The 144179-nt window shown below is 33.9% G+C and overlaps 10 protein-coding genes and 2 pseudogenes across 11 annotated transcripts in view; 6 read left to right on the top strand and 6 right to left on the bottom strand.

The window, feature by feature from the left end:
- Positions 1-534, top strand: part of LOC114397201 — a 2716-nt gene extending 2182 nt beyond the window's left edge. Inside the window, exon 2 of the mRNA XM_028359306.1 lies at positions 204-534. Coding sequence (XP_028215107.1) covers positions 204-534 — 331 coding nt within the window. The remainder of the gene's footprint in view (positions 1-203) is intronic.
- Positions 535-3340: 2806 nt separating this feature from the next.
- LOC114397200 lies at positions 3341-4856 on the bottom strand (annotated as a pseudogene).
- A 59-nt stretch (positions 4857-4915) lies between these two features.
- LOC114397199 lies at positions 4916-18392 on the bottom strand (annotated as a pseudogene).
- A 12462-nt stretch (positions 18393-30854) lies between these two features.
- On the top strand, positions 30855-31937 carry LOC114397198 (F-box/kelch-repeat protein At3g23880-like). Its single transcript, XM_028359305.1, has one exon. The coding sequence runs from the start codon at positions 30855-30857 to the stop codon at positions 31935-31937; it is 1083 nt and encodes a 360-aa protein (XP_028215106.1).
- Positions 31938-40850: 8913 nt separating this feature from the next.
- Positions 40851-48638, top strand: LOC114397197 (F-box/kelch-repeat protein At3g23880-like). The gene is made up of 4 exons (XM_028359303.1): positions 40851-41910; positions 47968-48011; positions 48315-48440; positions 48603-48638. The coding sequence occupies exons 1-4, from the start codon at positions 40851-40853 to the stop codon at positions 48636-48638; spliced, it is 1266 nt and encodes a 421-aa protein (XP_028215104.1).
- A 2888-nt stretch (positions 48639-51526) lies between these two features.
- LOC114397196 (F-box/kelch-repeat protein At3g23880-like) lies at positions 51527-53869 on the top strand. The gene is made up of 5 exons (XM_028359302.1): positions 51527-52243; positions 52340-52416; positions 53333-53551; positions 53638-53756; positions 53853-53869. Exons 1-5 carry the CDS (start codon positions 51527-51529, stop codon positions 53867-53869), a joined length of 1149 nt encoding a protein of 382 aa, XP_028215103.1.
- Positions 53870-63716: 9847 nt separating this feature from the next.
- LOC114395085 (F-box/kelch-repeat protein At3g23880-like) lies at positions 63717-65515 on the top strand. Its single transcript, XM_028356782.1, has 2 exons — positions 63717-64458; positions 65472-65515. Exon 1 carries the CDS (start codon positions 63760-63762, stop codon positions 64444-64446), a length of 687 nt encoding a protein of 228 aa, XP_028212583.1. The 5' UTR covers positions 63717-63759; the 3' UTR covers positions 64447-64458; positions 65472-65515.
- Positions 65516-75387: 9872 nt separating this feature from the next.
- On the top strand, positions 75388-76212 carry LOC114397195 (F-box/kelch-repeat protein At3g23880-like). The gene has a single exon (XM_028359301.1). It carries the CDS (start codon positions 75388-75390, stop codon positions 76210-76212), a length of 825 nt encoding a protein of 274 aa, XP_028215102.1.
- A 17505-nt stretch (positions 76213-93717) lies between these two features.
- Positions 93718-106608, bottom strand: LOC114395806 (chromatin modification-related protein EAF1 B-like). Of its 2 annotated transcripts, none has more exons than XM_028357661.1 (3): positions 105882-106608; positions 105417-105536; positions 93718-93854 (listed from the first exon to the last, which is right to left on the bottom strand). In XM_028357661.1, exons 1-3 carry the CDS (start codon positions 105969-105971, stop codon positions 93759-93761), a joined length of 306 nt encoding a protein of 101 aa, XP_028213462.1. In that variant the 5' UTR covers positions 105972-106608; the 3' UTR covers positions 93718-93758. The 2 variants fall into 2 exon arrangements, with proteins under 2 accessions (XP_028213462.1, XP_028213463.1); XM_028357662.1 differs by having other exon boundaries at positions 105417-105533; positions 105882-106016.
- Positions 106609-106943: 335 nt separating this feature from the next.
- Positions 106944-108213, bottom strand: LOC114394720 (chromatin modification-related protein EAF1 B-like). Its single transcript, XM_028356389.1, has 4 exons — positions 107883-108213; positions 107586-107782; positions 107432-107485; positions 106944-107322 (listed from the first exon to the last, which is right to left on the bottom strand). Exons 2-4 carry the CDS (start codon positions 107667-107669, stop codon positions 107212-107214), a joined length of 249 nt encoding a protein of 82 aa, XP_028212190.1. The 5' UTR covers positions 107670-107782; positions 107883-108213; the 3' UTR covers positions 106944-107211.
- A 1670-nt stretch (positions 108214-109883) lies between these two features.
- On the bottom strand, positions 109884-110439 carry LOC114397194 (F-box/kelch-repeat protein At3g23880-like). Its single transcript, XM_028359300.1, has 2 exons — positions 110035-110439; positions 109884-109961 (listed from the first exon to the last, which is right to left on the bottom strand). Exons 1-2 carry the CDS (start codon positions 110437-110439, stop codon positions 109884-109886), a joined length of 483 nt encoding a protein of 160 aa, XP_028215101.1.
- Positions 110440-116459: 6020 nt separating this feature from the next.
- LOC114397193 (phosphatidylinositol/phosphatidylcholine transfer protein SFH9-like) lies at positions 116460-141265 on the bottom strand. Its single transcript, XM_028359298.1, has 14 exons — positions 141194-141265; positions 140773-141073; positions 140154-140253; positions 139638-139904; positions 139470-139547; positions 138611-138660; positions 138412-138511; positions 138222-138311; positions 138020-138112; positions 130078-130165; positions 117737-118119; positions 117572-117646; positions 116803-116969; positions 116460-116710 (listed from the first exon to the last, which is right to left on the bottom strand). The coding sequence occupies exons 1-13, from the start codon at positions 141198-141200 to the stop codon at positions 116919-116921; spliced, it is 1683 nt and encodes a 560-aa protein (XP_028215099.1). The 5' UTR covers positions 141201-141265; the 3' UTR covers positions 116460-116710; positions 116803-116918.
- Positions 141266-144179: the final 2914 nt, after the last annotated feature.

Here is a 144179-nt window from a genome sequence, read left to right as displayed (position 1 = left end):
GGAAAATTGGACCAAAAACTGTTGATTGTGTTTTTGTTGGATACTCTATGCATAGTACTACTTATAGATTTTTGGTAGTTAATTCAGAAGTGTCTGAAATTTCTAATGGTACTATTATGGAATCTAGAGATGCTACTTTCTTTGAAAAATAAATTGTCTAAATTTGTTTGTGATACTTCTTGTTCTAATTTGTCTACTTGTAGTAATACTAATAAGGACATGGTGTTTGAACCTAGGAGGAGTAAAAGATCTAAAAAAGTTAAGGATTTTGGTTCTGAATTTTGCTCTTTTTTGCTTGAAGATGATCCTAAAACTTATGGTGAGGCCACGAGGTCTATTGATTCACCTTTTTGGAAAGAAGCTATTATTGATGAAATGAGTTCTCTTAAAAATAATAAAACTTGGTTTCTTACTGATCTTCCCCCTGGTTGTAAAAGTATAGGTTGTAAGTGGGTTTTTCGAAAGAAATTAAGAACTGATGGATCTATAGAAAAATTTAAGGCAAGGCTTGTTGTGATTGGGTACTACCATTAAGGTCTTAATTGCACTTGCTTGTTTTTTTAATTTAGAAATTCATCAAATGGATGTAAAAACTGCCTTTTTAAATGGTGAATTAGAAGAAGAAATTTATATGAGCCAACCTGAAGGCTTTGTAGAACAGGGGAAGGAAAAGAAAGTTTGCAAACTTGTTAAATCTTTATATGGTTTGAAACAAGCTCCAAAACAATGGCACGAAAAATTTGATCAAGTTGTTCTTTCGTATGGTTTTCAAATCAATAATACTGATAAGTGTGTGTATGTGAAACAATTTGATGATAATGGGTGTGTCATTTTATGTTTGTATGTGGATGAGATATTGATATTTGGTAGTAATATGCAATTCATAAATGATGTGATGTCTTTCTTGTCTAGAAATTTTGATATGAAGGACCTTGGTCCTGTAGATGTGATTTTGGGTATTAAGCTTATAAAGAAAAATGATGGCATGATTTTAACCCAATCACACTATGTTGAAAAGCTGTTGAAGAAGTTTAATTATTTTGATGTGAAACCTGTTTCTACTCCTTATGACTCATCCATCAAGATAAAGAAAAATTTGGGTAAAGGAATTTCTTCACATAAATATTCTCAAATTATCGGTTCTTTGTTGCATTTGACAAACTTCTCTAGGCCTGACATTGCATATGCAGTTGGTAGATTAGGAAGGTATACTAATAATCCTGATCATTCTCATTGGATTGCATTAGAAAGAGTTTTTAGATACTTAAAAGGAACCATCAATTATGGCATTCATTATACATGTTTTCCTGCAGTAATTGAGGGGTTTAGTGATGCAAATTGGATTTCTGATTCTGATGAAACAAAATCAACAAGTGGTTATGTTTTTACTTTAGCTGGTGGTGCAGTATCATGGAAATCTGCTAAACAAACTATTATTTCACGTTCTACTATGGAAGCAGAAATTATTGCTTTAGATACTGCTACTAGTGAGGCTGAGTTTCTTAAAAATTTGTTATGTGATCTACCATTGTTGAATAAGCCTATACCTCCAATTCCAATGCATTGTGATAGTCAAGTTGCTATATCTAAAGTTACTAGCAAAAATTTTAATGAAAAAAGAAGACACTTAAGAGTGAGATATAAGTCTATCAGAAATTTGATTTCTCATGGTGTCATTTCTCTTGACTTTGTCAGGTCAGAAAATAATATTGCGGATCCGCTTACAAAAAGGTTGACATGTCAACAAGTATTTGAGTTGTCGAGGGGAATGAGATTAAAGCCCATTATTTAGTTACAACAATGGACACCCGTCTCCGTGTGATTGGTGATCCCATGAATGGAGTTCAACGGGTAACAACGAAATTTTTTGTTGACTAAAGTACACCAAAAATGAAATTTGGCGGAGCTGTTCCGTTTCTCATTCCTATGACGAGGTGTATTATAAATTGTGGCAATATTAAGGTTGAGGTATTTATATATTGTATTTTTGGTAAAAAAAAAAATACCTCTTAATGAATCCGATGACAATTATTGTAGGGGTAGGGGTCACAACTCACTCTTTGAGGATTCACCTAGTGAGTGTGGTGGTGGGGCCGCCACTGTGAGATATGGGCTAATCTCTAAAGGACACTCACGAAACAAGATACAAGCGCAAGGTCGTGTAACGCGCTACCACTGATTAGAACCTAATTGAACGCCAATATTGTAGGGGTTGTGTACTAAAGTCCGGTTAAAGAATATGTAGTTCAAGACAATCAAGTCACTACATTTTTCTCGGATGGAAGTTCATAAACACTAGGTATAAGGCTCAAACCCGGAAGGTTCCTTATACCGAAATACAATATCACATGCTCTTACTCTTATGTTTTATACAAATTATTTTTTAGAAAATATATTTTAAAATTTTAAATTATGTGGGGGAATGTTGGTAAATATTTGTGTTTTAATTTAAAATTTATAAATATATATTAATTCTATTTTATAAAATAATATTTATTTTAGATTCTCTTAAGATTTTGTTTTAATGAGTCAAACTAGTTTGTTATATTTGTTGTGACAACTGTAGGTTGGTTTTCCAACGGTCATATTTCTAACGGTCATATTTTGTTGTTGCAAAATGCCTATATATATCTCTTTCCTCTTTTCTAGAAATGATAGACTGAGAGCTCTGGTTTCTTTCTGCCAAAAATTTATCTCTTTCTTTTCCTATACAAAACTTAATTTTTGTGAGAGCAAGAGCATTGGTGTTCATAAGGTTCAAGGATCCTTTCGCTGCACACGATCGGAACCAACGGGTTGTCGTATCTTGGGCGAGGAGCGCAATCAGAATTTCTTACCCATGCAGTAGGGGCGTTTTCTCTCTAAGGATAGCGTTTACGCGCTTCAACCCAGGCTATTTAATTCTATCCCTTGATTTAATTTTTCATTGTGCTCATTGTATGATATAATGCATTATTTATGTGTTGTCAATTAAATTTATTTTGTTACTGTTATTCTGTTATTTAAATTCAAGACAGTGCATCTTCTTCGTATTTTATTTTCTTTCATTTTTTATTTTATTTTTCCAACAGAAACATCCTGTGCAATTTACAGAATAACAATGTCAATAGTGAAGGAATACTTACAATCATGGGGAACAAAAAGAAACAGAACATAGACAACGTCAATGTAAAAATCCTCATATTATGAATTATCATCACCTTGAAGGGGAGGGAGGAAATGATCCAATGTGGGATCACTTGGAACAAATAGTTGCCAAAATGCTGAGGATTGTGATATGCTGGAACAAAAAGAAACCCACCTTGAGGGAAAGAAAGCAAGTGACTTGCCACAAAAACCTTTAAGCAATATAATTTACTTTACTTGTGATATGCTGGAACAAACAGAACATTAAATACAAACCAACAATAGCAGGGGAAGATATAATTTACTTTACTTGTTTGGTGAACAATATATAAAATTTGGTCAAGTGAGACAGCAATATAAATACTAAGTACCAACTAATACAATATCTATGCCTTTTTATATAGCTTTGCATTAAAAAAGTAATAGAAAATAATATGTATATATACTAGGAGTATATTTTATTATTATTATTAAATCATAAATTATGATAAATATTAATTTTTTAATTTTAATAATAGATATTTTTAATAGGAAATAATAAATATTTTAAAAGCTATATAAAAAGAGATTTTTAATTAATTGACAACTTAAAAAGAAGTGTAGGTTAAATTTATATATGCATTGCTTTTATCCTCCTCCATGATGTAAATCAAGTTCAATGAAACAATGCAACTATTTGTAATACTATTAATTAACAAATAATATTAAAATAAAAAATAAATATTTTTATCAAAAAGTTACTTTGGGGTAGATTTAGAGGGGTAGGGTAGGCTTTCCAACTTTATAATATCACACATGTACATCTATTAAAGCTGGAATGCATGGGCCAGCCCAACCGTTTCAATGTTGGAATGCAAAGATGATGAAGCTTCACTTTAAAATTTTACTCGGGACCAACATTTTATATTTTGATGCATAAATTCACCCTTATAAAAGTATTCACTCTTGAACAAGAGAATATTAGGAACTACTCACTCTCTTTCATGATAAGCTAGATAACTTCTCCTGTCTCAAGTATGTCACACTAATTTATTTTTAAGTTTTTTATTTCTCCCTATTGTTTAAATTTTTTCTATCTCAATTTAAATTTGAATTTTGAATTTTAAAATTTGATACGTTATATCAATTTGATAGACATACAGATCATATGTATTTATTTAAATAATTTGTTGGCAATGTGGTCATAGCTAAAAAATTGCAGAGCGAAAAACTTCTAACTAAATGCTTAGGTGTAACATAAATTGGAAAATCAAAATATGGATACTTACTGGGTATAGTTTAAAATCAGCAGCTGGCCCAATGTTTAATATGTTCAGAGCCTCAGCTTTTGCCAGGTCGTACTATTTAACACTTGTCAAGAACTCATTGATGCTCTCTCTTGTTTGAACAGAGGCAGCAGTGTCAACCAAATAATCATAAACCTGCTAGATATACAGAACATTCATCTACCAATAAAACTTACAAATATTCCCATTTATTAGAAAAATCAAATCTAACCTTGTATTCAGACTGCGCTACTTTGGCAATAACTCTTGTTGGATCCTTTGAAGCTCCTTTAGCTCGTAAGAAATCAAGGACCTCAAAATTTGTGAGTGCACCAGCATTGCGCTCTAAGCTGTGACAAAGCTATTAAACATCAATCATATCCCAATATAAAAGAGAAAGGTTCAATTGAAATTAGTGTATTAATTTTGAAAACAAAGAAAAATGGTAGAAACATACATTTTCATCTGTAAGACACCAGAGTGAGAGAAAAGGCAATTACAAAACAAGCGTGTCTCCTTTCCTTCTACAATAAAGCCAGCCCTGTACACAAACAGACAATTACAGAATGAAATTCCCAGTTTTCACAAAATATAACAAATCACACTGCTAATACAGCTTAAACACACATAATTGGGTTGGGGTGGACATCAAAAGCAAAAAAAATTGAGTTGGGTGTGCTTTCCCCTACAAAGAAAAATAACAATGTTAAAAAATTAGAACAATACATTTAATTTGAGCAACCAAACAAGAATAAAATAGTGACGAAAGAAACTAGTTGTGAAGCTTGTGGCGGTTTGAATTGTGAGTCCAAAGAATCTTCTAGTTTAGCCTTGGAAAAACTGGAATCAACAATAGGCTTTGCATTGTTAGGCTGAGTTAATCCAGCCACTGCCTTCATTCATGTGATTATCAATGTTTACTCCTACTGCACTCACTTCCTAACCTTCAGGTTTGTGATTCTTGACATCAAGAAAAATTAAATGCTTGATTACAATCAGCATCCCTATAATTTAAGTGTGAAATAACTACTATCTTCCATTCATTTCCATAAATTATCATGAAATTCATCTCTCTCTATTCCTTTTAATACATGTTAAAATCAAAAGATAAAGACTAAACCAGCCTATAAGATTTAAAAGCTTAATTCACATAAAAATTTAACATCAAAATGCTATTTTGGATATGATATGGTCATGAGGAAAAGGATTTTTTATTTTTCATAACATGGTATACATATATATTTACAAAATGTTGGCTTTTTCTTTTGGAAGATGCACTATTAGAACAGTTGAGGCAAAGGTTGTGGCTAGTTCAATTAGACAAAGAAAAGTGTGCTTTCTCAAGTGTTTACTGTAGCATATATAATTGTCAAGTAATTTTTGTAGCCTCAGCCTATCATATTAGAACTAGTGTGAATCTCATAAATGTTGATTAAAATGAAACTGCGTTTAAGTCTGTTTGGAAAAGCAGCTCTCTGAAAAAAGTCTTGACTTTTTCATGGAAACTTTTACATGACCGTTTGGCAACTAAAGAAAACCATGATTATGAAGGGCCAAGACATTTATAGTAGCCAAGATGAGGTTACTACTTCACCTTCCTCTAGTGAAAGTGAAGAAGCAAAAGGGGAAGAATCTAGTGAAGAAATTGACTCCCAAGAAGAAAGGAACCTTTTAATGGTCAAAAGGCTTCTAGGAGGCCAATCTTGTGACTTGGTAAATTGGATTGATGCTATTAAACATCACTTGTAATGTTGCTCTATTTTTTTTCTTCATCCCTGTTTTTGTGTGCTTTCGCATTCCTTTATAGTCGCATACAACTATTCAAAAAAATTTCCCCATTTCTATTTATAAGCGAATGAACATAGGAATGATATTGAATCATATTTCTGAGTTCGACCTAAGTTAATCCCGTGCTGCGGAATTTCCAAGTTTTACTTACTTTTGAAAGATTCGAAAGTCATTTTCAATTAATTTTTTTTTATCGACATCAATCGAGACTATTTTTGATAGGATGTCAGTTGGGGCAATTTTTTGGCAAACGCCGGCTTGGACTTTCTTGGACGACATAGGCTGGTGATATTTTTTTGATTGACGTCGGTTAAAAAGTAACACCTACTAATGTTGATGAGAAAAAGCTTGGCCTACGTCAGTTGAACAAACTCTCAGCTGCCATCAACAGAAAACAAACTTAGCTGATGTCAGCATAAAAATAACAATGACTAACATTGACCGAAAACCTAGCCTATTTGAACAAAAAAATATCCATAAAATGGCTTTGGGCAAAACCCTAACTTGATGTCGACCAAAAAACCAAGCATATGTCAGCTAAAAAATGGCCTTGGCATCGACCAAAAATAGCCTTGACCATTGTCGACCGAAAAACATCATCAATTGATAAGTTCTATCCTATTTTATTGTGTACTTTTTTACTCTTAATGTTTATTGTGCCCAGTCCAAGCATTTGAATGATGTGAGAATAGACTGTGATTGGAAAGTCATGATTTTATTTGGAATTGAAATTGGATGGTTGATGTGTTATGACCTAGGCATTTGTTTTAATATATTAATTTTATAAGAGGCTTGCTTTATATGTATCAAGATTTTATGATTTATCTTTCTAAGGATATGTGGTAAGTTGTAAAATTCAGAATATTTTTTCCAAGAAATTGGGGACAAGAAGAAATGATGTCTCCTTAACCATGAACTATGAAATTGGGATAGAACACCTCTTTTATTATATGAGATTGATGTTTTGGGTATTTCATGAGTCATAATGGTTTAAATAATATAAATTTTCTCATACTCTATTTGAATCATATTTAATGAAAAATATAACTTTTTTATTTTTAGAGATTGTTTAATCTAGTCGATAAAAAATCAAGTTTTAATTTCAAATCAATCAAATGAAATTTTGTTCATTTAAATAGTGGATAAATTGAAAGTTCTAGGCATTGAGACAAGTTGTTGTGGTAACGATACTCTACATAGATTTTTAACTATTTGTATAGGTACACTTGCCTAGTGGTCAACTCCAACTTGTTCAAACTAATTCAAGTATGGGTTGGCTCACGGGTGTTAATTTTTAAACCCATGAACCAAACCCATAGACCCATTGATGTGACATGTCTTTAAAATTACTATTGTTGTTTATATGTTTACATATATTTTTTATTTAAAAGTTCAAATATTAGTGATAACACATTCACTAACTTGTTCAGACTTCAAAGTCTTTCATGAGTTACTAAGTTCCCATTCTCTCTCTCATTCTCTACACTTAGCATCAGATTAAGGTTTCCAATTCTTTCTATTGCCCTCCACACATTGACTATAGGACATCCCCTCCATAACGTATTTCGATTTCTTCGAATGTCATTGTTGACTTATTGAGATTAAGTACTTAATTGTTAAGCAATGTCACCATAACACTTTCATGATGCGCCAGCTAAGTGACTAGCTTCAAGGTGATTTTTCATAATTTGTAGTTTGTGCTTATTTAAAACCTCAGTTTTAAAAAGTTTAAAACAAATTTAGATGTTCAGAACCAATTCACTTAATCAAAATCAACTTGTTTGTGACCAAGTTGTTTAGGGTTGGGTTTCATAAAAAAGTAACATGAATCCAACCTACCTTCTCAAGGAGGAAGCTACAGGATTGAGCCAGATATATAGGTACAAATTCAATAAAAGGGACAACATTTTTTTTTGTGTGTGTGTGTATGTGAAGGGTAAAAAAAGTTGGCCAAATCTATGTTATCTTTTTTAGTTTTAAGTAAAGGTTTCATAGATAAAAAATTGAAGGTAAATAAATTTTGAATTCCATCATAACTAATGTTTTATTTGGTATAGATAAAAGATCTTCTTATACTATGTACTATTTAATTTTGGATGATGAGTCGATTTGGTAGTAGGTTTCATAAATTAGAAATTGAAGTAAAGGTTTTAAGAGTGATTTGATTTAGGCTTAGCCCTCCAAATGTCAAAAACAGTCAACCAAAGTCAAAGTAAGGAGTTGTAAGTCGACCAATTTATGACAATTTTGTAAAAAGAAACAAGTTTAGTCAAAACCATAGAAATTAGAGTTTTGAACACCAAATTAACTAATTAATTAGTGTAGGCCTAATATAAATAATTTAAATAGACAAAGACCTAATATAATTAATGTTTCTAATTATTAATTAGTTAACTAGAATTTAATTAACCTTAATTGTCTTAATTAAAGCTAACTAATAATAGATTACTCCCTCCGTCTCAAAACAAGCTAAACATGTATTTTATTTTCAAGATCCTTGTGATGAAAGATGATTAGTGGTTCTACATGGAAAAACAATTAACGTTAATTCAGCCTAAAAAGATTAAATTTGTACTTCTGAGTTCGAGGATAGTGGGAAGCGTTTTAAAACTTTGAAAAAGGGGAACGAGAGGTCAACATTGTGTTAAGCATAGAGGTGGGTCTATGTCTTCGGTGGTGCATACAGGATATTAGGAAGGGAGGCAGATTCATGAAGGTGTACCATGGGTGAGTAACTTTGTGGATTTATTTTACTTTTGCATTTGTTTGAACTCACTAAGGCTTGGTGCTATGGCACTTCTTGTGTCTATTGCCCATCCAATTATTAATATATTTGATCTTTTTTCTAAAAGCATTGAGGTGAGACACAACAAGGTTCTAGGATTCAAAAAACTCATCTTTAATTGATTTAGGTGAGTTTTAACTATTAGAAATTGTAATTTAGTTTTTAAATATAGATTGGTGATTTCACAAATCCCATGAAATTATATTTTAAAATTTCTAATAGACACGTTATCACTTAACCAACGATAGGAATCTAGAATAATTTTTTAATATATCAGGAAACTAGAGGTCATCATTAATTCATTTATTGATTTTTTTTTGTCTACCATTAATATTTTAAGAATATAAGTAAAAAAAGTTGATTAATGTTACATTAAAAAGCTAAAATGACAATTATTTTTATTTTTTTTCTCTTACATTACAATTATAATGGAATGGGAAGGAGTAGAATATAATGAAAGATAGAAGATTAAAGTCTCTTGCAAGATGAATAATGAAACTTTAATTAATCCTAATGAAACAAATTTGGACCCAAAAACCTAATGGGCCAATGGGGCTCGGCCCAAAACCCCAAGATGTAGGGTTACAATACAAGAAATGTAAACACTCTCCCTTGGTCCTCATTCATGCGCAGCCACTTCTAGAGTTTTAGGAGAGATAAGACAGCTTTTATCTCTTGCCTGGTGTTCTCTCTCTAACTTCATGGTCATCCTACGTCACGTTCTCACCTTTACAACTCAAATTTTGTCCCTTGGACATCAAATTCAAGGAGGAAGCTCTAGCAGACAAGGGTTTTTCATCAATCCATTTTGTTTTGCATTTTCTTGAACTCTAGAAGACTTCAAATCTCTCAAGGTATTGAGAGGTTCTATTTTCTTTAATGTCTATTTTGGTTTGGGAGGTTATCCTCCATGAGTATGGGCTCTTAGATTTGGTTTGGGTGGGATTAGATTGAATTTTAAAATGAAATCCAAAATCTGATTTTATTCAAAACAGATGGGTTTATTAAATTTTAATTTGTTCGACTTTTGGTTTATTTGATTTTCAGTTTTTTGCTTGATTTATTCATAAAGTTATTTGATAAAATCAGTTTATGAACATTCCTAAGAAAACCGATAAAGTAAAGACATCAAATGTACAATTAAGTCTATTAACTTGTAAAGTACGTTTTTGTTGACAAATCTACAGTGTTAAACATTCATAGATTAATATGTATAGTACATTCTTTTGCCAATGATTCTTTAATGGACATTCTCTCCTACTTAATTTTTTCAGTTTAATGTAAAAGTTTATTTAGAAGGAAAATTAATTTTGAGTTGCATAAAAAATTCCTTGTTGCTTTTGGTAGGGATAAAAGATCTTCATATATTGTGCTATTTACTTTTGAATGATGAGTAGATATGGTTGCACATTATACATAAATTAGGTTAGTCCTTTTTAATGAATTTAATTACTTATATCGATATCTATATTATATTTATTAGGTTAGAAATATGTAGACACAAAATAACATAACACCATGACATAAACTTTTGCAGTTTCCAATTGAAATTCACATAATTGGAAGGAATTATAGAATATATATATATATATATATATATATATATATATATATATACATATATATACGTCAAAGATTAATACTCTCTCTGGTCTCATATATAAGCAAAAATAATTACTTCCCATAAATTAAGAAAGTTAGTTGAAATCATTTAATTTTACTAATCTCAAGTAGAAAGTAAGGTTATTCTTAAAATGTCCTCCATTCAAACCTGATACTTTGTACACTATATTCCATCCAATACCTACATATATTGTTAGGGATGAGTCGAGCCTAATGGTTAGTGTTTTATATGGATACCTTGGAAAATTGCACTTTTCTTAATTTGGTTTTTGTTCTTTCTTGCAATATCATCACACTCAATTTATCAGGTATTTCTTTATTTTTGAAGTGGCGTCTACATATATTGTTAGGGATGAGTCACCAGATTCTTTGTACACTAAAAATAAAGGAGTCACCAGATTCTTTGTACACTATATTCCATCCAATATCTACATATATTGTTAGGGATGAGTCGAGCCTAATGGTTAGTGTTTTATATTCATACCATGGAAAATTGCACTTTTCTTAATTTGGTTTTTGTTTTTTCTTGCATTATCATCACACTCAATTTAACAGGTATTTCTTTATTTTTGAAGTGGCGTCTCCAATGATCACACCTTGAAAAAGGTATGTATGTCTTCAACACCCCAATCCCAACCAATAGGGAAGATGAGATCATTGCTAAAGCCCGTTAGAAAACAAGTATGATGGTTATATTTGAATGGGACACATCTTAAAAGGTACGTGTGTGACACTTTTTTTTAAACTACGTCATGGGAACAAATAAGAAATTTCTTGTCAATTATTTTTATAATTATTGGATGATTGATAGTAGGCCTTTTATGAAACAAGTGCATAAATTGAATGTATGCCTAATATCTACGAACAAACACAATATGGATGTAGATGAAAGTTAATTATTCTATCTTGAATCATTGACAAAGTTCCTTCCTTATGGAATGACTTTAAAAAGTTTGAAACATCTAAAAGATCAAACCGATTTCTCTTGAACAACCGAGGTAGTAAAATGATACCAAAGGTACATATGTTCAACAAATGGTGTGAGTAATGGAGGAAGGTACATTGAAAAAGTTCTCTAAGAGTAGGAAGTGGGATTTTGTTATTCATGTAGTTTCACGTGCAGCCATAGTAAAAATGCATTTACGACTTCATTAAATATTGGATTGAGTTGGAATTTTGTGAGCCAATTCAGGATACATAATTCTTAAATCTAAATCTTTGGTTTGTTTATTGGTTGCTTGTGGTGAGAGATATTTAGTTTGTACTATCAACAATTTTTTTATACTTTCATCTTCTTGATTCTCTATTTGTATGTTTGTTGTTGTTTTATTTGTTTAACCAATACTCACTTTTATCTAAAACCATGTGATTTTCAGAATCATGGGATTTGGTTGTTTTGTTAAAAAAGGTGAGAGGTATTTTGTTCATTAAGTTGTATGATTAATTGATGAACATGATTTGTGCACTAACTTGAGTATGTTTAATCTAAAACCATTTGGTTCATATATATTTTTAAAATGGTGGGTGATTATGTGAAATTTTCAAAATTATTTAAAGATTGTATCCTTTCATGAGATTTTGTGTTCACTCATATGAAGTGAAAGTATGAATAGATGCGCAACAAACATGAGATGTGACTCTTCACCAAGAGTCATGACATGTGACTCTTACCAAGGGCCTTGAATGCAGAAAATCACCGGATTCTTTGTAACCGTGCCCCTTCCTTTCTTCCCTTATGCACATAGAGAAATAAGGAAACTATCATCGCTAGCTGTTTTCTTTGGTTTTCCTTAACTTTTGTTGAGTCATCACCTCCAATTTCAACTAACATAATAGATAAATTTTGTTCGTGCATGTGTGCACGCATACCATGTCGAAGCATAGGTTGATGTCGTAAGATATTATAAAAATACATACCTTTCATACAGAAACAAACATATTGCTAAATCCTACAAGATCATATTGTAGTTTGATTTTTTGAACATTCATGTCATTTAATTATGCTAGTATCAGAAATAAGTAAAACATATTAACAAATGGTAAAGATTTGGTTTATAAGCTAATAATTTGTTCAACAATGACAAAATTTTGTTATATTTAATTTCTAAGTCAATGTATCTAGTCTATTGATTCTCTTTTCAAGATCCAATACTCCTCCAATAAACTGCCTTGATTCATTTATCTCATTTCCATCTTTATAATCTTCCTCCAAAGCCTCCATCAGTGGTTCAACGGTGTCTTGGGAAGGATTTCCAAATAAAATAGTTTTCAAAGGAGAAAATTCAGGTGGAAACACCAGCATCATTGCGTAGACTGCTCTTTCACCGAGTAATATTCTTTGCAAAATCACGATGATGATACAGTATTGACTGCTTCCACCATCCTGCATAACGCGTGGTGACATCTCCCTCAAAAAATCCAAGCAGGAAAATAGAAATTCCCGTTAGATATGGGTATGTAGTAATTTTTCCATGCAATGCCTTTGGTTCCAAAGAATGTAGCCACACAATCTAAAACTTCTTGATGCATTCTAAATTGCATTGCCACTCTTTATGTGATAGGTACTTTTGCGTAATACATTTGTGTGCCAACTAGCATTGAAACTCTCATGCATATAGCAAAAAAAAAACTATTTTTATGTTGGCTTAAAATATTGGTCGCAAAGCTGATTATCTACATCAAGGAAAAAAAACTTGCTCACCATGCCATTAGGAGAGAAATCAATCTCTGCCAACCAAGTTGCATGGAATGTTTCATGCTCCATTTCATTCCCATTATCGATGAATATCCACCCTTGCTAATGTATAAACCCCATCCTTTTTATGCCCTGTAGTTTGTTTTCCTATTGTATGTATCAATTTCTTCTCCACTTTTATCATTTCCTGGCTTTGAAATGGGGTGAAGACGGGATCATGAACTATTGGAAAATTCTCCAACACCATCACATCCTCCAAGGTGTTTTTTTTTTCTTACCTTAGGGTAACAAAAAGGTATTTGTCTCAGGACACCACTTCTCAACAACCCCAAAACACATGTTTTCATTTTTTACTATGAAGCACTTGGGTTGAAAACATGTGTTTTGGGTTGTTGAGAAGTTGTGTCCTTAGACAAATACCTTTTTGTGCTCCTAGGGTGAGAAAAATGTCACCTTGGAGGATGTGATGGTGTTGGAGGGTTTTGCAACTGCTGGTAATCCTGTCTTGACCCCATTTCAAAGCTAGGAAATGATGAAGGTGAAGAAGAAATTGATACATAGAACAGGACAACAACAATCTCCAAGGAGTAAAAAGAGTAGGGACAACAACAATCTCCAACGAGTAAAAAGAGTGGGGTTTATATAAACATTAGCATGGATGGATTTTTGTCAATAGTGGGAGTGAAATTGAGCATGAAACATCCCTTGCAACTTGCTTGGCAATGATTGGCTTCTCTCCTAGTGGCTTGGTGAGAAAGTTTGTTTTCTTTATTGTTGTTCATCTTGCTGGTGAGAATCAGCTTTGTGACCAACAGTTTTATCCAACATATAAAATGATTTTGGTCTATTTAAGAAAACAATAGTTTATTTGACTGGTAATGAAGAATTGGAATTGTAGTTAACTCTTTGGTCACCCTTTTTCTACTTGATCCAAACTTGGGTGTGGGAGAGATTAACAAATTAGCAACCATAGCCTAGGCTAATTACCAATGAAGAACCTATGCTATTTAGGTGGAAAAAGCTTAATCAATTGAAAATTGACGGTGTGAGATTTTCCCCGGACTCTACTAGGGGAAATTTTCCTTGGCATCCTTAATCATGTTCAAATTGTTGGTAAGTTTAGGTCTTTTAATCCAAAAAAGGAAACTTGGTTACCATGTGAGAGTAATTTGGATAAATGAAAATAGTTTTGGTTGTTATATGCATGAGTATTTCGATGCTTGTTTGCAACAATGTATTATAAAAAAGTACCTACCACATAGAGAGTGGCTATGCAATTTGGAATGCATCAAGAAGTTTCAGATTGTGTGATTGCATTCTCTGACACCAAAGCTATTGCATTGAAAAATAACTGCATACCCAAAATTACTTTAAAAAATTGCATACCTCATGTATCAAAAACAAATACAAATGGTAATGATGCTGATGTTGCACCTGAATTTTCTCCTTTGAAAACTGTTCAATTTGGAAATCTTTCTCAAGACACTGTTGACCCAAGAGATGGAGGCTTTGGAGGAAGACTATGGAGATGGAAATGGGAAAAATGAATCAAAGCAATTTATTGAGGGGCTAATGGATCTTGAATAGAGAATCAATAGACTAGAGACAGTGACTAAGAAATTATAAAGATAGCAAAATTTGGTCACTATTGAACAAATTATTCTTATAATGCCTAAAAAGAAAATATGACATGATCTTGTAATTTTTAATGCCTTGGGTACATTAATGCCTTGGTTTCTCATTTGTTATTTGTTATTTTGCCTTACTACAAGAAAAATGACCTATACCTACAGACAAAAACTATCACTATAAATAAAAAACTCCGTAGGTAAATGTATGATAGACTTTGTCCTACGGACGTTTCATCCGTCAACTTTGAGGAGGCGTATAATGACGACTAATTGTCTGTCACTATAGGTTTTAACTACTATGTATAGTGTGTAGGTAAAAGTCATTAACTTTTACTTACATCTCCTAACTTTAGGTAAATGTCTTTAATATGTACCTATCTTCTTCAACTGTAGGTAAATATGTTTAACATGAACACCTCTAATAAGAAGACAATTCTAGGGTGCCAATTTGAGAGCCTAACTAGAAAGGCTATGACCTGTTTGGTAACTAGGGATGCACCTTGGCATTGGAATCTGCCCTCCTCAACCTTGCCTTGCTATAACATGAGTGTCCAAGTACTATTTTTCCTTAAATTATTACTAGCTGGAAGCTTACCAATCATCATATACGGACACACTTTGCATAGAATCAATATTAGAGAATCTCAAGCCAAAAGCATAACTTTTACTACATTAGAAAGCACAACTGTACAAGAGAAACAAAGAAAATCCTAGCTAATGAACACCATGATAAACTTTACTACCAGTCGCACTCTTCTCATAGTTATCATTAAAGGTATTTACATGGCCTCGCATGTAAGCCTTACCGTCACAAGCACATAAACACATTACTCCATTAATTCATCACACGGAACTCTATTTGAAAATGGATCTTTTACTTTGTGCCTGCAAGGACTGCTGACCCTTCCACCTGATAGTTCATCGCATCCAATAGACAAAATATATAATAAGATATAAGTCTCAAAGTTCATAAATGGAGAGAGTCACACGGTCAAAATAAGCAAACTAACCATGAATGCATAAACAAATATTCAAATAAATAATACCACTATTATGTGTAGTCGAGCTTTCCAATTTTTGTACCTAACACTCGATTTTCTTGTTAACCAAGGCCAAAAAGACCACCTAAATGAGACTTGTCAACCACTTGAGAGCCTAACCGAACTTGCATAGATTATAATTTTGCTCTTAGGAACTTACAATGTTATTACCTCGGTGAAATTTAGTTGCAACTGGCAATCCTAGTTACGTAATGGATATTCAACTCTAACTTCTTAAGCTCTAAGATTACCTTCAAAAGTGATATGAAGATTTAAGTTTAAATTAGTCTAACCCATTCATTTTGGACACTACACTTTCCGTTTAGTGAAATTTAGCTGTATGTGTTGGCTTTTTGTGAACTCCTATTCTATTGTCTTTGACCTCACATTTTCCCTTTGTACCTGATGCAGTCTCAACTGACATTAACCTTATATTACTGTTGGGACTGATCACTGATTCTTTGTTCTAAACAGATGAAAAGAATATTCTGCAAAGAGAACTGAGAGCAGCACCGGTAATTATATTTCAACTCATGTCATCTCATTACCTTGAAGAATGCACCCCAGATTTGCTCTTCCTTGGCAGGTACTGCAGTAATCTTATTCTTTGGATTCTCATAGCATCTCAATCCTCCAACTGCTGTAGAGTAGAAACATCCAGTCCAATTTACAGAATAACAATGTCAATAGTGACGGGATACTTACAATCATGGGGAGCAAAAAGAAAAAGAACATAGACAACGTCAATGTAAAAATCCTCATATTATGAATTATCATCATCTTGAAGGGCAGGGAGGAAATGATCCAATCTGGGATCACTTGGAACAAATAGTTTCCAAAATGATGAGGATTGTGATATGCAGGAACAAAAATAAACTCACCTCGAGGGAAAGAAGCAAGTGACTTGCCACAAAAACCTTTAAGCAATATAGTTTACTTTATACTTGTGATATGCTGGAACAAATAGAACATTGAATACAAACCAACAATAGCATGGGAAGATATAATTTACTTTACTTGTTTGGTGAACAATATATAAAATTTGGTCAAGTGAGACAACAATATAAATACTAAGTACCAACTAATACAATATCTATGCCTTTTTATATAGCTTTGCATTAAAAAAAAGTAATAGAAAATAATATGTATATATACTGGGAGTATATTTTATTATTATTATTAAATCATAAATTATGATAAATATTAATTTTTTAATTTTAATAATAGATATTTTTAATAGGAAATAATAAATATTTTAAAAGCTATATAAAAAGGGATTTTTAATTAATTGACAACTTAAAAAGAAGTGTAGGTTAAATTTATATATCCATTGCTTTTATCCTCCTCCATGATGTAAATCAAGTTCAATGAAACAATGCAACTATTTGTAATACTATTAATTAACAAATGATATTAAAATAAAAAATAAATATTTTTATTAAAGAGTTACTTTGGGGTAGATTTAGAGGGGTAGTGTAGGCTTTCCAACTTTATAATATCAGACATGTACATCTATTAAAGCTGGAATGCATGGGCCAGCCCAACCGTTTCAATGTTGGAATGCAAAGATGATGAAGCTTCACTTTAAAATTTTATTGGGGACCAACATGTTATATTTTGATGCATAAATTCACCCTTATAAAAGTATTCACTCTTGAACAAGAGAATATTAGGAACTACTCACTCTCTTTCATGATAAGCTAGATAACTTCTCCTGTCTCAAGTATGTCACACTAATTTATTTTTAAGTTTTTTATTTCTCCCTATTGTTTAAATTTAGTTTATCTCAATTTAAATTTGAATTTTGAATTTTAAAATTTGATACATTATATCAATTTGATAGACATACGGATCATATGTATTTATTTAAATAATTTGTTCACAATGTGGTCATAGCTAAAAAATTGCAGAGCTAAAAACTTCTAACTAAATGCTTAGGTGTAACATAAATTGGAAAATCAAAATATTGATACTTACTGGGTATAGTTCAAAATCAGCAGCTGGCCCAATGTTTAATATGTTCAGAGCCTCAGCTTTTGCTAGGTCGTACTATTTAACACTTGTTAAGAACTCATTGATGCTCTCTCTTGTTTGAACAGAGGCAGCAGTGTCAACCAAATAATCATAAACCTGCTAGATATACAGAACATTCATCTACCAATAAAACTTACAAGTATTCCCATTCATTAGAAAAATCAAATCTAACCTTGTATTCAGACTGCGCTACTTTGGCAATAACTCTTGTTGGATCCTTTGAAGCTCCTTTAGCTCGTAAGAAATCAAGGACCTCAAAATTTGTGAGTTCACCAGCATTGCCCTCTAAGCTGTGACAAAGCTATTAAACATCAATCATATCCCAATATAAAAGAGAAAGGTTCAATTGAAATTAGTGTATTAATTTTGAAAACAAACAAAAATGGTAGAAACATACATTTTCATCTGTAAGACACCAGAGTGAGAGAAAAGGCCATTACAAAACAAGAGAGTGTCTCCTTTGCTTCTGCAATAAAGCAAGCCCAGTACACAAACAGACAATTACAGAATGAAATTTCCAGTTTTCAACAAATATAACAAATCACACTGCTAATACAGCTTAAACACACATAATTGGGTTGGGGTAGACATCAAAAGCAAAAAAAATTGAGTTGGGTGTGTTTTCCCCTACAAAGAAAAATAGCAATGTTAAAAAATTAGATCAATACATTTTTGATATTAAGAAGTTCTGGTAAAGTAAAATAATTAAGATTAGCGTATCATCAGAAATTAAAATAATCCTCATATATAATTTAATTTAAAATTTCATTTGAATTTTTTAATATTATTGCATGGTATAATTAGGGAAAAAATGTGACTTTCTTTTAAGTTTTAAGATTTTTTTCACCAAATCAATCATGAATTTAAAATTAATTTTATTGAGTAACAAAATATCATCATGTTCGGAAGAGAGACGATTTTTATCAAATATGATTTGTAAATTCTATAGTCAATTATGGTGAGTTTTTATTTGATAAAAAGATATTACTGTAGGTTTTTTTATTTTTTTTTTAAATTCTAAGATTGTAATTAGAAAAATTATCTTTAATTCTATAGATTCTAAGTCGACTTTTGGAAAAACCATCTTAGGCAGGGTTTAGAGAAATTTGAAGGGGTCACCATGGAAGCTTTCTTGTGGGGTCTTATGATAATAAACTAGAGAAAGCTTTAAATTCTAAAATAAATCAAATCATTATTGTTCTAACTTTCATTTGTGAAATGTTGTCAAAATGTTAAACAACTAAGAAGCAAATTAAAGTTAGACTCAGACCTCAAATTTGCAAAAGAAAGATTTGAAAGAATTGAAAGTTTTGAAGAGGCAATATGCGGCACTACCAAAACAAGAAAATTTTAGCATTTACCAGCAGTAATTGTTATTAGCTTTTGTTTATTTGATTTGGGTAATATAGATAGGTACCACGGTAAGCAGGATTTTATTACAAAAGATTTATCTATTGAAGTTTTATTTATTTTTCTTTAAATAATTTAATTTATATAAAATAATTACGCATCATCTTTTTTGTTTTTCGTACTTTAGAATTTCATACCGTATAGCAGTATTGTTATGAGAAAACATATTAACATCTGAATTGTTAAACATTAAAAACATGTACACATGTATGTACACATGTATGGACTTTTTGCGTGAAAGTATATTGATATTTAACTTAGGATTTATTCCACTAAATTTGTCCAGAAATCAGCATTGTTTTTATCTCCTGCATCTTCCGCCTGATTTATTTCCAATTTTATTACAGCTTTTATTAAAAGATTAAATAAATTTATCTCTGAAATAAAATATATTCATTTATTGAAGGGTTAAACCCTAGCAACATTGGGACATATATATGTGGACTCTTCACTGAAAACCACAGAAACATGCGATCAGAGAAGAAACCACAGAAACATGCGATCAGAGAAGAAACCATGGTCGCCACTCCTCTTTGACGAACTCATCAAGGAAATCTTGTCTCGTCTTCCCGTGAAACCTTTGATCCAATTCAAGTGTGTGTGCAAAGGATGGAACTCCCTGATGTCAGATCCCTATTTCATCAAATTGCACCTTAGAGAATCAACTTTTGATCTTTGAGGATCAGTTCAGAGTCTCAGAATGTAACTTGAATAAAAAAGTTCATTGTAAACAGTTGAACCATTTGTTGCTAGAGAACTTGATTATCTTTGATTCACTGGGTTCACTCGGGCAGAGTTGGCTTTAACAATTTACAAAGTCTTCAAGCCATTATTGACAATGAAATTAATATCCGGTACATGATCAAGTCTTTCAACATTTTATCAGTACAAATATTGGCTTCACGTGAAGATCTTTATATATATATATATATATATATATAAAGTATATGTGCGGACATTTTTGTAAAATCAACTTTCCTTCCTTTTTTTAGTCTCTATTTTAGTAAAATTGCATCTCATATTTAAATATATGTGCTAATTAATGACATTTAAAAATTTGTTCTCTCTTTTCACGGCTGTTTACTTTTAATCCAATTTATACGTACGTTTCAAAATAGTTGTTAATCACTCGTATTCATGTCCTTGGAGTTACTTCTCTTAGTTGAAAGCTACTGGGCGGTTTTAACCTATCAACTTTTGAGCTTTGTTTCTGTGTAAAGGTGTAAAGGTGTGGAGGAGGGAAAGCATATCTCTTGGATCAAATGGAAAAAAAATTTGTCTTGAGAAAGAGAAGGGAGGACTAGGAGTAAAGGATGTTGCAATGTTCATGGAATTGCTTGCGAAATGAAAATGAGGAAAATAATTAAGGATGATGGTAGTCATGGTTTTAAATAGCGGAGAACAGCCATACTTGCGGCCATATCAATCGCATTTTTTCGCAATGTAAAGGTTTTCTGGCAGACCACAACCTCAATTTAAAACCATGACGGGATTCTTTGGTGCAATGTTTTTAAATCAAAGCATGGGGGCTAAAGGGGATTGGGAAATTCAGATGTTGTGAAGAAAGCCTCCCTTTGGTGGAGAGATTTGGCAAAAGTATGAGGTGGCGAGGATCCAACTTTCAAACGTAGAATATTGGAGGCTAGGGAGTTGTAGAGATGCTAAATTCTGGCTGGACAACCGGAATGGTGATACAGTTTTTGGGCTTTGGCTGACAAGTATAGCAGGTTATTCACAAATTCTTGTAATCCGAATGCCCTGGTGGCTGAAATGGGATATTGGGTAAATAATTGGTGTCGCATATGCTTTTTCTCTGTGAGTTGTCTGATTCAGTTGGGAGAAAATGTTACTATTGGATGGGGCTGCAGGTACCCTCCCAAACAAGCAATGTTATTTTTAGAGGGACCAATGGGAATTGGGAAGCTGTGTTGTGTGGCCGCATGGGATCTGGCAAAACATAGAGCTTGGGCATGGATTAATGCGAAAGGGAAAGGAAGAAAATTCTCTTATTGTGAATGGGAGATGAATCCCAGGGCTTGTTTGAATTGTTTAACGTTATGATTGTTTCGATCTCTTTGTGAAGGAAAGGAGATCGATTGATATGATGATACAGGACTTACGTGAATGTTGAAGGAGTTGGTAAGGGTTGGCTTTTTTGTATAGCTTGCTTATTTGCTTTACACTTAGAAATATACGCACGAAGGGTCAACAGCAGATGATGGTTGGGTTTCATGGTTAAACTGTATTTGTGCTGCTGGTATAGATACACAGAAACCGTGTGAGTCCATTATTCCTTGTTGGTGCACGACCTTGTATTTATGTTGTTATTCCTTATACAAGCTTCTTTATATATATATATATATATATATATATATATATATATATATATATATATATATATATATATATTCCTTTGGCGGATCAAAATAAATAAAAAATATTTTGAGCCTTGTGGACGAGATTCTAGAGGGTAATTTGAAGAAAAAGATCATTGTAAACAGTTGTAGCATTTGTTGCTAGAGAAATGATTATTTGGACTCACCAGGTTCACTAGATATATGTTTCAAAGTTTTAATTAAAAAAATCAACATGTCATTATTTATTAGAAGAATCTGATGACAAAATTGTGAGAAACTTATCTGATTTTTCTTCGTTTTCTTAACCCAAATCGACAAAAAAATGTTAAGTGTGTGCTTTTTTTTCTGCTTTTGCTATGGCTTTCCTAGTAGGTAGGCATTTATATAAGGATTTATTGCACTAAGTTTGTTAAGAAATCTGCCTTGTTTTTAGCTCTGCATCTTACGCCTGATTTATTTCCAATTTTATTACAGCTTTTATTAAAAGATTAACTAAATTTATCTCTCTAGTTATATTCACTGTTCAGGAAGATGTGTTGAGAAGTACATAATTTTGATTTAGAGTGTGTTGTCACTTCGCTGAAAGCCACAGAAACATGTAATCAGAGAAACAATCACGGTCGCTAAAAGAAAAGTGTAGGATTTCAAGTTAGGAACCAGAGTTATTAAATTATAGAGCAATGCATGAGGTGTTAAAAGGAAAGTGTAGGATTCAAAGTTAGGAACCTGAGGTGTTAAATTGTAATGTATTATATTAAATACGTTTGAAAATAAGTGTGAAGTCATAGGTATTGTATAATTCATGTGCAGTGGCTGCATGTAAAAGTTTTAGGGATTGGACTTGAATCAGAAAAATGAGACTCTAATGGATTCTTCAGAGTCTAGGCCTTGAGGGTAAATACACTCGGTTTGAGTGCTCCTTTAAATCTATGTTGATCTCATATGGTTAGAGCATTCACGCTAAACAGAATAACCCTAATTGATCACCTTATGATTTCTTTTGATAAGAGTGACCTGCTTACCCATTGTGTGGTGTATTTTATTATGTACTCCTAGGTGTCCTAGTGTTATTTTTCACTGACAAGATACCACATTCAATATAGGATTCAGTCTTAGTATATATGTTGCATAACGTCTGTCTAATGATCATTGTGACTTGCTACGTGATGGTGGGTAATGAATTGTGTGTGAGAGATGTTGTGTTCTACTTGAGATGTTTTGTTATGAACATGTGATTAATGTGAAGGTATAGAATATGATTTTGTGATTAAATCCTTAGGACAAGTGATGTTACACAATGATTGGTAAAATGATGTGAATTATGTTAAGTTAAGCTTGTGATATTTTTACTATATATGTGTGTGTCTTCGTTTATCTCTACCTGTTTAAAAATGTGATAATTCACTCCTCATGTGTTGTTTATGTTTGGATCATGTGATGATCTTAAACCTTGTGTTTGTGAGAGCAAATGACTAGGTGAATTACTTTAAGAAACCTTGTGATGGAGGACTCCGAGACACAATATTTTGATAGGATGTAACATTGGAACAAGATTTTTTATTTTAATTGCATGACGTATCAAACATGTCATTTTACTTTATTTGATAAACTTGAACAGTCTTGTTTTAAGTCATAAATATTTCTAAGAAATTTTATTTGGTAACAGTGAAGCGAATGTGAACATTACCCACGTGGACTGATTTACGATTTTATTGAATAAAATTGATTTAATTAGATTCCGCATTTTATATATTTTTTTCATTTATATGTATGTTGGAGTAGAAGGACAATTCTAAGTGGTACATTAACGATGGCAGTGAGTAGATTGACGATGTACTTATACTGCAAAATCAATTTTTATTAAAACCTCAAGTGGCATATAAGCATGGACTTGTGATTTTTTCAGAAATGGGGCTACTCATTACTCATTAAGAATGATTTCTTTTTTTTTTAGGTGAATGAAAAATTATTTCAAGTAAAAACTTTTACGCCCATATAGAATGCCTATTTCTTTTTCTCATATTATAATACAAACTAAATAATTTATACTGCACATACAAAATACAAATACTCAAAAATAATATACCCAAAATTAAATAAATTCATGATAAATAAGTCACAGTTTACACTCAGAATCACCATCAATCAAGGAGCAATAAGAATATAGAATGAAGTCAAAATATGAAAGATGATGGTCAAATTATCAGGGTAAAAAAACAGAAAACACATTAGACAAAAATTACGAAAATGTGAACGGTTGAATATTAAGGAAGAAAAAAACCCCAAAAAGGAGGGAAAAAAAAGCAGACATTTGTGAGCTCTGAAATGCTAACAGAGTGAGCTCTAATGCAAGAATAGAAAACTGTGATTGGTCATTGGCCAGAGAGGTCGGGCCAGGGCAGAAAAAGATGCTAGCAATGATATCTATTATCTATCTATTACTATATATTAGAAGTTTTCCCCTCCTCTCTCTCTCTCTCCCCCTGCCACATGTCATTATGTGGTTAAAATTTTCCCGCCAAAGCTACAATACACAACTAAGGAGCTTTTTTTGGGTACTCACAAAAAGCTCTATTGAAACGGAATCAAAACAGCATGGTTAGTATTTAATCAAATATTAATTGTTTTAACTTCTGACCATATATAATTATTGCAAATATTAATTACTTTACAAAATTAAGAAAGTATTTTCACTGAACTGACAGAAATACTCTTATTTAATAATTACTCATAAATATTTTAACTGATCTTGCATTAATTAATATTTTTATTAAGTGTATATTATATTAAAATATAAAGATAAGAAAATATAGAAAATTATTTTTAACAAAATATTTCTCTAACATTTATGTTTGTAAACAATACTAATTTTGTTGCATTTCATTTTTGTTGGAAAAGCCCTCCTAATTGTGGATACCCCTTAGCCTACCTTACTTGTGGCCTCTTTAGGTGGTGATTTAGTCCAACATCGACTAAAGATAAAATCAAACTAAAATATATAAGTGTGGGACAAACTTCACCTTATAAACCGATTTTGTATGATTGAGTTAGGCCTATAACCCACTTTCTAAAATGGTACTAGAGTCTATTCTAGATCCATCGTTGGGTCACCTGCATTTGGCACACTCCAGGCTGAAAGTCCTGGGAGTGAGGTGTAACATCCCAATTTTCATAAACTAGATTAAAAAGGATTTTTATTTATAAATAAATAGAGTTTTAAAAAAATGATGAGATTTTATAAATAAAATAAATAAGAAGATATAATTATTAATTAAAATAGTGATTTAAGAGAAAATAAAAAGGATATTTTATTTATTTGTTTGATAGAGAATAAAATAAAGTTTGTTTTTTTATAAAATAATAAATAGAGTAAACTTAGCTATAAATAGTGTTTGGTCAGATTTTTACACTGACGGTGCCTTTTCTTTTCCTCATTTTTTCGTTTTTCTCATTCTCCTCTCAAAACCCTTTCTTTTCCCGCAGCCCACCAAACCTGTCTCAGAAAAACGACGATCTGGAACTTATTCACCGTTAGATCGTCGTGAAATTTGACTAACACGTTCGAAACCAAATTCTGAGCATTCTCACCGTTGGAAATTGCAAAAATATGTCGGAACTAAGAGAAATACCCTTCGAACCGTACCTTTCTCTTTTCCCGCAGAAACCCAAAACGCTCTCAGTAAAACTACAATCCCTTTTTCGTTAACCGTTGGATTTTCATTCAATTTGGATATGTTGTTCACAATTAAATTGTGTACAGTTGCACCGTTGGGATTTGCAAAATAATATTCGTGGAGGGAGAAAACGGAATCACATGAAGACAATACAAGTGGAGACTTCAATCTCTTCTCCGTCTCTCTAACGTTTGGGAACTCTATCAGAGCAGTTGGAGGAAAAACTGAAGGAATCTTAGGAAACCGCTAGAGATGTCGTTGTCATTGTCGGAAGACACGTGAGTCCGCTTAGAGGTAAGGGATGAGTTTGTCGCAATTGGGGGTTAGAATGAACATGTGTAGGGATCCTTAGAGAACTAAATTTGGGTTTATTTTGGGATGTTTATTGAATTATAACATTTCCTTTATGATTATAAATACAATATTATTGTGTTCTATGTACCAATTGATGTCCTAATGAGAATTGATTGATAAACTTGAGTGCTGTTGATGTCTTTGTGTTTAACCCATGATTTTGATTAATTGATTTTGATACAATTGTGAGAAACTATTTCAGAGGTTTTACACCCCATGTTGTGATAAAATCTTTTGTATAAATTGTTATGTTTAGGTTATGAAATGATGATTCAAACTGTGCGTATGTGATAAATGGAACATGTGATGGATGATGAAATACATGTGTATTGAGATGAAATGTATGTATTGAGTTGTGAACTATGAACTGTGCAATCACACAATTGTAAGACCCTTTAAGGGCGACGAGTATTGTGATGGGGTCCACTGTGGGAAACCGACGAGTTAAAATAATTTTGAAAACAATTGAGTAAATGTGTGTATTGCATAGTTCCATTTAGGAACTCGACGAGTTAAAATAATTTTAAAATAATTATTGTAAAACTTTTACTTAATTATTCATTCATTGATCATTGTTATATATTTTACTTTCATGTAATATAGTATATTCTTAAATTATTATATACTCCAATAATAGTTTTTAGTAATTATAAAAAATTATTTGTAGTTATTAAAATGGACTATGATTCGGAGAAACATATCTAATTTTTCTTTTTCTTAAATATATGTCATAAAATTTTAAAATATGTTGAAGAATCTGATGATAAAAACTGTGAGAAACATATCTAATCTTTCTTCTCTTTCTTAACCCAAATGGACAAAAAATGTTATGTGTATTTAAATCAGGATTTATTGCACTAAATTTGTTAAGAAATTGTTTTTAGCTCCTGCATCTTTCGCCTAATTTATTTCCAATTTTATTAGAGCAATTATTAAAAGATTAAATAAATTTATCTCTGAAATAAAATATATTCATTTATCGAAGGGTTAAACCCTAGAAACATTGGGACATATATATATGCACTGTTCACGAAGGTCATAGAAACATGCGACCAGAGAAGAAACCATGGTCGTCACTCCTCTGTAACGAAATCATCAAGGAAATCTTGTCTCGTCTTCCCGTGAAACCTTTGATCCAATTCAAGTGTGTGTGCAAGGAATGGAACTCCTTGATTTCAGAACCCTATTTCATCAAATTTCACCTTAGCAAATCTGCTGCAAAGGACGATTTGGAAAACCTTCAATTGATAAAAAATGTCTGCCTCGGATCCATCCCTGAAATCCACATGGAATCGTGTGATGTAAGTTCGATATTCCATTCCCTAAAAATTGAAACGTTCTTGTTCAATTTCGCAAACATGCCAGGTTACCATCAGGTCGGTTCATGTAATGGGTTGCACTGTGGGGTTAGCGAAATACCAGAAGGATACTGTGTTTGTTTCTGGAACAAGGCGACAAGGGTGATATCCAGAGAATCGGTAACACTGTCTTTTTCCCAGGGCATTGGTCGTAGAACAATGTTTGGGTTTGGCTATGATCCGTCAAGTGACAAATACAAGGTTGTAGCAATTGCGTTGACTATGCTCTCACTTGACGTATCTGAAAAGACTAAGATGAAAGTTTATGGCGCGGGTGACAGTAGTTGGAGAAACCTTAAAGGTTTTCCTGTTCTTTGGACTCTACCTAAAGTTGGTGGAGTGTAATTATGGGAAATGAAACCATTCATTCTGAAATTGTAATTATTTCTGTTGAACTAGAGAAGGAGACTTGCATATCACTGTTTCTTCCCGACGATTTTTACATATTTGATACAAATATTGGAGTTTTTAGAGACTCGTTGTGCGTTTGGCAAGATAGCAACACCAATCTTGGCTTGTGGCAGATGAGGAAGTTTGGAGATGATAAGTCTTGGATTCAATTAATAAATTTTAGTTATTTACATCTTAATATTTGTCCTTATGAAGAAAAATCGATGATTTTACCATTGTGCATGTCTAACAACGGAGACTTCTTCATGCTGAAATTCACTAGAAATGCTGATGATGAATACCAAACAATTCTGTATAACCAGAGGGATGGTAAGTCTCAAGTTTCTGTCGCTCCCTCAGGTAGTTTCAGAACTTTGTTGTGGCGCAACCTCAAGATTTTTACCAAAAGTTTGGTCATACCTTATTGAAATTCTACAGATGTGAGGTCTTGATTACCCTATTTAATTGGGATCATCTAATTTCTGTCTTTTCAATTATATAATGATAATCTCGAACGCTTTGTCAGATGATTGATTCTTTGTCACTTAATTATGTGAGATGTAATCTATATCATGTATTAACATGTATTCTTCTCTTGGGTTGTGAATTACTACTAGAAATGTAGCATCTGGTAACCAATTTATTTTATTAGCATGTATAGAAATATTGTGGATTCTAATAAAATGTCATTTGTTAACGTTTATACTACAAATTGTTACTGTTGCCTGCTTGTCTTTTGTTATCACTACCATTATCAAATTAGTAAGCTGATATATCTGTGTTGGGCATCATATTACATTCCTTGATAAAATTAGATATTAATTTCATTTATAAGAAAATCTAAGAAAAGAAGTAATGAAACCACTGCATGTGAATTCAAGGATTCATTCATCAGCATCTCAATCTTAATCAGTGCTATCTTTGTCTGATCTCTCCAAACTATACTCTCCCTCTCTGTCTTTCTTTGAAATTTTTTCTCTCCCTCCCTCTCTCTGAATGCGAGCTTCATCAATTTCTGCAACACTAGATCTGAATATTTGTGCTTTTTTTACTGTATGACTGTAGCTTTGAACGATTTCAACCTATAATTACAGGTTTTTTATACATTTTGATATATACATCGGTTTCCATTTTGCATAGGCATTCGGTCTAACCAATCTTTTTCGTGATTCATCCTCGATCATTCACCTCTTTCATTGCTTTGTAAGTTTTGAATCGTGATTACGGGAATTAAGTGAAATAGAAGTTAGATCATTCTACAAATCCTTGGTCATTTCATATTTCATTGATTCTTAATTCTACAATTTTATTGATTCATGATGCTACTACAATTTTAATAATTTTCTCAATGTTATGGTTGTTTTTGTCTTGCATCAGCATGCTACATTTTGTTATACTTTGCTTAACCAACTTCTCAGACTTTCAATTAACATCAAGTTTTTTTTTTTATTTGCAGCTACGGGGACAGAACAAGAATGGTACATTAAACTGTAGTATTTATGTCATTAGTTCTTTAAATTAGTATATCATCATTGAGAAATACATACTGATGTGTTGTTGTAACTGTGACAATTATATCAGCACTATGGCTAATATGTTTCAGACATAATTGACTTTATATATATGTTCAATTCAGTTGTCCATTTATCATGTTGCAACTGTTCCTTGGAAACGCTACCTGGCTATAATACACATAGTCTAATCTCTTAAGAGATTTCTGTTATAGCTGAATCCCTTAGATGCAATGTGATCTTGCTTGTCGAGTGCAACCTCAAGTTTATTAGAGGTTGTATCAAAAACTGATACTTGACACAATGCCTCAATACCAATTAAGCTGAAATTCTCCACACACTTTGCAGGTGGTTATACACATAGATGTATTGTTAGGGTTATTTAATTTTCTAATATATCAAATATTTTCTATTAAATTTTACTTTACTCATATTATATATTAATTAGTATATTATCTTTTTTTATTAGAGCAATGCTACTAAATATATTGAAAAGATTGGAATTTATGTGACACCAGTTGAATACAATTATACACTAGCGACTTTCATAAAAGCATGCTGAATGAAATGGATTCAAGAAGACTCAAGCCTATATATAGGAAGTTTTCTAATGAATCTCATTTGCTAAAATGATGTAAATAGTAATTTCCAGTATTTTAAATCTTGATCCGATCCAGTTATAGAAGCAGGTACAATTTTCACCGGTCAGGCAAATTTTAGTTGTTGTCAGCCAAATTTCAGTTGCTGTCTGCTGAAATGGCTTCCAAAATTAGCTAAATCAGTGTAAAATTTCCCTTCTCAAGACAATTTTCTTGACATTATTTTCGAAGCGTGATGAAACATTTAGTTGATCCAATTGACAGATTCATGTGTCAACAAAATTTGCATGCCCCTATATATATATTTCATTTTAATTGTCGAACCTTTCTCTAGTTTATTATCATAATAATTTTAATATGAAAATGTTTCCCTATATTCTGTCTCTTCTCGCCTAACTAAAGATTTATTGAAGATTTTTTTATCAGCAAATTTAAATTCTTGTTTCTATTTTTTTCATTCCAATTAAATTTGGAGAGCATTTTATTTATTATTTTTTTATAGTTTTTTTACTTCATTGTCATAATAGTTTAAAAACTTTGTAATTTTTTTATACTGAAAAATTTCTTATTGTAAAACTTTTATGTAATTTAGTAAAAAAATTGCAAAATTTCCTCACTGTTACGCAATTTTTTCCATCTACTCTATTAATTCAATTTACAAAACTATTTTTACGTAGTAATTATAAAATATATTATATTCTTAAATTATTATATACTCAAATAATAGTTTTTAGTAATTATAAAAAAACATTATTCTTTTGTTATTAAAATGGATATCATATAAAATAAATATAATTATTTTCCCAAACTAAATACTGTGCAGAGCACAGGCCCATAAATAGTGAGAAACATATCTAACTTTTCTTTTTTCTTTTTCTTAAATATATCTCGTAAAATTTTAAAATATGTTGAAGAGTCTGATGACAAAAATTGTAAGAAACATATCTAATTTATCGTATTTTTCTTAATCCAAATGGACAAAAAAATGTTATGTGTATTTAACTCAGGATTTATTCCACTAAATTTGTCCAGAAATCTCTGTTGTTTTTATCTCCGGCATCTTTCGCGTGATTTATTTCCAATTTTATTATAGCTTTTATTAAAAGAGTAAATAAATTTATCTCTGAAATAAAATATATTCATTTATTGAAGGGTTAAACCCTAGCAACATTGGGACATATATATGTGGACTCTTCACTGAAAACCACAGAAACATGCGATCAGAGAAGAAACCATGGTCGCCACTCCTCTGTGACGAACTCATCGAGGAAATCTTGTCTCGTCTTCCTGTGAAACCTTTGATCCAATTCAAGTGTGTGTGCAAGGGATGGAACTCCCTAATGTCAGATCCCTATTTCATCAAATTGCACCTTAGCAAATCTGCTACGAAGGACGATTTGGAACACTTTCAACTGATGAAAAATGTCTGCCTCGGATCCATCCCTGAAATCCACATGGAATTGTGTGATGTAAGTTCGTTATTCCATTCCCTACAAATTGAAACGTTCTTGTTCAATTTCGCAAACATGCCAGGTTACCATCTGGTCGGTTCATGTAATGGGTTGCACTGTGGGGTTAGCGAAATACCAGAAGGATACCGTGCTTGTTTCTGGAACAAGGCGACAAGGGTGATATCCAGAGAATCGCCAACGCTGTCTTTTTCCCCGAGCATTGGTCGTAGAACAATGTTTGGGTTTGGCTATGATCCGTCAAGTGACAAATACAAGGTTGTAGCAATTGCATTGACTATGCTCTCACTTGACGTATCTGAAAAGACTGAGATGAAAGTTTATGGCGCTGGTGACAGTAGTTGGAGAAACCTTAAAGGTTTTCCTATTCTTTGCACTTTACCTAAAGTTGGTGGAGTGTATCTGAGTGGAACCCTTAATTGGATTGTTATTAAGGGAAAAGAAACCATTCATTCAGAAATCGTAATTATTTCTATTGACCTGGAGAAGGAGACTTGCAGATCACTATTTCTTCCCGACGATTTTTGCTTTGTTGATACAAATATTGGAGTTTTTAGAGACTCGCTGTGCGTTTGGCAAGATAGCAACACCCATCTTGGCTTGTGGCAGATGAGGAAGTTTGGAGATGACAAGTCTTGGATTCAATTAATAAATTTTAGTTATTTACATCTTAATATTCGTCCTTATGAAGAAAAATCCATGATTTTACCATTGTGCATGTCTAACAACGGAGACTTCTTCATGCTGAAATTCACTAGAAATGCTGATGATGAATACCAAATAATTCTGTATAACCAGTGGGATAGTAAGGGGAGAAGGGAGATATGAAAACTGAACTTGAAATTTATTGAAACCGAAAGAAAAGCTTACAAAGAGTTTTTCCCTAGGCAGAGCTTCTCTCTCTAAAAACCTGATTCTGAGACTATCTGAAAGGGTGATGGGATAATTATCTCACTAACGAAGAAAAGTTTGAATAAAGGTTTTTCAATAGGGAAGTAGGAATACTGTCCGTAAGGACATATGTTAACAAAATTTATGGATCTGGAACTAAAGTTTTGTATAGTACACGTAATATTTTACTTTGATTTGTACAGTAAGTGTTTGAACAGTACTTCCTGGAAGTACAACAGTCTAATATTTTAGTTCAATAGTACTGTAGCAGTAAGACCGGTGTTGGATAAAGGGCGGTAAGGCTAAGGTGTACTGTTTAACCAAAATATCAAGACATAATACACTGGTGGCTATAGGATTGCCGTTCAAACTGTTTTTCAAAAAAAAAAAAAAGAGTTTTTTTTAAAAATAATTCAGATCCAGAAAAATTTTGTGACATATTTACTTACAGAGATATTTCTATGGAACCAAATGAGGGCAAAGATATTAAAGAATATTATAATCATGTCTAGACTATTACGATCTTTTTCCCGTATCTCTTTTCGCTCAAACTCCTCCTCATCATCTTCTTCAAGAAACTCCAATTTATTAAATGATCAAGATAACCAGACCCAAGAGGTCGCCCCAAAAAGACAATCTCTTCGAAGATATCAATCAAAACATGGATGACTGGAACATTCCAGAAATCCCTCATGATCAACTACACGTTCCTGAAACAATAAAAGACAAACACAACTTTGATTACATAATCAAAACAGTAGAAAACAATATTCCTCTAGGACAAGATATAGGGGAAGAATTTCATTTACTTTCAAAAAATTCAATTTATGAACATAGCCGTAAGTATAAATATCTACACATCGGTTGTGTACAAGTAGCCATCAAGCCCTTAATTGATATGGGCATAGATGCAGCAGTTTTAATGTGTCTAAGAGACATTAGGCATAATCAATTTGAAGACTCCCTAATTGGAACAGTCGAAACCAGCCTAGGACAAGGTCCAATATATTTTAACTGTTATCCAAACAAAACAGTGAGTCTGATGGACAGAAACATTCTTGACTCTCTGTTCTTAAACATCCATTTTCATGGCCTTGACATGAAAGAAGGATCAATCCCAGTAGCCTTAATCTATAGGATCCAGTACAAGGTCATGAACACTTGTGCATCTAGAGTCCTGTTAAAACCTCAAAAAGGAGAAACAACCTTGTTTATCACTGATATGACAAAGGCTAACGTTTCTCTCCCGAGAAAAATAAAATGCGATGAGGTAACTCTTCCCGAAAGATGGGTTATGGATAAGGCAACACCGTCTATTCCCCGACCCGCTCCAACCATAGAACATATCAAGCAAGATAACTCCGGAAAGGTAGAGATAACCTTCAATAGGAGAAATTCTTTTTCATCAAGGATAGAAGCCTCTAGGTCTGAATATGAGTCAGCCAGAAGGTCTTTTTCGGCTAAAACTCGTTCAATTCCAGTAGGACTAACTAGATCTGAGTTACACAACCAGTTCCTTACCGTAAACCTCCAAGGAATAAACACTACTTCTAGCATACCTAGAACAACATACAACCAAGAACAAGAGGACGACCAAAAGTCGATCCAATCCCCAACATACTCTTCTATGGAACTTATGATGTTATCTGACAACTTTAGCATTGATAAGGAAACCCTTAGGAAAGATTTCTATTCTCCGGAGAATGAACCTCAAAGGAGATGGTTTTTCCAAAATTACAAGGGTACAAACAGAAAAAAAATCCAAGACAAGTTCTACGAATTTGTCGAACGAGTCAAAATTAATGTCCTTTTCTTTGATTGGTTTCATGCTTATGCCATCAGAAAGGATATAGATTACCCTTGGAAACAAGACATCATAGGTGATCCAACAACAAATGTCATAACAAATTGGCAAGTTAAGGATGGTGAGTTAATCCAATCGGAATTACCTCCCGCAACACAATATCAACTACCAAATATCAAAGACAGTAACAATAAACCTGTCATGGCAATTCCATTCAAGACAAAAGATGTCAACGAGGAAGTAACCTCTAAAGACATCAAGAGCCTAATGGAACAGGCGAATTATACCAATAAATATTTACAAGCTTTAGGAGAAACCATAAAAACTAAGGTAGTTCCTAAACAAAAATCAATTGAGGAAGCTTCGCCAAGTATCCCTATTGAAAAACCTTTATTCAAACCTTTCAAAGTTAGTGAGAAGGCTAAACGAAAAATTAGGGAACTTAGAAAAACTAGATCCTTAATTGAAGGCGTAGGTGATAACCATAGTGAATTACTTAACAAGATTGGTAGTTTACTTAAGGTCATTCCAGATACTCCTCAAGCCTCGGAAAATACTTCCAAAATGGTAACAAGAAGTACCTCCAAATTAATTAATGTTATTAATGAAGATAGTGACCAAAACTCAGATAACACAACTGAAATAGGATTAGTGTCAGAAAAGAATATAAATCCAATTAATTCCAAACACTGGAAAACACCCTCCAAGTTATATTATCAACGTCCAACTGCCCCTGACCTACTATTAGAGGAAAGAGGTGAAAACAATTTTAAGAGTTTTAGTGCAAACAACATCTATGAATGGAACATAGATGCACAAACGGAGTATAACATCATGAATACACTCCAACATATGACCATGGTAGCCACGGCTTACCAAACCTCCCATGAATGTTCAGAAGAAACCATTATAGATATCTTAGTGGCAGGATTTTCTGGACAACTGAAAGGATGGTGGGATAATTATCTCACTAACGAAGAAAAGTCAAAAATTTACAGTGCAGTTAAGACGGATCTCAATGGAAAAGTCATTACTAATGACGATGATAAAGAGATTCCTGACGCTGTTAACACATTAATTTTTACAATAGCCCAACATTTCATTGGAGACCCATCCTTGTGGAAAGATAGGTCTGCAGAATTATTATCAAATCTTAAGTGTAGAACCTTAGCATATTTTAGGTGGTACAAAGATACTTTCCTAACTAGGGTTTACACAAGAGAAGATAGTCAACAACCTTTTTGGAAAGAAAAATTTCTAGCCGGTCTTCCCAGATCATTAGGAGACAAGGTTAGAGATAAAATCCGTAGTCAATCTGCCAATGGAGATATTCCATATGAAAGTTTAAGTTATGGCCAATTAATTTCTTACGTTCAAAAGGTAGTCTTAAAAATTTGTCAGGATGACAAAATTCAGAGGCAATTAGCCAAAGAAAAGGCTCAAACAAAGAAAGATTTAGGTTCTTTCTGCGAGCAATTTGGTCTACCGGCCTGTCCAAAGCAAAAGGAAAAACAATCTTCAAGAAAAGAAATTCATGAGAATAAACCGGTCAATACAAAGAGATTTCCAAGGAGGAGATACTCACACAAACCATCAACCAGTAGAGAAATAGAAAATCCTAGACAAAAAACAAAATCAAAAATAACGTGCTACAATTGTGGAAAACAATGCCACATCAACAAATATTGTAGACTAAAAAAGAAGTTAAGAAACCTCAACCTAGAACCAGCAATTGAAGAACAAATAAACAATTTGCTTATAGAAACCTCAGAGGAAGAAACAGAAACTTCATCCTCCGAGCCTTCCGATGAAAACCTAAACCTAATCCAACAAGATGACCAACTATCATCAACAGATGAGGATGATGGGCAAATCAATACTCTAACGAGAGAACAAGATCTCTTGTTTGAAGCAATCAATTCCATACCTGACCCCCAGGAAAAGAAGGTTTTCCTGGAAAAACTCAAGAAAACATTAGAGGTAAAACCTAGACAAAAGGATTTTATCACAAACAACAAATTTGATGTAAGTAACATACTCAAGAGATTAGAAAATTCTTCAACCAAACCAACGACAATCCAAGATCTCCAAACAGAGATAAACAATCTAAAAAGAGAGGTAAAAGAACTTCGTCAACAACAAGAAATTCATCAGATCATTCTTTCTCAACTTGAGGAAGATAGTGATTCTGAAAGCGCTAACAACAGTGAAGAAAATCAACCAGAAAATTTAGAAGATGATATGTTTATGGGATTAATCAACAAGATTAAAATCCAAAAATTTTACATAAACATAAAAATAATTATCAATGATTTCGTTTTAGAAACAATGGCCCTATTTGACACAGGGGCTGATTCAAACTGCATTTTAGAAGGATTAATCCCTACAAAATTCTTTGAGAAAACCTCAGAAAAATTAAGTACGGCAAACGGCTCAAAATTAAAAATTAATTTTAAGCTATCAAATGCAATCATTGAAAACCAAGGTCTTAGGATTAACACAAACTTTCTTCTGGTAAAAAACCTTAAGAATGAAGTAATCTTAGGAACGCCCTTCATTAGAGCCTTGTTTCCCATCCAAATATCTAGCGAAGGAATAACCACAAATTATTTAGGAAGAAAGATTATATTTAATTTTTCTACTAAACCAATTTCCAGAAATATAAATCTTAAAGAAAATAAGATTAATCAAATTAACTTCTTAAAAGAAGAAGTATCTTTTAATAATATTCAAATACAACTAGGAAAACCCCAAGTAAAAGAAAAAATTCAATCTTTATTAAATCATATTGAATCAACCGTCTGTTCTGAATTGCCACATGCATTTTGGGATAGAAAGAAACATATTGTTGATCTCCCCAATGAGAAACACTTTAGGGAAAAACAAATTCCCACAAAAGCCATACCAATCCAAATGAATAAAGAACTTCTTCAATACTGTCAAAAAGAAATCAAGGATTTGCTTGATAAAGGCCTAATCCGGAAAAGCAAGAGCCCATGGTCTTGTGCGGCTTTTTATGTCAACAAACAATCTGAGATTGAGCGTGGAACACTCTGCTTAGTCATAAATTACAAACCACTAAATCAAGCATTACAATGGATTAGATATCCTATTCCAAACAAAAAAGATTTGCTTAACAGATTAAATTCTGCAAAGATATTTTCAAAATTTGATATGAAATCTGGATTTTGGCAAATCCAAATCCAAGAATCAGATAGGTACAAAATAGCGTTTACTGTACCTTTCGGGCAATATGAATGGAATGTAATGTCATTCGGACTAAAGAATGCCCCTTCAGAATTTCAAAAAATTATGAATGATATTTTTAATCCCTATTCAAAATTTGTCATTGTATGCATAGATGATGTTTTAATCTTTTCCCAAAACATTGACCAACATTTCAAACATCTCCAAACCTTCATCCATATCATCAAACAAAATGGTTTGGCAATCTCCAAATCAAAAATCAATCTTTTCCAAACTCGAATTCGATTCCTTGGTCACAATATTTATCAAGGTACAATCATTCCAATCGAAAGGTCAATAGAGTTTGCTAGCAAATTCCCCAACCAAATCTTAGACAAAACCCAGTTACAAAGATTTCTAGGTTGTCTAAATTACGTAGGAGAATTTGTCCCCTACTTAAACAATATTGTCACACCATTACATGATAGGCTAAAGAAAAATCCGCCTCCTTGGTCTGACCTCCATACCCAAACAGTTAAAGAAATCAAAGTCAAAGTCCAATCCATAAAATGTCTGTATCTTCCCATTCCACAGGCATTCAAAATTGTCGAAACTGATGCATCAGACATCGGTTACGGTGGTATCCTCAAACAACAAGTACATGGTCAAGAACATGTCATCGCATATACTTCAAAACACTGGAATCCAGCACAATTAAAGTATTCAACTGTCAAAAAAGAAGTTTTAGAAATTGTTTTGTGCATTTCCAAATTTCAATCTGATTTATTAAATCAAAATTTTTTAGTAAGGGTTGACTGTAAATCAGCCAAAGACATTTTACAAAAGGATGTAAAAAACCTTGCCTCAAAACAGATTTTTGCAAGATGACAAGCAATTTTAAGTGTCTTTGATTTTAATATAGAATATATCAAGGGCTCTTCCAACTCTCTACCTGACTACCTCACCCGTGAATTTTTACAGAAAATTCTCGATGCCTCCTAAGGTGTCTAGTTCCTCCGGCAGAGGAGGTAGATCCAGTACAAAAGGAAAAGAGGTTCTACTGGCTCTACCAGAGCCAATAACCAAAAAGGCAACTACAACATCTTCTGGGTCACCTACCCAGACTGGGTCATCAACCCAGAAAGGAAAGATTGAAGGGTCATTGACCCAGATAACTACCGCCAAACCTGAGTCATCAACTCAGGAATCCCCAAAACCAACAACAACCAAACAGACTGTGGCTGACTATGCCTGGTCAATACAAACTCTCTTGGCCTTAGAAGATATAGGCCTCACCAAAATACCAAAATTGGCCAAAACGACCTGGGCAGAAATGGCCTCAGAATCAGACGATGATTCTGAAACAGATCTGCAAAAACAAATCCAAAAGGCCAAACAGACCAAAACTGTCTACAACCAAAGACCAAGCCAATCGTTGACTCAACAAGAATCAACATCACAACCCAGCAACAGTTATTTCAAAAAACAAGTATTTCAATGTTTTACAAATGGAACCAGAATACTGGGACAAGAATCCCTTCAAAGCAACCGCCAAAGTATTCCCCCCAGGATTCCATTACAGGCCAATAGCCACAAACAAAACCCGCAAATTCTACGAATTCATTCTGATAGATACAAACTCAGTATCTATTAAACACTTCAAAGACCCCAAAGATCCAAATCTAAATACCCATTCCACAATCCAAATCCTAAAGGTTATGCAGCCACGACATTATGGCTCAAACCTAAACCAACCCAAAAATTTTTCTGCTCCATTTGACCCCGCAGGATATAATTATTGGGATTACATCGACGCCTGGACCAATGTGTTCTGGCATCAAAATAGTAAATTCAAGCATTCATGGCAAATTTACTTCAAAAATAATACTGTGTATAATTTTCCAAATTGGTTCCTCCAATGGTGGAACTACTTCGGACCAATTCCACAGATATTCCCAGAAGAAGTCCAACAGGGATTCCAACAATTCAACAAGCTCTATAATAGCAAGGAATCACGTATTCCAGCAGATTTAAAATACTTTTCCAGTTTTGCCTTGTCATGGATTTTTTCATAGCAGTACAGATACGGAAAAACTGAAAACAGCAAGCAATATCCACCGTTACAAAGACACACCTTTGTAAAATGGTTGTCACAATTCGATACTTCAAAGGCTGCTCCAGATCAAGTCAAGAACTGGTTCCAGAGCAATCCTGAGTTCCTTAAACCTGCTGATCCAGAGACATCTCTGTTCCTGAATCAGTAGTCGCAACTGGCAGCATTCTTAGCAAGCTCAAAATCTAAAGAGAGTCTTGCTCAGAATCTCAAAGAAGTTCTCCAACTACTTCAACAGGAAGTGGAAGAAGAACCTTCCAAGAAGGAAGCTGAATCATCAGAGACTAATGATGACCAAGGAGACGATCCATTCTACCAGAATGAAGATGACTGTTTCGGTATATCATTAGACGAAGATTAATTAGTTGTAGTAATCATGAATTATTGTAACTAATTTGTCAGAATCTTTTAAGTAATGTAATTTGTAAAAGTTTTGTAACAGTTCCAGTAAACATTACCGATACTGTAAAAATAGTAAAAATTGAGTCTATTTAAAGGAGTCCTCGTTCCCTTTGTGAGACACCCTTTCAGATAGTCTCAGAATCAGGTTTTTAGAGAGAGAAGCTCTGCCTAGGGAAAAACTCTTTGTAAGCTTTTCTTTCGGTTTCAATAAATTTCAAGTTCTGTTTTCATACCTCCCTTCTCCCCTCACCAATCCTGTGCGGCTCTGCCGCCGCTTCGGTTTCTTTGTTTTCAAAAACCTGGGTTTGTAAGCCGTTTCGGTGTGCCCTTGATATCTGCTTTATCGTTTATATTTCGCTTTCATTTATCATACTGCATTCTTACTTCCTATCTGTCCGTTTTGATCTTATTCCGCTGATCTTAGGTGTATATATATATATATATATTTCATTTTAATTGTCGAACCTTTCTCTAGTTTATTATCATAATAATTTTAATATGAAATTTTTTCCCTATATTCTGTCTCTTCTCGCCTAACTAAAGATTTATTGAAGATTTTTTTATCAGCAAATTTAAATTCTTGTTTCTATTTTTTTTCATTCCAATTAAATTTGGAGAGCATTTTATTTATTATTTGTTTATAGTTTTTTTACTTCATTGTCATAATAGTTTAAAAACTTTATAATTTTTTTTTACTGAAAAATTTCTTATTGTAAAACTTTTATGTAATTTAGTAAAAAAATTGCAAAATTTCCTCACTGTTACGCAATTTTTTCCATCTACTCTATTAATTCAATTTACAAAACTATTTTTACGTAGTACATATAAAATATATTATATTCTTAAATTATTATATACTCAAATAATAGTTTTTAGTAATTATAAAAAAACATTATTCTTTAGTTATTAAAATGGATATGATATAAAATAAATATAATTATTTTCCCAAACTAAATACTATGGAAACCACAGGCCCATAAATAGTGAGAAACATATCTAACTTTTTTTTTTAAATATATCTCGTAAAATTTTAAAATATGTTGAAGAGTCTGATGACAAAAATTGTAAGAAACATATCTAATTTATCTTATTTCTCTTAATCCAAATGGACAAAAAAATGTTATGTGTATTTAACTCAGGATTTATTCCACTAAATTTATCCAGAAATATGCGTTTTTTTATCTCCTGCATCTTTCGCCTGATTTATTTCCAATTTTATTACAGCTTTTATTAAAAGATTAAATAAATTTATCTCTGAAATAAAATATATTCATTTATTGAAGGGTTAAACCCTAGCAACATTGGGACATATATATGTGGACTGTTCACTGAAAACCACAGAAACATGCGATCAAAGAAGAAACAATGGTCGCCACTCCTCTGTGACAAACTCATCGAGGAAATCTTGTCTCGTCTTCCCGTGAAACCTTTGATCCAATTCAAGTGTGTGTGCAAGGGATGGAACTCCCTGATGTCAGATCCCTATTTCATCAAATTGCACCTTAGCAAATCTGCTGCGAAGGACGATTTGGAACACCTTCAACTGATGAAAAATGTCTGCCTCGGATCCATCCCTGAAATCCACATGGAATCATGTGATGTAAGTTCGTTACTCCATTCCCTACAAATTGAAACGTTCTTGTTCAATTTCGCAAACATGCCAGGTTACCATCTGGTCGGTTCATGTAATGGGTTGCACTGTGGGGTTAGCGAAATACCAGAAGGATACCGTGTTTGTTTCTGGAACAAGGCGACAAGGGTGATATCCAGAGAATCGTCAACGCTGTCTTTTTCCCCGGGCATTGGTCATAGAACAATGTTAGGGTTTGGCTATGATCCGTCAAGTGGCAAATACAAGGTTGTAGCAATTCCATTGACTATGCTCTCACTTGACGTATCTGAAAAGACTGAGATGAAATTTTATGGCGCGGGTGACAGTAGTTGGAGAAACCTTAAAGGTTTTCCTGTTCTTTGGACTTTACCTAAAGTTGGTGGAGTGTATCTGAGTGGAACCCTTAATTGGGTTGTTATTAAGGGAAAAGAAACCATTCATTCTGAAATCGTAATTATTTCTGTTGACCTGGAGAAGGAGACTTGCAGATCATTGTTTCTTCCCGACGATTTTTGCTTTTTTGATACAAATATTGGAGTTTTTAGAGACTCGTTGTGCGTTTGGCAAGATAGCAACACCCATCTTGGCTTGTGGCAGATGAGGAAGTTTGGAGATGACAAGTCTTGGATTCAATTAATAAATTTTAGTTATTTATATCTTAATATTCGTCCTTATGAAGAAAAATCCATGATTTTACCGTTGTGCATGTCTAACAATGGAGACTTCTTCATGCTGAAATTCACTAGAAATGCTGATGATGAATACCAAACAATTCGGTATAACCAGAGGGATGGTAAGTCTCAAGTTTCTGTCGTTCCCTCAAGTAGTTTCAGAACTTTGTTGTGGCGCAACCTCAAGATTTTTACCAAAAGTTTGGACATACCTTATTGAAATTCTACAGATGTGAGTTCTTGATTACCCATTTAATTGGAATCATCTAATTTCTGTCTTTTCAATTATATAATGATAATCTCGAACGCTTTGTCAGATGTTTAATTCTTTGTCACTTAATTATGTGAGATCTAATCTATATCATCTTTTAACATATATTCTTCTCTTGGGTTGTGAATTACTACTGGAAATGTAGCATCTGGTAACCAATTTATTTTATTAGCATGTATAGAAATATTGTGGATTCTAATAAAATGTCATTTGTTAACATTTATACTACAAATTGTTATTGTTGCCTGCTTGTCTTTTGTTATCACTACCATTATCAAATTAGTAAGCTGATATATCTGTGTTGGGCATCATATTACATTCCTTGATAAAATTAGATATTAATTTCATTTATAAGAAAATCTAAGAAAAGAAGTAATGAAACCACTGCATGTGAATTCAAGGATTCATTCATCAGCATCTCAATCTTAATCTGTGCTATCTTTGTCTGATCTCTCCAAACTATGCTCTCCCTCTCTGTCTTTCTTTGAAATTTTTTCTCTCCCTCCCTCTCTCCGAATGCGAGCTTCATCAATTTCTGCAACACTAGATCTGAATATTTGTGCTTTTTTTACTGTATGACTGTAGCTTTGAACGATTTCAACCTATAATCACAGGTTTTTTTATACTTTTTGATATATACATCGGTTTCCATTTTGCATAGGCATTCAGTCTAACCAATCTTCTTTGTGATTCATCCTTGGTCATTCACCTCTTTCATTGCTTTGTAAGTTTTGAATCGTGATTACTGGAATTAAGTGAAATAGAAGTTAGATCATTCTACATATCCTTGGTCATTTCATATTTCATTGATTCTTAATTTTACAATTTTATTGATTCATGATGCTACTACAATTTTAATAATTTTCTCAATGTTATGGTTGTTTTTGTATTGCATCAGCATGCTACATTGTGTTATACTTTGCTTAACCAACTTCTCAGACTTCCAATTAACATCAAGTTTTTTTTTTTTTTTTTTTTTTTTTTTTTTTTTTTTTGCAGATACGAGGACAGAACAACAATGGTACATTAAACTGTAGTATTTATGTCATTAGTTCTTTAAATTAGTATATCATCATTGAGAAATACATACTGATGTGTTGTTGTAACTGTGACAATTATATCAGCACTATGGCTAATATGTTTCAGACATAATTGACTTTATATATATGTTCAATTCAGTTGTCAATTTATCATGTTGCAACTGTTCCTTGGAAACGATACCTGGCTATAATACACATAGTCTAAACTCTTAAGAGATTTCTGTTATAGCTGAATCCCTTAGATGCAATGTGATCTTGCTTGTCGAGTGCAACCTCGAGTTTCTTAGAGGTTGTATCAAAAACTGATACTTGACACAATGCCTCAATACCAATTAAGCTGAAATTCTCCACACACTTTGCAGGTGGTTATACACATAGATGTATTGTTAGGGTTATTTAATTTTCTAATATATCAAATATTTTCTATTAAATTTTACTTTACTCATATGATATACTAATTAGTATATTATCTTTTTTATTAGAGCAATGCTACTAAATATATTGAAAAGATTGGAATTTATGTGACACCAGTACAATACAATTATACACTAGCAACTTTCATAAAAGCATGCTGAATGAAATGGATTCAAGATTACTCAAGCCTATATATAAGAAGTTTTCTGATGAATCTCATTTGCTAAAATGATGTAAATAGTAATTTCCAGTATTTTAAATCTTGATCCGATCCAGTTATAGAAGCAGTTACAATTTTCACCGGTCAGACAAATTTTAGTTGTTGTCAACCAAATTTCAGTTGCTGTCTGCTGAAATGGCTTCCAAAATTAGCTAAATCAGTGTAAAATTTCCCTTCTCAAGACAATCTGCTTGACATTATTTTGGAACCGTGCTGAAGCCTTTGGTTGATCCAATTGACAGATTCGTGTGTCAACAAAATTTGCATGCCCCGTGAGACCAAATAGCTGAACAAGTTCAGAAATTTGACGGAAAAAACATGGAATCTATTTGGGGTGTTCGTGGATTTGATTTGATCATTTTTGAAGGAAAAATCATCTAATTTATTCGCTTTAGATTTTTACTTTATCATCTAGCCAGTTTTGTTCAAAACTTTAATCCGATATAATTGGATCTAATTTGATGCGATTTGGATTGAATTGATTTTCTTTTTTAATCGTACTTTTATTTTTATTAGAAAATATTAAATATTAATGTAATATATATAATAAAAATTAATTTAAAATAATAAATATTTTATTTATATAACTATATTTATGCATCTTAACTCAAATAGTAAGTAATATGATAATTTTATAAATATATAAGAAATAAAAATATATTCATATGTACAAGTTTGATTGGGATTGGATAGGTTTGAAAAATTAAATTGGAAATTCAATCCAATAAAAAAATTCAGTTTTTCAAGATTTTTATCCATTTGGTTTTATGTTTTCTCTGTTTTTTGTTTGGGGATCGATTTTTTTTATTTTCATTGGATTGAATGGATTCACAAACATCGCTAGAATCTGGTCAAAAGAAAAGTGACTCTCATATGGAGACCGAGTGAATTACCATGCTTACTTGGCAATTTCTTTTGTCATGGCAAATGAACCACTAATAGACCGAGTGAATTACCATGCTTACTTGGCAATTTCTTTTGTCATGGCAAATGAACCACTAATAGACAAAATGTTGCCATGACGACCTCCTTTGAAAAATAGCATATCAACATCGTGATAGACGATCTCATGTCTCAGCTGCCTAAACAATTGGCATATATCATTAATCATATGGTTCACAACGAATTTCAGCATGTTAAAGAATTTGAGAATAGCTAGACGTGGGAAATTTGGAGAAAATTCTGGTAGTTAATCAGTACTTGCATGGGTATACAGACCTACTAAACCAAGGCCAAATGATTTTGGTAGGAAACTCATAGGTATCAGCAAACACTCAGGCAAGATTGATTCCACTAGTTCAGCCGAATTCAGGTCAACCAGTTTAGCTAAATTCAGTTAAGCTAGTTCAATCGATTTCAATTCAGTTAATTCAACTGAATTCGGGTCTGTTATTTCTGCTGAAGGCAGTTCAATTAATACAGCCGAATTCAGTGCAAGCAGGACCTCCTTGGATGGTTCAGCCCATATGATTCAAGTAAGGCAAACAACAATTCAGTTGTGTTATGCTCAGGCAAAGCAGGCTTTGCAAGTCCAACCAAATTTCACTCAACATGTTCCGCATAGCCATTCTTAGCCCTATCAAGTTCGTCCGCCAATACCAATCAATTGCCTGCTTGAATAGTTGTTTTGAGGTTGGGAGAGCGAGAACACCTGTTCGCGGTACAGGCTGTTTTTGGGTTTTTTAATGTTCTTGTTTCTCATTGTATATGCTTGTGCACTTTTTGCATGTTTTGTGCTTGGCTTGATTTTGATTATTGTATGCACTGCATGTGCACTTGACTTGAAGACTCTTTTGTACCATTAATTCATAATAATGGAGGTATTTCTTGTGTCGTGTAATTTCCTAAAAGAAGGCTCTAATAACTTGTATTCACATCCTTGGAGACACTTTGTTTATTTGAAAGCTTCAAGCATTTTTAAAACTTTTGATCTTTGAGGATCAGATCAGAGTCCTAGAATGTAACTTGAATAAAAAAGTTCATTGTAAACAGTTGAACCATTTGTTGCTAGAGAACTTCATTATCTTTGATTCACTGGGTTCACTGGAGCAGAGTTGGCTTTAACATTTTACAAAGTCTTCAAGCCATTGTTGACAATGAAATTAATATCCAGTAGATGATCAAATCTTTCAACATTTTTATCAGTACAAATATTGGCTTCGTGAATATCTTTATATATATAAAGTACATGTGCGGGCATTTTTGTAAAATCAATTTTCCTTCCTTGTTTTAGTCTCTATTTTAGTAAAATTGCATCTCATATTTTCTTCAATAAAAAATGAAAATTATAAAAATTTATAAATATATGTGCTAATTAATGACAAATTTAAAAATTTGTTCTCTCTTTTCACAGCTGTTTAATTTTAATCCAATTTGTACGTAAGTTTCAAAATAGTTGTTAATCACTCGTATTCATGTCCTTGGAGTTACTTCTCTTAGTTGAAAGCTACTGGGCGCTTTTAACATATCAACTTTTGAAAATTTTTTCTGCGGAAAGGTGTGGAGGGGGAAAAGCATATCTCTTGGATCAATTGGGATAAAAAGAAATTGTCTTGAGAAAGAGAAGGGAGGGCTAGGAGTAAAGGATGTTGCATTGCTCATGGCATAAATTGCTTGCAAAATGAAAATAAGGAAAATAATTAAGGATGACGGGAGTCATGGTTTTAAATAGAGGTCAACAACCCTAATTGGGGCCACATCAATCGCATTCTTTTGCTATTGCTCGCAATGTAAAACCACAACCGCAATTAAAAACCATGACAGGAGTCTTTGGTGCAATGTTGTTGAATCAAAGTATGGGGGTTGAAGGGGATTCGGAAATTCAGATGTTGTGAAGAAAGCCTCCCTTTGGTGGAGAGATTTGGCAAAGGTATGTGGTGGTGAGGATTCAACTTTATTAACGTAGAATATTGGAGGCTAGGGAGTTGTAGGGATGCTAAATTCTGGCTGGACAACCGGAATGGTGATACAGTTTTTGGGCTTTGGCTGACAAGTATAGTAGGTTACTCACAAATTCTTCTAATCCGAATGCCGTGGTGGCTGAAATGGGATATTGGGTAAATAATTGGTGTCGCATATGCTTTTTCTCTGTGAGTTGTCTGATTCAGTTGGGAGAAAATGTTACTCTTGGATGGTTCTGCAGGTACCCTCCCAAACAAACAATGTTATTTTTAGAGGGGCCAATGTCGATTGGGAAGCTGTGTTGTGTGCCCCCAAGGGATCCGGCAAAACTTAGTGCTTGGGCATGGATTAATGCGAAAGGGAAAGGAAGAAAATTCTCTTATTATGAATGGGAGATGAATCCTAGGGCTTGTTTGAATTGTTTAGTGTTATGATTGTTTCGATCTCTTTGTGAAGGAAAGGAGATCCATTGATATGATGATACAGGACTTCTGTGAAAGTTGAGGGAGTTGGTAAGGGTTGGCTTTTTTGTGTAGCTAGCTTTCTTATTTGCTTTATGCTTAGATAAGTTTACTTACTATAATCTTTAGATTTAAAGAAAATCAAGAATGAGAATGAGAGAGAACTCTTTAAAGGTTACTCTGTACAATGATAAAAACTATTGGAAATCAATTCACTTGAACTTTTTAAAACATTTTAAAATATATAAGGATCTTGGTTATGTGTAGCTCGAGAGTATTGGTGTTGTACTGACGAATCTAGAGAGAGACGAGCAAGGGCTTGAGTAGCCCCTTCCTCTCTTGGAATTTTTCATCTATATACATATATTTTTTTTAAGTTAATAAGTATAAAATTAGTTTTGTATGTTGTTATTCTAATACTTGACATATAAAGTTAATTAGTATAAAATAGTGTAAAATTAATTGTTTTTGTTGTTTTATTGCAGTGACTAAAATGATAATTAGTGTGAAATTAAATATATATTTGTTATTATAATAACAATTAAATTATGATCATCTAATATAAAAATTTAATTTCAATTTTATGTATAAAACTATTTTTTTTTTCAAAATTATTATTTATTAGAAGTTAGATATATAAAAAATTATAAAGGAAGAAAAAAAATTAATCTAAAGACTTCATTTCACAATTTTGTTCATACTGGACCTTTGATGTTTTGCTCATCAGTTGCTGTGAGTGAAATGATGGCTTATGCTGTTTTATACTCACATTGATGTTTTCATCTTATGTTTCTTGGCAGAAACAATTTGAAGAGCTACGTAAAAAATATGTAAGGGGCCTGATCTTTCCATTACATTTTGTGTGACTCCAGATGATATTGATTGCCCTTATGCTCGATCCTTGATCAGCTTACAGGTTATTACTCAAAACCTGATTTTAGTGGTCATACTCATATCATTATCATTACATGCTAAGTCCTCATGGTTCATGATGAAGTCTGTATATAAAAATACTGCATGCTTGTATGTGTACATTATGGAAAAATACTGTCAACACCTTATGTTGGGGGAAATGTCTTAAAAATTATGACAAGGCCTTGCTTAAAGGTAGGTGTAGCTTTGGAGTGTCGATCACAAATGTTAACTTGAAAATTTTAGTTATGTAAATTTGAGTCTAGTTTATCTATTATGGATAAATGTACCAAGTTACTTGCTTCAGGGAATAGAAGAGAAGACTGCCAAGTTGAAAGGAAGTGAGAAGGCTCTAGTTGCACGGCATGAAGCTAGTCATGCTGTAGTAGGTACTGCAGTAGCAAACCTTCTTGCTGGACAGCCACATGTTGAGGTAAACCATGGAAAATGCTCTATTTTTGGCCATTAAATATGTCAATGCCATTGCAGATATGTGGATGATGCTTGGATCAAGTTACTTGTCTGCTTGAGTTTTTGGATTTGTCACACTATTGAACTATAATTATTCTCAAATACTCTGATTGATGATTTGTAGTTCATACAGGCTCTGGTTATCAGACTCCTAGTTTAATGACTTGTGACCAAAATTGGTTAATTTCAGTTTTTATTTTTTTATTTTTAGGTGTGGACTTTGGAATATCTTATTTTAGAATTCATTTATCTTGTTTTATGGTGGGAAATTAAAGAAAAGTATAAATCTGTTATGTGTGATATTCAACGATAATAAAACAAGTAATAAATCAAATATTCTGTTCCATTTTGTAAATACACTAGTGCTTTATGGGTGTGCCTCTTGGCACTCCCACTAGTCCCGCTGCTGTAACAATTTTTTTATCCTCAAAATACCCTTCATTGAATACTTGTTCCTTATTTCTTGTCTAACAAGTAATTGTTATATTTACGTTGATTCCTTATGATTAAAAACAATGATTTGTTAATTTAAAAACCATTTTATTGTTTTTTAATTCCTAACTAACCTCACTTATGTGATTTTTTTTTTCTCTTTTCATTTTTGTTTCCTTTCCTTTACTATATAAGACACACTAAATTCAGGTTTTCAATAATAAAAACTGAAGAATATATTCCTTCATGAAGGATAAGTTGAAGTTTCCTCCACAAGATTTCTTTAAAGAATATACTTATTGTATATATATACTTTTGAAGTGTGGTTCTACTGGTAAATAAGAAAATTAAAATTGTATTAATTTGAAGGGCTAATCTTACTGTTTTGGAGGGTCTTGGTGCTCATTTAGAAGGTAACTGTACGTGCTGTATTTTATATTTGGTGATTGGTGGAATGTTTGTGTTGATTGCCAAAAAATTAATAGTGAACTATGTTTAAGTTTGCATCATTTATTTTCCGCCTTCTTGCAAACTATGTCTAAATGAAATTAAAAGCTCTTTTTTCTTTCTATGCATTTATTACAATTCTTTCTCAATTATGACAAGTACATATATAATAATTTTGAATGATTTTTGTTCACCAATTTTTTGTGCATATAGTTAAAGTAAGATTTAAATTTTGATAATTGTTTTTATATTTACATGCAACGTAAGTTGATAAATTAAGCTTATATGTATATATATTTATTCGATGTTAATTTTTTTGTTTTTATAGAAATATTATCTATATTTGATATTAAGAAGTTCTGGTAAAGTAAAATAATTAAGATTAGCGTATCATCAGAAATTAAAATAATCTTCATATATAATTTAATTTAAAATTTCATTTGAATTTTTTAATATTATTGCATGGTATAATTAGGGGGGAAATGTGACTTTCTTTTAAGTTTTAAGATTTTTTTCACCAAATCAATCATGAATTTAAAATTAATTTTATTGAGTAACAAAATATCATCATGTTGGGAAGAGAGACGATTTTTATCAAATATGATTTGTAAATCCTATAGTCAATTATGGTGAGTTTTTATTTGATAAAAAAATATTACTGTAGGTTTTTTTAATTTTTTTTAAATTCTAAGATTGTAATTAGAAAAATTATCTTAAATTCTATAGATTCTAAGTCGACTTTTGGAAAAACCATCTTAGGCAGGGTTTAGAGAAATTTGTAGGGATCACCATGGAAGCTTTCTTGTGGGGTCTTATGATAATAAACTAGAGAAAGCTTTAAATTCTAAAATGAATCAAATCATTATTGTTCTAACTTTCATTTGTGAAATGTTGTCAAAATGTTAAACAACTAAGAAGCAAATTAAAGTTAGACTCAGACCTCAAATTTGCAAAAGAAAGATTCGAAAGAATTGAAAGTTTTGAAGAGGCAATATGCGGCACTACCAAAACAAGAAAAATTTAGCATTTACCAGCAGTAATTGTTATTAGCTTTTGTTTATTTGATTTGGGTAATATAGATAGCTACCAGGATAAGCAGGACTTTATTACAAAAGATTTATCTATTGAAGTTTTATTTATTTTTCCTTAAAAAATTTAATTTATATAAAATAATTACGCATCAACTTTCTTGTTTTTCGTACTTTAGAATTTCATACCGTATAGCAGTATTGTTATGAGAAAACATATTAACATCTAAATTGTTAAACATTAAAAACATGTACACATGTATGAACTTTTTGCGTGAAAGTATATTGATATTTGAATTGCTAAGATATATATATATATATACATATATATATATATATATATATATATATATATATATATATATATATCTTTCATTTTAATTGTCGAACCTTTCTCTAGTTTATTATCATAATAATTTTAATATTAAAATTTTTCCCTATATTCTGTCTCTTCTCGCCTAACTAAAGATTTATTGAAGATTGTTTTATCAGCAAATTTAAATTCTTGTTTCTATTTTTTTCATTCCAATGAAATTTGGGGAACATTTTATTTATTATTTGTTTATAGTTTTTTTACTTCATTGTCATAATATTTTAAAAACTTTATAATTTTTTTTACTGAAAAATTTCTTATTGTAAAACTTTTATGTAATTTAGTAAAAAAAATGCAAAATTTCCTCACTGTTACGCAATTTTTTCCATCTACTCTATTAATTAAATTTACAAAACTATTTTTACGTAGTAATTATAAAATATATTATATTCTTAAATTATTATATACTCAAATAATAGTTTTTAGTAATTATAAAAAAACATTATTCTTTAGTTATTAAAATGGATATCATATAAAATAAATATAATTATTTTCCCAAACTAAATACTGTGCAGAGCACAGGCCCATAAATATTGAGAAACATATCTAACATTTCTTTTTTCTTTTTCTTAAATATATCTCGTAAAATTTTAAAATATGTTGAAGAGTCTGATGACAAAAATTGTAAGAAACATATCTAATTTTTCTTATTTTTATTAATCCAAATGGACAAAAAAATGTTAAACCCTAGCAACATTGGGACATATATATGTGGACTGTTCACTGAAAACCACAGAAACATGCGATCAGAGAAGAAACCACAGAAACATGCGATCAGAGAAGAGATCATGTTCGCCACTCCTCTGTGATGAACTCATCAAGGAAATCTTGTCTAGTCTTCCCGTGAAACCTTTGATCCAATTCAAGTGTGTGTACAAGGGATGGAACTCCCTGATGTCAGATCCCTATTTCATCAAATTGCACCTTAACAAATCTGCTCCTAAGGACGATTTGGAACACCTTCAACTGATGAAAAATGTCTGCCTCGGATCCATCCCTGAAATCCACATGGAATCGTGTGATGTAAGTTCATTATTCCATTCCCTACAAATTGAAACGTTCTTGTTCAATTTCACAAATATGTCAGGTTACCATCTGGTCGGTTCATGTAATGGGTTGCACTGTGGGGTTAACGAAATACCAGAAGGATACCGTGTTTGTTTCTGGAACAAGGAGACAAGGGTGATATACAGAGAATTGCCAACGCTGTCTTTTTCCCCGGGCATTGGTCGTAGAACAATGTTTGGGTTTGGCTATGATCCGTCAAGTGACAAATACAAGGGTGTAGCAATTGCATTGACTATGCTTTCAATTGACATATCTCAAAAGACAGAGATCAAAGTTTATAGCACGGGTGACAGTAGTTGGAGAAACCTTAAAGGTTTTCCTGTTCTTTGGACTTTACCTAAAGTTGGTGGAGTGTATCTGAGTGGAACCCTTAATTGGGTTGTTATTAAGGGAAAAGAAACCATTCATTCTGAAATCGTAATTATTTCTGTTGACCTGGAGAAGGAGACTTGCAGATCACTGTTTCTTCCCGACGATTTTTGCTTTGTTGATACCAATCAATTCTGAAATCAGGTTCATCCGCCACTACCAATCAATTGCTTGCTTGAATCGCTGTTTGGAGGTTTGGAGAGCGAGAACACCTGTTCACGGTACAGGCTGTTTTTGGGTTTTTTAATGTTTTGTGCTTGTCTTGATTTTGATTATTGTATGCACTGCATGTGCACTTGAAGACTCTTGTACCATTAACTGATAATAATGGAGGTATTTCTTGTGTCCTGTAATTTTCTAATATTGTCAGTTCATTCACTCAGTTCTGTAAAGACTTAACTACATCTAGTAGCCATTGAAAAGAAGCCTCTAATACGCTTTGAGAACCCTAAAAGAAGGCTCTCATAACCTAATTTGCACTTTCGAAATAGTTGTTAATAACTTGTATCCACATCCTTGGAGATACTTCTTTTAGTTGAAAGCTTCTAGGCATTTTTAGAGAATCAACTTTTGATCTTTGAGGATCAGTTCAGAGTCTCAGAATGTAACTTGATTAAAAAAGTTCATTGTAAACAGTTGAACCATTTGTTGCTAGAGAACTTGACTATCTTTGATTCACTGGGTTCACTCGGGCAGAGTTGGCTTTAACAATTTACAAAGTCTTCAAGCCATTATTGACAATGAAATTAATATCCGGTACATGATCAAGTCTTTCAACATTTTATCAGTACAAATATTGGCTTCATGTGAAGATCTTTATATATATATATATATATATATATATATATATATATATAAAGTATATGTGCGGACATTTTTGTAAAATCAACTTTCCTTCCTTTTTTTAGTCTCTATTTTAGTAAAATTACATCTCATATTTAAATATATGTGCTAATTAATGACATTTAAAAATTTGTTCTCTCTTTTCACGGCTGTTTACTTTTAATCCAATTTATACGTACGTTTCAAAATAGTTGTTAATCACTCGTATTCATGTCCATGGAGTTACTTCTCTTAGTTGAAAGCTACTGGGCGGTTTTAACCTATCAACTTTTGAGCTTTGTTTCTGTTGTGAAGAAAGCCTCCCTTTGGTGGAGAGATTTGGCAAAAGTATGAGGTGGCGAGGATCCAACTTTCAAACGTAGAATATTGGAGGCTAGGTAGTTGTAGGGATGCTAAATTCTGGCTGGACAACCGGAATGGTGATACAGTTTTTGGGCTTTGGCTGACAAGTATAGCAGGTTATTCACAAATTCTTGTAATCCGAATGCCCTGGTGGCTGAAATGGGATATTGGGTAAATAATTGGTGTCGCATATGCTTTTTCTCTGGGAGTTGTCTGATTCAGTTGGGAGAAAATGTTACTATTGGATGGGGCTGCAGGTACCCTCCCAAACAAACAATGTTATTTTTAGAGGGGCCAATGGGAATTGGGAAGCTGTGTTGTGTGGCCGCATGGGATCTGGCAAAACATAGAGCTTGGGCATGGATTAATGCGAAAGGTAAAGGAAGAAAATTCTCTTATTGTGAATGGGAGATGAATCCCAGGGCTTGTTTGAATTGTTTAACGTTATGATTGTTTCGATCTCTTTGTGAAGGAAAGGAGATCGATTGATATGATGATACAGGACTTACGTGAATGTTGAAGGAGTTGGTAAGGGTTGGCTTTTTTGTATAGCTCGCTTATTTGCTTTACACTTAGAAATATACGCACGAAGGGTCAACAGCAGATGATGGTTGGGTTTCATGGTTAAACTGTATTTGTGCTGCTGGTATAGATACACAGAAACCGTGTGAGTCCATTATTCCTTGTTGGTGCAAGACCTTGTATTTATGTTGTTATTCCTTATACAAGCTTCTTTATATATATATATATATATATATATATATATATATATATATATATATATATATATATATATATATTCCTTTGGCGGATCAAAATAAATAAAAAATATTTTGAGCCTTGTGGACGAGATTCTAGAGGGTAATTTGAAGAAAAAGATCATTGTAAACAGTTGTAGCATTTGTTGCTAGAGAAATGATTATTTGGACTCACCAGGTTCACTAGAGCAGACTTGGCTTTAACTTTTTCAGACAGCTTCAAATTAATTCCATTTTTTATTATCAAATTGATATGAAGCACATGATCAAATCTTTCACAGTTTTTATTATAGTACAGAGATTAGCTTCACATGAATGGATGTTCTTTTGAATATAACCAATGATTTTTATTAGATATATGTTTCAAAGTTTTAATTAAAAAAATCAACATGTCATTATTTATTAGAAGAATCTGATGACAAAATTGTGAGAAACTTATCTGATTTTTCTTCGTTTTCTTAACCCAAATCGACAAAAAATGTTAAGTGTGTGCTTTTTTTCTGCTTTTGCTATGGCTTTCCTAGTAGGTAGGCATTTATATAAGGATTTATTGCACTAAGTTTGTTAAGAAATCTGCCTTGTTTTTAGCTCTGCATCTTACGCCTGATTTATTTCCAATTTTATTACAGCTTTTATTAAAAGATTAACTAAATTTATCTCTCTAGTTATATTCACTGTTCAGGAAGATGTGTTGAGAAGTACATAATTTTGATTTAGAGTGTGTTGTCACTTCGCCGAAAGCCATAGAAACATTTAATCAGAGAAACAATCATGGTTGCTAAAAGAAAAGTGTAGGATTTCAAGTTAGGAACCATAGTTGTTAAATTATAGAGCAATGCATGAGGTGTTAAAAGGAAAGTGTAAGATTCAAAGTTAGGAACCTGAGGTGTTAAATTGTAACGTATTGTATTAAATACGTTTGAAAATAAGTGTGAAGTCATAGGTATTGTATAATTCATGTGCAGTGGCTGCATGTAAAAGTTTTAGGGATTGGACTTGAATCAGAAAAATGAGACCCTAATGGATTCTTCAGAGTCTAGGCCTTGAGGGTAAATACACTCGGTTTGAGTACTCCTTTAAATCTATGTTGATCTCATATGGTTAGAGCATTCACGCTAAACAGAATAACCCTAATTGATCACCTTATGATTTCTTTTAATAAGAGTGACCTGCTTACCCATTGTGTGGTGTATTTTATTATGTACTCCTAGGTGCCCTAGTGTTATTTTTCACTTACAAGATACCACATTCAATATAGGATTGAGTCTTAGTATATATGTTGCATAACGTCTATGTAATGATCATTGTGACTTGCTACGTGATGGTGGGTAATGAATTGTGTGTGAGAGATGTTGTGTTGTACTTGAGAGGTTTTGTTATGAACATGTGATTAATGTGAAGGTATAGAATATGATTTTGTGATTAAATCCTTAGGACAAGTGATGTTACACAATGATTGGTAAAATGATGTGAATTATGTTAAGTTAAGCTTGTGATATTTTTACTATATATGTGTGTGTCTTCGTTTATCTCTACCTGTTTAAAAATGTGATAATTCACTCCTCATGTGTTGTTTATGTTTGGATCATGTGATGATCTTAAACCTTGTGTTTGTGAGAGCAAATGGCTAGGTGAATTATTTTAAGAAACCTTGTGATGGAGGACTCTGAGACACAATATTTTGATAGGATGTAACATTGGAACAAGAGTGAGCATGGACTTGTGATTTTTTTAGAAATGGGGCTACTCATTACTCATTAAGAATGATTTCTTTTTTTTTTAGGTGAATGAAAAATTATTTCAAGTAAAAACTTTTACGCCCATATAGAATACCTATTGATCTCTTATGATAAATAGTTTTCTGATATCAACAGACGATAAAATTAAAATGAAGAAAAATTGTGCGGACAGAAATTAAATCAATTATTTTTACTAAAAAGGTTGAAAAGAAATGTAACACAGAAATGACAAAAACATTAATTTTAGGATCAAGCTGATTAATCACACTAGACAAAAAAGTTAGAATTAAAGTTGAAGTTTAATTTTTAAATATTATTAGTGTAAAAAAATTATATGATTAATTAATTAGATATTTTCTTAAATGAAATTTTTTAAAATAATTATGAATAATATGAGAGATCGAGTAATATCAAGAGTTACTTTTAAAAAGTTGGTTTTCATCTTCTCCCTTCATTTTCATATATATAATCAAATGATTCTAAATTTCTAATGAATAACTCACTTTTCATCTTAACCCTTCATTGCGTATACAAACATAAAATTCATACATCAATAAAACTATTAAATTGCATCAAAAACTCAAATACATGCATTGCTTTTAAAACATTACAAATACTCACAACTGTATTATTACTAAAAGTGACTTAAAATTAGAATTACTCATTTTTTGAAATTAACTATACTTTTTTCAAACTAACTATAATAAAAATTTAGATTGAATAAGTATTAGAAATAACCAAAAAAAAACTATCAATAATTTATAGTCAATGTTAAAAAAAATATAATAAAAAATGATAAGTTTTATATTAAACTTTTTAAGGATCAAATTTTCTAAACAAGCCCTCCCCTCAGCTACACCATTATTCTCCTCTTGCAGATGCAGATGTAATACCTAAATATAACATACAAATCCGTCACAAATAAAAATGCACTGTACCATATCATCTGCTACTACAAAAATATAAGCATTTCATCAGGCAGAACTCCAACCCCCCAACAATATAGGAATACAAAGCACCAGCTCCGCTGAGACTAAATAAATAAAGTCGAAAAAGTTACTGGCTCCTTCTGTGAAAGGATTAAACAAATAAACCTTACCAAGAATAATTTCACATCTCCATCCCTCCCAATGGTTCCAACTAGTTACCTGCTTTTGCACTAAAAAAAATTGTTTCTTGATACACAAGGAATAAGATAAGGTGATATGGAACAAGTGAATGTGGTTGTTTTCTCCATCACTGATTTAAAAATATTTGCAGACACCAATGGCAGATGCATACACCAGAAATTTTGTATTCACAAAACTTTGAATTGGCTTTTGCTAATAAAAATTACTCCTATCCCAATTATCTAACAGACTAATAATACATTCACTAATCTAGTAGAACAAAAAATAAAGTGTTCCTCTGCACAAGGGCAGAGAGAACGAGACAAAAAAAAAAAACAAAGGAAAATTACAAGGAAAGAAGAGACGATCCTGTACACATGCCTCTATATTCGTCTCTTACCAAAGAAAATACTCTAAAAACAGTGGTAATATACAAGACCTATGAAACAAATGAAGTAAGCAATAATGCCTACCAATATAATTTTTCCTAATCTTTTGACAGGACCTACACAAAACAATGGATATCTATCTCTATATTACAAAGCCCTCATGTATGACCAGCTTCGTCTGCACAAAAACCATAACAAAGTTTAAGTATTTTTTTCATTCTGCCATGAAAAAATAGATAAATACACAGAAAAGAAAAATCAAAGGCCAGAAAGGAGGGAGAGGGAGGATATAGAAGGATTATATAATGGGGGTATCAAAAAATTGGTATTGAATAGGCTGAATGAACAAGCTGGTTCTTCCTCAGAAAAGGGGCTCTCTAGTTCTGTTTTATTTATTTATTTATTTTCTTGGATTGCAGCCTTGTAACAGATTTATACCCCTATGATACAGCTCTAATTCAGTATCAACATTACTTTAGTTTTACCATTGCAATATCAAAAGAAATATTTACATCTAAAAAATACCATGGTTATTTACATAAATACCCAGCATCATAGTTATTAATCTCGGATAGTGGTACAACAAAGGGACTGGTCATATTATAATACAAACTAAATAATTTATACTGCACATACAAAATACAAATACTAAAAAATAATATACCCAAAATTAAATAAATTCATGATAAATAAGTCACAGTTTACACTCAGAATCACCATCAATCAAGGAGCAATAAGAATATAGAATGAAGTCAAAATATGAAAGATGATGGTCAAATTATCAGGGTAAAAAAACAGAAAACACATTAGACAAAAATTACGAAAATGTGAACGGTTGAATATTAAGGAAGAAAAAAACCCCAAAAAGGAGAAAAAAAAAAGCAGGCATTTGTGAGCTCTGAAATGCTAACAGAGTGAGCTCTAATGCAAGAACAGAAACCTGTGATTGGTCATTGGCCAGAGAGGTTGGGCCAGGGCAGAAAAAGATGCTAGCAATGATATATATTATCTATCTATTACTATATATTAGAAGTTTTCCCCTCCTCTCTCTCTCTCTCTCTCCCCCTGCCACATGTCATTATGTGGTTAAAATTTTCCCGCCAAAGCTACAATACACAACTAAGGAGCTTTTTTTGGGTACTCACAAAAAGCTCTATTGAAACGGAATCAAAACAGCATGGTTAATATTTAATCAAATATTAATTGTTTTGACTTCTGACCATATATAATTATTGCAAATATTAATTACTTTACAAAATTAAGAAAGTATTTTCACTGAACTGATAGAAATATTCTTATTTAATAATTACTCATAAATATTTTAACTGATCTTGCATTAATTAATATTTTTATTAAGTGTATATTTTAACTAATTTTGTTGCATTTCATTTTTGTTGGAAAAGCCCTCCTAATTGTGGATACCCCTTAGCCTACCTTACTTGTGGCCTCTTTAGGTGTTGATTTAGTCCAACATCGACTAAAGATAAAATCAAACTAAAATATATAAGTGTGGGACAAACTTCACCTTATAAACCGATTTTGCATGATTGAGTTAGGCCTATAACCCACTTTCTAAAATGGTACTAGAGTCTATTCTAGATCCATCGTTGGGTCACCTGCATTTGGCACACTCCAGGCTGAAAGTCCTGGGAGTGAGGTTTAAAAAAAAGGACTTTCATAAGCTAGATTAAAAAGGATTTTTATTTATAAATAAATAGAGTTTTAAAAAAATGATGAGATTTTATAAATAAAATAAATAAGAAGATATAATTATTAATTAAAATAGTGATTTAAGAGAAAATAAAAAGGGTATTTTATTTATTTGTTTGATAGAGAATAAAATAAAGTTTGTTTTTTTATAAAATAATAAATAAATAAATAGAGTAAACTTAGCTATAAATAGTGTTAGGTCAGTTTTTCACACTGGCGGTGTCTTTTCTTTTCCTCATTTTTTCGTTTTTCTCTTTCTTAACCCAAATGGACAAAAAATGTTTTGTGTATTTAAATCAGGATTTATTGCACTAAATTTGTTAAGAAATTGTTTTTAGCTCCTGCATCTTTCGCCTGATTTATTTCCAATTTTATTAGAGCAATTATTAAAAGATTAAATAAATTTATCTCTGAAATAAAATATATTCATTTATCAAAGGGTTAAACCCTAGAAACATTGGGACATATATATATGCACTTTTGACGAAGGTGCATGTCTTGATAGGTACATAATTTGGATTCAGAGTGTTTCGGCGCTTCGTTGAAAGTCATAGAAACATGTCACCAGAGAAGAAACCATGGTCGTCACTCCTCTGTAACGAAATCATCAAGGAAATCTTGTCTCGTCTTCCCGTGAAACCTTTGATACAATTCAAGTGTGTGTGCAAGGAATGGAACTCCTTGATTTCAGAATCCTATTTCATCAAATTGCACCTTAGCAAATCTACTGCAAAGGACGATTTGGAACACCTTCAATTGATAAAAAATGTCTGCCTCGGATCCATCCCTAAAATCCACATGGAATCGTGTGATGTAAGTTCGATATTCCATTCCCTACAAATTGAAACGTTCTTGTTCAATTTCGCAAACATGCCAGGTTACCATCTGGTCGGTTCATGTAATGGGTTGCACTGTGGGGTTAGCGAAATACCAGAAGGATACCGTGTTTGTTTCTGGAACAAGGCGACAAGGGTGATATCCAGAGAATCGCCAACGCTGTCTTTTTCCCTAGGCATTGGTCGTAGAACAATTTTTGGGTTTGGCTATAATCCGTCAAGTGACAAATACAAGGTTGTAGCAATTGCGTTGACTATGCTTTCACTTGACGTATCTGAAAAGACTGAGATGAAAGTTTATGGCGCGGGCGACAGTAGTTGGAGAAACCTTAAAGGTTTTCCTGTTCTTTGGACTTTACCTAAAGTTGGTGGAGTGTATCTGAGTGGAACCCTTAATTGGGTTGTTATTATGGGAAAAGAAACCATTCATTCTGAAATCGTAATTATTTCTGTTGACCTAGAGAAGGAGACTTGCAAATCACTGTTTCTTCCTGACAATTTATCCATTTTTGATACAAATATTGGAGTTTTTAGAGACTCGCTGTGCGTTTGGCAAGATAGCAACACCCATCTTGGCTTGTGGCAGATGAGGAAGTTTGGAGATGACAAGTCTTGGATTCAATTAATAAATTTTAGTTATTTATATCTTAATATTCGTCCTTATGAAGAAAAATCCATGATTTTACCATTGTGCATGTCTAACAATGGAGACTTCTTCATGCTGAAATTCACTAGAAATGCTGATGATGAATACCAAACAATTCTGTATAACCAGGGGGATGGTAAGTCTCAAGTTTCTGTCGTTCCCTCAGGTAGTTTCAGAACTTTGTTGTGGCGCAACCTCAAGATTTTTACCAAAAGTTTGGTCATACCTTATTGAAATTCTACAGATGTGAGTTCTTGATTACCCTATTTAATTGGCATCATCTAATTTCTGTCTTTTCAATTATATAATGATAATCTCGAACGCTTTGTCAGATGTTTGATTCTTTGTCACTTAATTATGTGAGATCTAATCTATATCATGTATTATACTAATTAATAAGGTATGACCAATTTATTTTATTAGCATGTATAGAAATATTGTGGATTCTAATAAAATGTCATTTGTTAACATTTATACTACAAATTGTTACTGTTGCCTGCTTGTCTTTTGTTATCACTACCATTATCAAATTAGTAAGCTGATATATCTGTGTTGGGCATCATATTACATTCCTTGATAAAATTAGATATTAATTTCATTTATAATAAAATCTAAGAAAAGAAGTAATGAAACCACTGCATGTGAATTCAAGGATTCATTCATCAGCATCTCAATCTTAATCTGTGCTATCTTTGTTTGATCTCTCCGAACTATGCTCTCCCTCTCTGCCTTTCTTTGAAATTTTTTCTCTCCCTCCCTCTCTCCGAATGCGAGTTTCATCAATTTCTGCAACACTAGATCTGAATATTTGTGCTTTTTTAACTGTATGACTGTAGCTTTGAACGATTGCAACCTATAATCACAGGTTTTTTTATACTTTTTGATATATACGCCGGTTTCCATTTTGCATAGGCATTCGGTCTAATCAATCTTTTTTGTCATTCATCCTCGGTCATTCACCTCTTTCATTGCTTTGTAAGTTTTGAATCGTGATTACTGGAATTAAGTGAAATAGAAGTTAGATCATTCTACATATCCTTGGTCATTTCATATTTCATTGATTCTTAATTCTTCAATTTTATTGATTCATGATGCTACTACAATTTTAATAATTTTCTCAATGTTATGGTTGTTTTTGTCTTGCATCAGCATGCTACATTGTGTTATACTTTGCTTAACCAACTTCTCAGACTTCCAATTAACATCAAGTTTTTTTTTTTTTTTTTTTTTTGCAGATACGAGGACAGAACAAGAATGGTACATTAAACTGTAGTATTTATGTCATTAGTTCTTTAAATAAGTATATCATCATTGAGAATACATACTGATGTGTTGTTGAAACCGTGACAATTATATCAGCACTATGGCTAATATGTTTCAGACATAATTGACTTTATATATATGTTCAATTCAGTTGTCAATTTATCATGTTGCAACTGTTCCTTGGAAACGATACCTGGCTATAATACACATAGGGTTATTTAATTTTCTAATATATCAAATATTTTCTATTAAAATTTACTTTACTCATATTATATATTAATTAGTATATTACTTTTTTATTAGAGCAATGCTACTAAATATATTGAAAAGATTGGAATTTATGTGACACCAGTAGAATACAATTATACACTAGCGACTTTCATAAAAGCATGCTGAATGAAATGGATTCAAGAAGACTCAAGCCTATATATAAGAAGTTTTCTAATGAATCTCATTTGCTAAAATGATGTAAATAGTAATTTCCAGTATTTTAAATCCTGATCCGATCCAGTTATAGAAGCAGTTACAATTTTCACCGGTCAGGCAAATTTTAGTTGTTGTCAGCCAAATTTCAGTTGCTGTCTGCTGAAATGGTTTCCAAAATTAGCTAAATCAGAGAAAAATTTTCCTTCTCAAGACAATTTTCTTGACATTATTTTCGAAGCGTGATGAAGCATTTAGTTGATCCAATTGACAGATTCATGTGTCAACAAAATTTGCATGCCCCTATATATATATTTCATTTTAATTGTCGAACCTTTCTCTAGTTTATTATCATAATAATTTTAATATGAAAATGTTTCCCTATATTCTGTCTCTTCTCGCCTAACTAAAGATTTATTGAACATTTTTTTTATCAGCAAATTTAAATTCTTGTTTCTATTTTTTTCATTCCAATTAAATTTGGAGAGCATTTTATTTATTATTTGTTTATAGTTTTTTTACTTCATTGTCATAATAGTTTAAAAACTTTGTAATTTTTTTTTATTGAAAAATTTCTTATTGTAAAACTTTTATGTAATTTAGTAAAAAAATTGCAAAATTTCCTCACTGTTACACAATTTTTTCCATCTACTCTATTAAACCAATTTACAAAACTATATCTCGTAAAATTTTAAAATATGTTGAAGAGTCTGATGACAAAAATTGTAAGAAACATATCTAATTTATCTTATTTTTCTTAATCCAAATGGACAAAAAAATGTTATGTGTATTTAACACAGGATTTATTCCACTAAATTTGTCCAGAAATCTGCGTTGTTTTTATCTCCTGCATCTTTCGCCTGATTTATTTCCAATTTTATCACAGCTTTTATTAAAAGATTAAATAAATTTATCTCTGAAATAAAATATATTCATTTATTGATGGGTTAAACCCTAGCAACATTGGGACATATATATGTGGACTCTTCACTGAAAACCACAGAAACATGCGATCAGAGAAGAAACCACATAAACATGCGATCAGAGAAGAAACCATGGTTGCCACTCCTTTGTGACGAACTCATCGAGGAAATCTTGTCTCGTCTTCCCGTGAAACCTTTGATCCAATTCAAGTGTGTGTGCAAGGGATGGAACTCCTTGATGTCAGATCCCTATTTCATCGAATTGCACCTTAGCAAATCTGCTGCGAAGGACGATTTGGAACATCTTCAACTGATGAAAAATGTCTGCCTCGGATCCATCCCTGAAATCCACATGGAATCGTGTGATGTAAGTTTGTTATTCCATTCCCTACAAATTGAAACGTTCTTGTTCAATTTCGCAAACATGCCAGGTTACCATCTGGTCGGTTCATGTAATGGGTTGCACTGTGGGGTTAGCGAAATACCAGAAGGATACCGTGTTTGTTTCTGGAACAAGGCGACAAGGGTAATATCCAGAGAATCGCCAACGCTGTCTTTTTCCCCGGGCATTGGTCGTAGAACAATGTTTGGGTTTGGCTATGATCCGTCAAGTGACAAATACAAGGTTGTAGCAATTGCATTGACTATGCTCTCACTTGACGTATCTGAAAAGACTGAGATGAAAGTTTATGGCGCGGGTGACAGTAGTTGGAGAAACCTTAAAGGTTTTCCTGTTCTTTGGACTTTACCTAAAGTTGGTGGAGTGTATCTGAGTGGAACCCTTAATTGGGTTGTTATTAAGGGAAAAGAAACCATTCATTCTGAAATCGTAATTATTTCTGTTGACCTGGAGAAGGAGACTTGCAGATCATTGTTTCTTCCCGACGATTTTTGCTTTTTTGATACAAATATTGGAGTTTTTAGAGACTCGCTGTGCGTTTGGCAAGATAGCAACACCCATCTTGGCTTGTGGCAGATGAGGAAGTTTGGAGATGACAAGTCTTGGATTCAATTAATAAATTTTAGTTATTTATATCTTAATATTCGTCCTTATGAAGAAAAATCCATGATTTTACCATTGTGCATGTCTAACAATGGAGACTTCTTCATGCTGAAATTCACTAGAAATGCTGATGATGAATACCAAACAATTCTGTATAACCAGGGGGATGGTAAGTCTCAAGTTTCTGTCGTTCCCTCAGGTAGTTTCAGAACTTTGTTGTGGCGCAACCTCAAGATTTTTACCAAAAGTTTGGTCATACCTTATTGAAATTCTACAGATGTGAGTTCTTGATTACCCTATTTAATTGGCATCATCTAATTTCTGTCTTTTCAATTATATAATGATAATCTCGAACGCTTTGTCAGATGTTTGATTCTTTGTCACTTAATTATGTGAGATCTAATCTATATCATGTATTAACATATATTCTTCTCTTGGGTTGTGAATTACTACTAGAAATGTAGCATCCGGTAACCAATTTATTTTATTAGCATGTATAGAAATATTGTGGATTCTAATAAAATGTCATTTGTTAACATTTATACGACAAATTGTTACTGTTGCCTGCTTGTCTTTTGTTATCACTACCATTATCAAATTAGTAAGCTGATATATCTGTGTTGGGCATCATATTACATTCCTAGATAAAATTATATATTAATTTCATTTATAATTAAATTTAAGAAAAGAAGTAATGAAACCACTGCATGTGAATTCAAGGATTCATTCATCAGCATCTCAATCTTAATTTGTGCTATCTTTGTCTGATCTCTCCAACCTATGCTCTCCCTCTCTGTCTTTCGTTGACATGTTTTCTCTCCCTCTCTCTCTCCAAATGCGAGCTTCATCAATTTTTGCAACACTAGATCTGAATATATATTAGTGCTTTTTTTACTGTATGACTGTAGCTTTGAACGATTTCAACCTATAATCACAGGTTTTATACTTTTTGATATATACCTCAGTTTCCATTTTGCATAGGCATTCGGTCTAACCAATCTTTTTTGTGATTCATTCTCGGTCATTCACCTGTTTCATTGCTTTGCAAATTTTGAATCGTGATTACTGGAATTAAGTGAAATAGAAGTTAGATCATTCAACAAATCCTTGGTCATTTCATATTTCATTGATTCTTAATTCTACAATTTTATTGATTCATGATGCTACTTCAATTTTAATAATTTTATCAATGTTATGGTTGTTTTTGTCTTGCATCAGTATGCTACATTTTGTTATACTTTGCTTAACCAACGTTCTCAGACTTTCAATTAACATCAAGTTTTTTTTTGCAGGTACGAGGACAGAACAAGAATGGTACATTAAACTGTAGTATTTATTTCATTAGTTCTTTAAATAAGTATATCATCATTGAGAATACATACTGATGTGTTGTTGTAACCGTGACAATTATATCAGCACTATGGCTAATATGTTTCAGACATAATTGACTTTATATATATGTTCAATTCAGTTGTCAATTTATCATGTTGCAACTGTTCCTTGGAAACGATACCTGGCTATAATACACATAGTCTAAACTCTTAAGAGATTTCTGTTATAGCTGTATCCCTTAGATGCAATGTGATCTTGCTTGTCGAGTGCAACCTCGAGTTTCTTAGAGGTTGTATCAAAAACTGATACTTGACACAATGCCTCAATACCAATTAAGCTGAAATTCTCCACACACTTTGCAGGTGGTTATACACATAGATGTATTGTTAGGGTTATTTAATTTTCTAATATATCAAATATTTTCTATTAAATTTTACTTTACTCATATGATATACTAATTAGTATATTATCTTTTTTATTAGAGCAATGCTACTAAATATATTGAAAAGATTGGAATTTATGTGACACCAGTACAATACAATTATACACTAGCAACTTTCATAAAAGCATGCTGAATGAAATGGATTCAAGATTACACCAGCCTATATATAAGAAGTTTTCTGATGAATCTCATTTGACAAAATGATGTAAATAGTAATTTCCAGTATTTTAAATCTTGATCCGATCCAGTTATAGAAGCAGTTACAATTTTCACCGGTCAGACAAATTTTAGTTGTTGTCAACCAAATTTCAGTTGCTGTCTGCTGAAATGGCTTCCAAAATTAGCTAAATCAGTGTAAAATTTCCCTTCTCAAGACAATCTGCTTGACATTATTTTGGAACCGTGCTGAAGCCTTTGGTTGATCCAATTGACAGATTCGTGTGTCAACAAAATTTGCATGCCCCGTGAGACCAAATAGCTGAACAAGTTCAGAAATTTGACGTAAAAACCATGGAATCTATTTGGGGTGTTTGTGGATTTGATTTGATCATTTTTGAAGGAAAAATCATCTAATTTATTCGCTTTAGATTTTTACTTTATCATCTAGCCAGTTTTGTTCAAAACTTTAATCCGATATAATTGGATCTAATTTGATGCGATTTGGATTGTTTTGATTTTCTTTTTTAATCGTACTTTTATTTTTATTAGAAAATATTAAATATTAATGTAATATATATAATAAAAATTAATTTAAATAATAAATATTTTATTTATATAACTATATTTATGCATCTTAACTCAAATAGTAAGTAATATGATAATTTTATAAATATATAAGAAATAAAAATATATTCATATGTACAAGTTTGATTGGGATTGGATAGGTTTGAAAAATTAAATTGGAAATTCAATCCAATAAAAAAATTCAGTTTTTCAAGATTTTTATCCATTTGGTTTTATGTTTTCTCTGTTTTTTGTTTGGGGATCGATTTTTTTTATTTTCATTGGATTGAATGGATTCACAAACATCGCTAGAATCTGGTCAAAAGAAAAGTGACTCTCATATGGAGACCGAGTGAATTACCATGCTTACTTGGCAATTTCTTTTGTCAAGGCAATTGAACCACTAATAGACAAAATGTTGCCATGACGACCTCCTTTGAAAAATAGCATATCAACATCGTGATAGACGATCTCATGTCTCAGCTGCCTAAACAATTGGCATATATCATTAATCATATGGTTCACAACGAATTTCAGCATGTTAAAGAATTTGAGAATAGCTAGACGTGGGAAATTTGGAGAAAATTCTGGTAGTTAATCAGTACTTGCATGGGTATACAGACCTACTAAACCAAGGCCAAATGATTTTGGTAGGAAACTCATAGGTATCAGCAAACACTCAGGCATGATCTTTAGCACAGTTTCAACCAATTGGCTTTTTGGCAGATTTGGTACAACCTAGCCTGTCAAATTCAATTCAGGCAAGATTGATAGCCGAATTCAGGTCAACCAGTTTAGCTAAATTCAGTTAAGCTAGTTCAATCGATTTCAATTCAGTTAATTCAACTGAATTCGGGTCTGTTATTTCTGCTGAAGGCAGTTCAATTAATACAGCCGAATTCAGTGCAAGCAGGACCTCCTTGGATGGTTCAGCCCATATGATTCAAGTAAGGCAAACAACAATTTAGTTGTGTTATGCTCAGGCAAAGCAGGCTTTGCAAGTCCAACCAAATTTCACTCAACATGTTCCGCATAGCCATTCTTAGCCCAATCAAGTTCGTCCGCCAATACCAATCAATTGCCTGCTTGAATAGTTGTTTTGAGGTTGGGAGAGCGAGAACACCTGTTCGCGGTACAGGCTGTTTTTGGGTTTTTTAATGTTCTTGTTTCTCATTGTATATGCTTGTGCACTTTTTGCATGTTTTGTGCTTGGCTTGATTTTGATTATTGTATGCACTGCATGTGCACTTAACTTGAAGACTCTTTTGTACCATTAATTCATAATAATGGAGGTATTTCTTGTGTCGTGTAATTTCCTAAAAGAAGGCTCTAATAACTTGTATTCACATCCTTGGAGACACTTCGTTAATTTGAAAGCTTCAAGCATTTTTAAAACTTTTGATCTTTGAGGATCAGATCAGAGTCCTAGAATGTAACTTGAATAAAAAAGTTCATTGTAAACAGTTGAACCATTTGTTGCTAGAGAACTTCATTATCTTTGATTCACTGGGTTCACTGGAGCAGAGTTGGCTTTAACATTTTACAAAGTCTTCAAGCCATTGTTGACAATGAAATTAATATCCAGTAGATGATCAAATCTTTCAACATTTTTATCAGTACAAATATTGGCTTCATGTGAATATCTTTATATATATAAAGTACATGTGCGGGCATTTTTGTAAAATCAATTTTCCTTCCTTGTTTTAGTCTCTATTTTAGTAAAATTGCATCTCATATTTTCTTCAATAAAAAATGAAAATTATAAAAATTTATAAATATATGTGCTAATTAATGACAAATTTAAAAATTTGTTCTCTCTTTTCACAGCTGTTTAATTTTAATCCAATTTGTACGTAAGTTTCAAAATAGTTGTTAATCACTCGTATTCATGCCCTTGGAGTTACTTCTCTTAGTTGAAAGCTACTGGGCGCTTTTAACCTATCAACTTTTGAAATTTGTTTCTGCAGAAAGGTGTGGAGGGGGAAAAGCATATCTCTTGGATCAATTGGGAAAAAAAGAAATTGTCTTGAGAAAGAGAAGGGAGGGCTAGGAGTAAAGGATGTTGCATTGCTCATGGCATAAATTGCTTGCAAAATGAAAATAAGGAAAATAATTAAGGATGACGGGAGTCATGGTTTTAAATAGAGGTCAACAACCCTAATTGGGGCCACATCAATCGCATTTTTTTGCTATTGCTCGCAATGTAAAACCACAACCGCAATTAAAAACCATGACAGGAATCTTTGGTGCAATGTTGTTGAATCAAAGTATGGGGGTTGAAGGGGATTCGGAAATTCAGATGTTGTGAAGAAAGCCTCCCTTTGGTGGAGAGATTTGGCAAAGGTATGTGGTGGTGAGGATTCAACTTTATTAACGTAGAGTATTGGAGGCTAGGGAGTTGTAGGGATGCTAAATTCTGGCTGGACAACCGGAATGGTGATACAGTTTTTGGGTTTTGGCTGACAAGTATAGTTGCTTACTCACAAATTCTTGTAATCCGAATGCCGTGGTGGCTGAAATGGGATATTGGGTAAATAATTGGTGTCGCATATGCTTTTTCTCTGTGAGTTGTCTGATTCAGTTGGGAGAAAATGTTACTCTTGGATGGGGCTGCAGGTACCCTCCCAAACAAACAATGTTATTTTTAGAGGGGCCAATGTCGATTGGGAAGCTGTGTTGTGTGCCCCCAAGGGATCCGGCAAAACTTAGAGCTTGGGCATGGATTAATGCGAAAGGGAAAGGAAGAAAATTCTCTTATTATGAATGGGAGATGAATCCTAGGGCTTGTTTGAATTGTTTAGTGTTATGATTGTTTCGATCTCTTTGTGAAGGAAAGGAGATCCATTGATATGATGATACAGGACTTCTGTGAAAGTTGAGGGAGTTGGTAAGGGTTGGCTTTTTTGTGTAGCTAGCTTTCTTATTTGCTTTACGCTTAGATAAGTTTACTTACTATAATCTTTAGATTTAAAGAAAATCAAGAATGAGAATGAGAGAGAACTCTTTAAAGGTTACTCTGTACAATGATAAAAACTATTGGAAATCAATTCACTTGAACTTTTTAAAACATTTTAAAATATATAAGGATCTTAGTTATGTGTAGCTCAAGAGTATTGGTGTTGTACTGACGAATCTAGAGAGAGACGAGCAAGGGCTTGAGTAGCCCCTTCCTCTCTTGGAATTTTTCATCTATATACATATACTTTTTTTAAGTTAATAAGTATAAAATTAGTTTTGTATGTTGTTATTCTAATACTTGACGTATAAAGTTAATTAGTATAAAATAGTGTAAAATTAATTGTTTTTGTTATTTTATTGCAGTGACTAAAATGATAATTAGTGTGAAATTAAATATATATTTGTTATTATAATAACAATTAAATTATGATCATCTAATATAAAAATTTAATTTCAATTTTATGTATAAAACTATTTTTTTTCAAAATTATTATTTATTAGAAGTTAGATATATAAACAATTATAAAGGAAGAAAAAAAAATTAATCAACATTAAAGACTTTAATTTTGATTTCCTTAATCTAAAGGTATTAATTGACATTTGCCGGAGTACTAAAAAGATAGTTCCAAACTTCTGTACACTTAAAAGACTGAAAAAATCGCTTTTTAATGTTAATAAAGCAAATAATCTAGTTTAACCAAACATAAAGTTCAAATTATGGGTTTATAACTACATTAAATATTTAGACGGAAAATCTTATCACTCATAATAATTTTATCTAATTTAAATAGGATTGTAGTGGAAAACATACTTGTCATTTATAATAAATAAAAAATAATCCAATTTTTATGTTAAAACTCATTTTGACTGACTTTGGGATACTAAAAAAGCATTCAGCATGAGATTTCTTTTTTTAATTAATTTTATCAAATCACTTTTTCAAGGGTTGATCGGACTTGATTCCCTTAACCCGTGGATTGTAAATTAGTGTTGAGAAGTCTAGAGCTTTTACTTCCCGGAGATTGTCTGGGAACATCAGAAAGGATATTTCAGATATTACTCAAATTGGTTTCACAAACAATTTGGGAAAATGTTTGGGATTCAAAATGTTCCAAGGAAGGCCGAGAAGAGACGATTATTTGGAGATCATTGATAAGGTGGACTCGCCATTGCAAACTCAGTTTTCTCCTTCCCATGGAATGCACATTGTTGGAATAGTATTAAAAAAAATTAAAGTCTCACATTAACAAAAGATAGTGTGTCAAAATCAAATCCTAAGAGGGGCATGTTACCCAACCAGAGAAATATGGCGGCTTTGGTGTTCGTATAGCAACACACCAAAGCTGTCATATTGGATTGGATTTGGAAGACTAAAATGCCAGATAGCTGTATGCATTTTTTTTATGGCAGATATGCCATGTTGTTCTTCCAACTAGCTAGATCAATTCTCTATGACAGACAGGTTATTGATTCTAGCACTTGTTTGGGTTGCATTAATGCTACGGAGGAAACCAAAATGCCCGTGATGTTTGGAGAAATATTAAGCTGAATATAACTCCTCCTCTCTCTGATTCTAATATATAGCTTCCTGGTAGCATTAGCAAGTCATGAAATATGGCTTGATCTTTATGGCAACCCCGTTGGCTCTTTTTGCATTAAACATTGATGGTAGCATGATATGCAAGTACCTTGTTTTATCCCCTTTCTTCATCAGATATATCTTATCCCGTGGAAAAATTCCACTTTGGTGTCATTTGCATGCTAGAGTTTCACAATTTTGTTCATACTGGACCTTTGATGTTTTGCTCATCAGTTGCTGTGAGTGAAATGATGGCTTGTGCTGTTTTATACTCACATTGATGTTTTCATCTTATGTTTCTTGGCAGAAACAATTTGAAGAGCTACGTAAAAAATATGTAAGGGGCCTGATCTTTCCATTACATTTTGTGTGACTCCAGATGATATTGATTGCCCTTATGCTCGATCCTTGATCAGCTTACAGGTTATTACTCAAAACCTGATTTTAGTGGTCATACTCATATCATTATCATTACATGCTAAGTCCTCATGGTTCATGATGAAGTCTGTATATAAAAATACTGCATGCTTGTATGTGTACATTATGGAAAAATACTGCCAACACCTTATGTTGGGGGAAATGTCTTAAAAATTATGAACAGGCCTTGCTTAAAGGTAGGTGTAGCTTCGGCGTGTCGATCACAAATGTTAAATTGAAAATTTTAGTTATGTAAATTTGAGTCTAGTTTATCTATTATGGATAAATGTACCAAGTTACTTGTTTCAGGGAATAGAAGAGAAGACTGCCAAGTTGAAAGGAAGTGAGAAGGCTCTAGTTGCACGGCATGAAGCTAGTCATGCTGTAGTAGGTACTGCAGTAGCAAACCTTCTTGGTGGACAGCCACATGTTGAGGTAAACCATGGAAAATGCTCTATTTTTGGCCATTAAATATGCCAATGCCATTGCAGATATGTGGATGATGCTTGGACCAAGTTACTTGTCTGCTTGAATTTTTGGATTTGTCACACTATTGAACTATAATTATTCTCAAATACTCTGATTGATGATTTGTAGTTCATACAGGCTCTGGTTATCAGACTCCTGGTTTAATGACTTGTAACCAAAATTGGCTAATTTCAGTTTTTATTTTTTTATTTTTAGGTGTGGACTTTGGAATATCTTATTTTAGAATTCATTTATCTCGTTTTATGGTGGGAAATTAAAGAAAAATATAAATCTGTTATGTGTGATATTCAACGATAATAAAACAAGTAATAAATCAAATATTCTGTTCCATTTTGTAAATACACTAGTGCTTTATGGGTGTGCCTCTTGGCACTCCCACTAGTCCCGCTGCTCTAACAATTTTTTTATCCTCAAAATACCCTTCAATGAATACTTGTTCCTTATTTATTGTCTAACAAGTAATTGTTATATTTACGCTGATTCCTGATGATTAAAAATAATGATTTGTTAATTTAAAAACCATTTTATTGTTTTTTAATTCCTAATTAACCTCACTTATGTGATTTTTTTTCTCTTTTCATTTTTGTTTTCTTTCCTTTACTATATAAGACACACTAAATTCAGGTTTTCAATAATAAAAACGGAAGAATATATTCCTTCATGAAGGATAAATTGAAGTTTCCTCCACAAGATTTCTTTAAAGAATATACTTATTGTATATATATACTTTTGAAGTGTGGTTCTACTGGTAGATAAGAAAATTAAAATTGTATTAATTTGAAGGGCTAATCTTACTGTTTTGGAGGGTCTTGGTGCTCATTTAGAAGGTAACTGTGCGTGCTGTATTTTATATTTGGTGATTGGTGGAATGATTGTGTTGATTGCCAAAAAATTAATAGTGAATACTTGCAATTTTTAAAACTTAAATAAATGGTTAGTATCTATGTTTAGGGATAAGGCTTAACTATAAAATAGAAGGTCTTATATGTAGTATGTCATACTTATATACTGTTGCCACCAATATTTTCATAGTTTTCTTGTTAGCATGTCAATTTCTTTTGTTGTTATGTTCATTTTGTACTGTATTAATTAAATTCCTATGTGTGTAATGTATGGTATTCTTTTCCAAGGTTGGATTTTATACAAGAAAAGCCAGTAACTAAATGATGAATATCCTTAAGTTTGCATCATTTATTTTCCGCCTTCTTGCAAACTATGTCTAAATGAAATTGAAAGCTCTTTTTTCTTTCTATGCATTTATTTCAATTCTTTCTCAATTATGACAAGTACATATATAATAATTTTGAATGATTTTTGTTCACCAATTTTTTGTGCTTATAGTTAAAGTAAGATTTAAATTTTGATAATTGTTTTTATATTTACATGCAAAGTAAGTTGATAAATTAAGCTTAGATGTATATATATTTATTCGATGTTAATTTTTTTGTTTTTATAGAAATATTATCTATATTTGATATTAAGAAGTTCTGGTAAAGTAAAATAATTAAGATTAGCGTATCATCAGAAATTAAAATAATCATCATATATAATTTAATTTAAAATTTCATTTGAATTTTTTAATATTATTGCATGGTATAATTAGGGAAAAAAATGTGACTTTCTTTTAAGTTTTAAGATTTTTTTCACCAAATCAATCATGAATTTAAAATTAATTTTATTGAGTAACAAAATATCATCATGTTGGGAAGAGAGACGATTTTAATCAAATATGATTTGTAAATTCTATAGTCAATTATGGTGATTTTTTAAAAATATTACTGTAGGTTTTTTTAATTTTTTTTAAATTCTAAGATTGTAATTAGAAAAATTATCTTAAATTCTATAGATTCTAAGTCGACTTTTGGAAAAACCATCTTAGGCAGGGTTTAGAGAAATTTGTAGGGATCACCATGGAAGCTTTCTTGTGGGGTCTTATGATAATAAACTAGAGAAAGCTTTAAATTCTAAAATGAATCAAATCATTATTGTTTTAACTTTCATTTGTGAAATGTTGTCAAAATGTTAAACAACTAAGAAGCAAATTAAAGTTAGACTCAGACCTCAAATTTGCAAAAGAAAGATTCGAAAGAATTGAAAGTTTTGAAGAGGCAATATGCGGCACTACCAAAACAAGAAAAATTTAGCATTTACCAGCAGTAATTGTTATTAGCTTTTGTTTATTTGATTTGGGTAATATAGATAGCTACCAGGATAAGCATGATTTTATTACAAAAGATTTATCTATTGAAGTTTTATTTATTTTTCATTAAATAATTTAATTTATATAAAATAATTACGCATCATCTTTCTTGTTTTTCGTACTTTAGAATTTCATACCGTATAGCAGTATTGTTATGAGAAAACATATTAACATCTGAATTGTTAAACATTAAAAACATGTACACATGTATGAACTTTTTGCGTTAAAGTATGTTGATATTTGAATTGCTAAGATATATATATATATATATATATATATATATATATATATATATATTTCATTTTAATTGTCGAACCTTTCTCTAGTTTATTATCATAATAATTTTAATATGAAAATTTTTCCCTATATTCTATCTCTTCTCGCCTAACTAAAGATTTATTGAAGATTGTTTTATCAGCAAATTCAAATTCTTGTTTCTATTTTTTTCATTCCAATTAAATTTGGGGAGCATTTTATTTATTATTTGTTTATAGTTTTTTTACATCATTGTCATAATATTTTAAAAACTTTATAATTTTTTTTTACTGAAAAATTTCTTATTGTAAAACTTTTATGTAATTTAGTAAAAAAATTGCAAAATTTCCTCACTGTTACGCAATTTTTTCCATCTACTCTATTAATTAAATTTGCAAAAATATTTTTACGTAATAATTATAAAATATATTATATTCTTAAATTATTATATACTCAAATAATAGTTTTTAGTAATTATAAAAAAACATTATTCTTTAGTTATTAAAATGGATATGACATAAAATAAATATAATTATTTTCCCAAACTAAATACCGTGCAGAGCACAGGCCCATAAATATTGAGAAACATATCTAACTTTTCTTTTTTCTTTTTCTTAAATATATCTCGTAAAATTTTAAAATATGTTGAAGAGTCTGATGACAAAAATTGTAAGAAACATATCTAATTTTTCTTATTTTTATTAATCCAAATGGACAAAAAAATGTTAAACCCTAGCAACATTGGGACATATATATGTGGACTGTTCACTGAAAACCACAGAAACATGCGATCAGAGAAGAAACCACAGAAACATGCGATCAGAGAAGAAATCATGTTCGCCACTCCTCTGTGACGAACTCATCAACGAAATCTTGTCTCGTCTTCCCGTGAAAACTGTGATCCAATTCAAGTGTGTGTACAAGGGATGGAACTCCCTGATGTCAGATCCCTATTTCATCAAATTGCACCTTAACAAATCTGCTGCGAAGGACGATTTGGAACACCTTCAACTGATGAAAAATGCCAGCCTCGGATCCATCCCTGAAATCCACATGGAATCGTGTGATGTAAGTTCATTATTCCATTCCCTACAAATTGAAACGTTCTTGTTCAATTTCGCAAATATGCCAGGTAACCATCTGGTTGGTTCATGTAATGGGTTGCACTGTGGGGTTAGCGAAATACTAGAAGGATACCGTGCTTGTTTCTGGAACAAGGAGACAAGGGTGATATCCAGAGAATCGCCAACGCTGTCTTTTTCCCCGGGCATTGGTCGTAGAACAATGCTTGGGTTTGGCTATGATCCGTCAAGTGACAAATACAAGGTTGTAGCAATTGCATTGACTATGCTTTCACTTGACGTATCTCAAAAGACTGAGATGAAAGTTTATAGCGCGGGTGACAGTAGTTGGAGAAACCTTAAAGGTTTTCCTGTTCTTTGGACTTTACCTAAAGTTGGTGGAGTGTATCTGAGTGGAACCCTTAATTGCGTTGTTATTAAGGGAAAAGAAACCATTCATTCAGAAATCATAATTATTTCTGTTGATCTGGAGAAGGAGACTTGCAGATCACTGTTTCTTCCCGACGATTTTTGCTTTGTTGATACAAATATTGGAGTTTTTAGAGACTCGCTTTGAGTTTGGCAAGATAGCAACACCCATCTTGGCTTGTGGCAGATGAGGAAGTTTGGAGATGACAAGTCTTGGATTCAATTAATAAATTTTAGTTATTTACATCTTAATATTCGTCCTTATGAAGAAAAATCCATGATTTTACCATTGTGCATGTCTAACAACGGACACTTCTTCATGCTGAAATTCACTAGAAATGCTAATGATGAATACCAAACAATTCTGTATAACCAGGGGGATGGTAAGTCTCAAGTTTCTGTCATTCCCTCAGATAGTTTCAGAACGTTGTTGTGGCGCAACCTCAAGATTTTTACCAAAAGTTTGGTCATACCTTATTGAAATTCTACAGATGTAAGTTCTTGATTACCCTATTTAATTGGCATCATCTAATTTTTGTCTTTTCAATTATATAATGATAATCTCGAACGCTTTGTCAGATGTTTAATTCTTTCACTTAATTATGTGAGATCTAATCTATATCATGTATTAACATATATTCTTCTCTTGGGTTGTGAATTACTACTAGAAATGTAGCATCTGGTAACCAATTTATTAGCATGTAAAGAAATATTGTGGATTCTAATAAAATGTCATTTGTTAACATTTATACTATAAATTGTTACTGTTGCCTGCTTCTCTTTTATTATCACTACCATTATCAAATTAGTAAGCTGATATAGCTGTGTTGGGCATCATATTACATTCTTAGATAAAATTAGATATTAATTTCATTTATAAGAAAATTTAAGAAAAGAAGTAATGAAACCATTGCTTGTGAATTCAAGGATTCATTCATCAGCATCTCAATCTTAATCTGTGCTATCTTTGTCTGATCTCTCCGACCTATGCTCTCTCTCTCTCTCTGTCTTTCTTTGACATGTTTTCTCTCCCTCTCTTTCTCCAAATGCGAGCTTCATCAATCTCTGCGACACTAGATCTGAATATTTGTGCTATTTTTACTGTATGACTTTAGCTTTGAACGATTTCAACCTATAATCACAGGTTTTATAGTTTTTGATATATATGTCGGTTTCCATTTTGCATAGGCATTCGATCAAAGCAATCTTTTTTGCGATTTATTCTCGGTCATTCACCTCTTTCATTGCTTTGTAAGTTTTGAATCGTAATTACAGGATTTTAGTGAAATAGAAGTTAGATCATTCTACAGATCCTTGGTCATTTCATATTTCATTGATTCTTACTTCTACAATTTCATTCTACAGATCATTGGTCACAGGTTTTATACTTTCTGATATATATTTCTTGCATCGGCATGCTACATCTGTTAAACTTTGCTTAACCAACTTTCTAAGACTTTCAACTAACAAAGTTTTTTTTTTGCAGGTACGGAGACAGAAAGAATGGTACATTATACTGTAGTATTTATGTCGCTAGTTCTTTAAATTGGAATATCATCATTGAGAAACAGATACTGATGCGTTGTTGTAACTGTGACAATTATTAGCACTATGGCTAATATATTTCAGACAAAATTGACTTTATATATATGTTCAATTCAGTTGTCAATTTATCAAGTTGCAACTGTTCCTTGGAAACGATACCTGGCTATAATACACATAGTCTAAACTCTTAAGAGATTTCTGTTATAGCTGAATCCCTTCGATGCAATGTGATCTTGTTGGTCGAGTGCAACCTCGAGTTTCTTAGAGGTTGTATCAAAAACTGATACTTGACACAATGCCTCAATACCAATTAAGCTGAAATTCTCCACCGACTTTGCAGGTGGTTATACACATAGATGTATTCTTAACTCTTAAGTTTATTTAATTTTCTAATATATTAAATTTTTCTTAACTCATATTATAGACTAATTAGTATACTATCTTTTTTATTAGAGCAGTGCTACTAAATATATTGAAAAGATTGGAATTTATGTGACACCAGTACAACGCAATTATACACTAGCAACTTTCATAAAAGCATGCTGAACGAATTGGATTCAAGCCTATATATAAGAAGTTTTCTAATAAATCTCATTTGCTAAAATGATGTAAATAATAATTTCTAGTATTTTAAATCATGATCCAGTTATAGAAGCAGTTACTAGAAGGTAGATCAGTTACAATTTTCACCGGTCAGGCAAATTTTTGTTGCTGTCTGCTGAAATGGCTTCCAAAATTAGCTAAATCTGTAAAATTTCCCTTCTCAAGACAATTTGCTTGACATTATTTTCGAACCGTGATGAAGCCTTTAGTTGATCGATCCAATTGACAGATTCATTTGTCAACAAAATTTAGATGCCCCGTGAGCCCAAATAGCTGAAGACATTCAGAAATCTGAGGGAGAGAACATGGAATCTGGTCGGGGAATTCGTGGATTTTATTGGATCATTTTTGAAGCAAAAATCATCTAATTTAATCACTTTAATTTTTTAATTTATCATCTAATCGGTTTTGTTCAAAACTTTAATCCTATCTGATCCAATCCAATTTGATGCGGTTTGAATTGGATTGAATTGATTTTCTTTTTTAATCATACATTTATTTTTTATAGAAAATATTATATATTAATGTGATAAATATAATAAAAATTAATTTAAAATAATAAGTATTTTATTTATATAACTATATCGATGCATCTTAACTCAAATAGTAACTAAGAATGATCTTAAATTAAATATATATTTTAAAAAATAAATATAAGTTATATAATAATTTTATAAATATATAAGAAATAAGAATATATAATGTACAAGTTCAATTTGTATTGGATTAGTTTGCAGAATTAAATTTGAAATTCAATCCAATCCGATAAAAAAAATTCAGTTTTTCAAATTTTTTATCCACTGGGTTTTTTTGTTTATTCTGTTTTTGTTTTTTGTTTTGGGATTGATTTTTTTTTATTTTCATTTTGGATTGAATCAATTCACAAATATCCCTAGAATATGGTCAAAAGAAAAGTGATTCACACAAGGAGACCTAATCAATTAGCATTGTTATGCTTACTTGGCAGTTTCTATTACCTAACCAATACAGAACATGCCTACACTAATCCGTATGTCTTTTGTCAAGGCAAATGCACCACTAATAGAGAATTGATCATGAGGACCTTCTTTGAAAAATAGCATATCAACATCGGGATACAGAATTGATCATATGGTTCACAACGAATTTCATCAGGTTAAAGAATTTGAGAATAGCTAGACATGGGAAATTTGGAGAAAATTCTGCTAGGTCATCAGTACTTGCATGGGTATACAGACCAACTAAACCAAGGCCAAATGATTTTGGTAGGAAACCCATAGGTATCAGCAAACACTCAGGCATGATCTTTACCACAGTTTCAACCAAGTGGCTTTTTGGCAGAATTGGTACAACCTAGCCGGCCAAATTCAATTCAGGCAAGATTGATTCCACTAGTGCAGCCGAATTCAGGTCAACCAGTTTAGCTAAATTCAGTTAAGCTAGTTCAATCGATTTCAATTCAGTCAATTCAACCGAATTCGGGTCAGTTATTTCAGCTGAAGGCAGTTCAGCTAATACAGCCGAATTCAGTGCAAGCAGGACCTTCTTGGATGGTTCAGCCAATATGATTCAAGTAAGACCAACACCAATTCAGTTGTGTTATGCTCAGGCAAGTGAGGCTTTGCAAGTCCAACCAAATTTCACTCAACATGTACCGTATAGCCATTCTTGGCCCAATCAGGTTCATCCGCCACTACCAATCAATTGCTTGCTTGAATCGCTGTTTGGAGGTTTGGAGAGCGAGAACACCTGTTCACGGTACAGGCTGTTTTTGGGTTTTTTAATGTTTTTGTTTTTCATTGTATATGTTTGTGCACTTTTTGCATGTTTTGTGCTTGGCTTGATTTTGATTATTGTATGCACTGCATGTGCACTTGAAGACTCTTGTACCATTAACTGATAATAATGGAGGTATTTCTTGTGTCCTGTAATTTTCTAATATTATCAGTTCATTCACTCAGTTCTGTAAAGACTTAACTACATCTAGTAGCCATTGAAAAGAAGCCTCTAATACGCTTTGAGAACCCTAAAAGAAGGCTCTCATAACCTAATTTGCACTTTCGAAATAGTTGTTAATAACTTGTATCCACATCCTTTGAGATACTTCTTTTAGTTGAAAGCTTCTAGGCATTTTTAGAGAATCAACTTTTGATCTTTGAGGATCAGATCAGAGTCTCAGAATGTAACTTGAATAAAAAAGTTCATTGTAAACAGTTGAACCATTTGTTGCTAGAGAACTTGATTATCTTTGATTCACTGGGTTCACTCGGGCAGAGTTGGCTTTAACAATTTACAAAGTCTTCAAGCCATTATTGACAATGAAATTAATATCCGGTACATGATCATGTCTTTCAACATTTTATCAGTACAGATATTGGCTTCACTAGAAGATCTTTATATATATATATATATATATATATATATATATATATATGAAGTAGATGTGCGGACATTTTTGTAAAATCAACTTTCCTTCCTTTTTTTAGTCTCTATTTTAGTAAAATTGCATCTCATATTTAAATATATGTGCTAATTAATGACATTTAAAAATTTGTTCTCTCTTTTCACAGTTGTTTACTTTTAATCCAATTTATACGTACGTTTCAAAATAGTTGTTAATCACTCATATTCATGTCCTTGGAGTTACTTCTCTTAGTTGAAAGCTACTGGGCGGTTTTAACCTATCAACTTTTGAGCTTTGTTTCTGTGTAAAGGTGTAAAGGTGTGGAGGAGGGAAAGCATATCTCTTGGATCAAATGGAAAAAAAAATTGTCTTGAGAAAGAGAAGGGAGGACTAGGAGTAAAGGATGTTGCAATGTTCATGGAATTGCTTGCGAAATGAAAATGAGGAAAATAATTAAGGATGATCGGAGTCATGGTTTTAAATAGCGGAGAACAGCCGTAACTGCGGCCATATCAATCGCATTTTTTTCGCAATGTAAAGGTTTTCTGGCAGACCGCAACCTCAATTTAAAACCATGACGGGATTCTTTGGTGCAATGTTTTTAAATCAAAGTATGGGGGCTGAAGGGGATTGGGAAATTCAGATGTTGTGAAGAAAGGCTCCCTTTGGTGGAGAGATTTGGCAAAAGTATGAGGTGGCGAGGATCCAACTTTCAAACGTAGAATATTGGAGGCTAGGGAGTTGTAGGGTTGCTAAATTATGGCTGGACAACCGGAATGGTGATACAGTTTTTGGGCTTTGGCTGACAAGTATAGCAGGTTACTCACAAATTCTTGTAATCCGAATGCCGTGGTGGCTGAAATGGGATATTGGGTAAATAATTGGTGTCGCATATGCTTTTTCTCTGAGTTGTCTGATTCAGTTGGGAGAAAATGTTACTATTGGATGGGGCTGCAGGTACCCTCCCAAACAAACAATGTTATTTTTAGAGGGGCCAATGGGAATTGGGAAGCTGTGTTGTGTGGCCGCATGGGATCTGGCAAAACATAGAGCTTGGGCATGGATTAATGCGAAAGGGAAAGGAAGAAAATTCTCTTATTGTGAATGGGAGATGAATCCCAGGGCTTGTTTGAATTGTTTAACGTTATGATTGTTTCGATCTCTTTGTGATGGAAAGGAGATTGATTGATATGATGATACAGGACTTACGTGAATGTTGAAGGAGTTGGTAAGGGTTGGGTTTTTTGTATAGCTTGCTTATTTGCTTTACACTTAGAAATATACGCACGAAGGGTCATAGGCAGATGATGGTTGGGTTTCATGGTTAAACTGTATTTGTGCTGCAGGTATAGATACACAGTAACCATGTGAGTCCATTATTCCTTGTTGGTGCACGACCTTGCATGTATTTATGTTGTTATTCCTTATACAAGGTTCTTTATATATATATATATATATATATATATATATATATATATATATATATATATATCATGAATACACTCCAACATATGACCCCATGGTAGCTACGGCTTACCAAACCTCCCACGAGTGTTCAGAAGAAACCATTATAGATATCTTAGTGGCAGGATTTTCTGGACAACTAAAAGGATGGTGGGATAATTATCTCACTAATAAGGAGAAATCAAAAATTTACAGCGCAGTTAAGACGGATCTCAATGGAAAAGTCATTACTAATGACGATGATAAAGAGATTCCTGACGCTGTTAACACATTAATTTTTACAATAGCCCAACATTTCATTGGAGACCCATCCTTGTGGAAAGATAGGTCTGCAGAATTATTATCAAATCTTAAGTGTAAAACCTTAGTGGATTTTAGGTGGTATAGAGATACTTTCCTAACTTGGGTTTACACAAGAGAAGATAGTCAACAACCTTTTTGGAAAGAAAAATTTCTAGCCGGTCTTCCCAGATCATAAGGAGACAAGGTTAGAGATAAAATCCGTAGTCAATCTGCCAATGGAGATATTCCATATGAAAGTTTAAGCTATGGTCAATTAATTTCTTATGTCCAAAAGGTAGCCTTAAAAATTTGTCAGGATGACAAAATTCAGAGGCAATTAGCCAAAGAAAAGGCTCAAACAAAGAAAGATTTAGGTTCTTTCTGCGAACAATTTGGTCTACCGGCCTGTCCAAAGCAAAAGAAAAAACAATCCTCTAGAAAAGAAATCCATGAGAATAAACCGGTCAATACAAAGAGATTTCCAAGGAGGAGATACTCACACAAACCATCAACCAGTAAAGAAATGGAAAATCCTAAACAAAAAACAAAATAAAAAATAACGTGCTACAATTGTGGAAAACAAGGCCACATCAGCAAATATTGTAGACTAAAAAAGAAGTTAAGAAACCTTAACCTAGAACCCGCAATTGAAGAGCAAATAAACAATTTGCTTATAGAAACCTCGGAGGAAGAAACAGAAACTTCATCCTCCGTGCTTTCCAATGAAAACCTAAACCTAATCCAACAAGATGACCAACTATCATCAACAGATGATGATGATGGGCAAATCAATACTGTAACGAGAGAACAAGATCTCTTGTTTGAAGCAATCAATTCCATACCTGACCCCCAGGAAAAGAAGGTTTTTCTGGAAAAACTCAAGAAAACACTAGAGGTAAAACCTAGACAAAAGGATTTTATCACAAACAACAAATTTGATGTAAGTAACATACTCAAAAGATTAGAAAATTCTTCAACCAAACCAACGACAACCCAAGATCTCCAAACAGAGATAAACAATCTAAAAAGAGAGGTAAAAGAACTTCGTCAACAACAAGAAATTAATCAGATCATTCTTTCTCAGCTTGAAGAAGATAGTGATTCTGAGAGTGCCAACAACAGTGAGGAAAACCAACCAGAAAATTTAGAAGATGATATGTTTATGGGATTAATCAACAAGATTAAAATCCAAAAATTTTACATAAACATAAAAATAATTATTAATGATTTCGTTTTAGAAACAATGGCCCTATTTGACACAGGGGCTGATTCAAACTGCATTTTAGAAGGATTAATTCCTACAAAATTCTTTGAGAAAACCTCAGAAAAATTAAGTACAGCAAACGGCTCAAAATTAAAAATTAATTTTAAGCTATCAAATGCAATCATTGAAAACCAAGGTCTTAAGATTAACACAAACTTTCTTCTGGTAAAAAACCTTAAGAATGAAGTAATCTTAGGAACGCCCTTCATTAGAGCCCTGTTTCCCATCCAAATATCTAATGAAGGAATAACCACAAATTATTTAGGAAGAAAAATTATATTTAATTTTTCTACTAACCCAATTTCCAGAAATATAAATCTTATAGAAAATAAGATTAATCAAATTAACTTCTTAAAAGAAGAAGTATCTTTTAATAATATTCAAATACAACTGGGAAAACCCCAAGTAAAAGAAAAAATTCAATCTTTATTAAATCATATTGAATCGACCGTCTGTTCTGAATTGCCACATGCATTTTGGGACAGAAAGAAACATATTATTGATCTCCCTTATGAGAAAGACTTTAGGGAAAAACAAATTCCCACAAAAGCCAGACCAATCCAAATGAATGAAGAACTTCTTCAATACTGTCAAAAGGAAATCAAGGATTTGCTTGATAAAGGCCTAATCCGGAAAAGCAAAAGCCCATGGTCTTGTGCGGCTTTTTATGTCAATAAACAATCTGAGATTGAGCGTGGAACACCCCGCTTAGTCATAAATTACAAACCGCTAAATCATGCATTACAATAGATTAGATATCCTATTCCAAACAAAAAAGATTTGCTTAACAGATTAAATTCTGCTAAGATATTTTCAAAATTTGATATGAAATCTGGATTTTGGAAAATCCAAATCCAAGAATCAGATAGGTACAAAACAGCATTTACTGTACCTTTCGGGCAATATAAATGGAACGTGATGCCATTCGGACTGAAGAATGCCCCTTCAGAATTTCAAAAAATTATGAACGATATTTTTAATCCTTATTCAAAATTTGTCATTGTCTACATAGATGATGTTTTAATCTTTTCCCAAAACATTGACCAACATTTCAAACATCTCCAAACCTTCATACATATCATCAAACAAAATGGTTTGGCAGTCTCCAAATCAAAAATTAATCTTTTCCAAACAAGAATTCGATTCCTTGGTCACAATATATATCAAGGTACAATCAATCCAATCAAAAGGTCAATAGAGTTTGCTAGCAAATTCCCCAACCAAATCTTAGACAAAACCCAGTTACAAAGATTTCTAGGTTGTCTAAATTACGTAGGAGAATTTGTCCCCTATTTAAACAATATTGTCAAGCCATTGCATGATAGGCTGAAGAAAAATCCGCCTCCTTGATCTGACCTCCATACACAAACGGTTAAAGAAATCAAAGTCAAAGTCCAATCCATTAAATGTCTGTATCTTCCTATTCCACAGGCATTTAAAATTGTCGAAACTGATGCTTCAGACATAGGTTATGGTGGCATCCTCAAACAAAGAGTCCATGGCCAAGATCATGTCATTGCATATACATCAAAACATTGGAATCCTGCACAATTAAAATATTCAACTGTTAAAAAAGAACTTTTAGCAATTGTTTTGTGCATTTCAAAATTTCAATCGGATTTATTAAACCAAAAATTTCTAATCAGGGTTGATTGTAAATCAGCCAAAGATATTTTACAAAAAGATGTTAAAAACCTTGCCTCAAAACAAATTTTTGCAAGATGACAAGCAATTCTAAGTGTCTTTGATTTTGACATAGAATACATCAAGGGCACCTCAAACTCATTACTTGACTACCTTACCCGTGAATTCTTACAGAAAAGTGGTAATGCCTCCTAAGGCATCGGGAATCTCCCTAAGGGGAGGAAGGAGTACAGGCAAAGGAGCCAGACTGGCTCTTCCAGAGCCAACAATCAAGAAATCATCAACCTCTTCTGGGTCACCAACCCAGGCTGGGTCATCTACCCAGAAAACCAATTTAGAAGGGTCATCAACCCAGATTGCCTCAATCAAACCTGAGCCATCCACTCAGGAATCTCCCAAACCGGTAACCGTCAAACAAACATCGGCCGACTATGCATGGCCAATTGAAACCCTTTAGGCCCTTCAAGACATGGGTCTGACCAAAATTCCAAAAATAATCAAAAAATCTTGGGCAGACATTGCCTCAGAATCTAATGATGAATCTGAATCAAATTTACAAACAATGATCCAAAATGCGTCAATGACCAAAACAACCACCAATACTAAAGGAAAACTACCTTTAGCCAAAACACAAACACCACCTACCAAACAAACTAACAATTATATTTATAAAAATAAATTGTTAACTGTTTTGCAGATGGAACCTGAATTTTGGGACAAAAACCCCTTCAAGGTGACGGCCAAGGCTTTCCCACCAGGATTTCACTACAAACCAACCACCATCCTGAAGACAATAACTTTTTATGAATTGATTTTGGTAGATTCAAACTCAGTATCTATCAAACATTTCAAAGATCCAAAAGACCAAACCTTAAACACCCACTCGACAATCCAAATACTAAAAGTTCTTCAACCAAGACACTTTGGTTCGGACTTGAACTAAGGAAAGAGATTTTCAGTTCCATTTGATCCGGTAGGTTATACCTATTAGGATTACGTTGATGCTTGGACTAAGGTGTTTTGGCACCAAAATACTCGCTTCAAGCATTCATGGTTGATATATTTCAAGACCAACACAATTTACAATTTTCCCAATTGGTTTTTGCAATGGTGGGACTTCTTTGGACCAATCCCAGAGATATTCCCAGAAACGGTCCAACCAGGATTTGCCCAATTTAAGAAACAATACAATTTGCAGGAATCACGAATTCCAACAGATCTTAAATACTTTTCAAGCTATGCATTGTCATGGATATTCTCATGGCAACACGCATTTGTAAAATGGTGGACACAATTTGACTCATCCAAAGCGGATCCAGAACAAGTAAAACTCTGGTTCCAATCCCATCCAGAATTCCTCAAAGCAGCTGACCCAGAAACTTCTGTGTTTTTGAACCAAAAGTCTCATCTGACAGCATTTTTAGCAGGATCGACATCAAAGGAGGTCTTAGCTAAAAATCTGAAGGAAGTTCTACAAATGTTACAGCAGGAAGAAGAAGCTTCATCCTCAAAGAAGGAAGAAACAAGTTCTGCTGAAAAAGAAGAAGAAGATCCCTTTTACCAAAACGAAGATGATTGTTTTGGTATCTGTTTAGATTAAATTTAATTTCGGTCACAAAACCGTCTGTTTGTAATTAATGTGTAATTAATGCTGGACAATACTACCTGTCTTGTAGCCATTAAAGTCCCGGTCAAAACTACTTGTCTTGTAACAAACAGTCAAATAGTCCCGGTCAAAACTACCGGCAACTACCGGCTTAGATTTTTGGCTATATAAGGAGTCCTCAAGTATGTTGTGAGGTACCCTTTCATTTAGCCATTTTTCAGGTTTCTGAAGAGGTGCTCTGAAAAAAGATTTTTGTAAGCGCTTCTTTCTAAATTCAATAAATTTCTATTTTTCATCCTTATCTCTTCTCCCTTCACCGATCCTGTGCGGCTCTACCGCCGCTTCGGTTTCTTTGTTTATGAAAACCTGGGATTTGTAAGCCGGTCTCCAGTGTGCCCTTGATATCCGTTTTTCAAGTTTATATTTGTCTTTCATTTGTCATACTGCATTCTTACTTCCTATCTGTCCGTTTGATCTTATTCCACTGACCTCTGGTATATATATATATATATCAAATGTTAATTAGTATCCTTAGAGTATTAATTAAGGAACTAAAGGAGAAAGTTTTTCTTAAAAAATATACAAAATTATGTTATTTATGACTTTTTTTACTTTTACTATTTATATTATAAATATTTTCATTTAGTGTCCTAAGGTTAGCAAGACCATATATATATATATATATATATATATTCCTTTGGCGGATCAAAATAAATAAAAAATATTTTGAGCCTTGTGGACGAGATTCTAGAAGGTAATTTGAAGAAAAAGATCATTGTAAACAGTTGTAGCATTTGTTGCTAGAGAAATGATTATTTGGACTCACCAGGTTCACTAGAGTAGACTTGGCTTTAACTTTTTCAGACAGCTTCAAATTAATTCCATTTTTCATTATCAAATTGATATGAAGCACATGATCAAATCTTTCACAATTTTTATTATAGTACAGAGATTAGCTTCACATGAATGGATGTTCTTTTTAATATAACCAATGAGTTTTATCAGATATATGTTTCAATGTTTTAATTAAAAAAATCAACATGTCATTATTTATTAGAAAAATCTGATGACAAAATTGTGTGAAACTTATCTGATTTTTCTTCGTTTTCTTAACCCAAATCGACAAAAAATGTTAAGTGTGTGCTTTTTTTCTGCTTTTGCTATGGCTTTCCTAGTAGGTAGGCATTTATATAAGGATTTATTGCACTAAGTTTGTTAAGAAATCTGCCTTGTTTTTAGCTCTGCATCTTACGCCTGATTTATTTCCAATTTTATTACAGCTTTTATTAAACGATTAACTAAATTTATCTCTCTAGTTATATTCACTGTTCAGGAAGATGTGTTGAGAAGTACAGAATTTTGATTTAGAGTATGTTGTCACTTCGCTGAAAGCCACAGAAACATGTAATCAGAGAAACAACCACGATCGCTAAAAGAAAAGTGTAGGATTTCAAGTTATGAACCAGAGTTGTTAAATTATAGAGCAATGCATGAGGTGTTTAAAGGAAAGTGTAGGATTCCAAGTTAGGAACCTGAGGTGTTAAATTGTAACGTATTGTATTAAATACGTTTGAAAATAAGTGTGAAGTCATAGGTATTGTATAATTCATGTGCAGTGGCTGCATGTAAAAGTTTTAGGGATTGGACTTGAATCAGAAAAATGAGACCCTAATGGATTCTTCAGAGTCTAGGCCTTGAGGGTAAATACACTCGGTTTGAGTGCTCCTTTAAATCTATGTTGATCTCATATCGTTAGAGCATTCACGCTAAACAGAATAACCCTAATTGATCACCTTATGATTTCTTTTAATAAGAGTGACCTGCTTACCCATTGTGTGGTGTATTTTATTATGTACTCCTAGGTGCCCTAGTGTTATTTTTCACTGACAAGATACCACATTCAATATAGGATTGAGTCTTAGTATATATGTTGCATAACGTCTGTGTAATGATCATTGTGACTTGCTACGTGATGGTGGATAATGAATTGTGTGTGAGAGATGTTGTGTTGTACTTGAGATGTTTTGTTATGAACATGTGATTAATGTGAAGGTATAGAATATGATTTTGTGATTAAATCCTTAGGACAAGTGATGTTACACAATGATTGGTAAAATGATGTGAATTATGTTAAGTTAAGCTTGTGATATTTTTACTATATATGTGTGTGTCTTCGTTTATCTCTACCTGTTTAAAAATGTGATAATTCACTCCTCATGTGTTGTTTATGTTTGGATCATATGATGATCTTAAACCTTGTGTTTGTGAGAGCAAATGACTAGGTGAATTACTTTAAGAAACCTTGTGATGGAGGACTCCGAGACACAATATTTTGATAGGATGTAACATTGGAACAAGAGTTTTTATTTTAATTGCATGACGTATCAAACATGTCATTTTACTTTATTTGATAAACTTGAACAGTCTTGTTTTAAGTCATAAATATTTCTAAGAAATTTTATTTGGTAAGAGTGAAGCGAATGTGAACATTACCCACGTGGACTGATTTACGATTTTATTGAATAAAATTGATTTAATTAGATTCCACATTTTATATATGTTTTTTTTCATTTATATGTATGTTGGAGTAGAAGGTGTGAGAGACATCTTGTTGTTTATATTTCTAATAAATATAATAGTCATTGTTTAAAATTTATTAACAAACCTCAAGTTCTTCTAACAAACAATGTGTGGCTCCTCTTCTCTTTTTGCTCTTTTTTTTTTTTTGCTTTTTTCAGTCCCTCTTCCTACCAAAAAAAAAATATTCCAGCTGCAATTGAAGTTCAACATGATGAATTTCCCCCTCTTTTGTGGATGTCTCTTTTATAAAGTAGACAAGACAATCACACAATTTATTCAGTTTACAGAGGGAGGGAAGTTCAAGATTATCAGGGGTCACAATTGGAGACAACAATGGTTCAAAGATTCTCCACACATTCTCAATATCAAGCTCGGCATCAACGAGCATGGCCCCTGCAATGCTTTCCACCATGTCCCCAAGAGCCTGAGCAAAAAAAATGCATCGATGATATGAATTTTACAATCAGCTAAAAGTACCACAGTATAGCATTTAGCTGGTAGAAGTGTAAGTTGTTCTATGGATTGTTACCAATATACCATAAGCGGATGTTTCTAACATACATCTATAAATTTCCTATTTACTTGTGTTTATGTCAATATAAGTAGCGATGTAATTCAGAAATTAACCTTTGGAGCTTTTACTATTAATTTGGGGGAGTTCTTACTTTCCGCCAAGAGAACTAAACTCAACACTCAATTTGAACCTTCAATATATAAACAAACAAACTTAGATGGTTTTGTGTGGAATAGCAAAAGATTGTGCACGTGCACTGTTATTCCTCGGTATTCAATTCAAAATTATTGTATAAAGTATAAACCGAAGCACTGATTAAACACTGGAAAACAGATTTGGGAAGATATAGATGTGATATCACATGTGTACCATTGTAAAAATAAGCATAGAATCGTGAAAATAATGTCATATTGTCCAAATAACAATGCTAATTAACTTTTAAAAAAGGCATATGTATATTAGTTCATCCATTTAAACAGGAGCCCATGTATCTCAAACATTTTAGTAATGGTAAAACAACTCTTACTTCAATCATAATGACACTATAATACCATGCTTATTATAAGTTCTTGGAAGCCAAGCAATAACTACATTCAAATAGATGAGCCAAGAGAACAATAAGATGAATAAAAAAGAAACAAATTGAGTTTTAAGGAGCCTATTGTACTGGGTCAATGTTTTATTTTTTATAAAAGAATGAATCTGATTAAAACAGCTTTGATATCAAATGAAGGTGCAGGAAATCCATCTAAATCAAGCTAGGACAAGCTACACTAGGTCAGGTGACATGTTAAGTGATCATGTAAATTTGAAATGATATTTTAACTAACAGATGCTCACCAGAATATAATGTCACGATGAATTGTTGATCTCCTCTAGTATTAAACACACCAATGAACTTGATATCTGAAATCTGCCATTGTCTAAATCAATCTTCTTTCTTAGCAGGCTTGCTAACATTAAGGATTCTAAGTAGTACATTAACGATGGCAGTGAGTAGATTGACTTCAGTACTTATACTGCAAAATCAATTTTTATTAAAACCTCAAGTGGCATATAAGCATGGACTTGTGATTTTTTCAGAAATGGGGCTACTCATTACTCATTAAGAATAATTTCTTTTTTTTAGGTGAATGAAAAATTATTTCAAGTATAAAATTTTACGCCCATATAGAATACCTATTGATCTCTTATGATAAATAGTTTTCTGATATCAACAGACGATAAAATTAAAATGAAGAAAAATTGTGCAGACAGAAATTAAATCAATTTTTTTTACTAAAAAGGTTGAAAAGAAATGTAACACAGAAATGACAAAAACTTTAATTTTAGGATCAAGTTGATTAATCACACTAGACAAAAAAGTTAGAATTAAAGTTGAAGTTTAATTTTTAAATATTATTAGTGTAAAAAAATTATATGATTAATTAATTAGATATTTTCTTAAATGAAATTTTTTAAAATAATTATGAATAATATGAGAGATCAAGTAATATCAAGAGTTACTTTTAAAAAGTTGGTTTTCATCTTCTCCCTTCATTTTCTTATAATCAAATGATTCTAAATTTCTAATGAATAACTCACTTTTCATCTTAACCATTCATTGCGTATACAAACATGAAATTCATACATCAATAAAACTATTAAATTGCATCAAAAACTCAAATACATGCATTGCTTTTAAAAGATTACAAATACTCACAACTTTATTATTACTAAAAGTGACTTAAAATTAGAATTACTCATTTTTTGAAATTAACTATACTTTTTTCAAATTAACAATAATAAAAATTTAGATTGAATAAGTATTAGAAATAACCAAAAAAAAACTATCAATAATTTATAGTCAATGTTAAAAAAAAAATATAATAAAAAATGACAAGTTTTATATTAAACTTTTTAAGGCTCAAATTTTCTAAACAAGCCCTCCCCTCAGCTACACCATTATTTTCCTCTTGCAGATGTAATACCTAAATATAACATGCAAATCCGTCACAAATAAAAATGCACTGTACCATATCATCTGCTACTACAAAAATATAAGCATTTCATCAGGCAGAACTCCAACCCCCCCAACAATATAGGAATACAAAGCACCAGCTCCGCTGAGACTAAAAAAATAAAGTCGAAAAAGTTACTGGCTCCTTCTGTGAAAGGATTAAACAAATAAACCTTACCAAGAATAATTTCACATCTCCATCCCTCCCAATGGTTCCAACTAGTTACCTGCTTTTGCACTAAAAAAAATTGTTTCTTGATACACAAGGAATAAGATAAGGTGATATGGAACAAGTGAACGTGGTTGTTTTCTCCATCACTGATTTAAAAATATTTGCAGACACCAATGGCAGATGCATACACCAGAAATTTTGTATTCACAAAACTTTTAATTGGCTTTTGCTCATAAAAATTACTCCTATCCCAATTATCTAACAGACTAATAATACATTCACTAATCTAGTAGAACAAAAAATAAAGTGTTCCTCTGCACAAGGGCAGAGAGAACGAGACAAAAAAAAAAACAAAGGAAAATTACAAGGAAAGAAGAGACGATCCTGTACACATGCCTCTATATTCGTCTCTTACCAAAGAAAATACTCTAAAAACAGTGGTAATATACAAGACCTATGAAACGAATGAAGTAAGCAATAATGCCTACCAATACAATCTTTTGACAGGACCTACACAAAACAATGGATATCTATCTCCATATTACAAAGCCCTCATGTATGACAAGCTTCGTCTGCACAAAAACCATAACAAAGTTTAAGTATTTTTTTCATTCTGCCATGAAAAAATAGATAAATACACAGAAAAGAAAAATCAAAGGCCAGAAAGGAGGGAGAGGGAGGATATAGAAGGATTATATAATGGGAGTATCAAAAAATTGGTATTGAATAGGCTGAATGAACAAGCTGGGTTCTTCCTCAGAAAAGGGGCTCTCTAGTTCTGTTTTTTTTTTGTTTTTTTTTCTTGGATTGCAGCCTTGTAACAGATTTATACCCCTATGATACAGCTCTAATTCAGTATCAACATTACTTTAGTTTTACCATTGCAATATCAAAAGAAATATTTACATCTAAAAAATACCATGGTTATTTACATAAATACTCAGCATCATAGTTATTAATCTCGGATAGTGGTACAACAAAGGGACTGGTCATATTATAATACAAACTAAATAATTTATACTGCACATACAAAATACAAATACTCAAAAATAATATACCCAAAATTAAATAAATTCATGATAAATAAGTCCCAGTTTACACTCAGAATCACCATCAATCAAGGAGCAATAAGAATGTAGAATGAAGTCAAAATATGAAAGATGATGGTCTAATTATCAGGGTAAAAAAACAGAAAACACATTAGACAAAAATTACGAAAATGTGAACGGTTGAATATTAAGGAAGAAAATGTCTGTCCTGGTGCATGATTAGATGTGAACGGTTGAATATTAAGGAAGAAAATGTCTTTTCTTTATATTTTAATATAATATACACTTAATAAAAATATTAATTAATGCAAGATCAGTTAAAATATTTATGAATAATTATTAAATAAGAATATTTCTGCCTGAAAATACTTTCTTAATTTTGTAAAGTAATTAATATTTGCAATAATTATATATGGTCAGAAGTCGAAACAATTAATATTTGATTAAATATTAACCACCACCACCACCCAACAAAGTAACCCTAGTTGTGGCATAGACAATAATACAATAGTATTCATAACTTTAAAACTTCAATGCTAACCACCACCACCACCACCCAACAAAAAAATCAAATCAAATCAAATAGAACTTATGTCAAAACATTTCCATTCAAGTTGTTCGGGCAGATTTGGGAAAGAGCAATCCCGTGTGAATTATGGACAGGTACTAATGGTTGGTTATCATTCTGCATTTAAACAAAAGAATTTCAAATCAGCTGTTATTAAAAGGTTTTAAAATTGTTACAGCTACCACCCTGCTCATAGATATGTTGAAATATAAACTTGATTTGGGCCTAAATTAATTATTTGGTTCCTTGGACTTAGTTATTTTGGACTTAAGTAATTATGGGTTATGTTTCTAGAGAATTCTTGTAGTGTTTGGAGTGTCTAGATATTTCTTATAGTTGTAATATTCTCTAGAATACTCTTTGGATCTCTAGAGTTGAGAACTCTCTAGAATTAGTGTGTCTAGAGTTCTCCTTAGAGTAGTATAAATAGAGATGTAATCTTACACATTTGTATCAAGCAAAAATACAAAGTTCTCTCCTCCATAAAGAATTCTCCTTCCTATCAAGTTTCTATTCAAAGTCTCCAATATTCCTAAACACTTTTCCTAAACATAAAAAGCCTTATTTCCAACAAAGTGGTATCAGAGCTTCAAGATCCTCAAAAGATGGCGAATGGAGGTTTTCCTTTCCAAATGCTGATGCTCACAAAGAACAACTATGATAATTGGAGTATCAAGATGAAGGCGCTACTAGGAGCTCAAGATGTGTGGGATATCGTAGAGAATGGCTTCGAGGAGCAAGATGAAGCCTCGCTAAGCCAAGGTGTAAAGGAGACGTTGAAGGAGTCAAGAAAGAGAGACAAGAAAGCTCTTTTTCTCATTTATCAATCGGTGGATGAAGATACATTTAAGATATCCAACGCAACGACGGCCAAAGAAGCATGGGATAAGCTTCAAACTTGCAACAAAGGAGTTAAGCAGGTAAAAAAGATTCGTCTTCAAACTCTTAGAGGTGACTTTGAGCGTTTGTTTATGGAGGAGTCCGAGTCAATTTCTGATTATTTTTCTCGAGTATTAGCCGTAGTCAATCAACTTAAAAGAAATGGTGAAGATGTTGATGAGGTGAAGGTCATGGAAAAAATACTTCGAACTTTAAATCCAAGTTTTGACTTCATTGTTACCAACATTGAAGAAAACAAGGATTTAAAGACCATGACTATTGAGCAACTCATGGGTTCCTTACAAGCATACGAAGAAAAACAAAGGAGAAAAATTAAACAAAAGGAGGCTACGGAGCAACTACTACAACTCAACGTAAAGGAAGCAAACTATGCAAATTACAAGAGCCAAAGAGAACGAGGTCGCGACCAAGATCGTGGACGTGGACGAGGACATGGAGGAGAAGGAAGAGGTGGTTACAACAACCACTCCAACAAATTCAACAATGGAGAAAGAAGTTGGAATCCACAAGTAACAAGAGGTCGTGGAAGAGGAAATTCATGGTCGAGGTATGACAAATCACAAATCAAGTGCTTCAATTGCAACAAGATTGGTCACTATGCATCCGAGTGTAGATTCTCGAAGAAGGTTGAAGAGAAAGCTAACTTTGTAGAAGAAAAAGGCGGAGAAGAAGAAACTTTGCTACTCGCGTGCCAAAACAAATTTGAAGAGAAAAGAAACAAGTGGTACCTCGACACCGGCGCAAGCAACCACATGTGCGGCGATAAAAGCATGTTCGTGGAGATCAATGAAGCGGCAACTGACGATGTCTCATTTGGAGACGACTCAAAGATACCAGTCAAAGGCAAAGGTAAAATTCTCATACGTTTGAAGAATGAGAGTCATCAATTCATATCCAATGTCTACTATGTGCCTAACATGAAGAATAATATTTTGAGCTTGAGACAATTATTAGAGAAAGGCTATGACATCCATTTGAAAGAACATAGTCTTTTCTTAAGAGATTGTAGACATAACTTGATTGCTAAGGTGCCTATGTCAAAGAATAGAATGTTCCTCTTGAACATTCAAAATGATGTGGCAAAGTGTCTCAAGGCTTGCTATACCGACTCTTCGTGGCTATGGCATCTACGATTCGGGCACCTCAACTTCGACGGTCTAGAACGTTTAGCGAAGAAGGAGATGGTGAGAGGCTTGCCTAGCATCAACCACCCAGACCAACTTTGCGAAGGATGTCTAATTGGGAAGCAATTTCGTAAAATTTTTCCAAAGGAATCAACAACAAAAGCAACAAAGCCGCTAGAGCTCATACACACCGATGTCTGTGGACCAATCAAACCCAATTCATTTGGTAAGAATAAGTACTTTCTCCTCTTTATTGATGATTATTCCAGAAAAACCTGGGTTTATTTCTTGAAGGAGAAATCAGATGTGTTTGAAAACTTTAAGAAGTTCAAAGCCCTCGTGGAGAAAGAAAGTGGTCTTTCCATCAAGGCCATGAGATCTGATCAAGGAGGAGAGTTCACTTCAAATAAGTTCAACAAATATTGTGAAGACCATGGAATCCGTCGCCCACTGACAGTGCCAAGATCGCCACAACAAAATGGAGTAGCAGAGAGAAAGAACCGGACCATACTTAACATGGTGCGAAGCATGCTCAAGAGCAAGAAGATGCTGAAGGAGTTTTGGGCTGAAGCAGTGGCATGTGCAGTTTACCTAACAAATCGTTCTCCAACAAGAAGCGTGCATGAGAAGACACCACAAGAAGCATGGAGTGGAAGGAAGCCCGGGATCTCTCACCTCAAAGTGTTTGGAAGCATTGCCTATACCCATGTTCCAGACGAAAAGAGGACAAAGCTCGATGATAAAAGGGAGAAGTACGTGTTTGTGGGTTACGACTCAAGATCCAAGGGGTACAAGCTCTATAATCCAAATAGTAGAAGGATCGTCATAAGTCGCGATGTGGAGTTCGACGAAGAAGGTGTTGGGATTGGAGTGTTCAAGAAGATAAGTATGATTTTCTTCCTTATTTTGAAGAAGATGATGAAATTGAACAACCAATCATAGAGGAACATATTACACCACCTGCCTCACCGACACCAAGGCTGGATGAAACAAGTTCAAGTGAGAGGACACCGCGACTAAGGAGCATTGAAGAGATTTATGAGATAACCACAAACCTAAACAACATTAACCTCTTTTGTCTTTTTGGTGATTGTGAGCCTCTAAGCTATCAAGAAGCGGCGGAAAACATAAAGTGGAAAGACGCCATGGACGAAGAAATCAAGTCAATCACGAAGAATGATACGTGGGAACTTACTACACTTCCACGAGGACACAAAGCAATTGGAGTAAGATGGGTGTACAAGGCAAAGAAGAATGCTAAAGGAGAAGTGGAGAGATACAAAGCAAGATTGGTGGCTAAAGGCTATAGTCAAAGACAAGGAATTGACTATGATGAGGTATTTGCTCCTGTTGCTCATCTTGAAACTATTAGACTGATCATTTCTTTGGCAGCCCAAAATAAATGGAAGATCTATCAAATGGATGTGAAGTCAGCCTTCTTGAATGGTATTCTCGAAGAAGAAGTCTATATTGAGCAACCACTGGGCTATGAAGTAAAAGGGCAAGAAGAAAAAGTCTTGAAGTTGAAGAATGCGTTGTACGGTCTCAAGCAAGTACCGAGAGCTTGGAATGTTCGAATCGACAAGTACTTTCAAGACAAGAACTTCATCAAGTGTCCATATAAGCATGCACTCTATATGAAAGCACAAAGTGGAGATATTTTGATTGTGTGTTTGTATGTAGATGACTTGATCTTTACAGGGAACAATCCAAGCATGTTCGAAGAGTTCAAGAAAGATATGTCAAATGAATTTGAGATGACGGATATGGGGCTCATGGCATATTATCTCGGCATCGAAGTAAAACAAGAAGACAAAGGAATTTTCATCACCCAAGAAGGCTATGCCAAAGAAGTCCTTAAGAAGTTCAAGATGGATGACGCTAATCCAGTTGGCACCCCGTTGGAATGTGGCAGCAAGTTGAGCAAGCATGAAAAAGGAGAGAATGTGGATCCAACTCTTTACAAAAGTTTGATTGGAAGTTTACGTTACTTGACATGTACAAGGCCGGATATTCTCTATGCTGTAGGAGTAGTAAGTCGCTACATGGAAGCTCCAACCACAACTCACTTCAAGGCGGCAAAGAGAATCCTTCGATACATCAAAGGTACAACAAACTTTGGCTTGCACTATTACTCTTCTAACAATTATAACATTGTTGGCTATAGTGATAGCGATTGGAGTGGAGACTTGGATGATAGAAAGAGCACTACTGGTTTTGTGTTCTTTATGGGAGATACTGCTTTCACTTGGATGTCAAAGAAGCAACCAATAGTCACACTATCAACTTGTGAAGCCGAGTATGTCGCTGCCACATCATGCATTTGTCATGCAATTTGGCTAAGGAACTTGTTGAAAGAGTTAAAAATGCCACAAGAAGAACCTATGGAAATATGTGTTGACAATAAATCAGCACTCGCTTTGGCAAAGAATCCAGTCTTTCATGAAAGAAGTAAGCACATCGACACCCGTTACCACTTCATAAGAGAATGCATTGAGAAGCAGGAGGTAAAGTTGAAGTATGTGATGTCTCAAGATCAAGCTGCCGACATTTTCACACAGCCACTCTAGTTGGAAACTTTCGTGAAGAGTATGCTTGGAGTCACAAATCAAGTTTAAGGGGGGATGTTGAAATATAAACTTGATTTGGGCCTAAATTAATTATTTGGTTCCTTGGACTTAGTTATTTTGGACTTAAGTAATTATGGGTTATGTTTCTAGAGAATTCTTGTAGTGTTTGGAGTGTCTAGATATTTCTTATAGTTGTAATATTCTCTAGAATACTCTTTGGATCTCTAGAGTTGAGAACTCTCTAGAATTAGTGTGTCTAGAGTTCTCCTTAGAGTAGTATAAATAGAGATGTAATCTTACACATTTGTATCAAGCAAAAATACAAAGTTCTCTCCTCCATAAAGAATTCTCCTTCCTATCAAGTTTCTATTCAAAGTTTCCAATATTCCTAAACACTTTTCCTAAACATAAAAAGCCTTATTTCCAACAAGATACACATCAATAATATTCTTCAAAAATAATTAAACCAACCAGCAGTGTATGTCCCATATCGGTAAGATATTACCATACAAAATCAGCAGGAAAAGTGCCAATAGGATATAAAAAAGTTATGCTTTTTGCTGCATAATCACATTAAAATCAGAATTAAAAAAATGACAAAAATTATGATTAAATGTCCGACTTCTTCAGAGGTAACTGCACTCTAGAAATCAACCAGGAAATAAACCAATAGATACAGAAAAGTCCAATTCTAAAAAGGTTACCATTAGGACCGTAGGAAGGGGGAGTTAATTAAGGATAATTAGAATATTAGTTTTAGAGTTAGTTAGTGACAAAAAAATAGGAAGACTTAAGGTAAGGAAATTCATTCAGATCTGCCCGTTACCATTCGTAAATTGAACATTTGTTTGCTGTGAAAGGAAAAATCCTTCCTGAGGGGGAAACCTTTAGAGGACTTTGTTCTGTTCTTTTCCCATCAATCAAGAAATATGTTGGAGATATACTTTTGTAACTGCATAATATTTTATTTTTCAATTTTTAAAATAAGATTTAGTATATAATTTGATTTCCTATATTTTAGGAATAAGTCAGTTTTAATGGATTAGCCTAGTCAATAAGTGGTTCCCCTTATCTTTAAGGAGCAAGTTAGTTTTAATATTCTGTTTTACTAATATCTTGTTATCTAATTAGTTTATCTTTTACTATTTATTGTATCGCTGCTGAGAACAATTTGAATTAGAATAGAATAATTCTATTTCCTCTGCATACGTATTGTCTCTCTTCTCTCCTCTGTTTTTTATAATTTCCTCCTCAAAACCAACAATTGGTATCAAGAGCCTTATTCTTACGGGATCCTGTACCATGGAAGGTGAAGCAAGTTTTACCCACATAACTCTTCCAATCTTTGATGGAGAGAATTATGATCTTTAGGAAGTGAAAATGCAATCCTACATGGAGTCTTTGGATTTGTGGGATGCTGTGAAAGAGGATTATGAAATATATCCGCTGCCTGAAAATCCCACCATGGCCCAAATTAAAAATCACAAGGAAAGAAAGATGAAGAAGGCAAAGGCGAGGTCATGTTTGTTCACTGGTGTTTCACAAATGATATTCATCAGAATCATGACTCTTAAATCACCCAAAGCAATTTGGGATTATCTGAAAGAGGAATACGCTGGAGATGATAGAATACAAAGCATGCAAGTGCTGAATTTAAGGAGGGAATTTGAGCTTCAAAGGATGCAAGAGTCAGAGACAATCAAAGAATACTCAAACAAATTATTGGGTATTGCTAACAAGATAAAGTTGTTGGGAAGTGATTTTGCTTATTCGAGAATTGTAGAGAAAATTTTGGTAACGGTGCCGGAGAGGTATGAAGCATCTATAGCTTCATTGGAGAACACAAAGGATCTGTCAAAAATCACATTGGCAGAAGTGCTACATGCCCTGCAAGCTCAAGAGCAGTGAAGGTTGATGAGGCAAGATCGTGTTGTCGAAGGTACTTTGTAACATCTCAATTTTTGTAATCTAGATTAAAAAGGATTGTTATTTATAAATAAATAAAGTTTTAGAAAAATGATGAGATTTTATAAATAAATAAATAAGAAGATATAATTATTAATTAAAATAATGATTTGAGAGAAAATAAAAAGGGTATTTCATTTATTTGTTTGATAGAAAATAAAATAGAGTTTGTTTTTATAAAATAAATAAATATAGAGCAAATAATAGGCTGAGTACCCTAGGTATAAATAGTTATGTTAAGTCAGATGCCTCTTTTTGGCCTCATTTTCGTTTTTCCCATTCTCCTCTCAAAACCATTTCTTTTTCTCGTATCCCACCAAACTTGTCTTAGAAAAACGACGATCTCGGGCTCATTCACCGTTGGATCATTGTGAAATTTGAACACCACGTTCGCAACCCAATTACGAGCACTCTCACCGTTGGGAATTTCGATATTATGACTGAGCTTAGAGGAAAACCCTTCGCATTGTAGCCTTTTATTTTCCTGCAGAAACCCAAAACTGTCTCAGTAAAACTACGATCCCGAATTCGTTAACCGTTGGATTTTCATGAAATTTGGATATGTTGTTCGAAATTCAATTGCGCACACTTCCACCATTGGGACTTTCGAGATAATATTCTTGGTGGGAGAAAAAGGAATTGCATGAAGACAGTACAAGTGGAGGTTTCAATCTCTTCTCCGTCTCTCTAATGTTTGGGAATTCTATCGGAGCAGTCAGAGGAATAACTGAAGGAATCTAAGGGAACCGCTAGAAATGTTACTATCGCTAGCTAAAGACACGTGAGTCCGCTCAGAGGTAAGGGATGAGTTTATCACAATTGGGGGTTAGAATGAACATGTGTAGGGATCTTTAGAGAACTAAATTTGGGTTTATTTTGGGATGTTTATTGAATTATAATTTTTCATAGGTAAAGTGTATATGATTCATGAGATGTGATAACATGTTAAATTGAGATTATACCATTGTGATTGGAATTAAGTGTATGTGATAAATTGAGTATGTATACGATTGAGATATATATGTGCATTGAGTTATGAACTATGAATTGTACAATCACACGATCATAAGTCCCTTCAAGGGCGACGAGTTAATGCTAAGTCCCTTTTAGGGCGACGAGTTGATGTTAAGTCCCTTTTAGGGCGACGAGTTGATGTTAAGTCCCTTTTAGGGCGACGAGTTAATGTTAAGTCCCTTTAAGGGCAACGAGTTAATGATAAGACCCTTAAAGGGCGACGAGTTAAAATTATTTTGAGAACAATTGAGGAGTCATGTGTTTTGTACAGTTCATAGATAGAGTCTGTGTGCTAAAATATTTTCTGGGTTGGACCTGAATCAGGAGGGAGAGGCCTTGACGGACTCTTCGGAGTGTAGGCCTTGGGGGTCACACGGTTTGAGTGCTCCTTTAAGTTTATGTTGATCCCATATGGTTGGAGAATTCTCGCAAAACACTGTGACCCTGACTGGTCTCCCTATGATATTACCTAGTGATAGTGACTTGACTTACTATTGTGTGGTTTGTCTTGTCATGTATTCCTAGGCGCCCGACGAGGTTTTTCACTGACATGGTACCACATTGCATATAAGCTTGAGTCTTAGCATAACTGTTGCATACGCTTGCTAATTGTTTATTATGAAATTGATGTGTTATTATGTCTTGATCGGAGTGTGTGATTCCTGTGTATTGTGATTGATGATTGAAAGGTGTGATTGATGGATGAAAAGTGTGATTGATGAATGGCAAAGTGATGAAATAATGTGAGATATGCTAAGTAAATTGTATTTGGCTACTATATGTTGTGTTGTTTCTCTCTAGTAGTTAGAAATGTGATAACTCACTCCCGGTTTGCTATTTGTGTTTGGATCCTGTGATGATATTGAACTTTGTGTTCGGGGGAGCAGATGAATAGGTGGATGACTATGAAGAACCTCATGCTAGAGGACACGGGAACACCACGCTCTGATAGGATGTGACATTAGGATATAGGTTCTATATTAATTGTATGAAACTTAGATGACCTACTTTGTGTCGAGATAACTTTATTATTTATTTGGACAAGTTTGAATATGATGTAGAAGAAAGTGAATGTGAACCTTTTACCCATTTGAAAAGCTTGTATTTAAAAATGTTTTAAAAATACTTTTAATTAATATTTGAATTTTTATTCCTTTATTAATATATATGTGAGGGGTAGAGGGTGTCACATGCTTTGCCTGCCAAACATCATGAAGTTGATGAAAGCAAAAAGGATTTTTTCAAGAAGAACCAACCAGCAAGCAGCGAAAATAGTGCAAACAACCAAAACAAAGGTAAGGATAAAAAGAAAAATTATCCACCTTGTCAACATTGTGGCAAAAAAGGTCATGAACCTTTCAGATGTTGGAGGAGACCAGATGCTAAATGTATTAAGTGCAACCAGATAGGGCATGAAGCGGTGATCTGCGCCAACAAAAATCACCATGATGAGGGAGCTCAGATTGCTAATCAAGAAGAAGAGGACCAACTGTTTGTGGCCACATGCTTCTTGAGTAGTGAATCAAGTGAAAGTTGGTTGATTGATAGTGGTTATACGAACCACATGACATATGATAAGACTTTATTCAAGGATTTGAAGCCAACTAATGTCTCAAAGGTCAGAATTGGGAATGGTGGCTATATTCCTGTAAAAGGAAAAGGAACTGTTGCAATTTCAACGTGTTCAGGTATCAAATTAATATCAGATGTTCTTTATGTACCTAACATTGACCAAAACTTGCTAAGCGTAGGTTAGTTGATTAAAAAGGGATTTAAAGTGTCCTTTGAACATCAAATGGCTTTATCTATGACAATTTTGGCCGGGAAGTTCTAAGGGTTAAAATGAAAGGTAAAAGCTTCTCATTTGATCCAGCAGAGGAGGAGCATACAACCTATTTCACTCAAGTCACACCCACGGAATTCAAGCACAAGAGACTTGATCATTGCCATCTTGAAAGAATGCTAAACATGAAAAAAAGGAAATATGCAAAAGAAAATTTGAAGAAGTTTCAAATGGAGGAATGCAAATCTGCTAGCACATTAATGAATCAAAAGGAGAAGTTCAGAAAAGAAGAAGGTGTTGATAACATTGATGAAGGATATTATGGGAGCTTGATTGGATGTCTAATGTATCTCACTACAACAAGGCCAAACATTCTATTTGATCAAAAGAACAAAACTGGAATTTTTATTGACAATCAAGTAGCCATTGCTATTGCAAACAATCTCGTGTGTCATGGGAAGACTAAACATTTCAACATCAAGTTCTATTATTTGATAAAGATGCAACAAAGTGGTGAAGTGAACTTAATTTATTGTAAGTCTAAAGATCAACTGGCTGACATGTTTACAAAGTCACTACCTATCAACAAACTTGAACTCAAAGAATTGGAGTTTACAGTTCCAAAAGCAAGGAGGAGTGTTGGAGATATACTTTTGTAACTGCATAATATTTTATTTTTCAGTTTTTAAAATAGGATTTAGTAAATAAGTTGATTTCCTATATTTTAGGAATAAGTCAGTTTTAATGGATTAGCCTAGTCAATAAGTGGTTCCTCTTATCTTTAAGGAGCAAGTTAGTTTTAATATTCTGTTTTGCTAATATCTTGTTATCTAATTAGTTTATCTTTTACTATTTATTGTATCATTGCTGAGAACAATTTGAATTAGAATAGAATAATTCTATTTCCTCTGCATACGTATTGTCTCTCTTCTCTCCTCTGTTTTTTATAATTTCCTCCTCAAAACCAACAAAATACAATCTTTTATATTCTTGCAAGGTTTCAGAGTTGAAACACAGGCTGCACAAGCTATTGAGGACTGAAGAAATGTTCTGGGAAGACTGGAGACTGGATTGGAGATGAAGGCTTGGCGATTCTTAGTTTTGGGAGGAAGGGTTAACGTAGAGAAGTTTTGGGAGGAAGGAAGGATTTAATGCAATAGAAATAAAAACTCAAAAGGAACTTGAGCCCAAGTTAAGGCACTTGAGTTTTAGTAGTAGTATGAATAAAACAAAAGCAAATCCGAATCCTTATATTATGTTTTAAAAAGGCACGTGAGCCCAACCTACTCAGTTTAACAAAACAGTGAGCCCAATTTCCATTTGACCCGCAAGCCCAAACCAAACATCTCCTTCATAACCCTAATTTGAAACTGCCTCCACGATTGTGGACGGAGAAACTTCTCCCCTTCGCAAGATCCGCAACACGCATGACAGCCAAGAGGAGCAAAGCATCCACGATTGCCTTTTTTGTGGCTTATGCAACACGACGCCATCGCAATTTTGTTTTCCCTGAAAACCGCAGCGTGATAGCTTTATAACATCATGATGCGCTCTATTTGAAAACACTGGTTGGAAAGCCACCTTAATTACAGTTATCCCCAACCTGCCTTAGTTGCAGCCTCTTTGGGGGTTGCCTTAACTGTAGCCCCAAGGGTGGTGCTTCAGTCTCGCATCAACTAGAGATATGGCTTAAATAGAGCTCATAAACCTTGGACAATCCTCACCTTACAAGTTGGTTTTGTGGGAGTTGAGTTAGGTCTTAAGCCAAAATTCCAAAAGTTAAGAATACTAGTTAGAGTAAGTGACAAATAAATACGACTGAATGAGAGGGAATTCATTCAGGTCTATCAACATTTGTAAGTTGACAACTAGTTTTTGGTGAAAAGAGAAATCGTGTGAAGGGGAAACCCTTGGAGGAGAGTTCTCTCTTCTTTGTTTTGTTCTTTAGTCTTAGAATGTGGGTTATGGGCCTAACTAAAAGTCATTGACTAAGGGTTGCCCCCCACTTATATATTTTATCTTGGTCTTATCTCTAGCCGATGTGGGACTTGGGTTTTTACCAATACACTCTCTCACGCACAATGTAATACAATCAGGCCATTGCAATACAAGCAGATCTAATCTTAAAATGGCATTCATACAACTACAAGCATCACTAAATTCAAGTTTCAACTGTATATAAATTAAGTTTGTCGGATATTTGAATTAACTAATCATCATATTTAACTAGTCATAAAAGTGATTGACATATAATAAATACCATTTTTAAATGTCACTACAATTGTATATTAGAATCCACCTAATATAAGATTTTGATTAAAACCTGATTCCTGTGGTAGCGTTGCTTCTGCCCAATCTTGATAATTTTATCAAAATGAGACTTCAGAGTATCCTCCTCCATTGGTCCTTGCAAACGTTGAAACAACTGTCGGGCACTACCCTGCTAAAGATACAAAAATGTAAAACCAATCAAACAATGAGGATCTACTAATATGTATGTGTGAACGCATAATAAAAATTAAGAAATAATAAGGTTTAATTAATCATTTGGTCTCTCTATAGTTACAAAAACTTTCCCTTTTAGTCCCAATGCTTCAAAGCATCCCCTTTTAGTCCCTACACATATCATTTTTAATCCCTGTTAGTCCAAACAAGACTTAAAGGGATTAAAATGATATGTGTAGGGAATAAAAAAGATTAAAAAATGTGTGTAGGGACAAAAAGGGAAAGTTTTTGTAACTATAGAGATCAAATGAGTAATTAAACCAAATAATAAAAGTATTCATGCCTTTGGAATTCCAGGTAGTGTAGACGGATAAGACTGAGAAGACCCTGAGTCTTCCGCGCTATCTGCACCATCCCCAGAAGTTCTATCCATTAAAATTTTGTGACGCTCCTTGCACTTTTTTGGTTTCCGAAAGATACACTGGAAATATTGCAAAATTGTATTCCTTCAATTACAGATCCATGAGAAAGATAGCTGAGAAATAAAGGAGAAAAGAAAGAACAGTTCTGTCATGATTGACTGAGTGGAAAATAGAAAAGGGAGAATACTCCTTCCAAGGATTTCCCCTTCTACAACTGCTCAGTTTCCCAATCAAGGTTTATCAATAGCAAATAACAGCCTATGGCGGTGAGCTAAAAATCCACAAATCCGCAATACACATATGGCAGATGGCATGATGGCCTATGGCTGAAGCATGGTAATTGAATCGGGATACAAATCAAGAATCGGAAGGCCAATTTTCCAAATCACAAATCTAAAAAAAACAGTATAATAATAAACTAAAATTCAAGTAAATATCATAAATCTAAAAAAAAAAAAACAATGTCATAACAATTATCAAAGTCTCAAAATCTCATCACATAAAGTCATTAACATAATTCTTAAAAACACCAAGGTTATCAATAGTGGATGACAGCTTATGGCTGTAAGCCAAAAATCTGCCATATACATATGGTGGACCTATGGCAGAAGCAATGGTGGACAAAAAAAAAATATAGACAAAAACTAAAAAAAAGCATAAATAAATTTAAAAAAAAAAACAGAAGAATCATATACTAAATTTCAAGAAAATATCATAACATTCATCAAAGACATAATGGTGATTAAAAAGGATAGTTATAAACTAACAATTAAATAACAGAATTAGAAAACAATTAAATATATCAGAATTTAAAAAAGGATACAAATAATAATAGTTTTATAAACACAATTAAAGAAGAATTAAAAATATAAAACCAAAATAATATTTATAATGAACAAAAATACAAAACTTTATAATTAAAACACATAATAGAACAGTAAAACAAGAGAAGCAAAGAAAAACCAGATTAAAAAAGAGTGAAATAAAGGAGACAAGTTTGTTGGAGACGGTCATCGCCACCAGAGATGATCACAGCTGCCAGTGATGGTTGTTGCAGGGTCACTGGAAGAGTACCTCAGTATTGTTGGGGTGCAGTGTTTAGTTTAGTAATTGGTCACAATTTTATATCTCGAGAATACAATACTTTTATAAGGGTTTTTCAAACATTTTGGGCTTTGGGTCTGGTCAGATCATGGTCCAAACTCAACCTTTCTTTTTTCCAAGGGTTTTTAAACGTTGTGGGCCTATGGGTCATGTCATACGGGTCAAGTCATACGACCTAAACCCTTCTCTAGTACTGTTGATAGCATCACTAACAAGCTCCCAGTTTGGACCCATATCATGCACCAGGACAACAAGAGCCTGCAACATTGGATAATAGATAACAACTTTATGCAAGTCACTAAGTTCAAATATTTACTCCAAAACATGACAAGAGTTAAGTTGAGATAACTATCGAACAACAAACAACCTGGTCTTCAAATAGTGACCAAGGACTTCCAGAACCAGGCTCTCCCACAGAAACCTACAAGAATTATTAAACCAAAAATGCAAATAAATAGATCAGTACGGTGACAATAGACACTTTGCTACCACACAACCATCTAAGTTCCCAGCAAAATTACCTTAAGTGCTTTGGCTTTCCTCCCCCTATCTCGTCCACCACTAATGATTCTAATAAATTTACTTGGACTGGACATGTTACTCATTTGCGAAGCAGCAGGGGAGGGAATAGAATTAGCTATTGGAGCAACATTGTCAAAATTATCAAGGGATTGTTTTGTTGGCTTCAGCTTCTTCACACTATGCTGGCCATACAAACCTTCAAAACACGACAGTTAAAAACATCAAGCATGAAAAAAATATAATACTGACTACAGAAAAGTTTTCTAAATATATTATCAGATAACAGGGCAGTTTACCGCTACTTCCATTAGGTTCAAAGTGATGACTATCCAATCTCTTCTTGGCATGATCCCTCTGTTAAATACATAAAAACACCATAGGATAAGCGCTGAAGAAAATATTGTGAACAACTAAGAAAAGGAAAAGCATAAAAGTAAAGTTCTCCAATGTCTACTTCAAAACAACATAAAACATTATAAGTTCAAAACTCCATATCCCATCTAAACATTATTGACTTCTATAGGTGTGTTTGTTTTCATGTTTCAAATGCTCAAACTGAGGTTTGACCCAAAGCAACAACACACAAGCTTTTCCATTGAGGTGTCTTGAAAGTTGTGCCATCTACAAACCAAACACACACTTTATCCCACAACTAAGCAACATTCAACTAGTTTTTACAGTAGAAAGAGTCTCTAAGGTTTTATTTGAATTGGTGGAAGGAAATGAAATGGAACAAATTGGAGAGAAACAAAACATAATAGAATAAAAGTTCTATTTCATTGTTTAGATATTTTATAATGGAATGGAAGAAAGTTCTTGATCAACTGTTTGGAAAGTGATCGGATGAAATAAGTGATAACTTTTTTTATTCCCATATTACCTTTACTTTAAAAATACCAATATTTTATTTATATTGAAAAGGAAAATAATTTTAACAAAATATCAAAATATAAAGAACTAAAGGTCATGGAGTCATGGACTAATAGTCTAATATTCATTTTTTATTTTAATTACCTGATTTTTGTGATTGAAATAATAGAGAAAAGACAACTACAGCATGGTGCAGGCAAGGTGAGAAGTGTAAAAAACGTAGCAGTAAAGAGCATAGAAGAAATGTGTTGCTGAAACAATTCATTCATTGATAATCAGAGGGTAAGAATAGAACCATAACTTCATAATTTATACAAAGTTAGACCTTTAGCTCCTCTCATCCCCCCAAATTGGGATAGGTTTCACTAGTTTCCATTATATTTAATCCTCATTTTATCAAATCCAAATAATGAAACATAATAACATTATATTCCTTCCCAACCTCTTCCACCAATCCAAACAGAGACTAAATCTAAAACAGCATAGGTATCATTACCCCCAATTTCAGTTTACCTCAATGAAATCACAATTCAGAATTGTTGGCAATTGCTCGGTCATCCCCATATTATATTAGAGAACAAGGAAGCTTTCAGTTTTCAACCAAGATTTACATCTATCAAATACTAATGAGGTTGTCCTCAAAATTATACACACACACACACAGACACTGAACTTTGAAATTGGCTAGTATTAATTTCCATTATAAATTACAAACAGGAAGGAGACAATGAATTAGAATGCTTATCAATTCTTTCCGCATTTAGTGCTGCATTTTCAGTTCTATATTAATTTCCTTCTTTCCATTCCTCTTCATATCAGATTTCAGAGGGGTAACAAAATTCATCATGATGGAAAGAAAAGTACAAGGAGATGAGGAATATGAAGGATAATTGATCCCCCTTAGCAAAAGAAAATGCAAAGTAAAGCAGCAGAAAAACATCAATGGAGCAAAGCTACCAAGTCCCTTTACAGACAGAGCAAAGAGTATTTGAAGAGGAATCTACATGATATAGATTAGATCTCACATAATTAAGTGACAAAGAATTAAACATCTGACAAAGCGTTCGAGATTATCATTATATAATTGAAAAGACAGAAATTAGATGATGCCAATTAAATAGGGTAATCAAGAACTCACATCTGTAGAATTTCAATAAGGTATGACCAAACTTTTGGTAAAAAGCTTGTGGTTGCGCCACAACAAAGTTTTGAAACTACCTGAGGGAGCGACAGAAACTTGAGACTTACCATCCCTCTGGTTATACAGAATTGTTTGGTATTCATCATCAGCATTTCTAGTGAATTTCAGCATGAAGAAGTCTCCATTGTTAGACATGCACAATGGTAAAATCATTAAGGACAAATATTAAGATGTAAATAACTAAAATTTATTAATTGAATCCAAGACTTGTCATCTCCAAACTTCCTCATCTGCCACAAGCAAAGATGGGTGTTGCTATCTTGCCAAACACACAACGAGTCTCTAAAAACTTCAATATTTGTATCTAAAAAGCAAAAATCGTCCAGAAGAAACAGTGATCTGCAAGTCTCCTTCTCCAGGTCAACAGAAATAATTACGATTTCAGAATGAATGGTTTCTTTTCCCTTAATAACAACCCAATTAATGGTTCCACTCAGATACACTCCACCAACTTCAGGTAAAGTCCAAAGAACAGGAAAACCTTTAAGGTTTCTCCAACTATTGTCACCCGCGCCAAAAACTTTCATCTCAGTCTTTTCAGATACATCAAGTGAGAGCATAGTCAACGCAATTGCTACAACCTTGTATTTGTCACTTGACGGATCATAGCCAAACCCAAACATTATTCTACGACCGATGCCCGGGGAAAAAGACAGCGTTGGCGATTCTCTGGATATCACCCTTGTCGCCTTGTTCCAGAAACAAACACGGTATCCTTCTGGTATTTCGCTAACCCCACAGTGCAACCCATTACATGAACCGACCAGATGGTAACCTGGCATGTTTGCGAAATTGAACAAGAACGTTTGAATTTGTAGGGAATGGAATAACGAACTTTCATCACACGATTCCATGTGAATTTCAGGGATGGATTCGAGGCAGACATTTGTTTATCAATTGAAGGTGTTCCAAATCGTCCTTCGCAGCAGATTTGCTAAGGTGCAATTTGATGAAATAGGGTTCTGACATCAAGGAGTTACATTCCTTGCGCACACACTTGAATTGGATCAAAGGTGTCACGGGAAGATGAGACAAGATTTCCTCGATGATTTCGTTACAGAGGAGTGACGACCATGGTTTCTTCTCTGGTCGCATGTTTCTGTGGCTTTCAGCGAAGCGCCTAAACACTCTGAATCCAAATTCTGTACCTATCAAGACATGCACCTTTGTGAACAGTGCATATATATATATATATGTCCCAATGTTTCTAGGGTTTAACCCTTCGATAAATGAATATATTTTATTTCAGAGATAAATTTTTTTAATCTTTTAATAATTGCTGTAATAAAATTGGAAATAAATCAAGCGAAAGATGCAGGAGCTAAAAACAATTTCTTAACAAATTTAGTGCAATAAATCCTGATTTAAATACACATAACATTTTTTGTCCATTTGGGTTAAGAAAGAGAAGAAAGATTAGATATGTTTCTCACAGTTTTTATCATCAGATTCTTCAACATATTTTAAAATTTTATGACATATATTTAAGAAAAAGAAAAAAGAAAAAATAGATATGTTTCTCCCAATCATAGTCCATTTTAATAACTACAAATAATTTTTTATAATTACTAAAAACTATTATTGGAGTATATAAGAATTTAAGAATATGCTATATTTTATAATTACTACGTAAAAATAGTTTGAAAATGGAATGAATAGAGTAAATGGGAAATAATGGAGTAATTGTGAGGAAATTTCACATTTTTTTTACTAAATTACATAAAAGTAAAATATATAACAATGATCAATGAATGAATAATTAAGTAAAAGTTTTACAATAAGAAGTTTTTCAGTAAAATAAAACTTTAAAAGGTTTTTAAACTATTATGACAATGAAGTTAAAAAAAAAAACTATTAACAAATAGATAAAAAAAAAAACTTCAATAAATCTTTAGTTAGGTGAGAAGAGACTGATTATAAGGAAAAAGTTTCGTTTTAAAATTATTATAATAATAATAAACAAGAAAGTGGATGCGTAATTATTTTATATAAATTAAATTATTTATATAAAAATAAATAAAACTTCAAAAGATAAATCTTTTGTAATAAAATCCTGCTTATCCTGGTAGCTATCTTTATTACCAAAATCAAATAAACAAAACCTGATAACAATTACTGCTGGTAATGCTGCATATTGCCTCTTCAAAACTTACAATTCTTTCGAATCTTTCGTTTGCAAATTTGAGGTCTAAATCACTTTGCTTCTTAGTTGTTTAACATTTTGACAACATTTCACAAATGAAAGTTAGAACAATAATGATTCAGCTGATGCTACATGGAGTTTTTAACTTGTATTTCACAGGGAATATTAATAGTCAATAATCTTGAAGTCAGAAAAATAATGATTTGATTCAACTCATGCTATATGTACTTTGATATAGTATTCTTTCAAAAATACCTGAAACCGGACATATCCACTCAAAAGCAGATCCCAGAAAAGAAAAAAAAAAATCAATCATGCAAACACATAGATAGGAATTCTAATTGTTAAAGGGGGAAGCACAAACTAAAAGTGAATTACAGCCTTGGGAAGACAACCCTCAGTGCATCTGCCTGCAACTGGGGGATCATGCAAAGCATCAAGAGGACTCAAAGAATTAGCTCCCAGTTTTGCTAACACGTCTGCGCACTGATTTCCCTCATGGAGAGTGTGCTGCACCTCCCACAAAGGCATCAACTTCTTGATAAGCCCAATCTCATTGCTATACATGTTATAACACAAAGGCATATTATTACTCAAATGAATGAGGGTGAGTCGAAAAATTGTGGTTGCAGTTGCGGTTGTATTATGGTGAGTCCCAGTAAATATTCAAACAACGCAACCATGGTTTTAAATTGCAGTTGCGGTCGTATTGTGGTGAGTCGAAAAATCATTGCATTGCATTGTGGTTGCAAACTGTAATTTAAACCTGTGCAAGCACAACAATGCTTAAATCTCAGCATATAAGATCTCTTGCCCTCCAACATGACCATATAAGCCCACAAGAAAGCTTCCATGGTGAACCCCACAAAGTCCTCCAAACCCTGCCCTAGGAGGGCTACCCATCATGCTACCATCTACCTTCAATGTCACCGCCCTTAAAGGAGGTCTCACCCAGCAAATCCATCTGCTTTGCTCATGCAAATTAACATGTTCCCCAACACACAACTTTTAGTATAATGCACAAGAGACTACACTTGCGCATGTCACTAAGTAGTTGTCCCCATCTCCTCCTCAAAATGCTTTTATTCCTAGCCCTCCAAATAACCCACAGCGTGATGGGAATTTGAATCCCATGAATCCACGTATGTTGTTGCACCCAGTCTGGCACTTGAGCATCAACCTTAGGCATAATCTATTTATCAACTCCCCTTGCCAAGTGCCAACCAAAGCGCAGCAGCTTTGAGACAGAGAAATTATAAGACAATGAACAAGTCTCTAATACAATACCCTCCACCTTTTAGTTTATATTTTAAATTTAATTTCCAAACCCCACTCATTGTGTTTTTTTTTTAATTAACTGCAGTTTCAAATACTATTATTTGAAGAATAATGATAATTGTATATTAAAAATTTCAACAATTATATAAAAAATATATTGTACTATTATGTTTTATATAATTAACAATTTTAATTGATTAATTGTCATACCATCTTTTTTACATATAATTCATGAATGTAATGAAATCTTCTATACAATATTTTATTATTATAGAAGACGTGTATTGTATATGGTATTAGCGAAAATTACATATTAATAAATTTTAAAACATTATAATACTTGTACACTACAAATAATTATAAATGATAAATGAAATAATAATTATTAATTAATACCTTTAGTTCTAATCATTTTATTTTATTTTTGCATCAAATATTGTTATTTAAAAAAAACTAAAATTTACTAATATAATGAATGAATAGATAATAACCAATAAAAAATGTACAAATCCAAATACTGAATAATGAGACCAATGAAAATCATTATCTTTTCTCCGATACCAGAAAAAGGAAAACCAGTTAATCCATCATATTTTTCATTGATATTTTTTTAATGAGAGATAAATCCAAGAAAAAGAACAAACAAGAAACAAAGACTGAATCTGAAGGATCAAGAACCCTATAGCATCCTTCAGCTGCACTAGAGATTCTATGTCAGGACAGGAGGAGGGTAGAAACTCAGCTTCAGTAGAAGTACCAAGCTTAGCCAAAAGATCTCTGCACACATATTTTCCTCTCCCAACGTGTGTTGGATACTGAAATTTCACGATCTGGCCATGATTTCTTTTTTCTATCGAAAAATATTAATTTGTTTATTAGTTTTTTTATCTTAATGGTAAAAAAAAAGGTCATGAGGATAATCATGATTGACCATGTTGGGGAGATTAAGAGGTGGCACCAGCTATTTAAAAAAAAAAAAACAAATCACCCTCTGGTATCTCTAAATTATTCCAATTACAACTGTGAATCCCATGATAAAGAGCCAGGATTTCAGCATGCAAGATATCTGTAGCACCACAACTACCATTGAAGCCAGCAATAAAACTTCCTTTCATGATCACGAATGATCCCGTCGAACCCAGCACAATGCTCCTTGCGTATCACGCTACCATCAATGTTTAATGCAAAAAGAGCCAACGGGGTTGCATAAAGATCAAGCCATATTTCATGACTTGTTCATGCAACCAGGGGAGTTATATTCGGCTTCATATTTCTCCAAACATCACGAGCATTTTGGTTTCCTCCGCAGCACTAATGCAACCCAAACACGTGCTAGAATCAGTAACCCGTCTTGTGATAGAGAATTGATGTAGCTAGTTGGAAGAGCAACATGGCATATCTGCCATTAAAAAAATGCATACAGCTAGCTGGAATTTTAGTCTTCCAAATTCAATCCAATATGACAGCTTTGGTGTCTTGCTATACGAACATCAAAGCCCCCATATTTCTTTGGTTGGGTAACATGCCCCCACTTAAGATGTGATTTTGGCACATTAATTTTTGTTGATGTGACACTTGAATTTTTTTTTAATACTATTCCAACAATGTGCATTCCATGGGTCAAGAGTGCTGCCAAAACTGAGTTTGCAACGGCGAGGAACCTTCATTTCCATCCAGCCAAGAGAGTCCACCTTCCTTGGAACATTTTGAATCCCAAACATTTTCCCAAATTGTTTGCGAAACCAATTTAAGTAATATCTGAAATATTCGTTCTGATGTCCCCAGACAATCTCCGGGAAGCAAAAGCTCTAGACTTCTCAACACTAATTTTCAATCCACGGGTTAAGGCAATCAGGTCCAAGGCAATCAGGTCCGATCAATCCTTGAAAAAGTAATTTAATAAAATTAATTAAATAAAGAAATCACATGTTGAATTCTTTTTGACTATCCCAAAGTCAATCAAAATCAGTTTTAACATAAAAATTAGATTAATTTTTTTTATAAACCACAAGTATATTTTTCATTATAATCATATTTAAGTTAGATAAGATTATTATGTGTGACACAATTTTTCCTCTAATATCTAATATTTAACGTAATTATAAATCCATAATTTGAACGTTATGTTTAGTTAAACTAGATTGAATCAGTTGAGTGTTTACAAATTTGTATTTAATTGCCAATTTTTTGTTTTATTAAAATTTAAAAGTGAATTTTTCAGTCTTTTCAATGTATATAGAAGTTTCGAATTATAGGCAAATGTCAGTTAATACCTTTAGATTAAGGAAATAAAAATTAAAGTTCTTAATGTCAATTAATTTTTTTTCTTTCTTTATAATTTTATAATTGTTTATATGTCTAACTTTTAATAAATAATATTTTTTATAAACAAAATTATTTTTATACAAAATTGAAATTAAAATTTTTTATTAGATGATGATAACCTTAATTGTTATTATAATAACAAGCACACAATTAATTTTACACAATTTTATACTAATTAACATTAACTAGTATTAGAGTAACAACATACAAAACTAATTTTATATAATTTTATACTAATTAACTTTAAAAAAATATATTTATATCGATGAAAATTTTCAAGAGAGCCTGGATTCGTCCCTGTAACGCCAATACTCCCAAACTACACATAACTAAGACCCTTATTTATTTTAAAAGGTTCAAGTGAGCTGATTTCCAATAGTTTTTATCATTATAAAGAATAATCTTTAAAGAGTTTTCTTTCATTATTATTCTTCATTTATAATAAGTAACTTATATATAACTATTATACTAAAATATGAAGGATGAGGATAGAGAGTGACTCTTCTAGAATTACTCTCGCAGTTACTTGATCACTCCTTTTATCAGGATTAATTAAGAGTCACAAACCACATTTCACTCTTATTCTTGAGTTCAGTTGAATTCTACCAAATTCAATAGCATTGTTCTCATGAGAAGGGGAGTAATTACAAGCAAACCAAAAGATATAGTGGCTTAATAACATGCCCGTTGACACTTCGTAATGTGTCAATTGATTTAAACTTATTTGTTGAAGAAAAACTTAATAAAATAAGTAATTATTTTATTTTATTTTTAATGTGTTTGTCTAAATTACTTTTTACTTAAAATAAACATTTTTCTGCTTATTTGGATAAGCAAATCCTATTTACTTATTAAATAAGCATTTTTTGAAAGAAAAAAAAAAAACTTATTCTAAAATTACTTATTTTAAGTTTTAAACAAAATGACCCATTATAAAGTCCATGAAAAGTAATTTCTCTAAAAACTAGAGTAACAAAGATAATCCAAAACTAAAAATTTCCGGGGAAAGCACATCCTCTAGTAAAATCCAAGATTTACTGTTAAGCGCTCGCTATTTGTTACAATGTATTACAGAAAATATTTCTTTTGTGCATATATGCATCTGGTATTAAAATACATCTGAATTTGAGTAGCATACTTTGTGTATATGTCCTCTGTACAGAAAAGCCAATAAGAAAATAAATGTGGTTAACACACTCAGTTATACATTTAAAAGGAGTATTTGGAGTCCAGAATCTTCATAAAAAATTCTTGTTGCCTTCTATACATTGGGGCTATGCACTCCCCATAGCCCACATTCCTCAAGCCTGAAAAGAAATGAATATTACAAGATACCAGTGTTTCTTTCAGGGAGTCAGAGAGTATAAAATTGTGTTTATATAAATAGAAGGAAAGTCACCTATATGATAATGAGAGTAATTCTTTTATATAAGCCAATAGAAGTTTAGCTCTGGTAGTAATTCAGCTGTAAAGTATCAAAAACAATGGACTGCAAACTGATGCTGAAAAACGGGCTCATCTTCCTGGGGCATAACTTCTATTTTTAGGCCAACATGAATTTCTTCCCTGTTTTTTAGGAAAAGTTATCAATTTATCATCTGTATATACTATATACAAGCATTCAAATAAATAGAAAAGCTTATCACCAAAACCCATTTACGACCTCATCTTCTGAGAATAACACGTTAAAACAATACAATAAGATGTGTGCACAACTCAAACTGAGTGATATATTAGTAAGATGTAATGCAGAGATGTGCACAACTCAAATTGATCAAGGACCTCAATTTAAGGTATAGTGAGGAGAATATGATGGTGGTGGTGGATGTAGCTTTACTTTTGGATCCTTACAATCGTAATCCACTTGGAAGAGTTTCCTATACAAATTAGCATTTATGTGTCCTTAATACTGAAAGCTCAACTATGTGAGAAGGACTTCTGCAATTTTTACCAGAAGGATAGGATATAAAAGGAGTTATTGTGTGTGTACTCTAAAGAGAAATCTCTGGCAAAAGATTTTAACACTCACTCAGTAGAAATAAACGTAATTCATTGTTTTTCATCAGATGAATAGAAAGGTATGCACTTGGATCAAAGCAGCATTATAAGACAGTCCATTAAATTTATATATTTTTTCAAACCGAAACTGGGGGGCAACAGCAACTTACGTCAAATTTACTCTCCTTTAAGCTTTCCAATGACTCGGCAAGCTCAACTTGCTTTGAAGCAGTGGCTAGCAGGGCCTAACATGAGCAGAAAACTCAATCAACACAATACTGTAAAATCTCTAAACATGAAACCCAAAGTGAACAATTGTGGTAGATTGGCACTACCTTCTTTGTTTTTTGCAAGTCATATTCTATACATTTTATGCGACTCAATGACTCTTGAAGAATATCCTCTTTTTCAGGAGGAATTGTATTAGGTTTATTAGCCATCTCAGTTACCACTGCCTCTAAATTCTGAATTCTTTGCCAAAGTGGCTCTTTTATCGCCGGAGTCATTAATTGTTCCTCGGAATTGGATTGAGCCGATTTGGTTTTCTCATGGCTTCTTGGTTGGTTGTCTACAGAGCGAACCACAAAACATTTCCCCAATGCCGCAAATGCTACATATATACAAGTTAACAATTTGACTGCGATTTGAGCCAAAATACTTATAATATATGGAATTGGCTTCTCCTGTAGTCTTCTGAGATAATTGTTGTTTGAATCACCTATCAGATTCACCAATTTTTACATTTAGTATAGAATACAAAATTCTCCTTACTAGAAAAGGAAACAAAATGAAGATTCCAAATGCCTCAAACTAGTGATAAAGTTGTGAGATACAACTTTCAGCAACAAATAGTATGAAGGATAAAATATGTTTTTTGTCCTTATAAAATTATTAAAGTTTGGATTTCGTCCCTACAAAAAATTTCATCCGTTTTTTATGCAAGCTCCATTGGAGCTTGTAGGCCTAGGAACTTCTTCATCAATGGATTCCTTTGCTTCTTGAAGATGAATGGCAGCAGAATGAAGAAAGGGAGAGAGAGAGGAGACGCCACTTCAAGGAGAAGATGAGTCTAGAAGAAGCTCACCACCATAGGAGGCCATGGATAAGAGCTTGGAGGAAGAAGGAGATGAATGAAGGGAGAGGGAGAGAAGAGCACGAAATTTTGTGCTCTAAATGAGCTTTGAAATCTGAAGTTTAATATTCAAATCATCAAAGTTGAAAAAAATGCACACACATGACCTCTATTTATAGCCTAACTGTCATACAAAATTGGAAGGAAATTCAAATTTCACTTGAATTTGAAATTGAATTTGTGGAGCCAAACTTTGGAGCCAAAATTTCACTAATTATGATTAGTGAATTTTAGTTATGGTTCAGCCCACTAATCCAAGATCAATTCCAAGATTCTCCACTAAGTATGCTTAGGTGTCATGAGGCATGAAAAGCATGAAGGACATGCACAAAGTGTGACTATATGATGTGGCAATGGGTGTAGTAAGCAAATGCTCACCTCCCCCTCTAAAATTTAATTGGATTGGGCTTCTACCAATTCAATTAAATTTATTTTCAACCGCACACATCAAATATCCACTTAGTGCATGTGAAATTACAAAACTACCCCTAATACAAAAACTAGTCTAGGTGCCCTAAAATACAAGGGCTGAAAAATCCTATATTTCTAGGGTACCCTACCTACATTATGGAGCCCTAAATACAAGACCCAAAAATAATGAAACCTTAATCTAATATTTACAAAGATAAGCGGGCTCGTACTTAGCCCATGGGCTCGAAATGTACCCTAAGGCTCATAAGAACCCTAGGGCCTTCTCTTGCATCTCTGGCCCAATCTACTTGGAGTTTTTCTATCCAATGCCCTTGCGGGGTAGGATTGCATCATTCCCTCCCCCTTGAAAAGGATTTGACCTCAAATCCCGAGGTTCTTGAAACTCTGGGCTTTTTTCCTCAACACCTGTAAAAAGAACAAAAACATATGTATTATTGGTGTTTAGTATGTTGAAGTAAGGTAAGGTCTGAAAACTCATTTCCTGGGCATCTTCCCATGAAGGAACATGGTTGCTCACCAACTCAATGAGTGGTTGTTACACATGAATTAGAGATGCCACTAACACAGGAAACACCAACATCCATGGTGTAGAAGAAAGGAGAGACCAAGAGAAGGATAGTGAAACCTGCTTACCTAGCGGATTACGTGTAGCAGGGGCAGAATTGGAAACACACCTTTACATATCAGCCTCAATCTTGCTTGCAACGATCCTGCATAACAGAATATCGTTATTAGATTTCTATTAGATTCCTTTTTGGATTTGGATAGAATTTCACACATTCTGTTAGAAGGAATTAGCCTATATATAGTCATGTAAATAATCAAAGCAGGATATGAGAAATAATACTTTCCTTTCGTTATTCTCTTTTTCCCCTTTAGCTGGAGGTTGCTGCCCTCGAAGTCAGCATCTTTGTTCTTCCCCTCTAACAAATTGGTGCTTTCATTGATGTCGAACTCCTCGAACCCTTCCGATAAGCTTGAGGATGCTCTCCTCCGTCTTACCCAGCAACAATCCTCCATGACCGCCAAAATCGATGAACTCCTCATGCGTCTCCCGCCCCTCTTTCACCATACCCCGTCCTCTACCACTTCTTCCCAACCTTCACCGTCCCCTGCATCAGTTCATAAAATGAAATTAGACGTTCCCCGGTTTGATGGGTCCGACCCTTCCGGTTGGATTTTTAAAATTAATCAGTTTTTTGAATACCATGATACCCCAGCCCATGAACGATTAACCATAGCCTTGTTCTATATGGAGGGGAGAGCTTTAGCCTGGTTTCAGTGGATGACCAGCAACGGTCAACTCACCTCGTGGCCGGTGTTTCTGCAGGCTTTACAAACCCGCTTCGCCCCATCGCAATATCAGAACCCCACCGGCGCACTCTTTAAGAGCACAGTGAATGCTTACCTAGCGGAATTTGAGGATCTTGCGAACCATGTGGTGGGCCTTCCTGCTCCCTTTCTCTTGCGGTGCTTTATTTCAGGCCTCTCGCCGGAAATTCGCCGTGATGTTCAGGCGATGCAACCCCTGACGCTTTCTCAGGCCGCTGGGTTGGCGCGTCTGTAGGAGGACAAATTACTCGATGTCCATCCCTCCTTGCGTCCACGACCCCCGTACCCACCTTCACCCACACCTTCCCACAACCCCCCTTCCTTACAATGACCACCTCCACCCTCTGTGCCTCCGTCCGTTCCTCTCCTCACTCTTCCTCCCCGCCCAAACCCACCTACCATGAAGCGTTTAACCCCTGATGAGATAGCCTCCCGGAGAGAACGGGGGTTGTGCTTTACCTGTGACGAGAAATACCACAGAGGTCACAAGTGTGCCTCTAGGGTATTTCTCTTCCTTGCTGAAGGAGATGAACCCTCTGAGACTGATATAAGCCTTCCTGACCCGCAACCCGAACCACCCGACCCACCTTCGCCCCATACTCCATCTGTCCTAAATGACCCGGTCCAGGCCCAAATAAGTTTCAATTCACTAGCTGGCCACGTGGCCCCGGAGACGCTACGTTTTGTAGGTACTCTCGCTGACCGGCAAGTGGTGCTACTCGTCGACGGCAGGAGCACCCATAACTTCATTCAGGCTGAGCTTGTCTCCCAACTTGGTCTTCCCTGCCAACCCACGCTTCCCCTCCGAGTCATGGTGGGCAATGGTCAGACCTTGGAATGCAATTCCCTTTGCTCTGACGTCACGGTGATCATTCAATCTGCTTAATTCGTGGTCGATTTGCACGTATTGCCCATCTCAGGGGCCAACATTGTACTTGGGGTGCAGTGGTTAAAATCCCTAGGTCCAGTCCTTACAGATTACACCACTCTCACCATGCAATTCTTCCAGCATGATCGCATGGTCGAGCTGAAAGGGGATACCGATGCCCATCTCCGGCTCCTCTCTTCCCCCCAATTCCGGCGACTGTATCGGCGCCAAGGAGACGGCGTTTGCTTCCAAATCACCATGCTTCCTCCAGAGTCCGACTCTGTCGACACGACGTCCTTACCTCGGGAGCTTCAATCTCTATTGCTTAAGTATGAGGCCCTGTTCCAACACCAACAAGCCCTTCCACCCCGACGCGACACTGATCATCATATCTACTTACTACCACAGTCGTCTCCGGTCAACGTTCGTCCCTACCGGTACCCCCATTTTCAAAAAAGGGAAATTGAGCTTCAGGTGGACACGATGCTTCAGAAGGGCCTGATCCAGCCCAGCTCAAGTCCTTTCTCATCCCCGGTTCTCCTTGTAAGGAAGCATGACGGGTCTTGGCGGTTCTGCGTCGACTACCGAGCCTTGAACGCTGTCACCGTCAAAGACAGATTTCCGATCCCGACGATCGATGAACTTCTTGACGAATTAGGGGGCGCTTGCTATTTCTCGAAATTAGATTTACTTCAGGGCTACCATCAAATCAGGATGAATGAGGCCGATATCCCAAAGACGGCTTTCCGGACCCATCACGGTCACTATGAATTCAGAGTGATGCCGTTCGGATTGTGTAATGCTCCCTCTTCCTTTCAATCAACGATGAACACTCTGTTTGGGCCCTTCTTGAGACGTTTTGTGATCGTCTTTTTTGACGACATTTTAGTGTATAGCGCTTCTTTCCAGGATCACCTACAGCACCTTGAGCAAACGTTTCAGGTATTGCTTCAGAACCAATTTGTCCTCAAATTATCGAAATGTTCTTTTGCTCAGACCCAAGTAGAGTACTTGGGGCACATCGTCTCCAATCGTGGAGTGGAACCTGTAGCTTCGAAGATATCCGTGATCCAGCAGTGGCCACCACCACGAACGACCAAAGCCTTGCGGAGCTTTCTCGGCCTTGCGGGATTCTATCGGAGGTTTATCAGGGGGTATGCCACCATTGCGGCACCCTTGGTGAAAGCCACAACGAGTGATCCTATTCAGTGGACCTCAATAACTCAGAATGCTTTTGATCAACTGAAGGAAGCTTTGTCCACTGCGCCGGTTCTCTCCTTGCCGGATTTTACCAAACCTTTTACACTCGAGACTGACGCTTCCGGGGTTGGAATGGGAGCCGTGCTATCCCAACAGGGCCACCCTTTGGCTTTCTTCAGTAAACCGTTTACTCCGAAACTCTTGCGGTCATCAACATATGTCAGGGAACTCTGTGCGATTACGACAGCGGTGAAGAAGTGGCGCCAGTACTTGCTCGGCCATCACTTCACGATTATCACCGACCACCGCAGTCTCAAGGAGTTTCTTGGTCAGGTGATACAGACACCTGAACAACACATGTATATGGCTAGGTTGTTGGGGTACGATTACGATATTCAATATCGTTCCGGCAAATGTAATCAGGCCGCCGACGCGCTGTCACGCTTACCAGACCACAATTCCTCACTAACACTTCTCCTCTCAGTACCTTGCTTATCATTCCTCGAGGAATTGCGTGCCCAGCTGAATCACAGTGATGAGTATAATGACCTTCGCCGGAATATTCTCCTATATCCTCACCAGTACTCGGAATATTCTGTTACTCAAGACCTTGTTCTTTATAAAGCTCGCATCTGCCTTCCCCGCGACTTGCCCATTATTCAGACACTTCTACAAGAGTTCCACTCCACTCCAATGGGTGGCCACGCCGGTGTTGCTAAGACCACTGCGCGCATCCTTAACAATTTTTATTGGCCTAAACTCCGCGAAGATGTGACGCGCTTTGTAGCTCTTTGCCGAGACTGCCAAGTCACCAAATATGAATCCAAAAAGGCTACCGGACTCTTATGTCCTTTACCCACTCCTCACCGGCCATGGGATGACTTGTCCATGGATTTCATCGTTGGCCTGCCGGCATACAAAGGGAACACGGTGATACTAGTAGTCGTGGATAGATTTTCAAAGGGCATTCATTTAGGGATGTTACCCACGGCACATACCGCTCACATGGTCGCCACCCTTTTTATGAACATCGTGGTCAAACTGCACGGGTTCCCTCGGAGTATTGTTTCAGATAGGGACCCTCTGTTTATAAGTCAATTTTGGAAGGAGCTTTTCAAGTTAAGCGGAACCTTATTACATTTAAGTTCGGCCTACCATCCTTAGAGTGATGGTCAGACCGAGGTTCTTAATCGGGTTATAGAACAATATCTGAGGGCCTTTGTACATGAGAAACAAGGCACTTGGGGCAGGTACCTTCCCTGGGTTGAATGGTCTCACAATTCAGCTTGGTCTACTGCCACGGGTTCAACACCTTATGAGATTACACACGGGTTCAAAATGATGCCGTGAATGAGCTATTGCTAGACAGGGACTCCACATTTCAATCCATTCGACAGAAGCTCCTTAAAGCTCAGGAATATATGGAAAAGTATGCTGACGTGAAGCGTCGAGATGTCACCTACCAACCCAATGATTGGGTTTTGGTCAAACTGCGTCCACGTAGACAGTTGACTGCTAAAGATTCTTCCACACGTGGGGACAAACTCTCCAAACGTTATTATGGTCCCTTCAGGATTGTTGAACGCATTGGAGCCACAGCATATCGTTTACAATTGCCAGAAGGAGCCAAGGTCCACTCCGTTTTCCATTGCTCTGTTTTCAAACCCTTCACAGGGCCTGTCGATTTGGCTACCAGTTCCACATTACCCCTACAATTCGAAGCTGGTCAACCCCTGGTGACTCCCCTCATCATTCTGAATCGCCGTCAGATTCCTGGATCCTCTCCTTTGGTCTGGGAAGTCTTGGTTCAGTGGGATGGGCTATCTCCTGATGAGACATCTTGGGAGAATTGGGAGCAGCTGTGTCACGATTACCACCTTGAGGACAAGGTGGATTTCCAAGGGGCCAAGGATGTTACACATGAATCAGAGATGCCACAAACACAGGAAACACCAGCATCCATGGTGCAGAAGAAAGGAGAGACCAAGAGAAGGATAGTGAAACCTGCTTACCTAGCGGATTACGTGTAGCAGGGGCAGAATTGGAAACACACCTTTACATATCAGCCTCAATCTTGCTTGCAACGATCCTGCATAATAGAATATCGTTATTAGATTTCTATTAGATTCCTTTTTGGATTTGGATAGAATTTCACACATTCTGTTAGAAGGAATTAGCCTATATATAGTCATGTAAATAATCAAAGCAGGATATGAGAAATAATACTTTCCTTTCGTTATTCTCTTTTTCCCCTTTAGCTGGAGGTTGCTGCCCTCGAAGTCAGCATCTTTGTTCTTCCCCTCTAACAGTGGTGCTTGGGGCAAACCTTTTGTAAAAGTTTGTTAAGTCTTGAAAGCCCCAAATTTTTCTTACACTTGGTGGAGCGAGTCACTCAGGAATGACCTTTATTCTCTTAGGGTTCATAGGAACCCCTTGATCACAATTTAAAAAATTAAGAAAAGTAAAGCAATAGAACATACCTTTTTCTGTATTTTCATGTTGATTATTCCTACCAAAAAGTATGACAAACCTAAGGTGTCCCATATGAGTGCCTAAGTTTGTATTGAAACTAAAAATAAGAACAAACCTACCTAATGAGTCCCTATATACACAAATCATGAAGATGTTGGGTGCACGAGTGATTTTACAAAAGAGTGTTGCACCACCCAAAGCATTCATCACACCACCTATTTTAGGGATTTGGTGCCTAATAATACCTATTTTGGGCACCAACAAAGCACAAGGATTTAATCTCTTGCGAACCAAACCCTCATCCAACAACTCCTTTACTTGAGGAATAAACTCAAGCCTAAGAGATGTGGCAATGCTAACAAGTGTCTTTTTACAAAGGAGAAAATGTGGAGGTTGTCTAAGAAGGGAAATTTCTTTAATATTTGTCTTTATTTCAAAATGTCTTTCCTTCTTAGCTAACCTCTTGGAGGAGACATTTACCTCCTTACACTCCTCCTTAACCATTAAAGGTTGTCCTTCTTCTTGGGGGTAGATCTCTTCACTAGATTCTTCCCCTTTTGCTTCTTCACTTTTACTAGAGGAAGGTGAAGTAGTAGTCTCATCTTGGCTACTATAAATGTCTTGGCCCCTCATAATCATGGTTTTCTTGGTGGGGCATTGAGAAGTAATGTGTCCTCTTCCAAGACATTTAAAGCACTTCATGGAGCTAGTCTTCTCTTGCATACTAGCCTTAAGGGGTTGCTTTTCTATTGTCTTCCCTTTATCATCTTTGGGCTTAGAAGGTCTCACCCCTAAGATTCCTTGACCTTGGTCTTTCTTTGGATAAGAGTGAGAGCCATAAGATTTTGAAGTAGACTTCCTTTTAAGTTGTTGCTCTACCCTTATTTCCCAATCTAAATTAGCCTCTACATTGTCCTTCCCATGGAAGTATGAGAGTTTAATGTTAACCTCTTGAGGCTTTCTTTCATTTTCCCTCCTATGGGAGTGAGGTCTAAGATGTGACCTATGCCTTCCTTCATAATAGTCACGAAGTTCTTCACTTAGGCTCTTGCAAGAGTTATGACTACTATAGGAGACATGTTTTTCTCTTTTCATTTCTTTCCTTATTTTTCTTCTTTCTTCCTCTCTTATTTTCTCTCTTTCATCTTGACTTATTTCTTCCACTCTTTTTTTACCTTTTTCTTTTCTCTCTTGTTTTTCTTTCCACAACTTAAGGGATCTCAACTCATCTAATATCTTATACAAGGGGTCCTTAGGAGTAGAACCCTCACCATTAACACTAGATGAAGAATGAAGACTCATGTTGGTTCCTAAGTTATGGTTCTTTCTTGTTGGGGGTTTGAAAACAAAAGGTAAAATAAACTATGGTTGAAACTAGCCAAAATAAACACTAAAAGAGGTGTGAAAGATAAGGTAAAAACTAATTGGTAAAAGGTAAGTTATCTAGGCGGTTTGACAATGCAGGGTAAAGGAAATAAGCTATGAAAATAAGCAAGAAATTAAAGTGCAAGAAATGCAAACTAGGCAGATCCTAGGAGTGTTTGGATGACCTCATTTAAGGTTCCCAACAAAACACTCACTATTCTAAGGGGAAATTGTCTAAAATTATTACACACAAATGGAAGTAGGGTGACCTAGCGGAGGCTCCCGACTTACTTCCAATGAAAGGCCTTTTTGTTACAAAATTTGAAAGCAAAGCAAATTACCAATTACAAAATTACAAAGAAAAAAGTCCTCAATTGTGGTGGCTATTCTCTCTTTAGTGTTTCACTCAATTTGGAGTGCTTCTTAGTCCAATAGCTCTTAAGGTGGTTGGCCCCTTGCTTCTTGACTCAAATTCTTCAAGATATGGCACTAATCCTCCTTTCCAATTCCCTATATGGCAACTCACAAGCAAGGAAACAAAGAGACAAGCAATAACCAAAGACAAAAAAAAAAAAAGAAATGAAAGCTAAACCAATAGAGTTTTAACAAGACAAATTTCCAAGGATTATTCAACAATTAAAGCAATGAAAAGCACAAAAAAGCAAGCATGGACTCAAAGAGAAACTAGAATGGCTCTAGAGTAGAGTAGAAAAAATCTAAAAAAAAAGACTCAAGAAACCTCTAGTTTTGGCACTTGTTTTCACAATAATTTTCAATTGAAATTTCAGAACTAGGATTGGTATAAAATAGGCACCAATTATAGAACAAATTTTGAGCCAAAACAACAAGCACACTTTCCTTTCACTTTTTTTTTCCTGGACACTAATTTTTCTGCCAACTTGTGAGATTTTTATTATTTTTTCCTTTAATCCAAATCGCTTGGTTCTTTTTTTATAATTTTGGTCCAGATGTCTGGAAAATTCAGTAAAAGTTTCAGCTCAAAAAACGTAGTGACCAATTCCCAGTAATTTATACAAGTTCGTATGTTCAAGCTGCCAACACCAGCGATTTCAACCTAGAAATCAAGAGTAGTGTTTATGTTGCTTAAGGCTTGGATAGTTACAATTTGTGTTTGCTTATGCTCAATTATCTTGAATAACACAATTCAAGAGAGCTTAAGACTTATTTTATTTACAAATCCAGCCACAACTCAGCACCACAACTCAACTTCATCATAGGCATCATGTAGGAATCTTAGAAAACAAAAAAGAGTTCAACAACAAGACTACTTCTAGGAATTGATTTAGAACATGTTATGAACTAAATAACATGCATAAATTAGACTCAAAATTCAAAAGATAGGCTAAGAATGACAAGAATACATGAACAAATGTATCTAGAATTCAATCAAAAAAATAAAAATTCAACACAAACTTAGAACATAATGTGACAATTACTATGACTAAACATGACTCTAAGACAACATGGATTAAGTGATTTACACTTAGATTTTTGTGTTTTTTTTTCTAATCAATATTTTGGAAAAAAATTTAGATCTAAGGTTCAGCACATGAATATTATGAATGAAAAATGATAGAACCTAAAATCAACACAAAAACAAGATTCAAGAGTAGATCTAAGATTTAATCGGTTTATTTTTTTTTTAATCTACTCTAAACAGCACCAAACAACAAGACAATGGAGGATATACATGGAGAATAAGATGAAGAACAAGGAATTAAAGAGAATTCACCGAACAAAAAGATAGAGGAAGCAAAAGAACATAACCTAGATGAAGATGCTCTTGATACCACATGATGCAAGCTCCATTGGAGCTTGTAGACCTAGGATCTTCTTCATCAATGGATTCCTTTGCTTCTTGGAAGATGAATGGCAGCGGAATGGAGAAAGGGAGAGAGAGAGGAGACGCCACTTCAAGGAGAAGATGAGTCTAGAAGAAGTTCATCACCATAGGAGGCCATGGATAAGAGCTTGGAGGAAGAAGGAGATGAATGAAGGGAGAGGGAGAGAAGAGCACGAAATTTTGTGCTCTAAATGAGCTTTGAAATCTGAAGTTTAATATTCAAATCATCAAAGTTGAAAAAAATGCACACACATGACCTCTATTTATAGCCTAAGTGTCACACAAAATTGGAGGGAAATTCAAATTTCACTTGAATTTGAAATTGAATTTGTGGAGCCAAACTTTGGAGCCAAAATTTCACTAATTATGATTAGTGAATTTTAGTTATGGTTCAGCCCACTAATCCAAAATCAATTCCAAGATTCTTCACTAAGTGTGCTTAGGTGTCATGAGGCATGAAAAGCATGAAGGACATGCACAAAGTGTGACTATATGATGTGGCAATTGGGTGTAGTAAGCAAATGCTCACCTCCCCCTCTAAAATTTAATTGGATTGGGCTTCTACCAATTCAATTAAATTTATTTCCAACCGCACACATCAAATATCCACTTAGTGCATGTGAAATTACAAAACTACCCCTAATACAAAAACTAGTCTAGGTGCCCTAAAATACAAGGGCTGAAAAATCCTATATTTCTAGGGTACCCTACCTACATTATGGAGCCCTAAATACAAGGCCCAAAAATAATAAAACCTTAATCTAATATTTACAAAGATAAGCGGGCTCGTACTTAGCCCATGGGCCCGAAATCTACCCTAAGGCTCATAAGAACCCTAGGGCCTTCTCTTGCATCTCTGGCCCAATCTACTTGGAGTTTTTCTATCCAATGTCCTTGCGGGGTAGGATTGCATCAGATTTCATCCTCATAAAATTATAATGTGCCATTTTTTGTCTTGGAGCAAGGTTTGCTTGTATCCAAACCTACGATGATGATTTTTTACATTGATTATACATATAACCAATGTAAATGTAACTTTTTCTACATCAGTTATGCATATAACTAGTGTAAAAAAGTTATACACATAGATTTAGATTGCTCTTGGCCAAAAAATGTCATATTATAATTTGGCTTAAATATGTTTTTGATCCTTAATAAATACTCGATTTATGTGTTTGTTTCCTAATAAATTTTTGCTTTGTGTTGAGTCCCTAATAAAATAACACTTTTATTTTTATCCTAGATATTTTGTGTCTCTGATAAATTAAAAAATCTTGTGTTTGCTTCCTAATAAATTAGCAAATTTTGTTTTAGTCTGTATTAACAACAAATGGGAAATATTTATCATGGAGCAAATACAAAATTTGATAATTTATGAGGGGCTAAAAATAAATGTCAAGGATCAAAAGTAAAATTGTTGTTTTATTAAAGACTCATTGCTAAACAATAATTTATTAGGGAGTAAATCCAAAATCGGATATTTATTAAGGATCAAAAACATATTTAAGCCTTATAATTTTATGAGGATAAAAACAGATGAAAAATTTTGCAGGGACAAAATCCGAACTTCACGAATTTTAGAAGGATAAAAAACATATTTGAGCCTAATATTAAACTACACACATACACACTAAGATTTCAATTGAAGTCTCTGGCACTAAGAAAAACAAAGTAACAAATATCAATCCCGTACTTGAAACACAGATTTCCCTAGGAACTTCCATCCCATCCTGACCTCTCATTCTGTGGGTGTGACTTGGTTAAGCATGGACAAAATGAAATAATTTGCCTAACAAATTTAAACTACATGTTTCTCCTTTCATGCTCTCATGGCTAAAGTCAGGCATCTAAACCAATATTGTTCACAGGTTACACCGCAAGTTCTATTATCATCATTTATAAGCCATAAAACAAGTTCATCCTCTAATAAATATATGCAAAAAGAATGAAATAGAGATCAACCCCTAATTAGAAGAAGAAGAAAAAGAAGTTGTGATAAGGAATCACATACTTATTGAATCAACATCCCCAACAACTTCTCTGGCAGCATTTAAAGGCTCAAGTACATTGCCGGTAGGTGCAGAGTCTCTCATCCTTTTCTGAAATATGGTTCCATATCATATGAGTTGCAGATAACCTATAGTTCAGCAAAAGTTCAAAGATAAAAGACTATAATCACACAAAAGGAGAAATAGACAAGTTCCTCAAATTTATCTTCTAGGGAGCATTTATACAAGCGTATATGGATTTATGGAAATGACTTGTGACCTTAGTTATTGTAAGTTTTCTTTAGCTTATTAAAATAAGCTTCATGGAGAACCTAATCCAAATAAACTCGTTTTAACTTGTTTCAGTAAGCTCCAAAGTTAAACTTGTAAATAAGCACTAACTTGATCAGAGCTTATACAATAAGTTCTTAATTAAATAGTTTACCTAAGAATTCCCTTAACCATCTTAAGTAGTAAATGTTATAGACTTCCAATTTTGTTCTGCATCATTTTGTTTATTTCAATTAAGTTTAAAGTTTAATCAATCAAATCCTAAAATTTTTAAATTTGGCATCTATGGTATTATATAGACATATATCTATCAAATGGCTTTACTGGTATGGAGCCCAAGAAAATAGCCTATTAACCATCAATTTATTCAGAGAAACCCAATATAAAAATAACCAATTGAATATTTAAGCTACTAATTTATATTTTATTTGAAATCTATTTCTTTTGGTTTAACTTATCCTCAACTTTTTTAAATGGCATAAAAATTATACCAAATGACAGACTAAGCTGAAGTGGGAACCAAGAAAGTGCTTCACTAACCAACTTCATTCAAAGAAACTGAAAGACAAAAGGTAAGATGCAGAACCTCAATGTTCAACAAGAAAGAAAACAAATCTGTTTTTCTTGAATTTAACAGATATCTATAGCTTTGGATAAGTAAACCATTAAGATTCACATGCTAATATCAAAATGAAATAGTATCTACACAAACTCAAAACCGATGAAGCATGTAACTCACATTAGCATCAACCATTGTGACACCCTCTACCCCTCACATATATATTAATAAAGGAATAAAAATTCAAATATTAATTAAAAGTATTTTTAAAACATTTTTAAATACAAGCTTTTCAAATGGGTAAAAGGCTCACATTCACTTTCTTCTACATCATATTCAAACTTGTCCAAATAAATAATAAAGTCATCTCGACTCAAAGAAAGTCATATAAGTCTCATACAATTAATATAGAACCTATATCCTAATGTCACATCCTATCAGAGCGTGGTGTTCCCGTGTCCTCTAGCATGAGGTTCTTCATAGTCATCCACCTATTCATCTGCTCCCCCGAACACAAGTTCAAGATCATCACAGGATCCAAACACAACAACACACAGGGAGTGAGTTATCACATTCCTAGCTAATAGAGAAACAAGACAATTAAATATACATATTATATAAATGAGATACCACTTGCTTAAACATAGCTCACGTAACTTCACCACTTCGTCATTCAAAATTCACTTTTTAATTATCAATCACATTACACAAGAATCCCACACTTCGATCAAGATATAATAACACATCAATTAGCAAGCATATGCAATAGTTATGCTAAGACTCAATTTTATATGCAATGTGGTACCATGTCAGTGAAAAACCACCCTGGGGCGCTTAGGAGTACATAACAAGACACACCACACAATGGGTTTGTCAGGTCACTCTCACTAAGTAAGATCATAGGGAGACCAGTCAGGGTCACGATGTTTTGCGAGAATGCTCCAACCATATGAGATCAGCATAGGCTTAAAGGAGCACTCAAACCCGGTGACCCCCAAGGCCTACACTCCGAAGAGTCCGTCAGGGCCTCTCCCTCCTGATTCAGGTCCAACCCCTAAAATAATTTTTTTTACATGCAGACACTGCTCATGAATTATACAATACCCACGACCTTACACTCGTGTTTTAAACACGTTCAACACAATTGCGCTACGATTTAACACTGGTTCCTAAATAGGAAACCTACATTTTCTCTTTAACACTGCGCATCAACGCTTTTCTCAAGATAACGCTGGTCGGGTATTGTACAATTCATAGCTTACAACACAAGTAATTTCACATCAAGTGTTAACTACACACTTATCCACAACTAGAACTCATTCACAATTTCACATCTCATAGTGTCACAATCCACCATCACATGTTTACACGTATCTCACAAATTAACACATGTTCAACTTTACACTTATACTCAATTTCAATAACAATATTATAATCTCAAAGCAACATGTTATTCTACAATTCATCACATACTCACAATTTGAATTATCATTTCATATCCTCAATATAACAATTTATATAAAAGACTATCACAACATGAGGACTAAAACCCCTCAAATAATATTACACAATTATATCCAAATCATAGGTCCAAATATACAAATATCAAGAGCACAATTTATCAAGCAATTTTCATCAGGACATCAATATTTTATTTATAATCATAAAGGAAAAATTGCAATTTAACAAACATCCCAAAATAAAATCCCAATTTAATCCTCTAAGGATCCCTACACATGTTCTCACTAATCCCCAACTGTGAATAACTCATCCCTTACCTCTAAGCGGGCTCACGTGTCTTCAGCCAGCGATAGCAACATCTCTAGCGGTTCCCGGAAATTCTTTCAATTATTCATCCGACTGCTCCGATAGAATTCCCAAACGTCAGAGAGACGGAGAAGAGATTGAAACCTCCACTTGTACTGTCTTCATACGATTCCTTTTTCTCCCTCCACGAATATTTTCTCGCAAATCCCAATGGTGGAAGCGTACGGAATTGAATTTCGAACAACATATCCAAATTTCACAATAATCCAACGGTTAACGAAACCGGGATCGTAGTTTTACCAAGACAGCTCTGGATTTCTGCGGGAAAGAAAAAGGCTACAATGCGAAGGGTTTTTCTCTCATTTCAGACATGATATCGAAATTCCCAACGGTGAGAATGCTCGGAATTGTGTTGCGAACATGATACTCAAATTTCACGACGATCCAACGGTGAACGGATTCGAGATCGTCGTTTTTCTGAGACTGGTTTGGTGGGCTGCGGGAAAAAGTAAGGGTTTTGAGAGGAGAAGGGGAAAAACGAAAATGAGGCCAAAAGGAGACAGCTGACTTAACATAACTATTTATACCTAGGGTACTCAGCCTATTATTTGCTCTATATTTATTTATTTATTTATTTATTACTAAAAAGCTTTTTAAATTTATTTACGAAAAATTGGGATGTTACAACCATCCCCCATTTTGTTCCCTAAATCACATACATACCTTCATACTACAGTTTTGACATCCACAACCATAATTTGGTAGCACTGTGATGAAATTATTCTTGCTGTGATAAAAAGATGACATGTGTACAAATATACATAACACTACACCTATAGTAATAGAATTCCTTTTCATTTGGATCAGTTCTGTCTTCATTGGTTTCACTAAAATAAGCTAAGGGTTACCACAACATTCCTTTGCCTTACAATCATGGGTAAGAAACGAATACTGGTGAATTTTTGTTCATGGCAAATAGACATGGTAGTTGTTAATCACATTTGCAATTCTTTCGGATTTTGAGATATTGAATGCTCTATATTCTAGATTTTTTTCAATTTGTTGTGAATGTAAATTTAGAGAGGGTGAGCTTGAAATAAGTGTAAATATAGAGACATGCTACGAACCTCAGGATTTACAGTGTAACTTACAAATGACCTACTTTCAAGTATCAACAAAGGACCACTAGCAGGAATCAAAACGATCTTTGTATTCTAGATTGATTGAATTTAAAAGTAGTCCATTTTCAACATGCAATGAAGTGCTCTACAGAAATGCACAGACAACATTTTGATGCACATTGAATTTTTCATTTTCAAATTGTACAATTTTTTTTATTTTTAAAAATGGACTAGCATTTACAGGATTCTACTGGAAATTTACTTGATACCAGTGTTATCAACTGCAGATCACAAATATGGTGGAAAGCCAATAATCTGATATATCATATAACAGATAGCATCATGGATAACTAGAGGAAGTCGCATAGCAGCTGAAATATATGATATATATCGTGAATGCATACAAAAAAAATTTATGCAAATAAAAATAAAATGCACAAAATTTGGCATCATATTAACCCAAATTCAATTAACATAGTCTCTAATGGAGGATATTACTAATTATACCATTGGTTAATTGTTTTTTTTTTTGCACAGCAAAAATCAATATATTATATATGAAATTCAGTACTAGGTGTACTGAAGATACAAAGATAAAAGCAAGACAATTACAGTCTGCATCCCATTAGGAGAGACCGAAGGCAGCCCACAAAAATACAAACCCATCCCCTCTAGGAAAAAACATCCTTTAGATTGGTTGACCAGAAAGTAAAATGCATATTGAAGTCCTTCTCCACACATTTTAGCCAAGACCAGGTGTGGAACAAGGCATCATCCATGACCTTTTCAGGAGTGAACGGCTGGTTCTTGAAAAGCATGGCATTTCTATGATACCAAATGGAGAAGGACAGGGCTAGCCACAGAAATTCCCATCTTTTGTTTGTCCTAGCTTTGCTATTCCACTGGGTGAATTGTAAAAAGTGATTCTTTGGATCTATGGAATGAGGACCCACTCTATTAACCCATCTCATTGTCTCCCACCAAAGACTCCTAGTCTTTTCACAGTTGAACATAAGATGATAAATCGATTCTTCTTCATGGTCACATAGAGGACAGCTATAAGACGACATTGTGACCTGTCTCTTTCTGAGATTGTCCCTAGTAGGAAGTCTATTTTTGAAAAATCTCCAAGAAAAAGCACTCACTTTTGGAGGAATTTTCAATTTCCACATACTTTTAAGAACATTGTCTTCACTATCACTATGGTGAGACTCCTGCAGCACTTTGTAGGCAGATTTTGTTGAAAAAATTCCATTAGTATCTGGCTTCCAGCAAAGGAAATCTCTGTTGGATTGGTGAATGTGAGTAGAATCGATCTCAGCTAGGAAATCAGCTGCCAAGTGAATTTCATGATCAAAAAAGTCCCTTCTCCATGATAACTTTCATTCCCACCTACCCTCCACAAAATCTCCCATAGAATTGATTGATGAATTCTGCTGTTTACTTATTAAATATAATTGGGGATATTTTCCTTGGAGATTACAGTTGTCCTCCATCCATTTATCCTTCCAGAAACTGATACTGGACCCCCTTCCCACCCTCCATTTTAAATTATCAATAAAATAGTCATTGTGTTGCTGCTGAAAGATGCTCTTCAAATCCTGCCACCATTGGGAAGTGAAGTTCCTCCTTCCACCAGAAATCAACTCCTTCCACCCACCATACTTAGAGATTAAAATTCTAGACCAAGGTTGGTCATGATTATTAGCCAACTGCCACCCCCATTTGCCAAGTAAAGCTTCATTAAATAAAGATAGGTCTTTAATCCCTAGACCCCCTTTGTTCTTAAGAAGACAAACTTTGTCCCACTTCACCCAAGGAATCTTGTTGGCCTCTTGGTGACCTCCCCACAGAAAATTTCTCTGGATGGAGACAATTTTTTGCACCACTTTTTTGGGGATCCTAAAGAAGGATAAAAGGTAGATAGGTAAGGCTGAGAGGACAGAATTAATAAGGGTGATTCTGCCCCCCATTGATAGAGTTCCTTGCTTCCATTTTGCAAGTTTGACTTCAAAATTCCTTACAATAGGCTACCACACAATCCAGCTCTTAGAGGACACCCCAACTGGAATTCCAAGGTAAATAAAAGGAAAATCCATAGTACTGCAGTTAAGGAATTGGGCAGCTTCCCTGCACCAGCTTACAGATTTACCCAAACAACCAAAGTGACTTTTAGAGTAATTTATCTTGAGGCCAGATGCCTCCTCAAAGCACCTCAGAACACATTTTAAGGTTCTAACATTATGCTTAGTAGCATCTCCAAAAAACAGGGTATCATCAGCATATTGGAGGATGTTCACTTCTTCTTTTAAGGATCCCACTATGTAGCTTCTGAACAGATTCTTGGACACAACTGACCTCATCAAACCTGTGAGACCTTCCGCTACAATATTGAAGAGGAAAGGTGCAAGGGGATCACCTTGCCTTAGACCTCTCTTAGGGGTAAACTCCTTAGATGGACTCCCATTAACTAAAATGGATATGGTTGCAGTAGTTAGACAACCATTTATCCATTTCCTCCACCTTTCACAAAATCCCATCCTCATGAGCATGTAGTCAAGAAAACCCCAAGAAACCGAGTCATATGCCTTTTCAAAGTCCGCTTTGAAGACCATGCAAGGTTTACTTCTAGATTTGGCCTCAGCTATAGCCTCATTGGCAATTAAGACACCATGAAGAATATGTCTCCCCTTCATAAAAGCCGTTTGCCTTTCATCTATAAGGTGAGGTAATACAGCAGCCAACCTCTTGGCCAAAACTTTTGCCACAATTTTATAGACACACCCTATAAGGGAGATGGGTCTATAATCATTGAAAGATTGGGGGTCATTAGCCTTTGGAATGAGGGCTATAAAGGAAGCATTAGTTCCTTTTGGAAAGGATCCATTGATATAGAATTCATCCATGAATCTCATGATGTCTGTTTTCAAAATCTCCCAAAAGTGTTTAATGAAATTAAAATTCAAGCCATCCGGGCCAGGGCTTTTGTCCCCCCAATCCCAAACTAAAGATTTGATCTCCAATTCATTAAATCTGGACACTAGGCTTTCTTTTTCTCTTAGATCCAGAGAGGAGAAGAAAACACCATCCAGTGTTGGCCTGTTAGAACATTCCTCCAGAAATCTGTCTTTGAAATAAAGGACAGCTGCATTTTTAACCCTGCAAGGTTCATGAATCCACACATCATCCATGAAAATACCTGGTATAGCATTTCTTCTTCTTCTATGGTTGATCAATCTGTGAAAATAAGTAGAGTTGTTGTCCCCTTCTTTTAGCCACTTAACTCTAGCCTTTTGTCTAAACATAGATTCATATGCATAAGCTGCCTCCCACAATTGGACTTGAAGAGATTTCTTAAGAGTGACTTCCACTTGGGATAGAGGTCTGTCATTTATACCATTCTCCAAAGCATTCAGCTCCTTTTTAATCATAATAACTTTTCTAGCATTAGCTTCACCATTTGTTAAACTTCACTGCTTTATGCACTGTTTGAGGAGTTTTATTTTATGATTCCGAACATATCCTCCCCATCCTGGAGGATGATAATTGCCCCATTGTCGTTGAACTAGTTGCTGAAAACCCTTGTCCTTCAACCACCAATCCATAACCTTGAAAGGTTTTGGCCCCCAATCTATGTTCTTTGACTTCAACAAGATGGGGCAGTGGTATGAAAAGTCTCTATCAAGCACATACTGTGTAGAGTCTGGCCACTGCAGCAGCCAATCATCTGATATAAGGAACCTGTCCAGTCTACTCATAGCACTGCCATTAGGTCTGCACCAAGTGAATCTTCTCCCAACAGACCTAACATCCTCTAAGTTCATGTCTGAAATCCAAGCATTGAATTCAGAAATTCTAGGATCCACACTTACAGACTGGGCTGAGCTCACCCTCTCATCTTGGTGTCTTATAGAATTGAAGTCACCTAATACACACCACATGGTTGCTTGTGAAGCTGTCTTCAACTGCAGGATCTCTTCCCATTGCTGCTTTTAATATGTCATAACATAAATCAGTCATAATCTTTGTTTCACTTCCTTTCAATATGGCATGAGCAAAATACTTTTAAAAAAAGTATAAAATGTGTAGTAGTCACTAGTCAGTCAGTAAAGCCTCTTGTTTGGGATATAAGAAAAACTGCTTAGGATTTAAAACTAAAACATATAAAATATATAAGAAACTAAGAAAGATAAAAACAAAAAACAAGGAAATATAAACTCAGCTCACTTTTTCACTAGAAGGAACAGATTGTACGAAGGCTGAAGGATTCAATCTTACTTCTGACGCTGATAGAGGTTCAGATATTCCAGTGCTTTTAACCTATGAAGAAAGAACCTATCAGTAAATCTTTACATCATGCAAAAGAGTATGAATAAGACTTGTGAATTGTACAATAAAATACTGCAGTGGCACTAAATTTATGTGTGACCTTGCTGGCATATGACTTCACATCAACCCCATCAGCAACAGAAGAACTTCCAAACTTTGTTAGCTTCATTGCTTCTCTAGAATGCAATAGCTGTAAATAGAACAAGGGAGTATTAGTTGTGCAATTGAGCAATAATTCTTAAATGTGATTTCATACAAGTGTGGGATACATAATCCTAATAATACCATACTTTCAAAATGTCAGGATCATTCCAAGGTCCCTTATCAGATCTAAGACACCCTCCATCATTTGGGCACGAACAACTGCCGCCGAGGAAATCTGGAAGTTGGCTGTTGAAAAAAAGACAAAAAGGAATGCTCACATGATAGGCATTATAATAGACATAGAAGCCCTTAATTAACTGGGGCAGTACAAACATAAACACAAACCTTGTGTCTATAATCTGTAACAGTCTGCTCTGAAACTTGTTGCCTAAAACCTGTAGATTCAGCATGAATCATTTATACAATGCTTGTTCCTTTCTAAAGAGAAAAGATACAAAGAAAAATAGATAAATTCATGTATTTTGGCTGTGGTCTTTGGATCAAGAAAACCTTTTGCAGTATTCCATAGTAGCTTGAACCCACTACTAGCATTAACAATGAACATTTGGTTTAATGTCTGAAAAGAAAATGAGCAACTTAAGAAGTGCACAATGACTGTATACCTAAATTACCTATGGCAACCTTGTTTTTGCAGTAGGGGTTACAGAGCATGCTATGATTTAAGTATTATCATTGTATTATTGTATTTGTAGGAAGTATGTTAGGATGGCATTGTGGGTTCATTGAACACAATTGCAATTTGTATCCCTAATTCATGTTCCAGACCTAAATCCTACATGCAGTTGAGTTCATGTACATGCATGCACCCTGTGAACATATTGCACGATAATATGCATGTATAAGGAAATAAAAGAAAAAACAAATAAAAACTGAACTTTGGAGGAAAAGAAAAGAATATGTAGAAGCACCCACATACAGAGGCCTACTTAGTACTAAATTCACCTTCCTCTATCATGAATAGCTTGCCTCCTTTTTCCTCTCCATTTACAAACAAACATAAACTTGTTTACTTTTCTTTCTTTCTTTTAAGAATTTTCCTTAAAAGATCTCAGAATCAAATTCTTAAGTTGAGAATGTCACTTTAAAGATCACTAAACCAAAAAAAGAAAAAAAGAAAAAAGGAAGTGCATAAACTATGATTTGTTCATCAAGATAGATTCAGGTTCTTATAACATTTACTTACCTCAGAGTAGTTATCACCATCAATTTTTTGCATACGCATAACAAGATCATGTGCAACTTTGCTAAAGCTAACCCAATTCTGCAAAATATACCAAGTAATAAAACGTTTAGACTTCTTGATGATGCTATTTTAATTATTCAGATATGTTGTTGTAAGCATAGAATTTACCACTCCATGCACATCAAGTATTGTTGTTGTTTTATCTATATGCCTCTTTGCTGCAATAGAACATGCTGGGAATTTCTCTTTAAACATTTTCTCAAATCCCTGAACATGATATTTTAAAAATCGATCAACTGTCATGACACTCATCAACTTGCTGGGTTCAACTTTGCCAAGTCTTTCAATATAAACCGGTTGGCCCTCTTTGTCCACACCATGGTAGCCATGAGGATAATAACACTGTACCTCTTCATACTCCTTATATACAAATTCCTACATATTATTTATCACAAAACTCATGATTCAGTAATTGAAAGATTATAGTGATTCATGATCAAACAAATAATGTTGGAAAATCTTCCAAAAGGGATATATGCAGGGTTTCTCCTCTCTAGAATTACACACTATGGGTGGCTGTTAGTTCAAAACTCTGCTAAGCTCCTTCAATCTTTCTGCAACAATTAGTATACAATGGCTTCTTTAAAAAGTAAAAGGTGTAAACAACCAATTACCAAACTTTACCTGTAAAATAGAATCTACTCCATACTCCTTCCTCCAATGCAACATATCTGCCCACATCTGGACTTTTTTATCAATGTCGAACTTTCTGGCTTTCAGAAACCTGCAGCATGAAAACATCACCAGCCTTTAATATACTGCAAGTCTAAAAATATTTCTTTTGTACAACATGTCTAGAAAAATACATATTTTAATTTTCGCCAGAAGTTGTAGGAAAAAAAGGTTTCAAACATCAAAGAATGGCAATTTAGACGAACAATCCTTTAATAGCGCATTTACTGAATCTCTGTAATGAACATCAATAATAATCAAATATCGGGATCTCTATTGAAAAGATATAGAATACTTCAAAGAAAGAAAAATCATGTAAATTATTGAGGAAGAAGCTACAAAATGCCACTCCAGACAATGTTTTAGATGCACTTTGCATGATTAATATTCCTCAATTAAGGTAAAATAGAAACTGCACTTCTGGCAGATAAATCAACATTTAACAGGATATGAACAACATAGACCATAATATTCCATTTATTTAACACCTCTAAAGCAATAACATTGAGCAGTTAAAAGAGAAAAAGCACACAAATAGAAAAGAAACAACTTCTATGACAAATTCATTTACCTCAGCATTTCATGATAATCATCATGGGAATCTGGAAGCAGATCTCTTGTAAGTAGCACCTGACGAAATGAATTCACAGCTTTTTCCTCGTTAGCATCGCGGACATCTTCTATGAAAATTGAAGCAAAGTCACTATTTCCTACACGTGTATTACGCTTCCTGAGACTATAAGCGAGTCTGGTTGAAGCAGTTATTTCTTTTCTCCTAAGAGATCTAGTTCGAGACTTCCGCCACTCATCCTCAGAGGTTTCAGGCTCAAAACATCTACCCCTCTCATCTTCTTGAGCTAATACTTCTTCTCCTAAACCCATAGAAATCAATAGTCAATACCTAAACCACAGTCCCAAAAACACAACCAGAATAACAAAAATATGTTCCCAAAATCAACATCTCAACGCCACACAGGACTACAGCTTTGTACCTGGCATTCTATTCAAGACAAGCAATTTGCACCTAGATTGCCTCTGCACCAAAGGAAAAACAAGAACCACCTTTAATAACAACAAATCCAACCCAGGATCAAGAATACTCACCAGCTAAGCCATTACAACCTTTATCAAGCATTCATGTATAAAACAATTAATCTAATTATTCAAATGGATTAAATTAGGGAACAAAATCCAAAAAAAAAAATTCAAAATAAAAAACTAACCCAAGTTTACAGATCAATCAACAAACTAAACCCTTTACCCTCTAAACAACAAGACTATTATTGGATTACAACATCACTCAGATTACCCCTGCATCAAGGAAAAACAGAGAGCAGCAATCCCAAACTTTAGGGAATCTAGAACTTTCCACAGCTGAGACTTACACTAGAAGAAATCCATAAAAAACACGATTGTGCAGCTGAATCCGTTCCCCAAATGATCAAAACCCAAAACCATAGATCAATCAATAAAGAAGAGGAAAGAAAACATTAACACCAAGAAAGAAAAGGACCTACATTTGACAACAACAAAAGCAATTTCGAGAGAATCCAATAAAACAACATCAGAACCAAACAAAACAAAAACAAAATCTTAATTTTAAATCGAAACACCACAACCAAGCTGGATCAAAGGAATCCCGAAAAGGAAAAAGTCAGAACCGAAGAATCATAGATCAATCAACAAACGAATCAATCGAGGCGGATTTCCGATCGTAAAAGAGACAAGGAACGGCATTGCATTCATTCACGTACCCGAATCTAAACGATGTCGGTTAAGCGAAAAATAACAACGATACAGATGAGGAGAGTGAGAGAGGAAAAAGGCAAAGTGGGTATCGCTTTCTGTGTGAGATAAAAAAAATGGAACGTACCGAATTTTAAATGGAACGTACAGAGACAGAGACACACAGAGAGAGAAGGGAATGTAGGAAGTAGGAACAAACGTCGTTATCAAAAGCGTTAGGAGTGGCGTGCAAGATTTTAAAGCTAAATTCACTAGAAATTACCATTACCTTTCGTTAAGTTATCATGTATTAGTCATGAGAGTGAACACTAAATAAAAACGATTGCAATATAAATATATACATGAAGAGCTGGGTTATTAAAAAAAAAAGTACCTTCATTGAACCATAAGAGAATGGGTTTTTGTTCTGGTTTGTGAGTGGCCTCAAAAAACAAATAGAACAGTGCTCTTCCTTGAGTTTCATTGACAGTGATATAACCACCATATTGTTGAACTTCACCGGAGGCTGCGCAGGTAATCCATGCACTCTATCAGCTTCTTGCTCTACCAGTATCTCCTGGCTAAGGTAACTAGCTACTGAAGGCTTTGCCACACCTAACGCTTCTATCGTCAAACAAACAAAAAACAGAAGATGAAGATTGAGAAAAACTGAACACAAAGCCATAACTGATATATATCTCCGGTGTAGGTGTGCGATATATATCCACGCATTGAATTGGCTAACGGCCAAACCAAATACGCCAAATACAGTGATTCAAAAAGCATTCAAATGCCTAAGCTGCGCCGCATTTTAGTAAGTTGCAAATGTGATCATTACAATGCAGCAGCATTAATATAGAGTTGCATGCTAAAAGAATCAAAATCAAAATCTGGTATATTTGCTCAGAAATATTTCTAGCCTTGTAGGAGAATTTGCAGAAGATAGGAATGAGAAAACCCTAAGGTTTATACAGTAATTAATAACACAAGAGTCTCAAGATAGAGAATGAAGCTTCATTGTAAGAACTGTGATGACGAGAGTGATGAGCAAAATGACGGCGACAGCGATGAAGTCTATTTCGTTGAAGCCTTTGGGAAGAGACGGCACCGTGAGGCGCCATTTGGTGGAGGAGATTCCGATTGTGGTGCCAAGGTACACCGTCAAGCCTCTGGCGACGGTGACATTGGAAAGCATGGACCAATGGTGACGCGGAGGTAGCTGAAGGCGCCGCCGGTGGGGCAATTTTGATTGATGGGACATGGAGCAACCTAACATTTTCTTTTTTTTTCTTATTTTGTATATTTTCATAATATGATTCTAGTTGAAAAATACAAAATTAATCTGTTGCTTGACTGTTAGGGTGCTAAGGCTGGATAAAATATTTTAGTGTGGAGTGGACTTTGATGAGGTGCTTTCAATCAACACACACACCAACCAATTGTGTGTGTGTGTTATTGTACTCTTTGTCTTTGAACATGCCCTAGTTCTTATGCTTTTGAAATATGCAAGCAAGGCCTGATTCTTAATGATTTTTTTATTCTTTTTGAAGCTATCCATTACCTATTTGGAATAATATAATTTATAGCAGTTATAAAATGTATTTGTTTCAGAGTATCTGGTGTTACTTTTAAGTCATTAAATATGTATATTCATATTAATATTTTCATTCTTAATATGCATATTGTTATTGCCATTCAGGAACAAAAAATATTTAAAAAATAATAATAATTCTACATCGGTTACTAGACCAATCGATGTAGGATTACTTTATATTCGACATCGGTTATACGTAAAACTAATGTAGAATGGTTATAAATGGGGTGACATTCTACATCGGTTGTGGCCACAAATGATGTAGAATTTTGGTCATTCTACATCGGTTATTAGAACAACCGATGTAGAATGCTTGTAGAAATATGACATTCTACAATGGGTTTAGAAACATACCCGTCTTAGAATGAGCATAATTCTACTTCGGTTTGGGGGCACAACTGATGTAGAATGACCAGCATTCTAAGACGGTTCTTCAATCGATGTAGAAAGACAACGCAGTTTCAACATCGCCGACTACATTGACGCATGACAACCGATGTAGAAGGGTGCTTTTAACCGATGTAAAAAGCTAATTTTGTAGTAGTGTAGCTTCAAGGTGATTTTTCATAATTTGTATTTTGTCCTTATTCAAAACTTTAGTTTTAAAAAGTTTAAAACAAATTTAGATGTTCAGAACCAATTCACTTAATCAAAATCAA

Source organism: Glycine soja, chromosome 18 (assembly GCF_004193775.1).
Source record: "Glycine soja cultivar W05 chromosome 18, ASM419377v2, whole genome shotgun sequence".
Taxonomy (NCBI): Eukaryota; Viridiplantae; Streptophyta; class Magnoliopsida; order Fabales; family Fabaceae; genus Glycine; species Glycine soja.
The sequence above is the reverse complement of the archived record's forward strand: the minus strand, read 5'-3'. Positions and strand labels throughout refer to the sequence as shown.

What these genes read in the sequence shown, in the direction of transcription:
- LOC114395806 (XM_028357661.1), bottom strand. Translation starts at nt 105,971, where the DNA reads ATGGATAGAACTTCTGGGGATGGTGCAGATAGCGCGGAAGACTCAGGG. An exon ending in CACTACCTGGAATTCCAAAG is followed by an intron (nt 105,537 to 105,881) that starts GCATGAATACTT and finishes TTGTATCTTTAG; the next exon opens with CAGGGTAGTGCCCGACAGTT. An exon ending in AACGCTACCACAGGAATCAG is followed by an intron (nt 93,855 to 105,416) that starts GTTTTAATCAAA and finishes GTTTAAATGCAG; the next exon opens with AATGATAACCAACCATTAGT.
- LOC114397194 (XM_028359300.1), bottom strand. Translation starts at nt 110,439, where the DNA reads ATGCCAGGTTACCATCTGGTCGGTTCATGTAATGGGTTGCACTGTGGG. An exon ending in AAACCATTCATTCTGAAATC is followed by an intron (nt 109,962 to 110,034) that starts GTAATTATTTCT and finishes TTTGCTTTTTAG; the next exon opens with ATACAAATATTGAAGTTTTT.
- LOC114395085 (XM_028356782.1), top strand. Translation starts at nt 63,760, where the DNA reads ATGTTTGGGTTTGGCTATGATCCGTCAAGTGACAAATACAAGGTTGTA.
- LOC114394720 (XM_028356389.1), bottom strand. Translation starts at nt 107,669, where the DNA reads ATGAGTAACATGTCCAGTCCAAGTAAATTTATTAGAATCATTAGTGGT. An exon ending in GGAAAGCCAAAGCACTTAAG is followed by an intron (nt 107,486 to 107,585) that starts GTAATTTTGCTG and finishes TAATTCTTGTAG; the next exon opens with GTTTCTGTGGGAGAGCCTGG. An exon ending in GGTCACTATTTGAAGACCAG is followed by an intron (nt 107,323 to 107,431) that starts GTTGTTTGTTGT and finishes CCAATGTTGCAG; the next exon opens with GCTCTTGTTGTCCTGGTGCA.
- LOC114397195 (XM_028359301.1), top strand. Translation starts at nt 75,388, where the DNA reads ATGCGATCAGAGAAGAAATCATGTTCGCCACTCCTCTGTGACGAACTC.
- LOC114397197 (XM_028359303.1), top strand. Translation starts at nt 40,851, where the DNA reads ATGCGATCAAAGAAGAAACAATGGTCGCCACTCCTCTGTGACAAACTC. An exon ending in TCGGTATAACCAGAGGGATG is followed by an intron (nt 41,911 to 47,967) that starts GTAAGTCTCAAG and finishes GTGTGACTCCAG; the next exon opens with ATGATATTGATTGCCCTTAT. An exon ending in CTGGACAGCCACATGTTGAG is followed by an intron (nt 48,441 to 48,602) that starts GTAAACCATGGA and finishes GATGATTTGTAG; the next exon opens with TTCATACAGGCTCTGGTTAT.
- LOC114397193 (XM_028359298.1), bottom strand. An exon ending in GATTATCATGAAATGCTGAG is followed by an intron (nt 140,254 to 140,772) that starts GTAAATGAATTT and finishes TTCATGCTGCAG; the next exon opens with GTTTCTGAAAGCCAGAAAGT. An exon ending in TAAAGGAGAGTAAATTTGAC is followed by an intron (nt 116,970 to 117,571) that starts GTAAGTTGCTGT and finishes CCTAAAAAACAG; the next exon opens with GGAAGAAATTCATGTTGGCC.
- LOC114397196 (XM_028359302.1), top strand. Translation starts at nt 51,527, where the DNA reads ATGCGATCAGAGAAGAGATCATGTTCGCCACTCCTCTGTGATGAACTC. An exon ending in AAACCATTCATTCTGAAATC is followed by an intron (nt 52,244 to 52,339) that starts GTAATTATTTCT and finishes TTCTGAAATCAG; the next exon opens with GTTCATCCGCCACTACCAAT. An exon ending in TGGCTGAAATGGGATATTGG is followed by an intron (nt 53,552 to 53,637) that starts GTAAATAATTGG and finishes ATGGGGCTGCAG; the next exon opens with GTACCCTCCCAAACAAACAA.
- LOC114397198 (XM_028359305.1), top strand. Translation starts at nt 30,855, where the DNA reads ATGCGATCAGAGAAGAAACCATGGTCGCCACTCCTCTGTGACGAACTC.